The sequence below is a fragment of the Oncorhynchus keta genome, chromosome 33 (genome assembly GCF_023373465.1).
Source record: "Oncorhynchus keta strain PuntledgeMale-10-30-2019 chromosome 33, Oket_V2, whole genome shotgun sequence".
Classification (NCBI taxonomy): Eukaryota; Metazoa; Chordata; class Actinopteri; order Salmoniformes; family Salmonidae; genus Oncorhynchus; species Oncorhynchus keta.
The window spans coordinates 1,108,874-1,228,615 of NC_068453.1; the positions used below are offsets into that span (position 1 = coordinate 1,108,874).

General features: G+C 43.0%; 1 protein-coding gene across 2 annotated transcripts; it reads right to left on the bottom strand.

Moving 5' to 3' along the window:
- Window positions 1–584: 584 nt before the first annotated feature.
- irs1 (insulin receptor substrate 1) lies at window positions 585–65,909 on the bottom strand. Of its 2 annotated transcripts, XM_035748321.2 has the most exons (3): window positions 62,040–65,909; window positions 3,615–3,676; window positions 585–3,423 (listed from the first exon to the last, which is right to left on the bottom strand). In XM_035748321.2, exons 1-3 carry the CDS (start codon window positions 65,251–65,253, stop codon window positions 3,364–3,366), a joined length of 3,336 nt encoding a protein of 1,111 aa, XP_035604214.1. In that variant the 5' UTR covers window positions 65,254–65,909; the 3' UTR covers window positions 585–3,363. The 2 variants fall into 2 exon arrangements, with proteins under 2 accessions (XP_035604214.1, XP_035604215.1); XM_035748322.2 differs by lacking the exon at window positions 3,615–3,676.
- Between the last annotated feature and the right edge of the window lie 53,833 nt (window positions 65,910–119,742).

Consider the following 119,742-nt stretch of genomic DNA (forward strand, 5'->3'; position numbering starts at 1 on the left):
TTGGTGAGGCGGGTTGCAGGAGAGTGTTTTGAAGATGTGTTGATGGAAAATAAAAATAAAATGTATGTGAAAAAAAGCTGTAAATATATATATATATATATATATATATATACGGAACACGACAAGACGAGGACAAAAGACATCTGAACTGCTATGCCATCTTGGATACAAGATGTCAATTCGCCTATCAGAAGCTTCTAAAGCCATGACATAATTTTCTGGACATTTCCAAGCTGTTTAAAGGCAGTCAACTTAGTGTATGTAAACTTCTGAGCCACTGGAATTGTGATACAGTGAATTTTAAGTGAAATAATCTGTCTGTAAAGAATTGTTGGAAAAATGGCCTGTGTCATGCACAAAGTTGATGTTCTAACCGACTTGCCAAAACTATTGTTTGTTAGCAAGAAATTTGTGGAGTGGTTGAAAAACAAGTTATAATGACTCCAACCTACACTCCAAGTGTATGTAAACTTCTGACTTTAACTGTATATGTGGTTGTTATACTTACTTTAGTTAAATGCCCTGATTGTAAGGTAATAAAGTCTGCTAAATGACTTAACGCCATCAAATGAATAAAGACACCGTTGTACAAGAAAATATAAAAATATCTACTTTATTACGGAGGTTCCAGAAAGTTTCTTACCCTACTATACTACTACTACTTTACATGTATAACGTTATTATTACAATACAATTTTATAAATATTTTGGTACCCTTCCCCATATCTTTGCCTCGACACAATCCTGTCTTGGTGCTCAACGAGCTCAACTGTGGAACCTTATATAGAGAGGTGTGTGCCCTTCCAAATCATGTCCAATCAATTGAATTTACCAAAAGCGGACTCCAATCAAGTTGTAGAAACATCTTAGACCATGTCATCATACACTACTAGAACTACTTTACATAGTATATGCTATTGTTAAATCTCATTGAGGGTAACTGTCTATTTTCAGTCATTGATAAGGTTGGATAGCCTTGCATTAGGGAGGACTGAGGAATGAGGGCTGAGGTAATAGAACTGACAAGGAACATTTTAACACACACCACCCAAGTTCCTGCCTAGCAACAGAGATGTATTGGCTGTCTAGATCTGCAAAGAGGAGACTCAGCCTAATAGGAGGGTATAAATACTTGTGCTGGTAGAAACATGTTGTCTTTTCAGCTGTTTGACCCAGTGGGTGAATAAACTTGGCTTGAGCTTTGAGTAGTTTTTTTCACTCTGTCAGAACAGAGTACGGGGGTATATGCAAAGGGCACAGGGTATATGAGAATGCAAAGCCCCAAGCTATAGTATATTGGTGCTCTTGCTATCCCTGTCATTCTTTAATGCATTTATTTACTCATCCGCTAATTTGTACATCCATTCATGCGTTTATTAATTCATTCATTCTTCATTTGTTCAGTTGATAGTTCTTATATAACATTCACTCATGTTGTTCACCACATTGATGTTATATTCAGTCGTTCCAACCCATACATTTATTATTTCTATTATCTGTTGTCTTACAATACATTATTTACAGTGGAAGACAGGGTTGGTGGAGAGGTTTGAGGTTCATCTTGTCGTTTCTCATTATGTGCAATATAGCACAATTTGTTTTCTACAGTGTGTTTCGGAATTACACCGTACTGAATATGCCCATAAGTAGCATTCAGGTGAAGTTCGGTGGCCGCAGGAAACGCAACCTATTAGATTACAAAAGCAGCCAATCCAGTTAGAAAAATACACAATTGCAGCCTACAGGATTACAGAGCAACACAGCTGTAGCCTATAGTGTTAGAGAAACAGAGGAGTATAACACTCTCAGGAACAGGCCCATTGGGATGGTGCTGGTGTGTTTGGAGGAGTGGGGTTCTTGTTTAACATGGGTAGTACCTAGAATCCACTTGACAACATTCGAAATGTTCAACAAAAGAACAAAAACCCATGAGGTGGACAGGAATATATAGGATCATATGTAAGAAGCAGATTTCCCATTGATAAGGGATACAAAAATATTGGACATGTTTCAGTTTAAATTCAAAATGCACCGATATAAACCATGTTAAATAATCTTGTCTTTTAAAACAATTGACATTATATATTCAATAATTTACAGAGATGGTTTGTCAAAGTCGTCAGCAGCAAGAATGACAGAAAATATGCCCTTTTTTTGTGTGAACCTATTACAGTCCATGTTTTTCTGCAAAAATAAAATGCTAAATAAAATGATAACGTCGCAAGCAACTTTACTGGCTTCCAAGCCTTTACAGAGGTGCCTCTAGGGAAGAGACTGTTACAATGTAGCCCTAAGAGTTGATATGATTTGCTCCAACCACATATACTTGGTGACAATGCTGTACCATAGAAATAGAAATGTTAGAAATCCACAGCAACATAGAGTTGCTCTGCCATTAGATCTGTGAAAGCCATTATTAGTACCAACAGCTCAGATATGGACTATTCCTGCCTGACTGGATGTTTAGATGGGGCGGCAGGGTAGCCTAGTGGTTAGAGCGTTGGACTAGTAACCGAAAGGTTTCAAGTTCGAATCCCCGAGCTGACAAGGACTGTCGTTCTGCCCCTGAACAGGCACTGTTCCTAGGCCGTCAATGACAATAAGAATTTGTTCTTAACTGACTTGCCTAGTAAAATAAAGGTAAAATAAAAATAAAATAGATGATACAACACTATTGACATTGTGTCTATATATCATGTACCACATTATTTAAGAGGATCCTCTAGAGAACCTATTTACAAACTACTAGAATGAAGCACAATTTGTTGCTGACAGGGACATGGAGGGACCCAGTAGCATGTAACAGAAGACACAGTTCAAGTAACACTAGTGACTACTGTAGCCATTTGGAGGCTTGGTATGATGCTATGGGAGCACCTGAGTTGTGTGGTGGGGACACTGGCCTGGAAGCCAAACTGGCCAAAATGTAAATGACCGTAACAAGAAACAAAAGCAACAAAAAGCCAATAAGTGAAGAAAATTGAAATATGACGTGGGGGACTGGGCAGGTTTGAGACTGGGCAGTCCTCAGGTGAGACCGGGCAGGTTTGCCGCTTTGTTGCCTGAGGAAGTGGTGCGGTGAGGCTGAGTACCGTTAAGTAGTACCATACCGGTGCGAAGAGGAGGACCTGGGATACAGCATCAACACTGCAGGTCCGGGTTGTGAAGTCCAGATTATGGATTGTGAGGTTTGGTTTACAATGTCCAAGCTGTGAAGTCTGGATTGCAAAATCCAGATGAAGAAGTAAGGATTGTGAAATCCAGATTATGAGGTCTGGATTGTAATGTCCAGTAATAGTTTTGTCAAGTCAGGTTTGCGGGGCCTGACTGGTGAGGTCTGGTTGTGAATCTGTGAGGTCCATTCTATGATGTCTGTTCTATGACAAGGAAGTCTAAATTCACTGGAGAGCACCCATCTTCATTCTGTTAGAGAGAAAAAAGAGACATTTTAGAAAAGAGATAACAGATTCCACCTGAAAGACAACAATACAAAGCCATGTTTATTGTGTGTGAGTGAGTGAGTGAGTGAGTGAGTGAGTGAGGGGGGAAATCAGCTCATCTTGCACACCCGAGCCCATGAGGAGGGTGATCGGCGTTAGGATTCATGGACTTACCAGGAACAGTGTGCACCCAGACAGTCTCTCTCCCTCCCTCAACTTTCCTGGGCTGTCTGGGTCTAAGAGGAAAGGGTTGACAAATCAGCTTCACCGTTTCCCTGGCAACTAGCAGTAGCACACAGGAGGGTATGGGGTGGGGGTGCTAGATTTGGGTGACCAAACCAATTTGGCGTATAGGGGTAGGCATCTCCCTGCAACCTTCCCAATATGCATCTCGCACTCAACCCCCCCACACAAAGCACCCCTAATCTGTGTGTTTGTATGTGACAGGGCTGTAGGAATGTCCTGTTCCTAGTCCTTCCCTCTAATCTATCTGATTCAGTTATATATATATGAATGAGGGAGCGAGAGAGAAAGGAAGATGGCTGCAGACAATGACGTCCCTGTCTGTCTAGAGATGTGATTAGACCATCAGACTGACTGACTGGGGACATCCAGCATCAGCAGGGACATCCCGCTCATCACTTTGGTCTTCAACCAAGATCTCAGCGATCACTGCCTCATTGCCTGCATCCGTAATGGGTCAGCGGTCAAACGACCTCCACTCATCAATGTAAAACGCTCCCTGAAACACTTCAGCGAGCAGGCCTTTCTAATCGACCTGGCCGGGGTATCCTGGAAGGATATTGATCTCATCCCGTCAGTAGAGGATGCCTGGATATTTTTTAAAAATGCCTTCCTAACCATCTTGAATAAACATGCCCCTTTCAAGAAATTTAGAACCAGGAACAGATATAGCCCTTGGTTCTCCCCAGACCTGACTGCCCTTAACCAACACAAAAACATCCTATGGCGTTCTGCATTAGCATCGAACAGCCCCCATGATATGCAGCTGTTCAGGGAAGCTAGAAACCGTTATACACCCCCAACAGCAACTCGCCCAAGCCTTCCCCATTTCTCCTTCTCCCAAATCCATTTAGCTGATGTTCTGAAAGAGCTGAAAAATCTGGACCCCTACAAATCAGCCGGGCTAGATAATCTGGACCCTTTCTTTCTAAAATGATCTGCCGAAATTGTTGCCACCCCTATTACTAGCCTTTTCAACCTCTCTTTCGTGTCGTCTGAGATTCCCAAAGATTGGAAAGCAGCTGCGGTCATCCCCCTCTTCAAAGGGGGGGACACTCTTGACCCAAACTGCTACAGACCTATATCTATCCTACCATGCCTTTCTAAGGTCTTCGAAAGCCAAGTCAACAAACAGATTACTGACCATTTCGAATCTCACCATACCTTCTCTGCTATGCAATCTGGTTTCAGAGCTGGGTGCACCTCAGCCACGCTCAAGGTCCTAAACGATATCTTAACCGCCATCGATAAGAAACATTACTGTGCAGCCGTATTCATTGATCTGGCCAAGGCTTTCGACTCTGTCAACCACCACATCCTCATCGAAAGACTCGACAGCCTTGGTTTCTCAAATGATTGCCTCGCCTGGTTCACCAACTACTTCTCTGATAGAGTTCAGTGTGTCAAATCGGAGGGTCTGCTGTCCGGACCTCTGGCAGTCTCTATGGGGGTGCCACAGGGTTCAATTCTTGGACCGACTCTCTTCTCTGTATACATCAATGAGGTCGCTCTTGCTGCTGGTGAGTCCCTGATCCACCTCTACGCAGACGACACCATTCTGTATACTTCCGGCCCTTCTTTGGACACTGTGTTAACAACCCTCCAGGCAAGCTTCAATGCCATACAACTCTCCTTCCGTGGCCTTGCACTGTGATTGCACTGCAATCACAGTGCAATCCGTTTTGTCACCAAAGCCCCATATACTACCCACCATTGCGACCTGTACGCTCTCGTTGGCTGGCCCTCGCTTCATACTCGTCGCCAAACCCACTGGCTCCATGTCATCTACAAGACCCTGCTAGGTAAAGTCCCCCCTTATCTCAGCTCGCTGGTCACCATAGCATCTCCCACCTGTAGCACACGCTCCAGCAGGTATATCTCTCTAGTCACCCCCAAAACCAATTCTTTCTTTGGCCGCATCTCCTTCCAGTTCTCTGCTGCCAATGACTGGAACGAACTACAAAAATCTCTGAAACTGGAAACACTTATCTCCCTCACTAGCTTTAAGCACCAACTGTCAGAGCATCTTACAGATTACTGCACCTGTACATAGCCCAACTATAATTTAGCCCAAACAACTACCTCTTTCCCAACTGTATTTAATTTATTTATTTATTTTGCTCCTTTGCACCCCATTATTTTTATTTCTACTTTGCACATTCTTCCATTGCAAAACTACCATTCCAGTGTTTTACTTGCTATATTGTATTTACTTTGCCACCATGGCCTTTTTTGCCTTTACCTCCCTTCTCACCTAATTTGCTCACATTGTATATAGACTTGTTTATACTGTATTATTGACTGGATATGTTTGTTTTACTACATGTGTAACTCTGTCGTTGTATCTGTCGAACTGCTTTGCTTTATCTTGGCCAGGTCGCAATTGTAAATGAGAACTTGTTCTCAACTTGCCTACCTGGTTAAATAAAGGTGAAATAAAAAAAAAAAACTCACACAGAGGTGTCTCGCTCTCACACACACACACACACACACACACACACACACACACACACACACACACACACACACACACACACACACACACACACACACACAAGCTATACCAAATCACATCCACTAATGTCCACCTATCATGGCCATTATCAGAAATTACAACTTGCACACACACCTCTGGCCTGGTTTCTAGAGCTATGGGCTGCTACAGTAGGTTGGTTCGCTACTTCCCCTTGCCATGCTGCTCCCCCCTCTCTTCATCCTCTCCCTCTCCCCCTCCTCGGTGCTGAGGGGCTCATCTCATCTTTCAATGCATATTTTTCTGACAGTTGCTGCTTTCCTAGAATCCGGGTCAGGTGCATGCAGGGAGAACGAGAGGGTATGAGATTGACACACTGTCTGTCACACAGTTAGCTACAGGTTCCCAGTCACAACCAATGGACAGTGGACGTTAGTGTTGTACACTGATTAAGATCACCTGCTCTTTCCATGACAGACTGACCAGGTGAATCCAGGGGAAAGCTATAATCCATTATTGATGTCACCTGTTAAATCCACTTCAAATCAGTGTAGACGAAGAGGAGCCGACAGGTTAAAGGATTTTTAAGCCTTGAGACACGGATTGTGTGTGTGCCATTCAGAGGGTTAATTAAGTATCTTTGAACGGGGTATGGTAGTACTGTAGGTGCCAAGCTGTAGGTGCCAGTTTGTGTCAAAATGCAACGGTGCTGGGTTTTTCACACAACAGTTTCCTGTGTGTATCAAGAATGGTCCACCACCCAAGGGACATCCAGCCAACTTGACAGAACCGTGGCAAGCATTGGAGTCAACATGGGCCAGCATCCCTATAGAACGCTTTCGGCACCTTGAAGGCGCGCAGCTCAATATTAGGAAGGTGTTGTACACTCAGTGTATGTTTGGACCTCCAGGGGTAGTACACCCCAAACTATTACAGAATGTAATATAATAGCCTGTAATGTGTCTACACTTGGTCGAGGTCGGGAATCATCACCTAGAGGGCCAGAAATTTGTAAACTGCAAATTTACCACAATAAATCCAAATGGATATAATATTTTACCAAAACAGAATCATTTCAAACCTTGCTAACATTTGTATACGATATACATACATACTGTATATTTCTCTCTTATAAGTGGGAATACTTTGGAACAAATTTCCAAAAATAAAATCACTTGGAGCTGATTTGCTGGTGTTTTTTTACAGTCTTATGTCGTTCCCCTTTTGTGTCGAATTGCCGCGAGTTGGGGAACCCTGGTCTAGATGCTCTGGGATATAGACTAGTTTGTCATCTGACTGTGAAATCTGATTGCAGATATCGGTGTCAATTGAGAAGTGTGCAAGCAATATAGGCCAAATGTTTATAAATATTGTGGCTGAAACATGCTGTGGAAAGGGACGTGGACTCAGCAGGAGCTGGAGAGAGGTGGGTTTGGGCCTCTGTGTAAAGCTGTAGGAAAAGAGGGAGTCCCAGCGCAGAGCTTCGGTCCTCAACTCAGAGCTGGAGGAGTGATGTGGGTCCCATCTTGGAGGAGAATGAAAACATCCTCACTCAGTGTACAGCCAAATTTTTACTCTATGCAAGTACACAAGAACGCAATTAGGTACGCAAAATGATGATCCTGCGTACTTGCATCAAGCTACAAATTGCTGGGCTGCACACATTCGTATGTTTTTGCTTTAGAACGGCTAATTTGTGTAGCTTGTGTCGCTCTCAGAGCACACCTCAACACTTACGTTTTTACAGATCCAAAATGTTTCGGTCTTACTCCTCTTTACTTAGAAAACCAAAATGTTATAGTAAATGGCATAGAATAAAATTATAAGCCACAAGTCTATGTAAGCACACACAGTTGAAGTCGGAAGTTTACACACACCTTAGCCAAATAAACTGAGTTTAAATGTTTCATAATTCCTGACATTTAATCCTAGTAAAACTTCCCTGTTTAAGGTCAGTTAGGATCACATTATTTTAAGAATGTGAAATGTCAGAATAATAGTAGAGATTGATTTATTTCAGCTTTTATTTCTTCCATCACATTCCCCAGTGGGTCAGAAGTTCACATACACTCAATTAGTATTCGGTAACATTGCCTTTAAATTGTTGAACAAGTGTCAAACGTTTTGTGTAGCCTTCCACAAGCTTCCCACAATAAATTGGGTGCATTTTGGCCCATTCCTCCTGACAGGGCTGGTGTAACCGAGTCAGGTTTGTAGGCCTCCTTGTTCGCACATGCTTATCCAGTTCTGCCCACAAATTGTCTATAGGATTGAGGTCAGGGCTTTGTGATGGCCACACAAAAACCTTGCCACAACTTTGGAAGTATGCTTGGGGTCATTGTCCATTTGGAAGACCCATTTGCGACCAAGCTTTAACTTCCTGACTGATGTCTTGAGATGTTGCTTCAATATATTCACATAATTTTCCTGTCTCATGATAACATCTATTTTGTGAAGTGCACCAGTCCCTCCAGCAGCAAAGCACCCCCTCAACATGCTGCCACCCCCATGCTTCACGTTTGGGATGGTATTCTTCGGCTTGCAAGCTTCCCCCCTTTTCCTCCAAACATAACGATGGTCATTATGGCCAAACAGTTCTATTTTTGTTTCATCAGACATTTCTCCAAAAAGTACCATCTTTGTCCCCATGTGCAGTTGCAAACCGTAGTCTGGCTTTTTTATGGCGGTTTTGGAGCAGTGGCTTCTTCCTTGCTTAGCGGCCTGTCAGGTTATGACGATATATGACTCGTTTTACTGTGGATATAGATACTTTTGTACCGGTTTCCTCCAGCATCTTCACAAGGTCGTTTGCTGTTGTTCTGAGATTGATTTGCACTTTTCACACCAAAGTGCATTCATCTCTAGGACAGAACACTTCTCCTTCCTGAGCGGTATGACAGCTTCGTGGTCCCATGGTGTTTATACTTGCATACTATTGTTTGTACAGATGAACATGGTACCTTCAGGCATTTGGAAATTGCTCCCAAGGATGAAATAGACTTGTAGAGGTCTACATTTTTTTTGCTGAGGTCTTGGCTGATTTCTTTTGATTTTCCCATGATGTAAAGCAAAGAGGCACTGAGTTTGAAGGTAGGCCTTGAAATATATATCCACAGGTACACTTCCAATTGACTCAAATTATGTCAATTAGCCTATCAGAAACTTCTAAAGCCATGACATTTTCTGGAATTTCCCAAGCTGTTTAAAGGCACAGTCAACTTAGTGTATGTAAACTTCTGACTGGAAGTTTACTGGAATTGTGATACAGTGAAATATAAGTGAAATAATATGTCTGTAAACAATTGTTGGAAAAATTACTTGTGTCATGCACAAAGCAGATGTTCTAACTGACTTGCCAAAACTATAGTTTGTTAACAAGACATTTTTGGAGTGGTTGAAACATGAGTTTTAATGACTCCAACCTAAGTGTATGTAAGCTTCCAACTTCAACCGAAGACTGCATTCAATTGCTCGCTTGGCACTTTCGTCAGTGTGAGGAAGAGCTGGTATATAGCTGCTTCTATCACTGCTGGTAGTTTTCCAGATGGGAGTGTGTGATCCCCTATGGGCCACTTTATCCACTAACAAGCATTTCACTGCTGCTTCCTCTATCACCTATACAGTCGTGGCCAAAAGTTTTGAGAATGACACAAATATTAGTTTTCAGAAAGTCTGCTGCCTCAGTTTGTGTGATGGTAATTTGCATATACTCCAGAATGTTATGAAGAGTGATCAGATGAATTGCAATTAATTGAAAATGAACTGAATCCCCGAAAAACATTTCCACTGCATTTCAGCCCTGCCACAAAAGGACCAGCTGACATCATGTCATTGATTCTCTCGTTAACACAGGTGTGAGTGTTGATGAGGTCAAGGCTGGAGATCACTCTGTCATGCTGATTGAGTTCAAATAACAGACTGGAAGCTTCAAAAGGAGGGCGGTGCTTGGAATTATTGTTCTTCCTCTGTCAACCATGGTTACCTGCAAGGAAACACATGCCGTCATCATTGCTTTGCACAAAATACTTTGCAGGCAAGCATATTGCTGACAGTAAGATTGCACCTAAATCAACCATTTATCGGATCATCGAGAACTTCAAGGGGGGCGCTTCAATTGTTGTGAAGAAGATTTCAGGGCGCCCAAGAAGGTCTTGCAAGCTCCAGGACTGTCTCCTAAAGTTGATTCAGCTGCGGGATCGGGGCACCACCAGTACAGAACTTGCTCAGGAATGGCAGCAGGCAGGTGTGAGTGCATTTGCACACACAGTGGGGTGAAGACTTTTGGAGGATGGCATGGTGTCAAGAAGGGCAGCAAGGAAGCCACATCTCTCCAGGAAAAACATCAGGGAAAGACTGATATTCTGCAAAAAGTACAGGGATTGGACTGCTGAGGACTGGGGTAACGTCAGTTTCTCTGATGAATCCCCTTTCCGATTGTTTGGGGCATCCGGGAAAAAAGCTTGTCCGGAAAAGACAAGGCGAGTGCTACCATCAGTCCTGTGTCATGCCAACAGTAAAGCATCCTGAGACCATTCATGTGTGGGGTTGGTTCTCAGCCAAGGGAGTGGGCTCACTCACAATTTTGCCTAAGAACACAGCCATGAATAAAGAATGGTATCAACACATCCTCAGAGAGCAACTTCTCCCAACCATCCAGGAATAGTTTGGTGACAAACAATGCCTTTTCCAGCATGATGGAGCACCTTGCCATAAGGCAAAAGTGATAACTAAGTGGCTCGGGAAACAAAACATCAATATTTTGGGTCCATGGCCAGGAAACTCCCCAGACCTTAATCCCATTGGGAACTTGTGGTCAATATTCAGGAAGCAGGTGGCCAAACAAAACCCCACAACTTCTGACAAACTCCAAACATTGATTATGCAAGAATAGGCTGCCATCAGTCAGGAAGTGGCCCAGAATTTAATTGACAGCATGCCAAGGCGGATTGCAGAGGTCTTGAAAAAGAAGGGTCAACACTGCAAATATTAACTCTTTACATCAACTTCATGTAATTGTCAATAAAAACCTTTGACACTTATGAAATACTTGTAATTATACATCAGTATTCCATAGTAACATCTGACAAAAATATCTAAAGACACTGAAAAAGCAAACTTTGTGGAAATTAATATTTGTGTCATTCTCAAAACTTTTGTCTAGTTTAACATCGATGTGCGAGACCGATGTCAAAGCTGACGTGCATACCTATATAACGTAGGTAGATGACGTAACGACGCCACGATAAATACTGCGCTACACGTGCAACACAGTATTCCTAACCTAGCCCACAATGTCTGCTGTGTGGATTTTGAAGTTTACAAGAAAGATAATAAAAAGGCCATATGCAACGTTTGTGCTACCTATTATTTCCCGAGGGGAGAAAGTGAAATCTTTCAATATCACAAACCTAATTACTCATTTGAAAGTGCATCACCCCCAGACGTTCAGCGACTACTGAGAACAAAAGCAGAAAAAAATTAAGCGCACACTTCCAACAACTAAACAATTTCAAGTCGAGCAGTCATTTGAAAGTCAACTCAAAAGGTGAAATCCATTAACACCAAGATAATGGAATTCATTTCCCTTGACAACAATCAACCATTCTCTATTGTGGACGATGTTGGCTTTCGCCGACTGGTCGGGCACCTCGAGCCCCGATACACACTACCAAGTAGGCTCTATTTTTCAGATGTTGGCCTACCAGAGTTACACAGTATTGTTGAAAACGCACATCCATGAGCTACTTGCTATGGGCGTCACTGCTATTAGCTTCACGACTGACATTTGGACCAGCGATGTCAGCCCCATGAGCATGCAGAGTCTGACAGCACAGTGGGTTAGGGTTAGGGTGTGTGTGTGTCGACGAGGATTTCGTACTGAGGAAAGCTGTATTGCAAGCTCAAGAATGTGCTGGTTCTCATACCGCTGCTGCCATTTAAAATGGCATTTGAAAATATATGTTTGGAAACTTAGAAACATCAACAAACTCCTAGCTCCATTTTAACAACGGAATCGAGAAATAAGCTAATCAACTGAGTCTGCAGCAGACGTGATACCCTCTGTCATGGCATAGAAACACCTGCTCAACAAAACTGCCGACAGACTGTGGGGTTAAAACTTGCAAAAGTACTCTACTAGAGGACCGCGAACAAGCGATTCGGAGGCATTCTCTGAGCCACTTAACTGTGTCGCCACCACGCTCAATGTTAGGTACAAGGACCGCTACTTCAATGCAGACAAGAAACAGTGTTTACGTGAAATGTTAGACACAGCTGGACAAGATGGAAACGGACACAGTGACAGTGTGCACCGACGAAGAGGTCCCACGAAAGTAGAGGCCACGAACAGACAGAGCTGAAACTTCACTGCTTGACATGTATGATGAAATCCTGGTTGAGAATTAAATGAGAATTAAATGACTGAAAAAATGAACAACGAAACAGCACAGCAAGTAAGTAAGTGAAATAAATATGTTTTGATGATAAATATGTTTTGATTTTATTGGTAATGGGGACATGCCAACAAAATAATTTTTGGGTCAGTGTGTACTGGAATTTATAAAAGGCAGCAATTCTTTATATCGTTTTTTTGGCAAGAAAATTATTGGATATTGCTATCGGCCAAAAATGTCATATCGGTGCATCCCTAGTTGCTATATTTGTTTTTTTGAAACCATGTTTGCTGTTCACTTGCGCTATATGAGATGGAAGGTAGTTCCATGCAATCGTGGCTCTGTATAATACTGTACATTTCCTTGAATTTCTTCTAGACCTGGGGACGGTGAAAAGACCCTGGTGCCATGTCTGGTAGGGTAAGTGTGTGTGTCAGTTCTGTGCGTAAGTTGACAATGCAACAAATTTGGAATTTCCAACACATTGTTTTTTATAAAAACAAGAAGTGATGCAGTCTGTCTTTCATGAGAGACTGGCATGCATAGTATTGATATTAGACCTCTGATTACAATGAAGACCAAAAACAGGCCACTGTGTTCTGGGCCAGTTGCAGTTTAACTAGGTCCTTTTTTGCAGCACATGAGCATATGACTGGACAATAATCATTAATGGAAAAAACTAGAGCCTGCAGGACTTGCTTTGTGGAGTGTGGTGTCAAAAAATCAGAGCATGTCTTTATCACAGACAGACCTCTTATCTTTACAACCATTGAATCTATATGTTTTGACCACGACAGTTAACAATCTAAGGTAACACCAAGTCATTTAGTCTCCTCAACATGTTCAACAGCCACACCACTAATTACCAGATTCAGCTGAGGTCTAGAACTTAGGGAATAATTTACCAAATACAATGCTCTTAGTTTTATAAATGTTCAGGACTAGTTTATTACTGGCCACCCATTCTAAAACAAACTGCAACTCTTTGTTAAAGGTTTCAGTGACTTCACACTAATATTGGTTGCTGATGCGCGTAGCTTTGAATCAGCAGCATACATGGACAAACAGGTTCGTTTAATGCAAGATCATTGGGGTGGCAGGTAGCCTAGTGGTTAGAGCATTGGACATGTAACCGAATGTTCGATAAAGTCTCTGGTTATATCCGAAAACTTCAGTTTTGTTCGTGCATTTTGTTCGGTAATCCACAGGCTCAAACGCAGTCACAACAGGCAGACAAAATAAACAAATTGTATCCGTAAAGTTTACAGAAACATGTCAAACTATGTTTTACATTCCACCCTCAGGTTGTTTTTAGCCTAAATAATCGATAATATTTCAACCAGACGATAACGTAGTCAACATAAACGGTAAACAAGAAAGGCACTCTCGGTCGCGCACATGAAAAAGCTCTGTGACACGGCAGGGTCCACTCATTCAGACTGCTCTTACTCCCTAATTTTTCAGAATACAAGCCTGAAACAATTTATAAAGACTGTTGACATCTAGTGGAAGGCATAGGAACTGCAATTTGAGTCCTAAGTCAATGGATACTGTAATGGCATTGAATAGAAAACAAAAGAATCCTACTTCCTGAATGGATTTCTCTCAGGTTCTAAGTTCTGTTATACTCACAGACATTATTTTAACAGTTGTGAAAACTTTAGAGTGTTTTCTATCCAAATCTACTAATTATATGCATATCCTATCCTCTGGGCCTGAGTAGAAGGCAGTTTAATTTGGGCATGCTTTTCATCCAAAATTCCAAATGCTGCCCCCTACCCTAGAGAAGTTCCATTTATGCGTGCATAACTCAGGTCTAAATCGACCCCTATCACTAGCTATGTTACCAATAACTTATCCTGTGATTTTATGTTGACATTTAGAAAGATTGCATAGAAACTATACAGTGGCAAGAAAAAGTATGCGAACCCTTAGGAAATACCTGGATTTCTGCATAAATTGTTCATAAAATTTGATCTGATCGTCATCTAGGTCACAACAATAGACAAACACAGTCTGCTTAAACTAATAACACACACAATTATACGTTTTCATGTCTTTATTGAACACACCATGCAAATATTCACAGTGCAGGGTGGAAAAGTATGTTAACACTTGGATTTAATAACTGGTTGACCCTCCTTTGGCAGCAATAACCTCAACCAAACCTTTTCTGCACAACGGTCAGCAGGAATTTGGAACATTCCTCTTTACAAAACTGTTTCAGTTCAGAAATATTCTTGGGATGTCTAGTGTGAACTGCTCTCTTGAGGTCATGCCACAGCATCTCAAATCGGGTTGAGGTCAGGACTATTTTCTTCTGTTGAAGCCATTCTGTTGATTTATTTCTGTGTTTTGGGTCATTGTCCTGCAGCGCCACCAAACTTCTGTTGAGCATCAATTGGCTGACAGATAGCCTAACATTCTCTTGCAAAATGTCTTGATAAACTTGGGAATTCATTTTTCCATCGATGATAGCAAGCTGTCCAGGCCCTGAGGCAGCAAAGCAGCTCTACACCATGATGCTCCCTCCACTATACTTCACAGTTGGGATGAGGTGTTGATGTTGGTGTGATGTGCCTTTTTTTCTCTACACATAGTTTTGTGTGTTCCTTCCAAAAAACTCAAATGTAGTTTCATCTGTCCACGGAATATTTTGCCAGTAGCGCTGTGGAACATCCAGGTGCACTTTTACAAACTTTTTTTGAACAGCAGTGGCTTCTTCAGGGGTGTCCTCCCATGAACACCATTTTCCCCCTGTTTTATGTTTTAAAATGTATTGAATATTCGATACATACAATATACTTGCAGTGAAGCCGCTCAACAACTACATCATACATCCAACACATTCCCATTCAGAAGCATCCAGGGTCAATGCTCTGCTCAAGGGCACGTTGACCGATACATCACCAGGCCAAAAAACATGAACCCGAATCCTCCAAGACCCCCCAGTTCCCCAATAGCTGTCTCTCAACCATTCGAGACCCTTCCCACAGTCCCCCCAGGAAGAAAAATTAAAAATACAATTAATTCCATTCCCCATCCCCAAGCATCTCCTAATACACCAACAACAAAGAAATAGGACAAAGCAATTAAAAAATTATAATAATACATTTAAAACAAAAGGACATCAAGGACAACTAAAATCATAACAGCAATTCCAACTGTATATGTTTGTGTGCATGTCTGGCACTATTACATGTATGTGTGTTTTCTTGTATGTGCTTATTTTAATGAGTGTGCAAAGCAACTGCAATCCAGGAAATTTGGTTGTGCTATTAGATGAAGCCGTGTTAACACATTAAGTTGTTGTATAAATAAACAAAATGTATGTGCAGTGTGCAGAATGACACGCACACACACACACACACACACACACACACACACACACACACACACACACACTACAGTCAGGAGCTCCTTTTAAGGGACCAACGCCACACGAGAGCAGGAGGCAGAATTGCCAGGGCTTAGGCGTGCATGGGGGGGGGGGCTTACACTTTTAGCCTATGCGCATCCCCAGTGAGGGGATAGCATTACCATCGCACACAGATGAGCGACCACAAAATGAGTTGACATTCTCTCCAACCTACGTCAGAACACAGGTCATGTTCAGAAACCGGACATCTAGCACTCAATCACTTACTCAGCCACACAGGACCAAATATCTGCCCCCTCTCAAGTGTGCACACACATAAGAGTGCACCACCACACACACGCTAAAACATATGCACACATTAGGTAGGCTAAGCCTCGATATCAATTCATATGTGTTTCTCTGTATAAAATCCTGGAACTACATACAAACACAGCACTTTGTGTGTCTCTGTCGGTGTGTCTGTCACACCAGCAATACAACGCCATCCACTCATTTCAACTGTTACTTACCACATTCAGCCCAATGACCAACTATTGAAATATCTCAACTAAATAAATAGTAAAATGCTTGACTGAGAGTCTGAGACATCAGCTAACCTATAGGCTACCTCTCATAGGTTGAGTCTAAACCATCTCCAAGATGTACTCTAGCCTAGCAGCACTATGATAACAAATTACTTTAAACCCTTTAGAACCCAGAGGGGCCATTGACGGCCATTCTTTAAATGAGTTGAGAGGCCGCAAACAGCCTTTTCTGACAATGATTATGTGTCAATATCGCAAAATGAACTGGCTAACAACCTATTGTCGTATTTGCGTGGCTGTTATCATCAACCAGCAACCGGAAACGGGGTATGCTGTCAGAATGACAGCGCCAAAGCAGTCACGGCTCTTCACTTTGGAAGAGGCTGCAGCTATGTTGGTTGGTGATATGGATTTGGACACGTCCTTGCACTTTGAAAGCGCTGATGGTTTTGAAATGAGTGAAATACAGTGGAAGTCGTATGTTTAGCGAAATACAATTAAACTCAGTTTTTCACAATTCCTGACATTTTATCCTAGTAAAAATTGTCCTGTCTTATATCAGTTAGGATCACCATTTTATTTTAAGAATGTGAAATGTCAGAAAAGAGTAGAGAGAATGAATTATTTCAGCATTTATTTCATCACATTACCAGTGGGTCAAAAGTTTACATACACTCAATTAGTATTTGGTAACATTTCGTTTAAATTGTTTAACCTGGGTCAAACATTTTGGGTAGCCTTCCACAAGCTTCCCACAATAAGTTGGGTGAATTTTGGCCCATTTCTCCTGACAGTGCTGGTGTAACTGAGTCAGGTTTGTAGGCCTCCTTGCTCGCACCCGCTTTTTCAGTTCTGCCCACAAATGTTCTACAGGATTGAGGTCGGGGCTTTGTGATGGCCACTCCAATACCTTGACTTTGTTGTCCTAAACCTCTTGAAACTAGGGGGCACTATTTTTAGTTTTGGAAAAATAACGTTCCCAAAGAAAACGTCCTATTTCTCAGGACCAGATGCTAGAATATGCATAAAATTGACAGCTTAGGATAGAAAACACTCTAAAGTTTCCAAAACTGTCAGAATATTGTCTGTGAGTATAACAGAACTGATATTGCAGGCGAAACCCTGAGGAAAATCCAATCAGGAATTGCCTCTTATTTTGAAACGGTTGTGTTCCTATGCATCCCTATTGGCCATTGAAAGGGATATCAACCAGATTCCTTTTCTAAGTATTCCCTAAGGTGTCTACAGCCTTTAGACGTAGTTTCACTCCTTTATGTTGAAGAATTGCTTAAGTGGCCAGCTGAGGACTCTCAGAGTGATTCTTGCATAGAAGACAGGTAGTAATTTTTCCTCTTGCTCCTACTGAAAATCCAATTGTCCCGATTGATATTTTATCGAATAGATATTTGAAAAACACCTTGAGGATTGATTATAAAAAAACGTTTGCCATGTCTGTCGATATTATGGATATATATTTTTTGCCGTTGTCGTGACCGCTATTTCCGGTGAATTTCTCATCATAACGTGACCAACAAACGGAGGTATTTTGGGTATAAAAATAATCTTTATGGAACAAAAGGAACATTTGCTGTCTAACTGGGAGTCTCGTCAGTGAAAACATCCGAAGATCAAAGGTAAACGGTTAATTTGATTGCTTTTCTGATTTTCGTGACCAAGCACATGCTGCTAGCTGGACATTATGCTATGCTAGGCTATCAATGAACTTACACAAAGGCTAAGCTATGTTTCGCTATATTTCACTTGTGATTTCATGAATATGAATATTTTCTAGTAATATTTTTTTACCGTTGCGCTATGCTAATTAGTGTAGTTGATGACAATTCTCCCAGATCCGGGATGGGTAGTTCCAAGAGGATAGCCATTTTGCCACAACTTTGGAAGTATGCTTGAGGTCATTGTCCATTTGGAAGCCCCTTTTGCGACCAAGCCATAACTTCCTGACTGATGTCTTGAGATGTTGCTTCAATATATCCACGTAATTTCTCTCATGACGCCATCTATTTTGTGAAGAGCACCAGTCCCTCCTGCAGCAAAGCACCTCCACAATTGATCTTTGTTTCATAGTATAGTTTTTTTTTTTAATTTAGTTTAGTCACCCGATTTCCTTCTGCAGTACATTTGCCAATCAGTTGGGCTGCCAGACTTATTTGCCATAACTTTCAACCATACAATTTTTAAATTCTTCATCAATCCATGTGGATTTAACCGTTTTTAGTCATTTTCTTAATAGGTGTGTGCTTATTAGTAACTGGAATAAGCAATTTCATAAATGTGTCAGGTGCAGCTTCTGGTTGCTCCTCATTGCACACCACAGATCAGCAAATATTCTTTACACCATCAACATATGAATCACTACAAAACGTATTGTATTACCACTTATACACTATATTAGGCCCAGCCTTCGGAAATTTGGGTTTACTAGAAATGGCTATTAAATTGTGATCACCACATCCTATGGATTTGGATACTGCTTTAAAGCACATTTCTGCAGCATTAGTAAAGATGTGAGCAATACATGATGATGATTTAATTCCTGTGCTGTTTGGAACTACCCTGGTAGGTTGACTGACAACCTGAGCCAGGTTGCAAGCACTGCATACAGTTAGAATTTTTTTCTTGAGCGGGCAGCTTGATGATAGCCAATCAATATTTAAAAATGACCCAGAAAATATGCTTCTGCTGACAACACAAACTCAGCAAAAAAAGAAATGTCCCCTTTTCAAGACCCTGTCTTTCAAAGATGATTCATAAAAATCCAAATAACTTCACAGATCTTCATTGTAAAGGGTTTAAACACTGTTTCCCATGCTTGTTCAATGAGCCATAAACAATTAATGAACATGCACCTGTGGAACGGTCGTTAACCTGTTACTCCTACCCCCTACCTTTTCGAACATTCTGTTAAAAATCGCGCAACATTTCAGCGCCCTGCTACTCATGCCAGGAATATAGTATATGCATATGATTAGTATGTGTGGATAGAAAACACTCAGACGTTTATAAAACTGGTTAAATCACGGCTGTGACTATAACAGAACGTGCGTTTCATCGAAAAGTGCAGGAAAATCTGATCACTGAAAATGGGAAAATATATCCATGCGCCACTTCAACCCATTGTTAAACATGAACCACATTAAATGGGGCCGAGGTTGCAATAACTACAGCTTCCACACGATGTCAACAGTCTTGTCATTTGCCTACGATTTGTTTCTTGGTCAAACAGACACAAGGCAGCCCAGTTCTTCCGGTCTCCGACCGGATATTTTGGTTGAGATTTACCCGGACATTATTTCCAGACGTACAGCTATAGAATATACATCGCCTCGTGATCAATTTGATTGCTTATTAACGTTTACTAATACCTAAAGTTGCATTACAAAAGTATTTCGAAGTGTTTTGTGAAAGTTCATCGTCAACTTTTTTAATTTGAAAAAATGACGTTACGTTATATAACGCAATTTTTTTCCTTGATCACAGTCTTCATAGATCGATATCTAGGCTATATATGGACCGATTTAATCGAAAAAAAAGACCCAATAGTGATGTTTATGGGACATCTAGGAGTGCCAACAAAGAAGATGGTCAAAGGTAATGAATGTTTTATATTTTATTTGTGCATTTTGTGTAGCGCCGACTATGCTAATTATTTTGTTTACGTCCCCTGCGGGTCTTTTGGGGTGTTACATGCTATCAGATAATAGCTTCTCATGCTTTTGCCGAAAAGCATTTTAAAAATCTGACTTGTTGCCTGGATTCACAACGAGTGTAGCTTTAATTCAGTACCCTGCATGTGTATTTTAATGAAAGTTTGAGTTTTAACGAGTACTATTAGCATTTAGCGTAGTGCATTTGCATTTCCAGATGTCTAGATGGGACGCCTGAGTGTCGGGTAGGAGCAAGAGGTTAAGAAACTAACAGCTTACAGACGGTAGGCAATTAAGGTCACAGATATGAAAACTTAGGACACTAGTCCTTTCTATGGACTCTGAAAAACACCAAAAGAAAGATGCCCAGGGTCCCTGCTCATCTGTGTGAATGTGCCTTAGGCATGCTGCAAGGAGGCATGAGGACTGCAGATGTTGCCAAGGAAATACATTTCAATGTCCGTACTGTGAGACAACTAAGAAAGCGCTACAGGGAGACAGGACAGACAGCTGATCGTCCTCGCAGTGGCAGACCACGTGTAACATCTGCACAGGATCAGTACATCCAAACACACCTGCGGGACAGGGACAGGATGGCAACAACTGCCCAAGTTACACAAGAATGCACAATCCCTCCATCAGTGCCCAGACTGCCACAATAGGCTGAGAGAGTCTGGACTGAGGGTTTGTAGGCCTATTATTAGTAGATTTGGACAGAAAACACTCTGAAGGTTCTAAAACTGTTTGAATCATGTCTGTGAGAATAACATAACTTATTTAGCAGGCGAAACCCCTAGGGGAAACCATTCAGATTTTAGTTTTTTGAGGTCACTCTCTTTTCAATGGGTTTTCATTGGGAATCCAGATTTAAGGGACCTTCTTGCAGTTCCTATCGCTTCCCCTGGATGCAGTCTTTAGAAATTGGTGGAGGTTATTCCTTTGTGTAATGAAGAATTACGGCCATCTTGAACGAGGGCCACTTGAAGTGTACTGTTAGATAGAGGCGCATGACCAGAAAGCATGCTTCAGTTTGTTTTCTTCCTGTATTGAACACAGATCATCCAGTCTTCAATTTGATCAATTATTTACGTTAAAAAAAAACTAAAGTTGTATTACAAAAGTAGTTTGAAATGTTTTGGCAAAGTTTACAGGTAACCGTTAAGATATTTTGTAGTCACGTTGAGCAAGTTGGAACCGGTGTTGTTCTGGATCAAACGCGCCAAATAAATTGACATTTTGGATATATATCGAAGGAATTAATCGAACTAAAGGACCATTTGTTATGTTTATGGGACATATTGGAGTGCCAACAAAAGAAGCTCGTTAAAGGTAAGGCATGAATTATATTTTTATTTCTGTGTTTTGTCTCGCGCCTGCAGGGTTGAAATATGCTTTCTCTCTTTGTTTATAAAGTGGCATCTTATGCTTTCGCCGAAAAGCCTTTTTGAAATCTGACATGTTGGCTGGATTCACAATGAATGTAGCTTTAATTTGCTATCTTGCATGTGTGATTTAATGAAGGTTAGATTTTTACAGTAAGTTATTTGAATTTGGTGCTCTGCATTTTCCCTGGCTTTTGGCCAGGTGTGACGCTAGCGTCCCACATATCCCAGAGAGGTTAAGGAGAGGTATATCTATAATTCCATGTGTATAACTTGTATTTTCATCTACATTTAGCATGAGTATTTCTGTTGAATTGATGTGGCTATGCAAAATCACTGGATGTTTTTGGAACTAGTGAACGTAACGCGCCAATGTAAACTCCGATTTTTTTAAATATAAATATTAACTTTATCAAACAAAACATACATGTATGGTGTAACATGAAGTCCTATGAGTGTCATCTGCTGAAGATCAAAGGTTAGTGATTAATTTAGTCTCTATTTGTGCTTTTTGTGACTCCTCTCTTTGGCTGGAAAAGTGGCTGGGTTTTTCTGTGAGTTGGTGGTCACCTAACAATCGTTTGTGGTGCTTTCGCTGTAAAGCCTATTTGAAATCGGACACTGTTGTGGAATTAACAACAAGATTACCTTTAAAACAGTAAAAAATACATGTATGTTTGAGGAATTGTAATTGTGAGATTTCCGTTGTTTTGAATTTGGCGCCCTGCACTTTCACTGGCTGTTGTCATATCATCCCGTTAACAGGATTGCAGCCTTAAGGAGTTAATACAGCTGGTGGCCACACCAGATACTGACTGTTACTTTTGATTTTGACCCTCCCTTTGTTCAGGGACACATTATTCAATTTCTGTTAGTCACATGTTTGTGGAACTTGTTCAGTTTATGTCTCAGTTGTTGAATATTGTTATGTTCATACAAATATTTACACAAGTTTTCTAAAAATAAAACAGTTGGCAGTGAGAGGATGTTTATTTTTTTGTTGAGTGTACATTACCAAGATTTCATACAATTATCCAGATACTGACTGTTAGCACTTGGTGGTCTATAGCAGCTTCCCACAAGAATGGGCTTTAGGTGAGGCAGATGAACCTGTAGCCATATTACTTCAACATAATTTTAACATTATATCGTCTATAAGCTTTACAGGAATGTGGTTCGGAATATAGACCGCAACAACACCCCCGTTGGCATTTCTGTCTTTTAGGTAATTGTTATAACCATGTATTGCTACCACAGTGTCAAAGGTATTATCTGAGTTATAGTCGAAATGTAATCTGTTACAAGCAAGTTATTGACTTCATGGACCTTGTTTCTTAGGCTACATTCAGTTGAAGTTGAAAGTTTACATACACTTAGCTTGGAGTCATTAAAACTAGTTTTCAACAACTCCACAAATGTCTTGTTAACAAACTATAGTTTTGGCAAGTCGGTTAGGACATCTACTTTGTGCATGATAACAAGTAATTTTACAGCAATTGTTTACAGACAGATTATCTCACTGTATCACAATCCCAGTGTGTCAGAAGTGTACATACACTAAGTTGACTGTGCCTTTAAACAGCTTGGAAAATTCATGGCTTTAGAAGCTTCTGATTGGCTCAACTTATGTCAATTAGCCTATTGGAGGTGTACCAGTGGATGTATTTCAAGGCATACCTTCAAACTCAGTGCCTCTTTGCATGACATGATGGGAAAATTGTAGACCTCCACAAGTCTGGTTCAACCTTGGGAGCAATTTCCAAACGCCTGAAGGTACCACACTCATCTGTACAAATAATAGTATGCATGTATAATCACCATGGGACCACGCAGCCATCACACGCGTTCTGTCTCCTAGATATTAACTTATTTTGGTATGAAAAGTGCAAATCACAACAGCAACGGACCTTGTGAAGATGCTGGAGGAAGCAGGTCCAAAATTATCTATATTCAGAGTAAAACTAGTCCTCCAGCCATGGCTCCAAAACAGACATAAAAAAGCCAAACTACGGTTTGGAACTGCACATGGAGACAAAGATCACACTTTTTGGATAAATGTCAAAAAATTTCAACAAAAATAGAATTGTTTGGCCATAATGACCATCGTTATGTTTGGAGGAAAAAGGGGGATGTTTGCAAGCCGAAGAACACCATCCCAACCGTGAAGCACAGGGGTGGCAGCATCAATGTGTGAGGGTGCTTTGCTGCAGGAGGGACTGGCACACTTCACAAAATAGATGGCATCATGAGAGAGGAAAATTATGTGGATATATTGAAGCAACATCTCAAGACATCAGTCAGGAAGTTAAAGCTCGGTCGCAAATGGGTTATCCAAATGAACGATGACCCCAAGCATACTTCCAAAGTTGTGGCAAAATGGCTTAAGGACAACAAAGTCAAGGTATTGGAGTGGCCATTACAAAGACCTGACCTCAATCCCATAGAACATTTTATGGGCAGAACTGAAAAAGCGGGTGCGAGCAAGGAGGCCTACAAACCTGACTCAGTTACACCAGCTCGGTCAGGAGGAATGGGCCAAATTCACCCAACTTACTTTGGGAAACTTGTGGAAGACGACCCGAAACATTTGACCCAAGTTAAAAAAATTAAAGGCAATGCTTCCAAATACTAATTGAGTGTATGTAAACTTCTGACTCACTGGGAATGTGATGAAAGAAATAAAAGCTGAAATAAATCACTCAACTATTATTCTGACATTTCACATTCTTAAAATAAAGTGGTGATCCTAACTGACCGAAGACATGGACCTTTTACTAGGATTAAATGTCAGTGTATGTAAACTTCGACTTCAACAGTAAGTGTAAAATGTATTTTGCAATGCGATGCGTCCGGTCTGGTCAGCAGTTATGACCTTGTATTGCTACCACTGTATCAATGGTATTATCTAAGTGAGTTTCAGAGATTGTCAGAATATGAATGTTAATCTGTTACTAGCAAATTATTGATTTCATATACCTTGTTTCTTAAGCTACATATGTTAACGCAGACTATTTTGAGCACTTTTCTTCTGGAATGCATAGTTATTTTTATTGCTTCCCTGGGAAGCTTAGCAGAAGTAGATATGCTCATGTTATTTATGTAATTGCTGGGTGAGCTGCACACTGAACTTCCTCTTAGGGCACACCGGCTCAGTGCTGACATGTGTTGAATCTATAAAACGGTTGTGCCACATACTTTGACTTTTTAACATCTATAAAAAGTCATCTGACCATGGGTCTTGAAGTGTGTTTAACCTATATAGCCTTTACAGTTATAATATGATCCTGTTGATCATGCATGAACGTCTGTGTGCTTTATCCTGTCTGATTTATCCATCAGTCTGACTTAAATATGCACACCATTAACTGAGAAACAATCTGGCCACTAAAGACTTTGATTGTTTGATTGAAAGTGCTGTATAGCAACCTGATAATAGGAGGACGAAGAGAGTGGAGGGAGAGGAAGAGGGAGAGAGAGAGGAAGAAGATTGAAGAGGGAGGTGTGGAAGGAGGAGAGTTTGGATGAAGAGTAACATGGAGAGAAAGAGAAATTAAAGGAAGAACGGTATCTACGAGGGCAACAGCCTGGCCTACTTTTCAGTTGAGTCACACCATTCATCCTTGCTCCACACAGCCTGGCCCTAAAGTGACATTGGCAGGGGTTTTGGAGTTTTGAAAGTGTTTTTTTTCCCAGATGTGGTGTTCAACACCAACCTGTATGCCACCACATTCAATACCTCCCCATCATGGTTTGGCACGTTTGAAGATGAGATTAAACGCGTCATTGGAATCAACATTCTCATCGGCATCCACCGCTTATCCTCTCTCCGACTACTGGTCCACTGACACCACACTCAGGGTAAAAGTAAAATGCCACGCAACCGCTTTGAGCAGCTATTTAAACACCTGCACTTCTTCGATCCAAACTCAGCCAATGTGAAAGACAAATGACATGAAGTCAGGCCTTTTATCAAAATACTGCAAGAGAACTTAGCCAAACTACTACACCCACAGCAAGCCCTCTCAGTGGATGAGGCAATGATAACATTTTATGGTAGACTACTGTGAAAGCAGTATATGGCCCAAAAAAGTAAGTAAAGTGGGGAATAAAATATGGAGTCTCTGACTCCTTGACAAGCTACTGCTTTGTTTTCAGTGTGTACAAAGGTTGGGGGGGGGCTCTCTCTTGTCAAATGACCATGTCGACTTGTTTTAATCCATACCTCTGGTGAGCGATCTTGATGCATACTATTGTGGCACAGTAAGGCCCAATAGGAAGAATTGCCCCAAGACCATTATGGAGGTCAGGCTACACAGAGGTTAGTGTGTAAAACGGAGTGCGGAAAATGTAATGGCGTGCCACTGGAGGGAAAATAAAAATGTGTATTTTCTATGTTCTAACAGCTCAGGTAATGACACCCTAAAACCTGTTTCAAATTACAGGTAGAACGAACACTATTTTAAAATTTTGTGCAAGATGGCGCTGACAGATAGGCCAGCCGTGCTTCTAGCTCCTAAGCAACTTTGCAGTATTTTGTTTCTTTATGTGTTCATTCTTACATTAGCCCAGAAATGTTGGGGCGTTATTACATACAAAAAAATATCAGATCAGTGGTGACTCACCAGCATTACCACTTTCCTTAGTTCGGACCCCCCACGACAATTAAACTGATTCCAGAGGCTGATCCAAAACACTGCCCGCGGAGAAGAGGTATTCGGAGTGGAGTCCTAGTCTGACTCAAGAGGCGCGCACACCACCCACAGCTTTCAGAGTATATTACTCACTAATGTTCGGTCTCTGGATAATAAAGTTGACGAGCTCAGGGCGAGGATCTTCTTCCAGAGAGACGGAATTGTAACCTACTCTCGGGATATACTGTGTGTCCGTACAGCCAGTTGGTTGGGTTCTCAGTTCATCACGCAGACAGGACATAAAGACCTCTATGGGAAGAAGGGCTCATGGTGTGATAACTTACAGAAACTCAAGTCACAATCAAATGCTGACCATTTTACCACCCAAGAGAATTCTTTGGTTATAGTCACAACCGTGTATATTCTCCCTCAAGCCGATACCATGACGGCCCTCAAAGAACTACACTGGACTCTATGCAAACTGGAAACCACATATCCTGAGGCAGTATTTATTGTAGACAGGGATTTTAACAAAGCTAATCTGAGAAAAACGCTACTGAAGTTCTATCAACACGTTGACTGTAGCACTCGCTCTGAGAAAACATTGGACCACAGCTACTCAGCTTTTCGAAATGCCTACAAGGGCCTCCCACTTCAGGAAATCTGATCACGACTCCATTTTGCTCCTCCCTTCCTATAGGCAGAAACTCAAAACAGGAAGAACCTGTGCAACATACTATTCAACGCTGGTCTGACCAATCAGAATCCAAGATTGTTTCACACGGACTGGGATATCTTCCGGGGTAGCCTCAGAATAATATTGACAAATACGGTGACTGAGTTTATCAGGAAATGTATAGGAGGAGATGTGTACCCACTGACTACTAAAACCTACCCAAACCAGAAACCGTGGATAGTTGGCAGCATTCGCACAAAACTGAAAGCACGAACCACTGCATTTAACCATGGCAAGGTGACTGGGAATATGAACAGAATACAGTGTAGTTATTCCCTCCGTAAGGCAATCAAACAGGCAAAAGGTCAGTACAGAGACAAAGTGCAAGCCCTGCTAAATGACTTAAATGTAAATGTAAAAAGTGCAGTCGCAATTCAACGGCTCAGACACAGAAACAGCATCCTGTCGGGCTGTGTCACTCCCTGGTTCGGCAACTGCACCGCCCGCAACTGCAGGGCAATCCAACGCGTCAGCGGGGGGAAAATACCTACCCCCCAGGACACCTACAACACCTGATATTACAGGAAGGCCAAAAATATCATGAAGGACAACAACCACCAGAGCCACTGCCTGTAACCCCGCTATCATCCATAATGCAAAGTCAGTACAGGTGCATCAAAGCTGGGACCGAGAGACTGAAAAACAGCTTCTCTCTCAACCTCATTAGACTTAAATAGCCACCACTAGCACCCTGTCTGTATTGTTGAATGTTTGTGAAGTCTTGATTTGTGGTTGTTTATAAATGTCTTGTTAATTGGTGTTGGACCCCAGGAAGATAAGCTAGTGTTACGGCATTAGCTAATGGGGATCCTAATAAACAAACGTACCTTAGAGGCTGCTGCCCTATATACATAGACTTGAAATCACTGGCCACTTTAATAATGGAACAATAGTCACAATAATGTTTATATTTTGCATTACCCATCTCATTTGTATATTCAAATGTATTTTAGTCTATGGCGCTCCGACATGGCACATCCAAATATTTATATATTCTTAATTTCATTCCTTTAATTTAAATGTGTGTATTGTTGGGAAATTGTTACACATTATTTCAACTGTTGGAGCTAGAAACAAGCATTCCGCTACACCCGCAATAACATCTGCATGTGACCAAAAACATTTGATTTGATTTGTAGGATGGGGAACATGCATGCTTCAACACGTTCCATGACATGTTGTAGGCTAAATGCAAACACTAGCGTGACAGTGTGCCATTAATTTTTACTACAAATCTTATATACAAATTGAGTATGTTTAAAATGGTCTCTGAACAGTTGTGCATCTCTGAATCTTTCTCAGTTTAATACTTACTGCATTCACTAAATTGTTGTACTATTTCTACATTTTCTGTCAGCCTGGTCTCTATTAAATTGTATTGGGAGAGGTTATCTACATTTAGACATATTGTGTGGATTCTGAAATCATTTCTGAATATTGTCCTCGCTTACAATTTTTATACGTTTTTGAATATATATAATATCCACAAGTATCAAAATCATAATTATAGTTTGTACATTTGGAGTGAGTAATTTGGTTAAATATACTACAATTTAAATATTCTAGTTTTTTGTTTTGTTGAGTGTTAATCTTTTTTATAGTCAAATCAAATCAAATCAGGCGATGCAATAGCCATCACACTGCCCTATCCCACCTGGACAAGAGGAAAAGCTATGTAAGAATGCTGTTTATTGACTATAGCTCAGCATTCAACCCCATTGTCTTTATACAATGGGGGACAAAATGTGTGTTATTTGTACTGAAATTAATGTGGTATCATATTAAAGAGCTTGTGCTCTTTAAAACTGAGTTAATTTGTAATTGTCTTTTGTTCTTTGTTTTAGCACTATGTCTATTTGAAATTTGTGACAAAATTAGCTTTATCTTGAAAATGATCAGTAATCTAGAGCATCATTCAAAAATTCTATTGGGGTATGAAGTGTTACAGGGTCATCGCAACTAATATATCCCTATGGTAGATAAATCATCAAAAAGCACTAGACAAATCACTGATCTGGTGGGGGGGGGGGGGGGGTGGCTGACTGGAATTGAAGAGTGATATTTGGAGATCAAAACAATAGGGCACCTTTTTCTGGGGCTTGAGAAAACAAAACGCTTGTATCACGGTCTGTCTGATGTGGGGGAGAGCGGTGTGCCAAATACCATTCCTTTCAGCAAATTTTCCGCTCCCACACAATCCAGATGTTATGCCTACTTCAGCAAGTTGAGACACACAGACACAAATACACTTTTTTCCCTCCCCAATCGGCCCCTCACACCGATGCAGTAAACTCAAGTGCTCTATTCAAAGCAGATTTTTCCAACTCAAGAGATATACATCTAAGAACCCGGGGTCCACACCACTCTAAACCAAAATGCCACTTACATTTCAGGAGTTATACAAATTTGGTTGGTCTTGACCACAAGTAGGACTGCTAGTTTACGCAAGATATCATCAATGAATCCTTGAGGGAATTTGTTTTTGCCAGCTCGGCCTATGCATGTTGTTGTTGTACAGGGTCATTTTTCATTATTAGGCACCAAACAAAGGGAAAACAGACAAACAATAAGGGACTACCTGCACTTTGACAAGTTTCACATTGCATGCCCTAATGAACAATACCCAGGTGCAGGAGCTGTATCACTGAACAAACAAACAAACAAACAAACACTCTCTCCACACAAGAAAGTGACTACAAAGCCAAGTCAGCCCTCTTTCAAACACACAAGTAACAAAACAGATCCCCGTAAAATACGTTGAAAGATTTAGAAATTAAGTTGCAAAAAGTGGCTTGTGTTTTACCACAATGCAATATAAAGACCTGTGCACAACAAAAAATAACACTGACACACAATACCCTTTAGGAAAAGAGAATATATATATTTGTTTTTTTACTTGTGAGGCAGAGGCATACCACCACCATAGCGGATACACCTACAAAAAAAAAAAAAATTACTTTCCACCGTGGACCCCGTGACCACAAATATATACAGTCCCTTCAGAAAGTATTCATACCCCTGGACTTATTCTACATTTTGTTGTGTTGCAGCCTGCATTCAAAACATTTATAAAAAAATGTTAATTCACAATACCCCATAATGACAAAGTGAAAACATTTACATTTAAGTCATTTAGCAGACAACATGTTATTAAACATTTTTGTAAATAGAAATATCGAATTTACATACATGTTACACCCCCCGAATCACCTTTGGCAGTGATTACCATGGTGAGTCTTTATGGGTAAGTCTCTAAGAGCTTTGCACACGTGGATTGTACAATATTTGACCGTTATTCTTTAAATTCTTCAAGCTCTGTCAAATTGGTTGTTGATCATTGGCATAGATTTTCAAGAAGATTTAAGGCAAAACTGTAACACTCTGGAACATTCAGTCTTCTTGGTAAGCAACTAGTGTGGATTTGGCCTTGTGTTTTAGGTTATTGTCCAGCTGAAGGGTGAATTAATCTCCCAGTGTCTGGTGAAAAGCAGACTGGACCAAGTTTTCCTCAATGATTTTGCCTTTGTTTAGCTCCATTCCGTTTATTTTTCATGCTGAAAAACTCCAGTTCTTAACGACTACAAGCATACCCATAACATGATGCAGCCACCATGCTTAAAAATATTCAGAGTGGTACTCAGTAATGTGTTTTATTGGATTTTCCCCAAACATAACTTTGTATTCAAGACAAAGTTAATTGCTTTATCACATTTTTGCAGTATTACTTTAGTGCATTGTTGCAAACAGGATACATGTTATGGAACATTTTAATTCTGTACAGGCTTCCTTTTCACTCTGTAAATTGTTTAGTAATTGTGGAGTGAGAATGTTGTTGATCCTTCAGTTTTCTCCTATCACAGCCATTAAACTATTTTAAAGTGACCATTGGCATCAAAGTGAAATCAATGAGCGGTTTCCTTGCTCTCTGGCAACTAGAGTTAGGAAGGACACCTTAATCTTTGTAGTGACTATAGGTGTATTGATACACCATCCAAAGTGTTATTAATAAATTAAACATTCTCAAAAGGGATATTCAATCAGCTTTTCATTTTTTATTAATTTGTAAAAAAAAAAATATATATATATATATAATTCACTTTGACATTATGGGATATTGTATGTAGGCCAGTGACAAAAGAAATCTGTCTTACAAAATGTGGAACAAGTCAAGGGGAGTGAATACCTTCTGAAGGCACTGTAAATAAGGACATAAGCACTTCTGGAAATATTGTTGTGTGCCTGGCTGGCGCAGGGCCACGGCAGCTACTGCAGGGAGAAGGACATATGCCATCCAGTGGGGCTGGAAATCCAAACAAAGAGAAGTTTTAATAACTTTGCTGTAGTTTATCGTGGCTTCTTCTGGATGCCTTCCAGATACAAAGATCTCTCTTATTCCCTTATTGTTGTTATAAAGAGTGTGAGAGTGAGAGACGATTCTCCCCTTATCTTTCCTTGGTGTGCCTCAGTCAGACAGTACCGTTCGGAGTAGCGGGAGGGATGTAACATCATAGATCTGTGTCTGATCAGAGGGCCTTCAGTGTAGTGTTTCCCCTATAATCATTTCCAGAAGGCGGGGTGCAAAGAGCAACATTCATCTAGCTTACACAATGCTGTCCAGTGTCTCGCTTCGGAGAATTTAGCCTTGTTTGGATACATGAACTCAACAACACTTTTAAGGTGTGAATTTTTTTTTTAAACCCTAATTTCAGACATACTAGCTGTCTGCAGGCCTGGGGGAATGCTGTTCTGATATTTTATTTGGCCCGAAGTGAAACACTTCCCTCAGCTTTACATGTGCATCAGCGCAGTGCAAGAAGTTAGACACTGCACAGAAGCTAGGTAGGCTCAATTCAAACAAGTTGGGTCGGGAGGCACTCTTAATGGTTCTATAATCAAACGATTCATCGGATGGTTCTATAAAACGAACGAGTCCCTGCATACAAATGTCTTGGTATTTGGATTGAAAATGATTTATCGTTTAAAAAAAGAGAGCTTGCTAAGAAACTAAGACTTAATGTTTTTTTTTTTTTACAGAAACAGTTATTGTCTCTCTCTAGTCAGCAGGAAGCATATTGTGCAGTCAACCTTTCTGTTTTTGATTATGGTGATACTAATTATCAAAACCCTGGGATGCCGTTTTCATAGCGTTCTTTGCTTTACCACAGGAGAGTTTTACCACCAACCACTGTATTCTTTACCAAAAGGTTGGCGGAACCTGTTTGAAGTCATATAGATCACATCATTATGCTATTTTTGTTTACAAAGCCCTGCTCCACAAACCTTCACTACTAAGATTTGAAATGAAAGTTATCAAACCCATTCACAGGGTTGGTTAACTCTCTAGATTCCTTTGGTGTCTAGAGAGTTAGGTAGATCAGCCTTTGGTTTCCTTGTGCCTCGAGTGTGGAATGTTCTATAATACACTTTAAAATTGGTGCCGCTAGTGCATTTCAGACGGTTGTTAGGGGACCTTAATACTGAATGTGTCTGCTTCTATAATTGTGTTTAACTTTTCATATATTGCTGTGAATAATAAAGTCTATTTGAATGTGCATATGAATCTGTAGCTGAATGTGTTTATTGTATTTTGATGTATATTGTGTCACTATACAGGGCTCATCTGGAAAAAAAGAGACCTTGGTCTCAGCATCGACTCCCTGTCAAAACAGGTCAAATAAAAAATGAAGAAATCCCCCCTGGCAGACAGCATGACTGACAGACACCCAACCTACCAAGGCAGGGGGCCACAACTATCAGAACAAGCCCCAGAGGCTCTCTGGGTTCACTACAACTGAGCTGTCCCACAGTCCCGGCTCCTCCAGCTTTAGGTCCCACAGCTCGCAGCTTTACTACAGAACCCCAGACCAGACGCCGCCCGCCAAGTGCCGCTGGGAGAAGAGGTGAAGTGAGGACAATGCACTCAGTGCTGCTCCAAGTCGGCCAGCCGGGCAGATCTCGTGGAGGCAGGCGGGCTGAGCTTGCAGGGAGGGTGGGGAGCAAAACAGAAGACGAAGCCTCACTTTCCTGCAAGTCCACACGCTTCGGTCTCAGCTCATTGGCTCGGCAGCTAACCCAACTGTCTAGCCACACTGTCAGAGCATCAGGTTCACTGAGCTGCGAGTCAAGAGAGGCAGGCTCAAAGACCCAGAGAGACAGTCCAGCCCCATAACTTGGGATCCGTCCATCTTTGGAAAAAGTGATGGCGACATCAACATCACTACATTAAAGTTCTGTGGCTATATAAAACTAGAACAACAGTTGAGGGGAATCAATGTGTGAACCCTTGGTCAAAACAATCTAATTGAACAGTCAGTATACAGTAGCAAGAAAAAGTATGTGAACCCTTTGGAATTACCTGGACTTCTGCATAAAATGGTCATACAATTTGATCTGATCTTCATCTAAGTCACAACATTCTGCTTAAACTAATAACAAACAATTATATATGTTTTCACATCTTTATTGAACACACCGTGTAAACATTCGGGTTGAGGTCAGAACACTGACTATGCTTCTCCAGAAGGTATATTTTCTTCTGTTGATTTAATTGTGTTTTGGGTCGTTGTCCTGTTGCATCACTCAAATTGTGTTGAGCTTCAATTGGTGGACAAAATGTCTTGATAAACTTGGTTTGCTGCCCTGAGGCTGCAAAGCAGCTCCAGACCACGATGCTCCCTTCACCATACTTTACAGTTGGGATGAGTTTGATGTTGATGTGATGTGCCATTTTTTCTCTACAGTGTTGTGTGTTCCTTCCAAACAACTCAAATGTAGCTTCATCTGATCACAGAATATTTTACCAGTAGCGCTGTGGAACATCCAGATGCTCTTTTGTGAACTTTAGACGAGCAGCAATGTTTTTTTTGGACAGCAGTGACTTCTTCCGTGGTGTCCTCCTATGAACACCATTATTGTTTAGTGTTTTATGTATCGCAGACTCGTCAGAGATGTTAGCACGTTGCAGAGCTTTCTTTAGCTGACACTCCAGGATTCTTCTCAACCTCATTAATTAAGCATCCTGCGCTGTAATCTTGCAGTCATCTTTGCAGGACAGCCACTCCTAGGGAGAGTAGCAACAGTGCTGAACTGACTCCATTTATAGACAATTTGTCTTACCATGGACTGATGAACATCAAGCCTTTTAGAAATACTTTTGGAACCCTTTCCAGCTTTATGCTGGTCAACAAAAATTAAATCTTGGGTCTTCTGAGATCTCTTTTGTTTGAGGCATGGTTCACATCAGGCAATGATTCTTCTGAAGAGCAAGAAGTGTTTTTTATAGGGCAGGGCAGCACTAACCAACATCTCCAATCTCGTCTCATTGATTGGACTCCAGGTTAGCTGACTCCTGACTCCAATTAGCTTTGGAGAAGTATTAGCCTAGGGGTTCACAAATTTCCAACCTACACTTAATGTTTATATGATGTATTCAATATAGAGAAGAAAAATAAACTAAAAACACACATTATTGTAAGTAGACCGTTTGTCCATTGTTGTGACTTGGATGAAGGTCAGATCTAATTTTATGATCAATTTATGCAGAAATCCAGGTAATTCCAAAAGGTTAACATACTTGTGCCACTGTAGACAGTCAATAGCAATGTAACTCACAATACCAGAATGGTAACATTTGCTGTTTATCACAATACTTTTTATGGCAAAATCATTGATATAGTCTACAATCGGATCGAAACATGGAACTTCCATGTTCTTATTTGTTGAATGAAAAGTTTAGCGCCTGTTTATTCAGCTTGTGACATTACTCACAGCTTTTTATTCACAACTAGACAGTTTAATTGAAAAACACATCTGCCAGAATTGTGTACATATCTTTTTCAGCACATTTATTCATATTTTTTCCCTTTAAAAAGTGTGGAAATCTAGCTAATATAATCCAAATTATGCAAGTAGTCTAAATAAGTAGTAACAAATATAATTTCCAGGTCAAATTAACATTGGTAGGAGTGTTACAGCCTACTTCACGTTACGGATATCCTCTGGCAGCTATCGTGAACAGGGATAAGTAAAAGCTCAGGCCAAACCTAATATCAATTCATCACATGCTATTGTGTTAAATGCAATTGATTCGATTCCCGGGACCACCCATACGTAGAATGTATGCACACATGACTGTAAGTCGCTTTGGATAAAAGCGTCTGCTAAATGGCATATATTATTATTATTATTATTAAACAAATAAGGCATTCTATGTCTGAGGTGGTCTTGAGATTGAGTTACAGTGGGGCAAAAAAGTATTTAGTCAGCCACCAATTGTGCAAGTTCTCCCACTTAATAAGATGAGGCCTGTAATTCTCATCATCACTTCAACTATGACAGACAAAATGAGAAAAAGAAATCCAGAAAATCACATTGCAGGATTTTTTATGAATTTATCAGCAAATTATGGTGGAAAATAAGTATTCGGTCACCTACAAACAAGCAAGATTTCTGGCTCTCACAGACATTACAACATTACATTTAGCCAAACTAAAAATATACTCTTTATGTAGCCTATATGAAATAGTATGATGGTTCCTGGGTTGAGGTTTGGCGGGGGCATTATAATAGACAAAGTAGATTTGTTACTGACCGGCTCAAATCGGTCTAATGTAGCAACATTTCAACTTGTATTTTTTCGATTGGATAAAAGTAGATACTCAGAGCTACAAAATGGTATATCACACACTACAGTTGAGGAACAATGGGAAAGTAATTTTGCTTTGAAAGTTTGTAAACTTACTTTTCAGAAAATGGCCTTTGAATGTTTCGGTACTACTATTGGAGAGTCCTTTATATACACCCATTCAGCATCGTTCACACCCTCTTGAGCTTTAGCCCAACCCATCTCTAAAGATTGATCCATGTGTTCTGTACTAACAGAAGTCAAGCACCCAAGCTAACTTGCTAGCTACTTTCAGACACAAATGACAGAACAGCTCACTGATCAGTACTCACCCTAGCAGATTTGGTTAGGCTGTTATGTTATCCAGAGTGTTTGTGACTGCAACCGTGCCGGCAGATTGTCCGGTCGTCAATTCAAAATGTGTCGCTCTCGGAAAGTTTAGAGCGCACATCGGACACTCTCGCCGAAGAGTAGGGTTGATCTAAACATTCAGACTTCACAATGGCAGTCAAGCACCCAAGACAACTGGCTAACATTGGCTAGCTACTTCCAGAAAAACGAGAGAACTCCCCACTCTGACAATTTTACTCGCCCTAGCAGAGCTTGTTAGGCTGTTTATGTTATCCAGAACGTTGGTGACTAACTGTGCTACTGGAATCCATTTAATTACGCTTTACTGACAGGCCATATTCAACATGTGTTGAGCTTTCGTAAATGCATCAGTTATTCTGCTCTCTGGCACATTCAGATGAGTGCTCTGAAAATCTGAGTAGATTACTGAATTTAGGAACACACCCAAAATGGTTACTTGCATAGTGGAGTCTTTTGTTAATTAAGACATGAAGCTAGCTAGATAGAATCATGGTTCATTTTTACCTAACTCATGACATCACTACCCTGCATGAAGCTGCAGGTATATAACCAACCAGGTTCAATGTTATCTAGATAAAATGAGGCTATAGCTCGTTAAGCAAATGCCTCTGAGAAACAAATAAGGTAATAAACACAGGTTATAACATTAGCTAGCTAGGTAATCAATGAATCATAATCACAACACATGACACTACTACCCTGCATGAATCTGCAGGCAGCTAACCAACCACGTTCAATGTTAGCTAGCTAACATTAGGCTATAGCTAGCCAAGCAAATAGCTCATAGATACGCATAATAAGCTAGCTAGACTATCTTACCCATATGCATCATTCATGGATGGATGCGTCTCCTGTCGGATGCCATGTTGCCCTTAGTTTGAAGATATAATCCGGAGGCAGGCATTTTCTCCATCTCCTTAGCGATCAAACTCGAATTCCACTGATTTCAAAATGCGGTCCTCCAGAAGGTGGAGAGCAACACTTATGCAGTTTTAATATACGATACAGCTCAAATAGATAGAAGCGTGCTATGGCAGACCAATCCAAACTCATCTCTTGGCATTTCCAGCCCACTCATTAACTCAGCCAATCATTGCAATAATGTCTCTTTTTTTTCTTTGGCTAAACCAACTCGGCTCTTAATTTAACAACTTTATTTGTATTTACAGATGGCATACAAGTTTAATATTAAGGCACATGAATGTTAACGTGCGAGAAGGTATGTCAAAAAAAGCATTTCGATTTTTTTTTTAAAGTTCACTTTCAAATGGCTCTCCTGTGAAGTAGTGACCTGCGACATACGCCTAGTTTCCTGAAACAGGTCACATTTTGTGTAGGCCTACCCATGGATCTCTCTCTGGCTTATCATCTAGAAACTGTAGATCCATGTTAAGACAAAGTGCATGCTGTATATAATCAACCATTTACATGTTACTATCATGACTACAACTGGATTCATAACAATAAATTGTTCATCTAAATGTAGGCTACCTTCCAAAATGTTTGAGCAGGGACTGAAGAGACTAGATTATAACCGTAAAGGCTAAATAGGTTTAACACACTTCAAAACCCACGGTCAGATTACTTTTCATAGAGTGTAAAAAGTCAAAGTATGTGGCACAACTATTTATAGATTCAACATGTTAGCACTGAGCCCTGCACACACATAAATAACATGAGCATATGTACTTCTGCTAAGCTACCCAGTAAAGCAATAAAAATAAACACGCAGCCTAGAAGTGTTCAAAATAGCCCACGTTAACATGAGATGGTTAAGGAACAAGGTTTATGAAATCAATCATTTGCTAGTAACAGATGACATTCATATTCTGACAATCTTTGAAACTCTTAGAAAATACAGTGGTAGCAATACACGGTTAACATTTACATGCTGACCAGACAGCGTTGTACCAGATCTTCCGTTTCTTGGTAATTTCTCACATTTCTTGCATAACTTCTTCATTTCTCAGAACAAGAATAGACTGATGAGTTTCAGAAGAAAGGTCTTTGTTTCTAGCCATTTTGAGTCTGTAATCAAAACCACAAATGCTGATGCTCCAGATACTGAACTTGTCTAAAGAAGGCCAGTTTTATTGCTTCGTGAAATCAGGACAACAGTTTTCAGCTGTGCTAACATAATTGCAAAAGGTTTTTCTAATGATCAATTAGCCTTTTAAAATTATAAACTTGGATTAGCTAACACAACGTGCAAATGGAACACAGGTGAGATGGTTGCTGATAATCAATTTCATGTTATTGTAATAGACAAAAAAAGTGCTTTTCTTTCAAAAATAAATTATATGTGACAAACTTATGAACAGTGGTATATATATGTATATTCTTATGTCGTGAAACTATTAGATATTATTTGTTAGATATTGCTGCACGGTCGGAGCAAGAAGCACAACCATTTCACTAAACACGTGTATGTGACCAATAAAAGAGGTATATTTTCTGGGTGATTTAAATGTTGACTGGCTTTTATCAAGCTACCCACTTAAACTGTAACTAGCGCCTGCAACCTGGTTCAGGATATCATTCGAAAACAGCACAGGAATGAAAACAATATGTATTGAGCACACCTTTACTAATGCTGCAGAAATTAGCTTGAAAGCAGTTTCCAGATCCATCGGATGTAGTGATCATAACATAGTAGCAATATCTTGGAAAAACAAAGTTCCAAAGGCTGGGCCTAATCAATCAAATGTATTTATGAAGTCCTTTATAAAGTCCTTTATACATCAGCCGATGTCAAAGTACGATACAGAAATCCAGCCTAAAACCCCAAACAGCACAGCAAGATGTAGAAGCACGGTGGCGTGGTAAAACTCCCTAGAAAGGCAGGAACCTAGTAAGAAACCTAGAACCAGGCTGAGGGGTGGCCAGTCCTCTTCTGGCTGTGCCGGGTTGAAATTGTAATGGTACATGGCCAAGATGTTCAAACATTCACCAGCAGGGTCAAATAATAATCACAGTTGTTGTAAAGGGCAGCAGCTAATAGTGTAAAAGAGGTCATACAATAAGTTTTGTAGTGATTCCTATGTTGTTGATGTAAAGAATGTGTGTTGGTCTGTGGTGTGTAATGAGGAGCAAACAGACACTGTACTTGACACAATTATGAAATGTCTTACTACAGTTACGAATAAGCATGCCCCCCCATTAAGAAAATTACAGTAAAAATGTTTAAATCCCCATGGATTGATAAGGATGTTTTTATTTATTTAAATGGTACGGTTGAGAGGTATGAGGCAAAAGGAATGGCAAATAAGTCTAGCTGCACAACTGATTGGCAAACGTATTGCAAATGAAGAAATCATGTGACTAAATTGAAGAAAAAAAACTACACTATGTCATTTATCTATGTTTCAAAGATTGATAGTAAAAAGCTTTGAAGCACCTTAAATTACAAAAAAAAAAAAAAGAAGCCAACTCCGCTCCATCATTCATTGAATCAGATGGCTCGTTAATCACAAAACCAACTGATATTGCAAACTACTTTCATTATTTTTTTCATTGGCAAGATTAGCAAATTTTGAGGAGGAGTAGCGAGAATCGGACAAAATGCAGCGTGGTAAGTGTCCATATTGATTTATTAAAAAAACACAACTGAACAAAATAATAAACGTGAAGAAACAAAACAGTCCCGTGTGGCGACAAACACTGACACGGAAGACAAATACCCACAACCCAAAACTGAAACCCAGGCTACCTAAGTATGATTCTCAATCAGAGACAACTAACGACACCTGCCTCTGATTGAGAACCATAGTAGGCCGAACACAGAAACAAAACATTGTTTGTTTTTCTGACTGCCCAACCCAACTCACGCCCTGACCATATAAACAAACACAAAACAAAAGGAACTAAAGGTCAGAACGTGACAAATTTAGGCATGACATGCCAGCAACAAACGCTGACACTACACATCCAAATATATATCAGCAAATTATGAAAAGAGAAGCATTGTAATTTTTGAATTCCATAAAGTGTGTGTGGAAGAGGTGAAAAAGATACCGTTGTCTATCAACAATGACAAGCCACTGGGGTCTGAAAACTTGGATGGAAAATTACTGAGGATAATAGTGGACGACATTGTCACTATTTGCCATTTTATTTCAATTTAAGCCTACTACAAAGCGTGTGCCCCCAGGCTTGGAGGGAAGCAAAAGTCATTCCGCTACCCAAGAACAGTAAAGACCCCTTTACTGGCTCAAATAGCTGACCATCAGCCTGTTACCAACCCTTTTAGAAAAAATAGTCTTTGGCCAGATCCAATGCTATTTTACAGTAAACAAATTGACAACATACTTTCAGCATGCTTATAGGGAAGGACATTTGACAAGCACAGCACTTACACAAATGACTGATGATTGGCTGAGAGAAATTGATAAAAGATTGTGGGGGTTGTTTTCTTAGACTTCAGTGCGGCTTTTGACATCATCAATCATAGTCTGCTGCTGGAAAAACGTGTGTTATGGCTTTACAGTCTCTGCTATAATGTGGAAAATATTTACCTGTCTAACAGAACACAGAGGGTGTTCTTCAATAGAAGCCTCTCCACCATAATCCAAGTAGAATCAGGAATTCCCCAGGGCAGCTGTCCAGGCCCATAACTTTTTCACCCATCTTTATTAATGACATGCCACTGGCTTTGAGTAAAGCCAGTGTGTATGTATTTTTTGAAGCTTTTTTATTATTACCCCTTTTTTGTGGTATCCACTTGATAGTTAGAGTCTTGTCTCATTGCTGCAACTCCGATACGGACTCGGGAGAAGCAAAGGTCGAGAGCCACGTGTTCTCCGAAACACAACCCGGGAGACAGCCGCACCAATGTGCCAGAGGAAACATTATGCACCTGGCAACCGTGTCGGCGTGCACTGCGCCTGGCCCACCACGGGAGTCGCTAGTGCGCGATGGGGCAAGGACATCCCTGACGGCCAAACCCTCCCCTAACCCGGACGACACTTGGCCAATTGTGCGCCGCCCCATGGGTCTCCGGGTCGCGGCTGGCTGCAACAGGCCAGCGTGTATGTATGTGGATGACTCAACACTATACATGTCAGCTCCTACAGCGACTGAAATGACTGCAACACTTAGTTATTATTCCTTGCAATCACAGTGGATTGCAAGGAATAAGTTAGTCCTAAATATTTTGAAAACTAAAAGCATTGCATTTGGGACAAATCATTCAGTAAACCCTAAACCTCAACTAAATCTTGTAATAAATAAATGTGAAAATTGAGCAAGGTGAGGTGACTATACTGCTTGGAGTAACCCTGGATTGTAAACTGTCATGGTCAAAAAAATACTGATACTTCTCCCCATCTTAGCTACTGTTGTATGTCCATAATAAAGCGCTGCTCTACCTTCTTAACAGCACTATCAACAGGGCAGGTCCTACAGGCCGTAGTTTTGTCGCACCTGGACTAGTCGTGTGGGCAGGTGCCACAAAAAGGGACTTGGGAAAATTGCAAATGACTCAGAACAGGGCAGCACGGCTGGCCCTTGACGTACACAAAGAGCTAATATTAATAGTATGCATGTCGGTCTCTCATGGCTCAAAGTGGAAGAGAGATTGACTTCATCACTACTGGTTTTTGTAAGAAGTGTTGATATGCTGTATGCACCAAGATGTCAGTTTAAAATATTAGCACACAGCTCACAAGACATGCCAGAGGTCTCTTCACAATCCCCAAGTCAAGAACAGACTATGGGAGGCACACAGTACTAAGTAAAGCCATGGCTACATGGAACTTTACTCCACATCAGGTAACTGATGCAAGCAGTTGAATCAGATTTAAAAACATTAAAATTGACCTTATGGAACAGCGGGGACTGTGAAGAGAAACACAGGCAGACGTGCTTACACATGATAAGGCATGCACTCTATACACAGTGGTGACGTGCAACATACGCCTAGCTTAATTTAGAAAATGTGTGATGATTAATGCTCCCTATTCATTATGTAAACTTTTTTAGTTTTATGTTTTACATTTTAGTTAGCATCAAACGATGTTCAAAGTGTTGTGCTACATAGCTACTGTGTTTCTTAACCCGGAAGGGCTAGCTGGCTGGATGAAGCAGAAAGGCTGGGGCCGCCCTATGTAAAACAATAGATCATGATTTGTTCAATTTGAAACAAGGATATCCAACCAGGGGAGGGAGGGTGCGGTCTTGAAGTCATCGGGAAAAGCCCTTCATTATCAATGCTTTGTGCCAGCACATCAAAGAAGCCTTTTTACACTCAAGTTAGTAGGACTTCGAGAGCTGGTGTCAGCCAGACTAACCCGGCGCAGTGGCAAGCCTCTCATTTAGACACGATTACACACATTCCAGCATCCCCTTCAAAGTGCCCCATCCCCCTCCAATGTTCTCCCTCCACTCTACCATTACACAACTACACCCTCTTCCTCGTGTTTACACAATCCCTCCCTCCCTCCTATAGCTAAACAATCCTCCTTTTCCTCCATGTTGGGAAACACAAAAAGCCCCTTGCCCAAACCCAAACCTATACTCCTGGCTAGCATTGGGGGGCTGGTGGGAGGTAGCTCGCCATCATAGAAAATAATCATTTGTAAACTGACTTGCTTAGTTAATTAAAGGTAAAAATAAAATAAAAAAAATACACGGTCTGTGGGGGGGGGTAGGAGAAGACACTAGGGTTAGTTGATACTATAGACGATATTGTGATATGACAGACGATACCTAACCTATTTCAACTGACTGGCCTCGCGCAGTAAAGCAGAGAAATTAGTCAGGCAGTGCACGGGTGACATTCCAAAGAAATTGCCTATATTCTTATAGCCTACTTCAATTTATTTTATTTGAAAGAATCTCAGAAGGCCTAAGGTAATAATGAGATTGAACAAACAATAGCAAGATAGAAATATTTTATTCTAAATTTGAACAAACCTTACAGTTGAGCAAAGCATTATGACAGAAATTACTTGAATGCCTGTTTTGTGGCCTGAAATATAATTTGTCATTCAAAATAAAGTTGGGATTGAGAATTGCATAGACTATGATTTACATAAAGAAACAACATTAAACACTTCATAAAAATGTTTGGGAGAATCTATTTATTTGTCTTAATGCATTTATTATATTTCATTTAGAAGGATTAGGCTTTTAACCTTTTGGTTAATAACTTTTTTTCCCACCTATGAACAATTATGAACCCAAATGCTAAAATCCTAATAATCTTTAGTAAACCTACTAAATGAAATATTATAAAAGCATTAAGACAAATTAACAGTATAACCCCCCAAAAAACGAGTGTTTAATGTCCTAATGTTGCTGCTTTTAAATGGGCCAATTAAGTACATTTTAACCTATGCTATTCTCAATCACAACTTCATTTTGGATGAAAAATAAAATTTCAGGCCACAAGACATGCAATCGAGTTAACACTACCAAGATGGAAAAGTCGACTGAGAAGTCTAAAGAAAAATTGGGTTACAGCTGAGGAAACCTTATGAAAGAAAACAGTAAGTAGCCCAGTTGGCCTAGGCCTTTTTCAATAGTATTCTAGCAATGTGCAACCTACCTTCAACGCACAGTATCTTAGGCCTAATAAGAGAGGATAAGCAAAAATGTGACAGCAGAGTTGCTAGATCCTGCAGCCTATGATGATTCACCCATCACACAGCCAATGAGGCTCGTTGACTGTACCAATCACTCCACGCTAGTGTCTTTTTCTACCTTTGCATATAAAAAAAATATAAATATACATTGGGGGTACATAAACATAACCAATAGGGGTACATAAACATGATGGGACAAAGGTGGACATCGCCCAACCCTAACACACATTAAACTAAAGTATTTTCCCCTGCTCCAGCTCTGCCAATCTTGGCTCGGCGCCCTGTGATCCCTTGCACCCAAGCCCATGGCCTGCTAATCCCATATGACACACTAAAAGGGCGGCACGTGACAAACCGGTATGTCACAGCGACCAGCATCGTTATCTGTCACGCAGGCAGGAAAGGAGAAGAGCACTGTGGGGGTGGATGGGATTTTCTCCAGTTCACCAATAGGGTCGGTACTATGCTATACCAGACTTCAGGCTACCACCGTTGAATCAGACACACACGTTGTTTTTCTCTCAATGTAGGGACGCATGGATGTATGTGTTGTAGTGTCTAGTACAGATATGTTTTGTGCATGCACAACCCCAAAAAAGTGCGTAATGGTATTATTCCAAAATATATCCTAATAATAAAGCATTGAAGGGGCTTTTGCTTAAATAAAAGTGTGAAATAATGAATTGAAGTGTGAGAAAGTAAAAAAGACTAGCCAAAGAAAACATAGACACAAGATGCAGCTTGTTCCTGCATGCTCCCTAACACAAACAGGACCTCCAGTCCTTCTGTAGCTCAGTTGGTAGAGCATGGCGCTTGTAACGCCAGGGTAGTGGGTTCGATCCCCGGGACCACCCATACGTAGAATGTATGCACACATGACTGTAAGTCGCTTTGGATAAAAGCGTCTGCTAAATGGCATATATTATTATTATTATTATATTATGAGTATATACACTAGAGGTCGGCCGATTAATTAGGGCCGATTTCAAGTTCATAACAACTTGTTAATCGGCCTTTTTGGATGCCGATTATGGCCGATTACATTGCAATCCACGAGGAAACTGCGCGGCAGGCTGACAACCTGTTACGCAAGTGCAGCGTCAAAAGGACCTTGTGGCTGCAAGGAGCCAAGGTAAGTTGCTAGCTAGCATTAAACTTCTTATAAAAACAACCAATCTTCACATAATCACTAGCTAACTACACATGGTTGATGATATTACTGTGTAAACTAGCTTGTCCTGCGTTGCATATAATCAATGCAGTGCCGGTTAATTTATCATCGAATCACAGCCTACTTCCCCAAACGGTGTTGATTTAACAAAAGCACAGTCGCAAAAAAAGCACAATCATTTCACAAATGTACCTAACCATTAACATCAATACATTTCTTAAAATCAATACACAAGTATATATTTTTTAAACTTGCATATTTAGTTAAAATAAAATGTTAGCAGGCAAACAGTCAGGGTATATGCAAAAGTTTGGGCCGCCTGGCTCCTTGCGAACTGTGTGAAGACCGTAATTAATTTGCCAGAATTTTACATTATTATGACATAACATTGAAGGTTGTGCAATGCAGAAGCAATATTTAGACTTAGCGTTGCCACCCGTTAGATAAAATACAGAATGGTTCTGTATTTCACTAAAAGAATAAAAGGTTTTGTTTTCAAAATGATAGTTTCCGGATTTGACCATATTAAATGACCAAAGGCTTGTATTTGTGTTAATTATATTATAATTAAGTCTATCATTTGATACAGCAGTCTGAGCGGTGGTCGGCAGCAGCAGGCTCATAAGCATTCATTCAAACAGCACTTTACTGCGTTTTGCCAGCAGCTCTTAGCAATGCTTTAATGCAAAGCGCTGTTTATGACGTCAAGCCTATCAATTCCAGAGATTAGCCTAGCAATACTAAAGTGCCTATAAGAACATTCAATAGGCAAACGTATATGAAATACAAATGGTATAGAGAGAAATAGTCGATGCGTCATAATGCCTATAATAACTACAACCTCAAATTTCTTAACTGGGAATATTGAACCACCAGCCTCAATGTTCTCATGTTCTGAACAATAAACTTAAACCTTAGCTTTTTTTACATGGCACATATTGCACTTTAACTTTCTTCTCCAACACTGTGTTCTCATTATTTAAACCAAATTGAACCTGTTTAATAATTTATTTGAGACTAAATAGATTTTATGTATAATATTAAGTTAAAATAAAAGTTTGTATTGTTGTAATTGTCATTATCGCAAATATACATACATTTCAATAAAATCGGTATTGGCTTTTTTTGGTCATCCAATATATTTTAAATGTTATTTCACCTTTATTTAACCAGGAAGGCCAGTTGAGAACAAGTTCTCATTTACAACTGTGACCAAGATAAAGCAAAGCAGTGCGAGAAACAACAGTTCCAACTGGAATAAACATATGTACAGTCAAAAACACAATAGAACAAGTACAGTGTGTGCAAATGGCATGAGGTGGTAAGGCAATAAATAGGCCATAGTAGCGAAGTAATTACAATTTAGCATTGGAGTGATAGATGTGCAAGTAGAAATACTGGTGTGCAAAATAGCAAAAAAGTCAATAAAAACAATATGGGGATGAGGTAGGTAGATTGGATGGGCTATTTACAGATGGGCTGTGTACAGCTGCAGCGATCGATAACTGGTCAGATAGCTGATGCTTAAAGTTAGTGAGGGAGATATGTCTCCAACTTCAGCGATTTCTGCAATTTGTTCCAGTCATTGGCAGCAGAGAACTGGAAGGAAAGGCAGCTTTGGGGATGACCTGTGAGAAATACCTGCTGGAGCGCATGCTACAGGTGGGTGTTATGGTGACCAGTGAGCTTATAGATGACCTGGAGCCAGTGGGTCTGGCGACAAATATGTAGCGAGGGCCAGCCGACAAGAGCATACAGGTCGCAGTGGTGGGTGGTGTATGGGGCTTTGGTGACAAAATGGATGGCACTGTGACAGACTGCATCCAGTTTTCTGAGTAGAGTGACTTTGTAAATGACTTCGCCAAAGTCGAGGATCGGTAGGAGAGTCAGTTTTACGAGGGTGTTTTGTAGGCGTGAGTGAAGGAGGCTTTGTTGCGAAAAAGGAAGCCGATTCTAGATTTAATTTTGGATTGGAGATGTTTAATATGAGGCTGGAAGGAAAGCTTAGTCTAGCCAGACACCAAGATACTTAGCCAGACACCTGGGTCAGAGCCGTCCAGAGTAGTGATGCTAGTGGGGCGGGCGGGTGCGGGCAGCAATCAGTTGAAAAGCATGCATTTAGTTTTACTAGCGTTTAAGAGCAGTTGGAGGCCATGGAAGGAGTGTTGTATGGCATTGAAGCTAGTTTGGAGGTTTGTTAACACAGTGTCCAAAGAAGGGCCAGAAGTGTACTGAATGGTTTTGTATGCATAGAGGTGGAACAGGGAATCACACGAAGCAAGAGCAACATTACTGATATATACAGAGAAAAGAGTCACCCCGAAAATTGAACCCTGTGGTACCTCCATAGAGACTGCCAGAGGTCCGGACAACAGGCCCTCCTATTTGACACACTGAACTCTATCTGAGAAGTAGTTGGTGAACCAGGCGAGGCAGTCATTTGAGAAACCAAAGCTGTTAACTTCTTGGCGCACCCATCCTGTTAGCGGGATCATTTGTCAACATCCGCTGAATTGCAGAGCACCAAATTCAAATTAAATTACTAAAAATATTTAATTTTCATGAAATCACAAGTGCAATATAGCAAAACACAGCTTAGATTGTTGTTAACTTCTTGGTCACCGGGGGCAGCATTTTCACATCCGGATGAAATTCATGCCCAAATTCAACTGCCTGCTACTCATCCCCAGAAGATAAGATATGTATATTATTAGTAGATTTGGATAGACAACACTCTGACGTTTCTACAACTGTTTGAATCATGCCTGAGTATAACACAACTTATTTAGCAGTGGAAACCCAGAGGAAAAAAACATTCAGATTTTTTTTTTTTTTTTGGAGGTCACTCTTTTCAATGGGAATCCAGATTTCTAAAGGGAACTTCTTGCAGTTGCTATCGCTTCCACTGGATGTCAACAGTCTTTAGAAATTGGTTGAGGTTATTCCTTTGTGTAATGAAGAAGTACAGCCATCTTGAACGAGGGTCAATTGTTAGATAGAGGCGCATGAGCAGAAAGCATGCTTGTTTTCTTCCTGTATTGAACACAGATCATCCCCTCTTCAATATTATATTTAGGTATTTACATTAAATACCTAAAGTTGTATTACAAAAGTAGTTTTGGCAAAGTTTTTATTTATTTTTTATTTTACCTTTTTAACCAGGCAAGTCAGTTAAGAACACATTCTTATTTTCAATGACGGCCTGGGAACAGTGGGTTAACTGCCTGTTCAGGGGCAGAACGACAGATTTGTACCTTGTCAGCTCGGGGGTTTGAACTCGCAACCTTCCGGTTACTAGTCCAACGCTCTAACCACTAGGCTACGCTGCCGCCCCAAAGTTTACAGGTAACCTTTGAGATATTTTGTAGTCACGTTGAGCAAGTTGGAACCGGTGTTTTCTGGATCAAATGCGCCATTTTGGATATATATCGATGGAATTAATCGAACAAAATTACCATTTGTTATGTTTATGGGACATATTCGAGTGCCAACAAAAGAAGCTCGTCAAAATTATATTTTTATTTCAGAAATCTGACATGTTGGCTGGATTCACAACAAGTGTAGCTTTAATTTGCTATCTTCCGTGTGTGATTTAATGAAAGTTATATTTTTATAGTAATTTATTTGAATTTGGCGCTCTGCATTTTCCCTGGCTTCAGGCCATGTGGCGTCCCACATATCCCAGAGAGGTTAACTTAAGCCACCTGGCATGTCAGATTTCAAAAAGCTTTACAGCTAAAGCAAACCAAGCGTTTATGTAAGGACATATCTCTCAGCAGACAAAATATTACAAACAGCTAGCAGCAAAGTAGATTGGTCACGAAAGTCAGAAAAGCAATAAAATGAAACGCTTACCTTTGATGATCTTCGGATGTTTGCACTCACGAGACTCCCAGTTACACAATAAATGTTCCTTTTGTTCCATAAAGATTATTTTTATATCCAAAATACCTCCATTTGGTTGGTGCGTTTTTAGTAATCCACAGGCTCGAGCGGTCACGACGGGGCAGATAGTATCAGTAAAGTTCGTAGAAACATGTCAAACGTTTTTTTTATAATCAATCCTCAGGTTGTTTCTACAATAAATAAATCGATAATATTTCAACCGGACCGTAGCTTTTTCAATAGGAGCTCCAAGCTGTTGGCACCCAGCCATCCACTGATGCGATGTGATCGTTCTCGCTCATTTTTCAGAATAAAAGGCTGAAACTATGTCTAAAGACTGTTCACACCACGTGGAAGACATAGGTAAAGGAATCTGGTTGATATCCGAAAAAATGGAGGGAAGGCATGCAATGGAATAGGGAGCTTTCAAAATAAGAGGCACTTCCTAGTTGGATTTTCCTCAGGTTTTTCGCCTGCAATATCAGTTCTGTTATACTCACAGACAATATTTTGACCGTTTTGGAAACTTGAGTGTTTTCTATCCTAATCTGTTATTATAGTAATTCTATGCATAATTATATGCATATTCTAGCTTCTGAGACTGAGAAATAGGCAAGTTTAATTTGGGTACGTTTTTCATTCAGACATCAAAATACTGCCCCCTACACTCAACAGTTTAACCTCTTAAGCGCACCCGACACGCAGGCATGCCATCTAGCCATCTGGAAATGCAAATGCGCTACGCTAAATGCTAATAGCACTCGTTAAAACTTAAACGTTCATTAAAACACACATGCAGGGTACTGAATTAAAGCTACACTCGTGAATCCAGCCAACAAGTCAGATTTTTAAAATGCTTTTCGGCGAAAGCATGAGAAGCTATTATCTGATAGCATGCAACATCCCGAAATACCTGAAGGGGACGTAAACAAAATAATTAGCATAGCCGGCGCTACACAAAACGCAGAAATAAAATATAAAACATTCATTACCTTCGATCTTCTTTGTTGGCACTCCTAGATGTCCCATAAACATCACTATTGGGTCTTTTTTCGATTAAAATCGGTCCATATATAGCCTAAATATCGATCTATGAAAAGTGTGTGATACAGGAAAAAATACTGTTTTAAAACGCAACGTAATTTTTTTTAATTAAAAAAGTCGATGAACTTTCACAAAACACTTCGAAATACTTTTGTAATCCAACTTTTGGTATTAGTAAACGTTAATAATCTATCAAATTGATCACGGGGCAATGTGTATTCAATAGCTCCACGTCTTAAAATCATGGTCGGAAATTTCTCTGCCAAAACATCCTGTCGGAGACCGGAAGGAATGGGCTCTCTCTTACTCGTTTGACCAAGAAACAAAGCCCAGGCAATTGACAAGACTGGCGACATCGTGTGGAAGCTGTAGGACTTGCAATCTCAGCCCCATGTAATTTGCTTTCCAATAGACAATACATGCAAGTGGCGGATTGATATTTTTTCCAGATTTTGGTGATCAGTTTTTCCGCTTTTCGATGAAACACACGTTATGTTATAGTCACAGCCGTGATTTAACCAGTTTTAGAAACGTCTGAGTATTTTCTATCCACACATACTAATCATATGCATATACTATATTCCTGGCATGAGTAGCAGGACGCTGAAATGTTGCGCGATTTTTAACAGGTTTTAAATCTGCCGATAAGAATATGGTGATTGACAGAGTCGAAAGCCTTGGCCAGGTCGATGAAGACAGCGGCACAGTACTGTCTTTTATCGATGGCGGTTATGATATCGTTTAGTACCTTGAGCTTGGCTAAGGTGCACCCGTGTCCAGCTCGGAAACCGGATTGCAGAGCGGAGAAGGTTACGGTGGGATTAGAAATGGTCAGTGATCTGCTTGTTAACTTCGCTTTCGAAGACTTTAGAAAGGCAGGGCAGGATGGATATAGGTCTGTAACAGTTTTGGTCTAGAGTGTCACCCCCTTTGAAGAGGAGGATGACCGCAGAAGCTTTCCAATATTTAGGGATCTCAGACGATACGAAAGAGGTTGAACAGAGTGGTGAAGGGGTTGCAACAAAGGTGGTGGATAATTTTAACATCTGCAACATAACCTCAGTGCAGTGGGCAGCTGGGAGGAGGTTCTCTCATTCTCCATGGACTTTACAATGTCCCAGAACTTTTTGGAGTCTGTGCTATAGCATGCAATAAAGCATAAAGCACTAAATAAACTAAATACGGCTGCTAGAATCCTGACTATAACCAAAAAATTTTATCATATTACTCCAGTGCTAGCCTCCCTACACTGGCTTCCTGTCAAAGCAAGGGCTGATTTTAAGGTTTTACTGCTAACCGACAAAGCATTACATGGGCTTGCTCCTACCCATCTCTCTGATTTGGTCCTGCCGTACATACCTATAAGTACGCTATGGTCACAAGACGTAGGCCTCCTAATTGTCCCTAGAATTTCTAAGCAAACAGCTGGAGGCAGGGCTTTCTCCTACAGAGCTCCATTTTTATGGAACGGTCTGCCTACCCATGTCAGAGACGCAAACTCGGTCTCAACCTTTAAGTCCTTACTGAAGACTCATCTCTTCAGTGGGTCATATGATTGAGTGTAGTCTGGCCCAGGAGTGTGAAGGTGAACGGAAAGGCTCTGGAGCAACGAACCGCCCTTGCCTGGCCGGTTCCCCTCTTTCCACTGGGATTCTCTGCCTCTAACCCTATTACAGGGGCTGAGTCACTGGCTTACTGGGGCTCTCTCATGCCGTCCCTGGAAGGGGTGCGTCACCTGAGTGGGTTGATTCACTGATGTGGTCATCCTGTCTGGGTTGGCGCCCCCCCTTGGGTTGTGCCATGGCGGAGATCTTTGTGGGCTATACTCAGCCTTGTCTCAGGATGGTAAGTTGGTGGTTGAAGATGTCCCTCTAGTGGTGCGGGGGCTGTGCTTTGGCAAAGTGGGTGGGGTTATATCCTTCCTGTTTGGCCCTGTCCGGGGGTGTCCTCGGATGGGGCCACAGTGTCTCCTGACCCCTCCCGTCTCAGCCGCCAGTATTCATGCTGCAGTAGTTTATGTGTCGGGGGGCTAGGGTCAGTTTGTGATATCTGGAGTACTTCTCCTGTCCTATTCGGTGTCCTGTGTGAATTTCAGTGTGCTTTCTCTAATTCTCTCCTTCTCTCTTTCTTTCTCTCGGAGGACCTGAGCCCTAGGACCATGCCCCAGGACTACCTGACATGATGACTCCTTGCTGTCCCCAGTCCACCTGGCCATGCTGCTGCTCCAGTTTCAACTGTTCTGCCTTATTATTATTCGACCATGCTGGTCATTTATGAACATTTGAACATCTTGGCCATGTTCTGTTATAATCTCCACCCGGCACAGCCAGAAGAGGACTGGCCACCCCACATAGCCTGGTTCCTCTCTAGGTTTCTTCCTAGGTTTTGGCCTTTCTAGGGAGTTTTTCCTAGCCACCGTGCTTCTACACCTGCTTTGCTTGCTGTTTGGGGTTTTAGGCTGAGTTTCTGTACAGCACTTTGAGATATCAGCTGATGTACGAAGGGCTATATATATATATATATATATATATAAAATGATTTGCAAACTTCTGTTTGAAAAAGCTAGTCTTTGCTTTACTAACTAACTGTGCGTATCGGTTCCTGACTTCCCTGAAAAGTTACATATCGCGGGGACTATTCGATGCAATTGCAGTCCGCCAGAGGATGTGTTTGTGCTGGTTGAGGGCTGGAGTGAACCAAGGGCTATATCTGTTCTTAGTTCTACATTTTTTGAAAGGAGCATGCTTTTAAATGGTGAGGAAATGTATTTTAAAGAACGACCAGGCATCCTCTACTGACAGAATGAGGTCAATATCCTTCCAGGATACCTGGGCCAGGTTGATTAAAGGCATGCTCTCAGAAGTGTTTTAGGTAGTGTTTGACAGTGATGAGGGGTGGTCGTTTGACCGCAGACCCATAGCGGACACAGGCAATGATCGCTGAGATCCTGATTGAAAACAGCAGAGGTGTATTTGGAGGGCAAGTTGGTCAGGATAATATCTATTTAAGGTAACCATGTTTATGGATTTAGGGTTGCACCTGGTGTGTTTCTTGATCATTTGTGTGAGATTGAGGGCATCTAGCTTAGATTGTAGGACTGCCTGGGTGTAAACCTCTCTGGGGTAGGCGGGATGCATGGCCAATAGCCAGGGAAAATGCAAAGCGCCAAATTCAAATACATTTCTATAAAAATTACACTTTCATTAAATTACACATACAAGATAGCAAATTAAAGCTACACTCGTTGTGAATCCAGCCAACATGTCAGATTTCAAAAAGGCTTTTCGGCGAAAGCATAAGATGCTATTATCTGATGATAGCACAACATTAAACAATGAGAGAGTAGCATATTTCAACTCTGCAGGCGCGACACAAAACGCAGAAATAAAATATCATGCCTTACCTTTGATGAGCTTCTTCTGTTGGCACTCCTATATGTCCCATAAACATCACAAATTGTCCTTTTGTTCGATTAATTCCATCGATATATATCCAAAAATGTCAATTTATTTGGCGCGTTTGATCCAGAAAAACACTGCTTCCAACTTACGCAACAAAATATCTCAAAAGTTCCCTGTAAACTTTGCCAAAACATTTCAAAGTACTTCTGTAATACAACTTTAGGTATTTTTAAACATATATAATCTATCAAATTGAATACGGGATGACCTGTGCTCAATACAGGAGCAAAACAATCTGACACATCTTTTCTGGTTACATGCCTCTATCAGAAAGGTAAGTAACAAAGTTATTCTCATTCTGAGCTATGGTACTTCTTCATTACACAAAGGAAAAACCAACAAATTTCTACAAACTGCAGGAAAGTTAATTAAAATTCTGGATTCCCCGTGAAAACCCAATTGAAAAGAGTGACCTCAAAAAAATATATCTGAATGTTTTGTCCTCTGGGTTTCGCCTGCTAAATAACTTCTGTTATACTCACAGACATGATTCAAACAGTTTTAGAAACTTCAGAGTGTTTTCTATCCAATACTAATAATAACATGAACATATTAGGATTGGGGACAGAGTAGGAGGCAGTTCAGTTTGGGCATGCTATTTATCCAAAAGTGAATTAGAAGCTCGAACTGTTTGGGCATAGACCTGGAAAGTATGAGAACGTTGCAGGCTCTCTCTGCAGTAGATTGCAACTCCTTCCGCTTTGGAAGTTCTAACTTGATGTAAAATGTTGTAGTTGGGGATGAAAATCTCAGCATTTTTGGTGGCCTTCCTACGCCAGGATTCAGAAACAGCAAGGACATCAGGGTTGGCAGAGTGTGCTAAAGCAGTGACGAAAACAAACTTCGGGAGGAGGCTTCTGATGTTAACATGCAATGAAACCAAGGCTTTTACGGTTACACAAGTCAACAAATGAGAGCGCCTGGGGACAGGCAGGGCCTGGGTTAACCTCCACATCTCCCGAAGAACAGAGGAGAAGTAGGATGAGGGTATGGCTAAAGGCTAGCAAAACTGGTCGCCTAGTGCATTGGAGCAGATTTCTGGGCGTGGTAGAATAGATTCAGGGCATAATGTACAGACAGGGGTATGGTAAGGTGTGGGTACAATGGAGTTAAACCTAGGCATTGAGTGACCATAAGAGAGGTTGCATCTCTGGACGCACTAGTAGTGCTGGGTAAGGACACAGCATGTGTGGGAGGTGGGACAAAAGATGTATCTGAGGCATGATGAGATAGACTAGGGGCTCCGCAGTGAACTAAAACAATGATACCTATTCTAAACAACAGTATACAAGGCATATTGACATTAGTGAGAGACATAAAGCAAGGCATAAAACAATCACAGGTGATGATTGAGCCAGTTAGCAAAGACAACAGGTAAGCCAACAGCTAATCAGCTAAGAGAACAACAGGGCCTGAGTTCGAGGCTGCTACCGACAGATAAACAAAATGGAGGACCGTGATTAATGAATAGTCCAGCAGGCATCAGCTATGTAGCCAAGTGATAATAGGGTCCAGTGTAAAGGTCGACCGAATAATCGGAATGGCTGATTAATTAGAAATTAATTGATTAGCATAACAATAGGAAATCTGTATTTTTGGACACCGATTTGGCCGATTTTTTTTCTTTTACACCTTTATTTAACTAGGCAAGCCAGTTAAGAACACATTCTTATTTTCAATTACGGCCTAGGAATGGTGGGATAACGCCCTTGTTCAGGGGCAGAATGACAGATTTTTACCTTGTCAGCTCGGGGATTCAATCTTGCAACCTTACAGTTAACTAGTCCAACGCTCTAACCACCTGATTACATTGCACGCCACGAGGAGACTGCCTGTTACGTGAATGCAGTAAGAAGCCAAGGTAAGTTGCTAGCTAGCATTAAACCTATCTTATAAAAAACAAGCAATCAATCATAATCACTAGTTAACTACACATGGTTGAAGATATTACTAGTTTATCTAGTGTGTCCTGCGTTGCGTATTCGCGAAAAAGGACTGTCGTTGCTTCAATGTGTACCTAATGATAAACATGAATGCCTTTCTTAAAATCAATACACAAGTATATATTTTTAAACCTGCATATTTAGTTAATATTGCCTGCTAACATGACTCGTTGCGAACTGTGAAGACTATTTCTTCCGAACAAAGACAGCCAACTTCGCCAAACGGGAGATGATTTAACAAAAGCGCATTTGCGGAAAAAGCACAATCGTTGCACGACTGTACCTAACCATAAACATCAATGCATTTCTTGAAACCAATACACAGAAGTACATATTTTTAAACATGCATATTTGGATAAAAGACATCCAGGTTAGAAGGCAATATTCTGTTGCGTTCATTGCACGCAGAGTCAGTGTATATGCAACATTTTGGGCCTAATTTGCCAGAATTTTACGTAATTATGACATAACATTTAAGGTTGTGCAATGTAACAGGAATATTTAGACTTAGGGATGCCGTTAGATAAAATACGGAACGGATTGTATTTCACTGAAATAAATAAATGTCTTGTTTTCGAGATGATAGTTTCCGGATTCGAACATATTATTGACCTAAGGCTCGTATTTGTGTGTTATTATGTTATAATTAAGTCTATGATTCGATAGAGCAGTCTGACTGAGCCGTGGTAGGCACCAGCAGGCTCGTAAGCATTCATTCAAACAGCACTTTCGTGCGTTTTGCCAGCAGCTCTTCGCTGTGCTTCAAGCATTATTGAGATGTTTATGACTTCAAGCCTATCAACTCCGAAGATTAGGCTGGTGTAACCAATGTGAAATGGCTAGCTAGTTAGTGGGGTGTGCGCTAATAGCGTTTCAAACGTCACTCGCTCTGAGACTTGGAGTGGTTGTTCCCCTTGCTCTGCATGGTTAACACTGCTTCGAGGGTGGCTGTTGTCGATGTGTTCCTGGTTCGAGCCCAAGTAGGGGCGAGGAGAAGGACAGAAGCTATACTGTTACACTGGCAATACTAAAGTGCCTATAAGAACATCCAATAGTTAAAGGTATATGAAATACAGATCGTATAGAGAGAAATAGTCCTATAATTCCAACAACAAATACAACCTAAAACTTCTTACCTGGGAATATTGAAGATTCATTCTAAAAGGAAGCACCAGCGTTCATATGTTCTCATGTTCTGAGCAAGGAACTTAAACGTGGCACATATTGAACTTTTACTTTATTCTTCAACACTTTGTTTTTGCATTATTTAAACCAAATTTATTATGTTTCATTATTTATTTGGGGGCTAAATTGATTTTATTGATGTATTATATTAAGTTAAAATAAGTGTTCATTCAGTATTGTTGTAATTGTCATCATTACAAATACATATATTTTTTAATTGTCCGATTAAATCGGTATCGGTTTATTTTGGTCCTCCAGTAATCGGTATCGGCGTTGAAAAAGAAAATCATAATCGGTCGACCTCTAGTCCAGTGAACAGCAATAGATGAAACAGGGAATCCGCTAGCTAGTCGTTACTACGCTAACAAGTGGGAGACATAGGGTTCACTGAGCAGGCCGGGAGATGGGCCTGGCTCAAGGCTACCTTCGGGGCTGGGCCACTTGGTGGCAGCTAGCTAGCTGGGATGATCTGGAGTAATGGTCCAGGGCTTACGGCAGGAATCTGGTGTTGTAGTGGAGAAAAACAGTCCGATATGCAGACTGGCAAGTATTATCCAGGCTAAAAGTGGCTGGTGTCTATGCTAAAGCTAAAAGACGCTAGCAGTGGCTAACAATGATTAAATAGTTAGTAGCTAATTAGCTGGTTAGCTTCTGATGGCTAGCTTCTGATGGAGGTTCTGGCTACAAGGTCTAAAAATAGCAGATCCGTATCACATTGGGTGAGGCGGGTTGCCGGAAGGTATCTTTAATTTTTTTAAATGGAAAAAGAGAAATCTATACAAAATAAATAAAAAATTTACACGGGAGAACGACAAACAACGTCTGCACTGCTACGCCATCTTTGAATTGATCAATAAATCGGGTATATTCTAGAGGTCGACCAAGACATTGTTTTAATCTTTGACATGTTAAACACACTTTCTACCCACCAATCCAGCAGAGGGGGGGGGGGACTTCCTGAAGGCGAAAATAAGCAGAGGAGAAGAGTTACACAATTCTGCACCCCAGTCTACACAACCCATATGCACACGCACGCACATAAAACCACACCAAGCAATCCCTACAGAACAGTATCTCTTTATCCAGCACTGTGAATGGATGGTATTTCACAGCATTTAAATTATAAAATGGCCCTCCGCGGTCTATTCTCCTCTCATTCCATCTTCTCTGCAATACTGGACCCCCCCAATTTGGAAATTATTCAGACCCCTTAACTTTTTGCACATTGTTACATATTAGCCTTATCCTAAAATGGATACAATTGTTACTCTTTTTCCATCAATCTACACGTAATAATCTATAACAAAGAGAAAAGGTTTAGAAAATTGTTGCAAATGTATAAAATAAAAAAACATTAATTCCTTATTTAAATAAGTATTCAGACCCTTTGCGATGAGACTCAAAATTGAGCTCAAGGGCATCTTGTTTCCATTGGTTCTCTCGTTGACAGTGCATGTCAGTAAAAACCAAGCCATGAGGTCAAAGGAATTGTCCGTAGAGCTCCGAGACAACATTTTGTCGAGGCACAGATCAAAATAATGTCTGCAGCATTTAAGGTCCCCAAGAACACAGTGGCCTCCATCATTCTTAAATGGAAGAAGTTTGGAACCACCAAGACTCTTCCCAGAGCTGGCCGCCCATCCAAAATGAGCAATCGAGGAAGAAGGACTTGACCCAGAACCTGTTTGTCATGCTGACAGAGCACTAGCGGTCCTCTGTTGAGACAGTTTTCCTTCTTGAAGGTTCTCCCATCTCTGCAGCACTCCACCAATCAGGCCTTTATGGTAGAGGGGCCAGACGGAAGCCACTCAGTTAAAAAGATACATGACAGCCAGCATGGAGTTTGCCAAAAGGCACCTAAAGGATTCGGACCATGAGAAACAAAATGATCTGGTCTAAATAAAACCAAGATGAACCTCTTTGGTCTGAATGCCAAGCGTCATGTCTGGAGGAAACCAGGCACCGCTCATCACCTGGCCAATACCATCCCTATGGTGAAGCATAGCGGTGGCAGTATCATGCTGTGGGGATTTTTTCAGCGACAGGGACTGAGAGACCAGTCAGGATCGTGGCAAAGATGAATGGAGCAAAGTGTAGAGAGATCATTGATGAAAACCTGCTCCAGAGCACCCAGAACCTCAGACTGGGGCGAAGGTTCACTTTCCACCAGGACAACAACCCTAAGCACACAGCCAAGACAACGCAAGAGTCTCTTCAGGACAAGTCTCTGAATGTCCTTGAGTGGCCCAGCTAGAATCCGGACTGGAAACCGATCGAGCATCTCTGGAAGGATCTGAAAATAGCTGTGCAGCGACACTCCCATCCAACCTGACAGAGCTTGAGAGGAACTGCAGAGAAGAATCGAAGAAACTCCCCAAATACAGGTGTGCCAAGCTTGTAGCTACATACCCAAGAAAACTCAAGGCTGTAATCGCTGCCAAAGGTGATTCAACACAGTACTGAATAATGTGTAACTGAACTTATGTAAAATGTCACATTTCCATTTATTTAATTTTTTTAATGTGCAAACATTTCTGAAAACCAGTTTTTGCTTTGTCATTATGGGATAGTGTGTGAAAATGTATATCCATTTTAGAATAGAATGTAAAACAATTGGAGAAACTAAAAGGGGTCTGAATACTTTGAATGCTCTAAGTACTGGTACACACACAGGGCAACTCCATGGTAACAGAATGACTCAGACTCAAGATCTTTCACCTTAAAATGCCAAACTAAAACCATTGATTGCACAGGGTCTACTTTGAACAATTTCCACAAACACACTTACATTGAACAAAAATAAAACACATAATGTAAAGTGTTGCTACCATGTTTCATGAGCTGAAATAAAAAGATGCCAGAAATGTCTCTCTAATTCTGTGCACACATTTGTTTAGATCTGTTAGTGAGCATTTCTCATTTGCCAAGATAATACATCCACCTGACAGGAGTGGCATATAAAAAAGCCGATTAAACAGCATGATCGCTTACACAGGTGCACCTTGTGCTGGGGACAATACAAGGTCACTCGACAATGTGCAATTTTGTCACAACACAATGCTGCAGATGTCTCAAGTTGGGGGAGCATGCAATTGGCATGCTGGCTGCAGGAATGTCCACCTGAGCTGTTTCCGTACAATTGAATGTTCATTTCTCTACCATAAGCCACCTCGTCATTTTTGAAAATTTGACCGTAGGTCCAAACGTCCTCACAACCGCAGATGTGTGGGCGAGCAGTTTGCCAACGTGTACGACAGGGTGTTTCAGTTCTAGCAACTTCGCACAGCCATTGAAGAGGAGTGGGACAACATCCCACAAGCCACAATCAACAGCCTGATCAACTCCATGCAAAAGAGGGGTTTCGTGTTGCCTGAGGAAAATAGTGGTCACGCCAGATACTGACTGTTTTTCTCATATCTGACCACAGATGCATATCTGTATTGCCAGTCATGTGAAATCCATAGATTACTGCCTAATGAATGTATTTCAATTGACTGATTTCCTTGTATGAACTGTAGCTTAGTAGTATAATATTTGAAATTGTTGCGAGTATTTTTATTCAGTATACTTGAACAGTGCAGATTACGTAACAATTACGGTAAAAAAAAATATTTAAAAATTACATTTTAAACATATAGCCTAAATTAAGATTAAAAGATGTATGCTGAAATAATGGGGCGTCAACTATGATGACACCTTGAGTTTGAAAAAATCTATTTTAATTATTGAACTACAGTAAGTGAAATGGATTAACACCTGACAATAACTGAATGACATCATGGGCCACTGTTCTGTACTATACAGAAATGCATAATTATGGATATGTCATGTATTCATTGTGATGTATCCTGAACAGGTACAGAAAAAGGTAGAAAAATGCAGTATCCACGTTTGTGTGTTTGGGTATTATTTTACACATCGGCTTTTATTCTAATGAGGTTCCCCCTAAACAAGACCAAATTTGGTTGGTACAGACAGACCAAATCTGAATTAATAATAGATGTCTATGTTTCATAAGTTTGGACTCCGTAGAGCACAACACAGTACCGGGGCAGCAGGTAGCCTGGCGGCTAAGATCGATGGGCCAGTAACTGAAATGTTGCTGGATCGAATCCCAGAGACAAAAATTAACCCCAATTGCTCCAGGGTAGCCGTCAATAATGGATGATCCCCTGGCTGTGACCTCACTCTCCAAGGGTGTCTCAGTTTGCTGTCCAAACTTATGAAACAAACTTCTAAATTTCAGCTACTTTTCAATGTCCATGGACGTACAGTGTCGGTTGAGGACGCTGGTTACAGTAAATGGAAACAGATGGGGCTCATCGATAGGTGTCAGTAAAAGGTGACATTACTGGAGAGGAGAGCGAAAGAGAGAGTGACAGGGAGAAAGACAGGAGGGGTTGTCCAGAGTTATCACAATTATGAGCTGAACTCAACAGTATGCCAGTGGAAGGGAGGACAGTAGCAGGTGACCCAACTGTGGTTTATGAATTTTAGCCAATTCAATTGCAGTTATTCTGTTACCGACTTTGTAATGAACGACACATTTGAATCACTTAATAAATCATAAACAAAATCATCATAATTGGAAGAAATAACTAATTTGTAGGTTTACCTTTACATACTTCTATGAACTTTCATCATCCTCCCTCATGAGGGAGAGAAATGTGAAACTATCTTAAAGATGTGGGGGTTTTGTAAAAGAACGGCAATATTTCCTAACCTTACAGAAGGAAAATCAATTCACAAAAGTGTTGATATTCGTTGGCAAGGGTCTTAACTGCAACAATATTGTGTGTTGATGTATTTCTAATACCTTTTAAGACTTATTCTGGTAGATGTTTTCTAAGAGCCGTTTTCCATGTTTGACCAGAAATCAAAGCCTTCACTTATTCCTAATTTAAGGATGAAAAATGGTTAAAAAAAAAAATGTACATGCCTGAATTACAAACAAAAAAAAAATAATAATTTTGACACCAAATTTGAGGTGCTCCTATGAACCTCACATGTTGGTGCTCATGGGTACATTTAATGGAAATGGCCAACAACAACCCATGTCGGCATACAAGGTAGGCCCACCATCAGAGAAAAGGCTAATGTAATTCACAAAAGACATTTATAGTTGGACGATCTGTAAAATAAGAGCTTTTTTTCTGGAAAAATACATATTTACTGGTGCCCTGAGAATACACTCCAGTCAGAGGGAACAAAGAGGCCTCTCATCCATCTCCTATTCCATTTGTGTCATCCTGAGAGAATTATGTTGGAGTGAGACCGAGTGTGGAGTGCTCGAACATTAAGATCTTTGATCCAGCCAATTGCATGTTACTTAATGAAACATCAAAACTTAGCTACTCCTTAATGGCATTAGGTAAAAATCTAAACCATCAGCTTCAAAATGTAGCCTATTGCATTAACAACAAAAAAAGTGGAAAGAGGTTGACCTATATGGAAAGAGGAAGGAGGTTTCAGACTTTAGGCTACTTAACCAAGACCAAAAAAAATGTAAATACATGAATACTTAGTTTACCTATATGAAACTGTGCTAAACTGATTGGAGCTCAGTAGAGTAGCTCAGTAGAAAGTCAAGCTCGTGTAGTAATGTATTACATTGCAAAATAAACTAATTCTGGCTCCAGAGAAACCTCTCATGAGTATGTTCTCTGCTTTCAATGTGCATGCTTATAAAAACTTGGGACTTCATGTTTCATCCATACAGTAATCTGAATGGTGGTATGCACAATGACGAAACACGAATACCACAAGTATTTTCATGCACAAATAGAATCAACATTTCCGGGTGCAAACACACAAACTCTGACTCCACCCACAGACATGCAACGCACACACACACTAACAAAAACAGAATTGTTAGGAAAAGATGCTACGGGGAGCAGACAGTCTTACCTTCTCTGTGAGCGGGGTTCATCCTCGACTCGCCTGCTTTCTGAAAACTAATGCTGGCATAGGCGCGCAGGTCCTCTGGGGCACTCCCACCTTGCGTGTCCATGGCTCTGGCCGGGAGGGAACTCCACTCTGGGAGGTTCTGGTCCTGAGCCAGGTCCAGGTCGATGTAGTTCAGCCTGTTCTGGTTCTGTCCGTTAGAGCTGGGCGCCAATGGGCTTTCTCTCCTCCCGTTGGCAGATAATGGGGATTCTCCCGGCTTCAGCCACACATTCTCAAAAGAGGCGGAGCTGTGACGTTTCACTTCCTCCACAGAGGGCGCGGCAGCGCTGACCGGGAATCCTGTGGAGGAGAAGGTCTCGGAGCTGTGCCGGCGCCGGCCCTGCTGGTCGGCACGGATCAATTTAGCTCCTTGGTTCCAGATAAAACTGGAGTTAACCCTGGTGAAAGCACTCAGCCCAGAGAGAGGGCCCATTAGTCCCAAGGGCACGGCACTGGGACCCGCACCCAGCACAGACAGGTCCTGGCTTGGAGGGGACACAGAGAAGGGGGAGGCATCAATGGTCAACATCGGAGCGTTCAGAATCATGTGTGTGTCAGAGTAGTCCGTCTGTGTGCTGCTGTAGTCCCGTCTACAGAGGTTCTCACAGGGGATTACAGAGGAGGAGGGAGCAACAGGTGCCACTATAGCATAGCAATCTGTGCAGGAGGCTAGGGGTTTGGCTTCCCAGTTGGGAATGCCCCTGCCCTGAGCACCCAGGTGCATGTTCATGTAGTCTGAGGAAATCTCTGCTGGCTTCTCTGGGCCACTCCCTGGGAACACAGGGGAGAAGTGAGTGGCCAAGCCGGCTGAGAAGGCCTTGTCGTTGAACTCTATGTTGACATACTCCCCGGGGCTCTTGGGATCTGTAGGGAAGGGGCACTCATGGGTGCGAGGCAGGGTGCTGGCTTTGTTGCCCTCCAGAGAGAGGCGCGTGGGCCTGGCCAGCCTGCTGTCCACATCAGCTCTCTTGGACTTGACCACAGGCTGACTACTGTGGCCCTGTCCCATCAGACTGTCGCTGCTCGTGGACGAGGCTAAAGAGTCCCCGAAGGCCAGGTGTCCAGAGCTGAGCGAAAGGTGCAGGGGGTTCTGGTCCAGCTTCCTGTGGCTGTGTTCAAAAGAGCGAGGCAAGGAAAAGTAGGCATATATGGACTTGGGTGGATCCTCTACCAGGTTGATGTAGCAGTCTGGCGGTGTGCTAGTCATGGAGCAGCTCGCCGGTGACATGTTCATGTAATCCCCATGCGACAACAATTTCTCCTCTGTGCTCTCGACAGACAGCTTAGGGTTGACCCCATTGGTCCAGATTTGACCGTAGTTTGTGGTGTCTGGTGAGCAGCTCCCGCTGGGTGACATCATCATGTACCCATTGGAGTCCATTTTGGGGTGCTGGTGGGAGTTAATCTGCTGTGGCACCGACACACTTTTGGGGCTCATGGGCATGTAGTCGGCACTTCTACCTGTGGCAGGTGCCACACCTGGGGTCATAGGCATGTAGCCATCATCTTTTTGGCTCACCCTGTTGCCCTCTAAGGGGATGTCTATGCCCTCCTCTGGGAATGAGTGTGTGGGCATGAAGGCAGAGTGCCTGTAGCTGGATGCTCGGCTGCATGACGAGTATGCAGGCTGCATTACTGTGTACTCCTCCAGCGATACTGTGGAGGACTGAGAGGGGGTCTTCTGGTGGCACACTGTCAAGGGAGATGTGCTCGAGGAGTGTGTCCGTTTCCCGAAGCACTTCTCCAGCTCAGGCTCGTCCAGGTGGGATGGCGTACCATGGGGGTGGGGGCTGCAGCCACAGTGGCCCCTCAGAAGAGTTGCAGGCTTTGCCATGCAGATGTAGTTGTTGAGTTCTTCCTCCCTGGCGGGCGGTGTGTGACCCAAGGAGTCAGGTGTGACACTGCGGAAGGAGGTCCTGAAGTCACAGGGGCTGGATCCATACTCATCAGAGGAAATGAATCCCCCGTCAATAGGAGAGCCAGATATGGAGGCACTGGAGCGGCAGGGGTAGAGACAGTCTGAAGTGGAGCCGTGCCCGCTCGTACTGCTGGAGGACAGGCTAACTGGGCTAATTGCTGAGGGGGAGCAGCACGAAGAGGGCATGGGGATAGACCTGCTGTGGTTGAGGGGAGGGTGGAGGCGGGAGGCCCCTTTGTGTCTGTGAGATTGTGTCCTGGCAGCACAGGGGCTCCCATCTACTGAGGCAGGTCTGGACATGGTTCCTTCCCCATCACTAGAGGCCCTCACTCTGAATGAATGACTGTGCTTTCCCGGGCCAGCAGGCGAGGTGGCCGTCACACTCTCAGTCCGGGACCTCCTTCCCAGTCCCACTTGGCTAGGTGGCAGGTTGTTGTGGTGATGCCTTCTCAAAGGCACAGAGATTGGGTTGGAGCAGTTTGACGAGGAATGGCTTTTGCTCCGGGGACGAAATTCCTCACTCATCGCTTTCATCGCCTCCAGGATGGTTTCATGCATATTTTGAGCAACAACAGAGTCGTCCACTTGCATCCAAAATTCCCCCGGTCCTGTGACTGCGGATCTTCCCACTTCAATGAAAAAGAAATTCTCTGAATGACCGCATCTCCGTATATTCATTAATTGCAGCACGACCGCCGCTGCGTCCGAGTTCAATTTCACAAAGCTGATGGTTTTATTTGTTAGGCACAATCTGTAAATCCCAATAAAATTTTTGGTGTGTCCCAAGCCCTTTGGTTTCAAAATAACTTGCCAGACTTCTTTAAAGGCAGGTCCTGGCATGGTTTCTTCTCCATAATTCTCCTCTGCCATCCCACTGCCACCAACAGCAGCATCATGAACTTTACCTTTGTTGTGTAGGTCCACTAGTGCTTGGTGCCACCTGTCTTGTTCCTGCTCGCTGTCCGCTGCAATAGAGAAATACTCGTCCTTGGTGTAAAGAGCCACCAGGTATTTGTTTTTGGAATCTGTCCTTTTATTTATGTTGAAGCAGCTCTCCAGCAGGATTGACCTTTTAGGCACCCCAGACTTGTGTCTCCATTTTTTTTCATTTTCATAGTACTCCAACCTGGAGGGTCCTGCAGCACTAGCAGCCCGCAGGACAAAAAACCTCTTGTGCATGCTTTTAGGTTTCCTTAAATAACCCACCTTTCTTACATCTGAAAAACAACCCTGCTCCTCTGTAGTTGGGCTAGCCATTTTTGGAATTTTAAATAGTACTTGTATTTAAAAATACAACTGTTCTTACTGAAATAAAAAAGCAAAAAATATTAGGGTATTTAGATCCTAATATAGCCATTGAAAACGAGTTAGTGTGGAACTTAATTATGAATATGCTATGGCATACGTCTCAATTAGCTAAACTAACGGCGCTAAACCAATAAGTGCTGTCAAACTGTTGATGCTGCAGTAGAATTTCTAAGCAGTATGCTACATTTTCTCCCTAAGAACGTAAAATAATATACTCTTTATGAATTTGTCCTTTCATTATGATGACAAAAAGTTGCCTACCAAAATATGGGAAAACTCACTTCAGTCCGGAGTTCAAAACAAGCCCCGTCAGCATATGACCCCATTTCGCATGCTCGGTAACCACCAAAACCAGCCTTGTCCCGTCGATAGCCCTGTTTGCAAAAGTGCAACCCATAAAAATAAAACATGTATCAGTGCATTCTATTATCTTTTCAAAATATGTTAGAGTCCAATGTGATACGAAGCCGATGAATGTAAAGTTCTCTTCTCCACTTTGTTAATAAATCCAGTAGCTGTAAACCAAAACAAGGCACCGTGTTGGTGTGAGTACGCTACAATCCCAATCGATTAGAGTTTGCGCTCAAGGAGATGCCCACGTGACGATTCGATGCGTGGACAGTTTAAACAAGGGATACCGCCTTCCTTGGCACAATAAACCGCGTCAGCCTATCGCTTGCCATAATAGACTCGTTGTAAGAATCTGATTGGCCAGAGTTTATATCAATCTGTTTGCGTGACGAAATTGGGCTTAAAAAATGCCACAAAATAAAAAGTGCCTATATCGTAGAAGTTCATGATTAAAAAAACAACGTATTTATTCAAGGTTAACAGTGTGGTTACGGTTAGGTTTAAAAATTACATTTTAAGAAGATACATTGTAGAAATAGGCGGGGTTTACGACTTTGTGGCTGTTGTAACCAGTGACGACCCTTTGAATGGGAGTAACAGTAGAAATACGCGTTCTTGTACAAGGAAGTTATGGTCTTGGGCTCTAGAACCGTGCTTTCAAAGTCGATATTTTACTGATTTATATAATGAAGCATGGCTCAGTTGTTTTACTTAGTTTTTTTGGTCTTGTGTGTCCACCAGCATAGGCCTACACCTGAATGTTTTCTTTAACAACTACTTGGGGAAAACAATGTGCCTCGTTCCCGGGAGGGAATGGATTTTTTGAACGGAATAAGGGACAATAATTTGGCAGCATCTTCAAGGACACCCGCTCCCGTCCCGAGACAATCACAATACTTTGTTGTGTGTGCATTATGCCAATCACAATGCCATGTATAATGTGAGCGTGTGTTTATTGCTCGGAAAGTTAATTTGGGATAAACCTAGTCGAATTGTTATATCATAAAGTAGGCCAGGGCAATTCTTCACTGTTCGCTGGTTCATAGCTGAGAGTGCCACCTACTGGTTTTGCGTCTAACGAAACCTGTCTGATTTTGGGTCATTTAATTCGGTCCCTAAAGTGAATTCCAATTCAAAGGTTGAAAGATGACATATAGCCAAACACTTTATGTACAGGTATATTTAAATTGTTTATTATTAATTCATAGTTTAAAGCTAAAAATGTACCCACTCAGCACCAAATGTGGCTATGTTTCCCAGACAGCACACACATAGGTGGAAATCCCAGGGGACACAACCCCCACATCAAGGGAAAAATATGATTTGCCCCCCCAATATATCACTGCAAACAACTTTTTTATTTCAATAATATATAATACGCTATGAAAACACTTGTGCTGATTATAGGTACTTAATAGCGCGTTTTTAAGTTTCAAAAGATTGCGACCCCCCGCCCTTTGCCTCACAATGGTTTGATCCACTGCCAGTTCCTTATCTGGCAGGTCACAGGGTTGTATCTACTGTCTGAAAGGCACTCAATGCACGTAATTGACGTGAGTTTTTTTTATTTCACCTTTATTTAACCAGGTAGGCTAGTTGAGAACAAGTTCTCATTTACAACTGCGACCTGGCCAAGATAAAGCATAGCAGTGTGAACAGACAACAACACAGAGTTACACATGGAGTAAACAATACACAAGTCAATAACAGTAGAAGAAAAAAAAGAGTCTATATACATTGTGTGCAAAAGGCATGAGGAGGTAGGCGAATAATTACAATTTAGCAGATTAACACTGGAGTGATAAATGATCAGATGGTCATGTGCAGGTAGAGATACTGGTGTGCAAAAGAGCAGAAAAGTAAATAAATAAAAACAGTATGGGGATGAGGTAGGTAAATTGGGTGGGTTATTTACCGATGGACTATGTACAGCTGCGGCGATCGGTTAGCTGCTCAGATAGCAGATGTTTGAAGTTGGTAAGGGAGATAAAAGTCTCCAACTTCAACGATTTTTGCAATTCGTTCCAGTCACAGGCAGCAGAGAACTGGAAGGAAAGGCGGCCAAATGAGGTGTTGGCTTTAGGGATGATTAGAGAGATACACCTGCTGGAGCGCGTGCTACGGGTGGGTGTTGCCATTGTGACCAGTGAACTGAGATAAGGCGGAGCTTTACCTAGCATGGACTTGTAGATGACCTGGAGCCAGTGGGTCTGGCGACGAATATATAGCGAGGGCCAGCTGACTAGAGTATACAGGTCGCAGTCGTGGGTGGTATAAGGTGCTTTAGTAACAAAACGGATGGCACTGTGATAAACTGCATCCAGTTTGCTGAGTAGAGTATTGGAAGCTATTTTGTAGACGACATCGCCGAAGTCGAGGATCGGTAGGATAGTCAGTTTTACTAGGGTAAGTTTGGCGGCGAGGGAAGGCTTTGTTGCGAAATAGAAAGCTAATTCTAGATTTGATTTTGGATTGGAGATGTTTGATATGAGTCTGGAAGGAGAGTTTATAGTCTAGCCAGACACCTAGGTACTTATAGATGTCCACATATTCTAGGTCGGAACCATCCAGGGTGGTGATGCTTGTCGGGCGTGCGGGTGCAGGCAGCGAATGGTTGAAAAGCATGCATTTGGTTTTACTAGCGTTTAAGAGCAGGTGGAGGCCACGGAGGGAGTGTTGTATTGCATTGAAGCTCGTTTGGAGGTTAGATAGCACAGTGTCCAAGGAAGGGTGAGAAGTATACAGAATGGTGTCGTCTGTGTAGAGGTGGATCAGGGAATCACCCGCAGCAAGAGCAACATCATTGATATATAGAGAAAAGAGTCGGCCCAAGAATTTAACCCTGTGGCACCCCCATAGAGACTGCCAGAGGACTGGACAACATGCCCTCCGATTTGACACACTGTCTGCAAAGTAGTTGGTGAACCAGGCAAGGCAGTCATTAGAAAAAACGGGGCTACTGAGTCTGCCGATAAGAATATGGTGATTGACAGAGTCGAAAGTCTTGGCCAGGACGATGAAGACGGCTGCACAGTACTGTCTTTTATCGATGGCGGTTATGATATAGTTTAGTACCTTGAGCGTGGCTGAGGTGCACCTGTGACCGGTTCGGAAACCAGATTGCACAGCGGAGAAGCTACGGTGGGATTTGAAAAGGTCAGTGGTCTGTTTGTTGGCTTGTCTTTCAAAGACCTTAGATAGACAGGGCAGGATGGATATAGTTCTGTAACAGTTTGGGTCCAGGGCGTCTCCCCCTTTGAAGAGGGGGATGACCGCTGCAGCTTTCCAGTCCTTGGGTATCTCAGACGATATGAAAGAGAGGTTGAACAGGCTGGTAATAGGGGTTGTGACAATGGCGGCGGATAGTTTCAGAAATAGAGGGTCCAGATTGTCAAGCCCAGCTGATTTGTACGCTAGCAAACGCCCACAGATTAGCAGCACTGTAGTACTATTACACTCAACTGAACGACTTGATTAGTTTAGTGTTAGCTAGCTACATAGCTGTCTTTGTATCCAAGATAATCGTGTAGTTTAGAGTGTGTAGTCCTGGAGTGATTATCTTAATTTACCGAGGGTTAGCTAGCCAGCTATTTGTCGTCCTTAACGTAGGAGACTCTGCTAGCTAGCTAACAGCTAACAGCTAGCCAACGTCTACTGAATTGAACTCAACAACCCGGTCGCACTCACAGGTAGTATCACATTTTCATTTCATTTCATTACAGTACAACGGTTTGATTTGTTTGATCGTAGCTAGCTACATAGCTAGCTACATAGCCGTCTTTGTATCAAAGATAATTGTGTAGTCTAGAGCGATTTTCTAGGTTAGCTAGCCAGCTATTGTCGTTCTTTTAACGCAACGTAACGTAAACAACACTGCTAGCTAGCCAGCTAGCCCCGAATAGCAGCACTGCAGAAACTATTACACTCAACGGAACGACTTGATTAGTGTAGTGTCAACAACGCAGCTACTGCCAGCTAGCCTACTTCAGCAGTACTGTATCATTTTAATCATTTTAGTCAATAAGATTCTTGCTACGTAAGCTTAACTTTCTGAACATTCGAGACGTGTAGTCCACTTGTCATTCCAATCTCCTTTGCATTAGCGTAGCCTCTTCTGTAGCCTGTCAACTATGTGTCTGTCTATCCCTGTTCTCTCCTCTCTGCACAGACCATACAAACGCTCCACACCGCGTGGCCGCGGCCACCCTAATCTGGTGGTCCCAGCGCGCACGACCCACGTGGAGTTCCAGGTCTCCGGTAGCCTCTGGAACTGCCGATCTGCGGCCAACAAGGCAGAGTTCATCTCAGCCTATGCCTCCCTCCAGTCCCTCGACTTCTTGGCACTGACGGAAACATGGATCACCACAGACAACACTGCTACTCCTACTGCTCTCTCTTCGTCCGCCCACGTGTTCTCGCACACCCCGAGAGCTTCTGGTCAGCGGGGTGGTGGCACCGGGATCCTCATCTCTCCCAAGTGGTCATTCTCTCTTTCTCCCCTCACCCATCTGTCTATCGCCTCCTTTGAATTCCATGCTGTCACAGTTACCAGCCCTTTCAAGCTTAACATCCTTATCATTTATCGCCCTCCAGGTTCCCTCGGAGAGTTCATCAATGAGCTTGATACCTTGATAAGCTCCTTTCCTGAGGACGGCTCACCTCTCACAGTGCTGGGCGACTTTAACCTCCCCACGTCTACCTTTGACTCATTCCTCTCTGCCTCCTTCTTTCCACTCCTCTCCTCTTTTGACCTCACCCTCTCACCTTCCCCCTACTCACAAGGCAGGCAATACGCTCGACCTCATCTTTACTAGATGCTGTTCTTCCACTAACCTCATTGCAACTCCCCTCCAAGTCTCCGACCACTACCTTGTATCCTTTTCCCTCTCGCTCTCATCTAACACCTCCCACACTGCCCCTACTCGGATGGTATCGCGCCGTCCCAACCTTCGCTCTCTCTCCCCCGCTACTCTCTCCTCTTCCATCCTATCATCTCTTCCCTCTGCTCATACCTTCTCCAACCTATCTCCTGATTCTGCCTCCTCAACCCTCCTCTCCTCCCTTTCTGCATCCTTTGACTCTCTATGTCCCCTATCCTCCAGGCCGGCGCGGTCCTCCCCTCCCGCCCCATGGCTCGACGACTCATTGCGAGCTCACAGAACAGGGCTCCGGGCAGCTGAGCGGAAATGGAGGAAAACTCGCCTCCCTGCGGACCTGGCATCCTTTCACTCCCTCCTCTCTACATTTTCCTCCTCTGTCTCTGCTGCTAAAGCCATTTTCTACCACTCTAAATTCCAAGCATCTGCCTCTAACCACCTTCTCCTCACTCCTGAATCCTCCTCCCCCCCTCCTCCCTCTCTGCAGATGACTTCGTCAACCATTTTGAAAAAAAGGTTGACGACATCCGATCCTCGTTTGCTAAGTCAAACGGCACCGCTGGTTCTGCTCACACTGCCCTACCCTGTGCTCTGACCTCTTTCTCCCCTCTCTCTCCAGATGAAATCTCGCGTCTTGTGACGGCCGGCCGCCCAACAACCTGCCCGCTTGACCCTATCCCCTCCTCTCTTCTCCAGACCATTTCCGGAGACCTTCTCCCTTACCTCACCTCGCTCATCAACTCATCCCTGACCGCTGGCTACGTCCCTTCCGTCCTCAAGAGAGCGAGAGTTGCACCCCTTCTGAAAAAACCTACACTCAATCCCTCCGATGTCAACAACTACAGACCAGTATCCCTTCTTTCTTTTCTCTCCAAAACTCTTGAACGTGCCGTCCTTGGCCAGCTCTCCCGCTATCTCTCTCTGAATGACCTTCTTGATCCAAATCAGTCAGGTTTCAAGACTAGTCATTCAACTGAGACTGCTCTTCTCTGTATCACGGAGGCGCTCCGCACCGCTAAAGCCAACTCTCTCTCCTCTGCTCTCATCCTTCTAGACCTATCGGCTGCCTTCGATACTGTGAACCATCAGATCCTCCTCTCCACCCTCTCCGAGTTGGGCATCTCCGGCGCGGCCCACGCTTGGATTGCGTCCTACCTGACAGGTCGCTCCTACCAGGTGGCGTGGCGAGAATCTGTCTCCTCACCACGCGCTCTCACCACTGGTGTACCCCAGGGCTCTGTTCTAGGCCCTCTCCTATTCTCGCTATACACCAAGTCACTTGGCTCTGTCATAACCTCACATGGTCTCTCCTATCATTGCTATGCAGACGACACACAATTAATCTTCTCCTTTCCCCCTTCTGATGACCAGGTGGCGAATCGCATCTCTGCATGTCTGGCAGACATATCAGTATGGATGACGGATCACCACCTCAAGCTGAACCTCGGCAAGACGGAGCTGCTCTTCCTCCCGGGGAAGGACTGCCCGTTCCATGATCTCGCCATCACGGTTGACAACTCCATTGTGTCCTCCTCCCAAAGCGCTAAGAACCTTGGCGTGATCCTGGACAACACCCTGTCGTTCTCAACTAACATCAAGGCGGTGGCCCGTTCCTGTAGGTTCATGCTCTACAACATCCGCAGAGTACGACCCTGCCTCACACAGGAAGCGGCGCAGATCCTAATCCAGGCACTTGTCATCTCCCGTCTGGACTACTGCAACTCGCTGTTGGCTGGGCTCCCTGCCTGTGCCATTAAACCCCTACAACTCATCCAGAACGCCGCAGCCCGTCTGGTGTTCAACCTTCCCAAGTTCTCTCACGTCACCCCGCTCCTCCGCTCTCTCCACTGGCTTCCAGTTGAAGCTCGCATCCGCTACAAGACCATGGTGCTTGCCTACGGAGCTGTGAGGGGAACGGCACCTCAGTACCTCCAGGCTCTGTTCAGGCCCTACACCCAAACAAGGGCACTGCGTTCATCCACCTCTGGCCTGCTCGCCTCCCTACCACTGAGGAAGTACAGTTCCCGCTCAGCCCAGGGAAAAAAAGTAACACAAGAAAATTACATAACAATAACAAGGCTATATACGGGGGGGTATCACTACAGAGTCAATGTGTGAGGGTACAGGTTTATCAAGGTAATTTGTGAAGAGACTATGCATAGATAATAAACAGCGAGTAGCAGCAGTGTAAAAACAAGGGGGCCAATATAAATAATCCGGGTGGCCATTTGATTAATTGTTCAGCAGTATTATGGATTGGGGTGGAAGCTGATAAGAACCCTTTTGGTCCGAGACTTGGCGCTCCGATACCGCTTGTCATGCGTGTAACAGTATAACTTTAGACCGTCCCCTCGCCCATACTTGGGCGTGAACCAGGGACCCTCTGCACACGTCAACAGTCATCCTCGAAGCATCGTTACCCATCGCTCCACAAAAGCCGCAGCCCTTGCTGCAAGGGGAACCACTACTTCAAGGTCTCAGAGCAAGTGACGTCACCAATTGAAACACTATTTAGCGCGCACCACCGCTAACTAGCTAGCCGTTTCACATCCGTTACATGCGGTAACAGAGAGAATAATCAGTAAAGGCGCCGGAGGGGATGGCTGCCATTTTATGGACTCTTAACCAACTGTGCTATTTTGTTTGTTTTTTCGCATTGTTTGTAACTTATTTTCTGCATAATGTTGCCGCTACCGTCTCTTATGACCAAAAAGAGCTTCTGGACATCAGAACAGCGATTACTCACCTAGAACTGGAAAAATAATTGTAATATCTGTTTCACCGTGTCGTGGCTGAACGACGACATGAATAACATACAGCTGGCGGGTTACACATTGTATCGGCAGGATAAAAGTGCAGCCTCTGGTAAGACAAGGGGTGGAGGTCTATGTATATTTGTAAACAACATTTGGTGCACGATATCTAAGGAAGTCTCAAGGCTTTGATCGCCTGAGGTGCTAAGATGTAGACCACACTATCTATATTATTTGTAGCTGTCTATTTACCATAGCAAACATATGCTGGCACTAGGACTGCACTCAATGAGCTGTATGCGGCCATAAGAAAACAGGAAAACGCTCATTCAGAGGCGGCTCTCCTTTAATGCAGGGAAACTTAAAGCCGTTTTACCAAATTTCTACAAGAATGTTAAATGTGCAACCAACGGGGAAAAATAAACTCTAGAACACCTTTACTCCACACACAAAGATGTGTACAAAGCTCTCCCTCGCCCACCATTTGGCAAATCTGACCATAATTCTATCCTGATTCCTGCTAACAAGCAAAAACTAAAGCAGGAAGCACCAGTGACTCTGTCAATAAAAAAGTAGTCAGATGAAGCAGATTCTAGGCAACAGACTGGAATATGTTCCGGGATTCTTCCAATGGCATTGAGGAGTACACCACATCAGTCACTGGCTTCATCAATATGTGCATTGATGACGTTGTCCCCACAGTGACTGTACATACATACCCCAACCAGAAGCCATGGATTACAGGCAACATCCGCACTGAACTAAAGGCTAGAGCTGCTGCTTTCAAAGAGCGAGACTCTAACCCAAAAGCTTATAAGGAATGTCGCTATGCCTTAGACGAACCATCAAACAGGAAAAGCGTCAATACAGGACTAAGATCGAATCAAACTACACCAGCTCCGACGGATGTGGCAGGGCTTGAAAACTATTTACAGACTACAAAGGGAAGCACAGCCGCGAGCTATCCAGTGACACAAGCCTACCAGATGGGCTAAATTACTTCTATGCTAGCTTCGAATCAGTTATTTCGGACAACTGTGTGATCACGCTCTCTGTAGCCGATGTGAGTAAGACCTTTAAACAGGTCAACATTCGGATTACCAGGACTTGTACTCCAAGCATGCGCTGACCAACTGGCAAGTGTCTTCAGTGACATTTTCAAGCACTCCCTGTCTGAGGCTATAATACCAACATGTACATGTGCCCAAGAACACTAAAGTAACCTGCCTAAATGACTACCGACCTGTAGCACTCACGTCTGTAGCCATGAAGTGCTTTGAAAGGCTGGTCATGGCTCACATCAACACCATTATCCCAGAAACCCTAGACCCACTCCAATTTGCATACCGCCATAACAGATGATGCAATCTCTATTGCCTCCTTTTCTATATGTCAAATAAAATAGTCGGGGTGGAAATATTTTCTGAATATTGAGGAACCATCATGTGTAATGGATGTTACAAAAACAGACTTGTGTGAGGCTAAGAAAAATGTTGTGTACGTGGTGAGTTAAGACAATCAAAAATAAGACATTGCCAAATGGGCATGTCATGACGTGCCCTGGGGGGAGGATCATAGCCACTGCCGCCCCTCTCTCTTTCTTTCTTTCTTTCTTTCTTTCTCCACAGTTTATGACAGTCGTAAATACTCTGCTTCTGGGTCTGTAGTATTGAGATTGAAATGTGTGAGAGAGACTTGGCCAAACTCCTAATCCCCAAAATGGTAGAATTAAACAATATTTATACATTTGAGAATATTGGAATGGTCCGTGGACACTTAAGGGACAGTCATGACGAGTGTGTTTCATTTGGTGATCTCAAGAAGGACAGGAAACACATAACTGTATCTCTTAAAGTGTACATTTTCCAGCTGTCAGGTTTACAACTAAATATTGTGAAGCATATGGGATTAAGCATGAACCTGTTTGTGAAAAGATGTAATATGATATTAACCTTCTCAATGAGAGTATGGATTTTCATATAAAGACGAACCAAATCAGTGGACACACCCCCGTGAGCCCAGACATCACATTAGGCGTCATAGAACCGCCTCTTTTTCCAGAGTATAAACCCCACTTACTACAAAATATACATTCAAATCAGAGAATGCCGGGACGTTGGAATGGCTACAATTATATAGGCCACAGAGACCATACAGCTGTAGCATTGGCTACACTGCTGGAAATGGTTAAACTCTGAGACTATCGATCCCTACAAAATAAGAGCAAGTCTTAGACATATAATTACTAGTCTGCAGCTAGAAATTATGTAAGTCTAGATCGAGAATATCGCCAACCGCCGAAGCAATCTATTCTATGAGAACATGAGAACATTTCCGAATAGTACACTGAAGTATGCATTCTCACCACCTACAACCACGAAAGACATTGTGACTTCTGTGAAAGTTAACCAGACTCTCTGATGAACTCTACAGGACGATTGAGTGTTTTCAACGGAGAGACAACAACGATGTACAGGTGTAAATATATACATTGCAATTTCTTTCAGAATGAGCGGCCGTTCATGTGCAAAGTATTAGCATGTCCATGAGTACAATTATCCACTGTGTGTAGTGAATCCGTGTTGTCTTTCCCGCTCTCAATCCACACCACTTTCTTTTGTCTACCAAGCCGTCATATCAGTTTAGCCCACTAGGGACTTTTCTATCATTGTTAGTAACCAATATCTACTGTTTGTTATGTAATTCTGTGTGATTATTTAGTTAGTTAGTAATTAAGCCAATGTGTATATTGCTGATTCATTTTAGAAACTAGGGTTCGTGCAGATATCCAAGGTTTGGTGATGTTCAGTAATGAGAACTGATGAGGTAATAATAATACATTAATGAGAATGATTAGTCAAATCAAAAGTCAAATAAAAAATATAACAAAAGTTACATTCGGAAAATTATAACTGTAAATCTCAACATTTTCCTTGGTTCCCCAACTTCCTTGTCAATGAATGTTTACATGATTAGTTTAATCACATAATTTAACCTAGAGAACTGATTTGATATAAATAAGTCTTCACATTTAATGATAGTCCAGACACGACAGGCACTTTCCTACATATATGCATGCATTCTTGAGACGCATCATATCTTCGCCATCTTGATGGAACATTTTAAATGATTCTCAAGACACATAATCTTCACACATATTTTTAGACGCTTTTCATTGACAGCCACAACTCAATCAGGTAGATCTATTGCCACAAGCACTACTAAACGGTGGGCTTTCCAAACACATTTGTGATTTGAAGCAATCCACACACTGTAAGCCCAAACAGTACTGTTCAATAATTGGATGAAGTTCTGTAAACATAATATATGTGAAAACGTTGTAGTAACATAACTGTTTTAGGTCCCCATAACATGCACCTCACTTTTGATTTCGTGAGACTGGTATTTTATCATTTAAATTAAACGTATCGGAGAGTTAATGTAAACAGGATTGATAGATTGACAAGCACACATATCTGTGAAGTTTGACTTTGAACATCGACTTATATGACATCAGATGTAATCAAAGGCACGCATGTGGTATTTCATAATCTTTCCAACAAGGCAGACGGCCCCCATGACAGTGGATACTTTCTTAATGGCAAAAATGTATTAAAACATTTGCTGAGAGAAACTTTCCCATGGTAATGTCAGTACAGGATGTTTTAGACTTCGTCCAACCTGGACACACAATGGTGTATATTCCAATACTTCAGATGATTCAAGAACTGTTTAAAAAACTGATATTCTAAGCAAGATTTTAGAACCAAATATTGTCACTCCATGTCCCACAAAGATGGATCAAATTTCCAAGGCAATTGCTTATTCTCAACAGGAGAACTTACACTGTCACCCCAGATGTATAAGGATGATTCAGAAATTGCTAACCCACTTTGCATATCCAGAAAAATTCACATACTATCAGCAGTATACTGGGTCATTGCCAATCTACCCAGCAAATATTGATCAGCCTTACACACTATACAGCTTGCCTTACTGTGTAAAGTGACAGATCTCCAAAAGTATGGTTACGCGGCTGTACTTGTACCATTATTACATGACATTCGTTCTCTTGAACAGGATGGTGTAGTAAAACGCCAAATGGATCTACCTCCTGGTCCTCTTCCCCTGTCTTACCCACCAAGGGTAGAGACAGAGATGACCTCGCCTACTGAAATACCGGATTGGCCAAAGCCACCAGAAGATGACTCAAGCCAACCAACTACTGAACCTGACTGGTGTCAGGAAGAATCACCCTCTGCCTCAAGTGACACCTCTGAATGGGAACAGCTGATAGACTCATTGCTGATAGAGTGAGGGCACTGTCATGAACAGAGGCCCATATGCGCACTGTAAGAAAAGTGTTTCCTCATTGTTGCTAGAGTAATGGGCTCTGTCATAACCAGAGGCCCATATATGCACTGTAAGAAAAGTATTTCCTGTTGTAAGATATGTCATTACCCTCTCTGCTCTGAGGGAATGGGAGGAGCAGCAGATCGGGTGCAGAGAATCAAAAGGTATATAAAGAGACATTTGCCATTACTTTGGCGCTGACTTCTTGAATTCTGAATTCATTTAGACAACCATTTGACTTCGGGTAAATTGACACCTGACTCAAATTACTTAAAAGATTCTAACTTGTTGGATCTGTGAAGTGACTCTCCGATATACCGTTTAACTATTTACCAGTTGCTTTGTCGCTTTGCGCCAGGTACGTGGGTGCTGATGCAAATATATCCAGAGAGTTCTCTGTAGCCTCTCGATTGAGCTCAGCATCTCGACCTTGTTGCGAGCCACTGACACTGCGGTAGTTCAACGGGGTTGAGAGCACTCTAGTCCTTAAGGTTATCCCTTGCTTTCTCTTATGGATGTCTGAATTGACCCTGTGGTTTTGCGCCAGGTACGTGGGTGCTGATGCAAATATATCCAGAGAGTTCTCTGTAGCCTCTCGATTGAGCTCAGTATCGCGACCTCGTTGCGGACACAGACTTTTTGAATATTCCATTTGGGGCAGGGAATCACCAGCGGGTTCTCTCATCCGAGCCAAACTTGAATCTCTCAATTTAGTAAAGCACCGACTCCAAGTCAACCTCTCAGCCAGTAGAGGGGAGTCGCTACTAACTAAATTCTTAACAGAACTCTGACCGATTGAAACTCTGCTCCTGATCTCGTGGGTCTCCTCGTCATCTCTCAAAGGTAATTAAATAACTATTACAAGTATTTAATATAGAGATACGTGTTATCATTGTACCAGGCATTTTATAAGAGCATTAAGTCAATTGCATGTTTTTGATTAACGCTGTGTGTGACCGAGTAACAATTGTGTATTTTGAAGTGTGTTTGATTGTAAAAGACAAAAAACAGAGTGTTTTCAAAAATAAACGGTAGTCTTATTTTGTCTCGAGTAAACGGTTCTCTCAAAGACAGTTACCGGCACGGGAGATAACAACTCTGACACTCCCCGCTACTGGGACACTGGAAACGGAGATCAGTAATCTATGACAGAATGAGTTACTATTAAAAGACAAAGAGGAAGGTGTGTCCAGTAGTGATTCATTTAATTGTCTTATCGATCTATCTAAGTTTTATTTTCCAAGCGATACATAGCCGACGGGCAGAGTAGTGAGACTAAGTTGACTAAAGGTCCTCACACTTTAAACTAGATACATCACAGAGGGGAAACACTCAACCACAGGGAAATCATATAGAGACTGGTAGGACTAGTGCTTAATAATAACTCAAGGACCAATTAGTGGTGAAACAAAGAGTCTAGAGGATAAAGGTGGGGTTCACACATCCCAGCTAGAGCTAGACCGTTGAGAGTGACAAGGCAAAAGACCTCTCTACGCGGACAACGCTTCGATATAGAAAGAGAGGCAGGGCTACGCGAGCGGTCCTGGTTATACCGAGATAACCTGAAGTACCTATAGTGCCCTGTCCAATCCAGGGAACGGGACGCTAACCACCTCTAGCACCCCGCTGCCGGCCAAGGGGCGGGGCTGAAGGTTTCGTATCGGGACAATGGCATTGTCATTGAATCATTTGGTCAGAATGTCAAAGGAACCATCTTTTGCGTTTCGGCTGACAATCTTGCTGCCCATGGATTGGAGGGGGTTCTAGAGTCTTTCAGAGCATAGTATGTTTGTCGATTCTGTATGACCACCAACAAACAGTTTGAGTCCAATGAAGTCAGAGAAGGAGAGTTTAGTCTGAGAACTAAAGTCAACCATGACATTAATGTTGAAAATGTTGTGCAAAGTGATACTATAAGTAGTCAGTTTGATGTGAAAGCGGATTGTGTCCTGCGTGAATCACTGCAGTACTTCCACCCCATCACATATTTTCCACCAGATATACTTTTGGAAGTTATTGTGCCTGTTGAGCTGTCTCTTTGCCTTAATAAGGATCTAGCCCTTATCCCATGTACAGTATCTGATGCTGTCTGGCCAGAAATAATATGAGATGCCATACTCTTTTTGTGTATAAGGTGTGTTTGACGTAAGCTAAAACATCCTTTCTTAACCCATTCCATATTTGCTGTATTCCAACACTGCACACCTTAACTTTAGGGCTAGGTGTTCCGCCTGTCAACAACTTCCGGTGAAATTGGAGGGCACGCTAATTCAAATAAATAATCATAAAAATTATGGATATTAAACATTTAGTTACATACAAGTGTCTTATCAGTTAAAAGCTTAAAGTCTTGTTCAACGAACTGCATTGTCAGATTTACAATGGGCTTTACAGCGAAAGCATGCCATGCGATTGAGGACGGCGCCGCGCATCAAAATATTTTTCAGCAGGCACAGGATTCAGAAAATCACAACTGGCGATTAAATATTCATACTTTTTTGAAAATCTTCCTGATTTGCAATCCAAAGGGTCCCAGCTACAACATGCATGGTCATTTTGTTAGATAAAATCCTTCTTTATATTCCAAAAAGTCAGTTTAGTTGGCTCTATCGATTTGAGCAATCCACTCCGTTCAACCTGCAGAGAAAGGAATCCAAAAAGCTACTGCTAAACTTAAAACAAGTCAAAATACATTTCTATTCAATCCTCAGGTACCCTAAAATGTAATTAAACTATAATATTTCACACGGAAAGTAGTATGTTCAATAGAAAAGCAAAATTAGCAGATGTTGCGCGCACACAGATCGATTTCCAACTCTCCCAGTACTAAAACTCAAAATTCTTCCTTGTTTGGGAGGAAACAAGCCTGAAACCTTGAATAAAGACTGTTGACATCTAGTGGAAGCCATAGGTATTGCAATCAGGGAGCTGGATTTGGATATGACCCTATATGTTCCATTGGAAGAGCATGGACTAAAAAAAAAAGATTCAGGTTGGTTTTTCTTTGGATTTTCTCCTACTATATCAATTGTGTTATAGTCTCATAAATTAACATTTCTACAAACTTCAAAGTGTTTTCTATCTAATGGTACCAATTATATTCATATCCTGGCTTCTGGGCCTGAGTAACAGGCAGTTTACCTTGGGCATGTCAGTCAGACAGGAAGTGGAGAAAAAATAGACCCTAGCCTGAAGAACTGCTGCTTGATGTGCTAGTGTTTGGGTATATCAAATATCTGGAACAGTTTATGGGCCCTGACGGAGTCAAGACAAGGCTGTGCTAGAACCCATGAAGTGTATTAAGAATTATACTCTGTGGCAGACAAGGGGGTTGGGTCAAAACATTTACACAGATCAGACATGAACAGAGTAGGATTAGCTCAGTTTATTAAAATAAAAATCCAAAAGAAAATAATAGGTCTCCCCCAAGAGACCCTCTGCGGGATACCGTCTTCTGGGCTCCGGGTCATGCTGTATCCTGTGGGGATCAAAACTGAACTCCCTCCTGTTACCTCTGGTACCGTCCCCAACTATACGGTACCAGAGGTAACAGCAGCATACCACCATGTATACCATTCCTGGCTTGCTTCTGAAGCAGGGTTGGTCCTGGTCAGTTCCTGGATGGGAGACCAGATGCTGCTGGAAGTGGTGTTGGAGGGCCAGTAGGAGGCACTCTTTTGTCTGATCTAAAAAAATATCCCAATGCCCCAGGGCAGTGACACTGCCCTGTGTAGGGTGCCATCTTTTGGATGGGACGTTAAACGGTGTCCTGACTCTCTGAGGTCATTAACCTGTTACTCCTACCCCCTACTTTTTCGAACATTCTGTTAAAAATCGCGCAACATTTCAGCGCCCTGCTGCTCATGTCAGGAATATAGTATATGCATATGATTAGTATGTGTGGATAGAAAACACTCAGACGTTTATAAAACTGGTTAAATCACGGCTGTGACTATAACAGAACGTGCGTTTCATCGAAAAGTGCAGGAAAATCTGATCACTGAAAATGGAAAAATATATCCATGCGCGACTTGAACCCATTGATAAAGGTGAACCACATTTAATGGGGCTGAGGTTGCAATTACCTACAGCTTCCACACGATGTCTCGAGTCTTGTCATTTGCCTACTATTTGTTTCTTGGTCAAACAGACGCAAGGCAGCGCAGTTCTTCCGGTCTCCGACCGGATATTTTGGTTGAGATTTACCTGGACATTATTTCCAGACGGACAGCTAAAGAATATACTTCAACTCGTGATCAATTTGATCGCTTATTAACGTTTACTAATACCTAAAGTTGCATTACAAAAGTATTTCGAAGTGTTTTGTGAAAGTTTATCGTCAACTTTTTTAATTTAAAAAAATGACGTTACTTTATAAGACGCTATTTTTTTCCGTTTATCACACAGTCTTCATAGATCGATATCTAGGCTATATATGGACCGATTTAATCAAAAAAAAGACCCAATAGTGATTATGGGACATCTAGGAGTGCCAACAAAGAAGATGGTCAAAGGTAATGAATGTTTTATATTTTATTTGTGCGGTTTGTGTAGCGATGACTATGCTAATTATTTTGTTTTTATGTCCCCTGCGGGTCTTTTGGGGTGTTACATGCTATCAGATAATAGATTCTCATGCTTTCGCCGAAAAGCATTTTCAAAATCTGACTTGTTGCCTGGATTCACAACGAGTGTAGCTTTAATTCAATACCCTGCATGTGTATTTTAATGAACGTTTGAGTTTTAACTAGTACTATTAGCATTTAGCGTAGCGCATTTGCATTTCCAGATGTCTAGATGGGACGCCTGCGTGTCAGGTAGGAGCAAGAGGTTAAACATCCCATGGCACTTATGGTAAGGGTAGGGGTGTTAACCCCGGTGTCCTGGCTAAATTCCCAATCTCGCCCTCAAACCATCACGGTCACCTAATAATCCCCAGTTTACAATTGTCTCATTAATCCCACTCCTCTCCCCTGTAAAAGTTCCCCAGGTCGTTGCTGCAAATGAGAAAGTGTTCTCAGTCAACTTACCTGGTAAAATAACAGATAAATAAAAAAATACGGGAGTCCTTTCCTCCCCCAGTCTCTTTCCTGTGTGCTGCTTTATGGGACTTGTACAGTTGGTCAGCAATCAGCCCTTGATTACTCACCAATCCCAATCAGCCCCAATTAGTCCTGGCCGGAGAGCCCGTCAAGACCTGGCACGTCCAGCAGATGGAGCCATCGCCTCGTGATGTATACTCCGTCTGTCACTAGGCCTCGACGAGTTTCCCCCTGGTGGCTGACCTGCTGTACTCCACAACTGTAACACAGAGTTGTTATGAATCCCCCTATGTAGCCCATGAAAGTGTTTGAGAACATACCTCTCATCGAAGTCAGTGAGCTCCTCCAATGTAAAGTATTGGCAGTATGGGTTCCCTGTCCTCATCCCTCTGGGGTTCTTGGTCCGACGAAGCTCTTGCAGTTGCACTTATTGCTTGCACATGTTTAGGCAGATGCTGCACCTTGAGGTGAAGCTCCCCCAGCTGTTCAAGGACGAACCTTTCAACAGTGCAAAATTCCATTAGTACTAATCTTAAAACACAGCAATTTCCTGATTTCAATAGAAATATGAGGCCAAATATTCCAGTGCAATTTGATGGGATAATCCGTTGGGTGTTGGCTAGCGAGATCTTGGACCTGGGGTACATTGTTGAGGCTAGGGGGCAGCATTTTCACTTTTGGATGAAAGGCATGCCCAGAGTAAACGGCCTCCTACTCTTTCCCAGATGGGAATATATGCATATTATTATTACTGGTGGATAGAAAACACTCTGAAGTTTCTAAAACTGTTTGAATTATGTCTGTGAGTATAACGGAACTCATATGGCAGACAAAAACCTGAGAAGAAATCCAAACAGGAAGTGAGAAATCAATTTAGAAAACAGTGCCATTGGATGTCCACCTTAGATATGAATGAGCATGTACTTCCTAGGGCTTCCACAAGATGTCACCGTCTTTAGATTCTGGTTGTATGATTCTACTATAAAGGTGGGGCTCATAATAGCTCTTTGATTGGGTGGTCTGGCAGAAAGCCTCGGTCTCATTACGCGCGGTCACGAGAGTGTCCTCCCGTTCCTATGCTTTTCTTCAGACAATGAAATTCTCCGGTTGGAACCTTATACGCTGATTAATGTTTAAAACATCCTAAATATGGATTGCATACATCATTTGACTTGTTTCTATGACCTGTAATGGAACTTTTTGAGTTTTTGTCTGGAGGAATTGCTTGTGCTTTTTGAGGTTTGAATGCTGGGCTGAACAAGCTAACAACAAGTGGCTAAATTATGGGCTTTTTGGAACTTTATGGAACAAATCAGTCATTTATTGTCGAACTGGGATTCCTGGAACTGCCTTCTAATGAAGATATTCAAAGGTAAGTGAATATTTATAGTGTTTTTTGTAGCTTCTGTTGACACCAAAATGGCAGCTATTTCTTTGGGTTCTGAGCGCCGTTCTCAGATAATTTTTTTCCGTAAAGTTTTTTTTATTATTTTTAATCTGACACAGCGGTTGCATAGAGGATACATTTATCTTTCATTCTGTGAATAACACTTGCATCTTTTATCAATGTTTATTGTGAGTATTTCTGCAAAATCACCTGATGTTCTGGAATCAAAACATTACTGCATGTAACGCGCCAATGTAAACTGAGATTTTTATATATATATATATATATATATTTATATATATGCACATTATCGAACAAAACACACAATACATGTATAACATGATGTCCTATGAGTGTCATCTGATGGAGATAATCAAAGGTTAGTGATTAATTTTATCTATATTTTTGCTTTTGTGACTGTGAAATATCGCTGTGTGTGTTTTTGAATTTGGTGTTCATCTAACATAAATAAATATATGTTGTGTTTTCGCTGCAAAACATTTTAAAAATCGGACACGATGGGTAGATTAACAAGATGTTTATCTTTCATTTGCTGTATTGGACTTGTTAATGTGTGAAAGTTAAATATTTCTAAACAATATTTTTTTCACCTGAATGGGAGGGGGTGTTCCCTTTAGCCCCAACATGCTAATTAGGAGTCAGATGTGAGTACCATTGTGAGAAATTGCCAGTGCCATTGTTATTTTTCATTTTACTAATTTAAATAGCTTACATTATGTGTCTCAATCACTCCACGCGGTTGTTCCAGCCACCACTCCACATCACCCGGTCTGATCAGCAACATGCACCTGCCCCTCCCGGGGCAGTTTAACGGCAACCCTGCTCACTGTAGGGGGTTCCTCCTGCAGTGTGACCTTCACCTTGCCTGTCATGCTGGGACAGCCTCCGAGAGGGACAAAGTGGCTAAGGTGATCTTGGTGCTGACAGGCCGGGCTCTGAAGTAGGCGCACGCAATCTGGGAGAGAGACGGTCCCGAAGTGCAGTCCTATGAGCGCTTCTCCCAACTCTTCCATGCCGTTTTCGACCACCCTACGGAGGGCCGAGAGGGAGGTGAGCATCTCCTCCGTCTACGCCAGGGGTCCAGGACAGCTTCTGAGTTTGCTCTGGATTTCCGGACGGTGGCTAAGTCCACAGGCTGGAATGACCAGGGCCTGTCGTCACCCATCCCGGGGGTTTGAGTCTATCCCAGGAACCTCCAGCGAGACTGAGGCCATGGAGGTGGGCACGAAACACCTTCCCCCTGAGGAATGTCAACCTGTCAGTGGCCTTATTACACATTCCTTTAGTCCATTTAAAACCCATTATCCCTGTCCATGCCCTAGACAACCGTCCCCTAGGAATAAGTTAGTCCTAAATAGTTATAAAACTAAAAGCTTCTCATTTGGGACAAATAATTCAGTACATCATAAATCTTGTAATAAATCATGTGGAATTGGCTCAGAACAAGGCAGCACAACTGGCCCTTGGATGTACACAGAGAGATAATATTAACAATATGCATGTCAATCTCTCTTGGCTCAAAGTGGAGGAGAGACTGACTTCATTACTTGTATTTATTAGAGAAATTGACATGTTTAATGCACCAAGCTGTTTGTTTAACCTCTTAAGACTAGGCCTCAATACTGCCCCCTTTGGAGGAAGTGCGTGCCCATAGTAAACTGAAAATATTTTTTCCCAAAATTGCTAATATATGCATATAATAATTATTATTGAATAGAAAACACTCTAAAGTTTCTAAAACCGTTTAAATTATGTCTGTATGTAAAGCAGAACTCTCAGGGCAGCCTTTCTCCCAAACTCTCTCTTGTCAAGAGAAAAGTTGGGTCAACTTTGACGTCATCTCTCCCACCCTTCCCAGGCAGCTACCGATCTGGGAACAGTATGTATGTGTTCAGCGCGATGCCTGCTTTCAAATGGCGCGTTCATTGTGAGAATCCCACGAGCCCTCGTCGTTTGGCGGGCGAAAATGTTAGTAATAGTGTCACTCTCAAATACATGCACTCTATTGCGCGCGGCCGATTTGGGGCACGTTCTTTTCCAAGTAAACAGCAATTGAAGGCGGTTTGTCTGTTCGCGCTGATCATTGTTTTACATGTTAAAAACATCATAAAGCTCGATTCTGCGCATAGTTTGACCAGTTTAGTCGACATATATGTAAATTTGAAGTTTTGATGCGCAAGAGTGCGGGACCAGAAGTCATTTTGGGTGCATTTCAGCTGAAGCTGTTAGCATATGCTAATACAGAGACACACAACGTGAAACCAAACAATGTATTGGGTAAGTATGACTCCTACGTCTTCTGATCGAAGAACATCAAAGGTAAGGGAATATTTATGTGGTTATTTTGGGTTTCTGTGGACTCCAAACGTAGAGGAGACATACTGCTAATATCTGAGCGCCGTCTCATTGTATAGCCAGTGAACGAATTCTGTAATGTTAAAAATAAATGTAATACAGCGGTTGCATTGAGAAGAAGTGTATCTTTGTAACTATATGTAGAACATGTATATTTAGTCATGTTTATTGCTTGTTATCTGACGTTATCTGTCGGAGCTATCATCATTTCTCCGGACATTTGAGTAGCATTTTTTTTTTTGAAATGTCGTCAACCGAGATTTATGGATATAAATGGCATATTATTGAAAAAAAAAAAAATGTACTGTGTAACATGTAATATTACTGTCATCTGATGAAGATTTTCAAAAGGTTAGTGAATTATTTATTTTTTAATCCTACTTTTAAATTTTATTTTTTCTGGGACAAAATGGCCGCCGCTTGCCTTTTGTTTCGGTGGTGATCTAATATAAATATGTGCTATGTTTTCGCCGTAAAACATTTTAGAAATCTGACTTGCTGGGTAGATTAACAAGATGTTTATCTTTCATTTGAGCTATTGGACTTGTTAATGTGTGGAGGTTAAATATTTTTAGGAATATTTTTTCGCATTGTGCGCTATGGTAATGAGCTTGAGCCGTAGTCACGATCCCGGATCCAGGATGGGGAGTTCTAAGAGGTTTTAATTGACTGATTTCCTTATATGAACTGTGTAAAAATCAGTAAAATCTTTGAAATTGTTGTTGTGTTGTGTTTCACTTTTTGTTCAGTGTAGATCTCGTTTCCATCTTCAAATTCATTGGCACACACCGTTTGTGTCAATATTTTTGAAAAACTCCTGTTTGTTAGTAAGATTTGAGAAAGTCAGAAATTCCATGGAAGCTTTTAACAAAGCACACCTGTTCATTGAAATGCATTCCAGGTGACTACCTCATGAAGCTGGTTGAGAGAATGACAAGAGTGTTCAAGGGTGGCTACTTTGAAGAATCTCAACTATATTTTGATTTGTTTAACACTGACACTGTATATTTTAAGAATATCACTGAATATTTTTGTTTAATTCATAATAAAAACCTTTAAAAGTTTTAGTAATATGCTACAAGATCGAATCCCTGAGCTGACAAGATAAACATCTGTTGTTCTCCCCCTGAACTGTTCCTAAGCCGCCATTGAAAATAAGAATTTGTTCTTAACTGACTTGCTTAGTTAAATAAAGGTAAAACTCATTCAGTTAATTCAAATGAAGTTGTACACAATTATCAGTTTCTATTTTGTTCATGTCACCCATTAATTTACAGCAATCATTCAGGTAGAGACATTAGTGCCTTGGGACCCAAAAGCATAATCATCCCTCTAACTCCCCCTTGCGGTGGTCTGGATCAATGAAGCAGTGACTCGGGGTAAAGTACTAAACCACAAATTACGACGGCATAATCTCAAAACGCTTGTGGAGAGTATTCAGATCCCTTGACTTTTTACACATTTTGATAAGTTAGCCTTATTCTAAAATGGATTAAAATTTCCCCATTTACACACAATACCCCATAATGACAAAGCAAAAACAAGTTTTTAGAAATGCCTGCAAAAACAAAACTGCTATCACATTTACATAACAATGTATAGCTTTTATTCAGTGCTTTGTTGAAGTACCTTCGGCAGCGATTACAGCCTCGAGTCTTCTTGGGTATGACGCTACAAGCTTGACACTCCTGTATTTGGGGAGTTTCTTCCATTCTTCTCTGCAGATCCTCTCAAGCGATGTAAGGTTGATGGGGAAAAGTATGGCAAAGCTATTTTCAGGTCTCTCCAGAGATGTTCGGTCGGGTTCAAGTCCGGGCTCTGCCAGGGCCACTCAAAGACATTCAGAGACTTGTCCTGAAGCCACTCCTGCTTTGTCTTGGCTGTGTGCTTAGGGTCATTGTCCTGTTGGTAGGTGAACCGTCGTTCCAATCTGGCCAGGCAGCGAGCTCCAGGAAGAGTCTCCGTGGTTCCAAACTTCTTCCATTGAAGAATGATGAGGGCCACAGTGTTCTTAGGACCTTCAATGCTGCATAAATGTTTTGGTACCCTTCCCCAGATCTTTGCCCCAACATAAGCCTGTCTCTGAGCTCTATGGACAATTCCTTTTACCTCATGGCTTGGTTTTTTGCTCTGACATGCACTGTCAACTGTGAGACCTTATATAGACAGGTGTGTGCCTTTCCAAATCATGTCCAATTAATTGAATTTACCACAGGTGGACTCCGATCAAGTTGTAGAAAAATCTCAAAGATGATCAATGCAAACAGCATGCACCTGAGCTCAATTTCAAGTCTCATAACAAATGGTCTGAATACTTCAAAAATCAAATCAAACTTTATTTGTCACACACTCCAAATTCAACAGGTGTGTCACTTGCAGTGAAATGCTTACTTTACAAGCCCTTAACCGACAGTGCAGTTCAAAAATTTACCAAATAAACTAAAGTAAAAAATAATAAAAGTAGCACAATAAAATAACAATAACGAGGCTCTATACAGGGGGTACCGGTACCGGGTCAGTGAGAAGGGGTACAGGTTAGTTGAGGTAATATGTACATGTAGGCAGAGGTGACTATGCATAGATAATAAACAGCAAGTAGCTGCAGTGTACAAAACAAGTGGAGGGATGTGAAACAGTACAGTGGCCATTTGATTAATTGTTCAGTTGTCTTATGGCTTGGGGGTAGAAGCTGTTAAGGAGCCTTTTGGTCATAGACTTGGCTCTCCAGTAATGCTTGCCGTGCAAAAAATATGCAAAGTATTCACATTTCCATGAGCATAGTTATCAGCTTATGTTAGTGGAATTCCTTTGTCTTTCCCTTTCCCTCTCTTTTGAATCTGCCATTTATGTTAGTAACCAATGTATAATCTATCCTGTGTGTGTGTTTATGTAATTCTGTGTGATTATTTAGTGAGTTAGTTAGTCAATAAATAATTAAGCCAATTTGTGTATAGCTGATTCATCATAGAGACTCGGGTTCGTGCAGATTTATAGGATATTATGACATTCAGAAAGAGACTGATAAGGTAAATAAGAATTAATGACTTGATTGTGACAGATGTAAGAGATATTTACATCTTTAGAGTTTAGTCGGGAGATAGTAACTCGTTAAATAACTTTTCCCATTTAATTTGCATAATAATTGAACGTGGTATGTAATTATTTTATGAAATAACAGTCAAACACGTGAATTATAGTCAAGACACAACATATTGATGCCCCGTGCGAGGAATCTAACTAAGATAGAATGAGGCCTTCATCTTGAATTCAGGTTAAAACATTGAGAAAATATCTCCAAAAGTGTTTGAATGTAAGACGTTATTAGTAAAACCAGTCCCTTGTTGAAATGGGTTCTCTGTTGTGCTTGAAAGTGTACAAAGTAGGATTAGCGTGCACAAGATGCTAAAGCTATTTTTTTTCTCTCCCTTTGTTCACACGGCAACACCATGTGCCTTTGAAAATGGAAGTTCCACCTTTTTTGGACTCCCGTTTGATTTCAGCTTTCTGCGATCAGTGACCCCTGGGGGAGAATAATCGGCAGTCATTTTTTGTTTTAAGAATTATTTCTGTGACACCCAACATTGTCTCACATTTGTAACAAGTGGTTACACTTCTGATATCCTACCAATCTCAACTGATTGGATGTTGTTGTCACATTCAATTAAACTAGGTTGTTCAATTGCCTTCCAACCCTTTTCAGGTTGATCTTTTGAATAATATGCTAAATTGATTGGTTTCTACAAATGAGACAATTTTTCGATATTAACCTAAATACAGCTAATTACAGTTTAATTCCCAAATAGCCTATACAAGTTTGATTTATCATTAAAGTGATTAATCAATTAAATGTGCTTTTGCAAGCTCATTGAGGCCATTTTCCACAGTACTAATCCAGTATTGATGGAAGTCCCACCTTCGGGGGAATCACATGTGGTTTCAGCCCTCAGGGATAAGTGACCCCTGGTGGTAAAGAATCACATTTCTTTTAAATAAAAATTCCATGCTTGTCCACCGTTGTCTCACATTGGTAACAAGTGATTAATCTTCCGAAATCCAGCCAATCTCCTCTGATTGTATATCGTTGTATCATTCAGTCAATCAATGAAATGTATTTATATTGTGTAGAGGCACGGTGGCTAGGAAAAACTCCTTAGAAAGGCCGGAACCTAGGAAGAAACCTAGAGAGGAACCAGGCTATGAGGGGTGGCCAGTCCTCTCTCTTCTGGCTGTGCCGGGTGGAGATTATAACAGAACATGGCCAAGATGTTCAAATGTTAATAGATGACCAGCAGGGTCAAATAATAATGATCACAGTGGTTGTAGAGCGTGCAACAGGTCAGCACCTCAGGAGTAAATGTTAGTTAGCTTTTCATAGCCGATCATTCAGAGTATATCTACCGCTCCTGCTGTCTCTAGAGAGTTGAGAACAGCAGATCTGAGGCAGGTAGCACGTCCTGTGAACAGGTCAGGGTTCCATAGCCACAGGCAGAACAGTTGAAACTGGAGCAGCGGCACAGCCAGGTGGACTGGGGACAGAAAGGAGTCATCAGGCCAGGTAGTCCTGAGGCATGGTCCTAGGGCTCAGGTCCTCTGAGAGATAGAGAAAGAAAGAAAGAAATAGAGAGAGAATTAGAGAGACTATACTTAAATTCACACAGGACACCGGAGAAACAGGAGAAATACTCCAGATATAACAGACTGACCCTAGCCCCCCGACACATAAACGGTTGCAGCATAAATATGGAGGCTGAGACAGGAGGGGTCGGGAGTCACTGTGGCCCCGTCCGACGATACCCCTGGACAGGGCTAAACAGGCAGGTTATAATCCCACCCACTTTGCCAAAGCACAGCCCCCACACCACTAGAGGGATATTATTCAATTTAACTAAGTGTAACAGCGTTCGTCAGTTGAAGGAGAAGCGGACCAAAATGCAGCGTGGTGGTTACTCATGTTCTTTAATGAAGAATAGCGATACATGAAATAACTATAAATATTACAAAACAACAAACGAAACGCGAAAACCTATTACAGCCTATCTGGTGAACACTACACAGAGACAGGAACAATCACCCACGAAAACACTCACAGAATATGGCTGCCTAAACATGGTTCCCAATCAGAGACAACGATAAATCACCTGACTCTGATTGAGAACCGCCTCAGGCAGCCATAGACTAATTAGTCACCCCACAACACCCCAAGACAAAAAACACACTACAATAACCCATGTCACACCCTGGCCTGACCAAACAAATAAAGAAAACACAAAATACTAAGACCAAGGCGTGACAGAATCCCCCCTAAGGTGCGGACTCCCGGACGCACCTCAAAACCATAGGTAGGGTCCGGGTGGGCGTCTGTCCATGGTGGCGGCTCCGGCTCGGGACGTGGACCCCACTCCATAAATGTCTTAGTTCCTCCCCTTCGCGTCCTGGGATAGTCCACCCTCGCCGCCGACCATGGCCTGGTAGTCCTCACCCAGAACCCCACTGGACTGAGGGGCAGCTCGGGACTGAGGGGAAGCTCGGGACTGAGGGGAAGCTCGGGACTGAGGGGCAGCTCAGCACTGAGGGGAAGCCCAGCACTGAGAGGAAGCTCAGTACTGAGAGGAAGCTCAGCATTGAAAAGAATCTCAGCACTGAGAGGAAGCTCAGGCAGGTAGTTGGCTCCGGCAGATCCTGGCTGGCTGGCGGATCTGGAAGAGTCTGGTTGACTGGCAGATCTGGAAGAGTCTGGTTGACTGGCAGATCTGGAAGAGTCTGGTTGACTGGCAGATCTGGAAGAATCTGGTTGACTGGCAGATCTGGAAGATTCTGGTTGACTGGCAGATCTGGAAGAGTCTGGTTGACTGGCAGATCTGGAAGAATCTGGTTGACTGGCAGATCTGGAAGATCATGGCTGACTGGCGGATCTAGCTGCTCTGGCTGCTCCATGCAGACTGGCAGCTCTGGCTGCTCCATGTAGACTGGCTGCTCCATGTAGCTCTGGCTGCTCCATGCAGACTGGCAGCTCTGGCTGCTCCATGCAGACTGGCAGCTCAGGCTGCGCTGAACAGGCAGGAGGCTCCGGCAGCGCTGTAGAGGAGGAAGGCTCTGGAAGCGCTGAACAGGCAGGAGACTCCGGCAGCGCAGGAGAGGAGGAAAACGCTGGCTGAGCTGAACAGTCGGGAGGCTCCGACAGCGCTAGAGAGAAGGAAGGCTCTGGCTGCGCTAAACAGGCGGGAGACTCCGGCAGCGCAGGAGAGAAGGCTCTGGCTGTGCTGAACAGGCGAGGCGCACTGAAGGCCTGGTGCGTGGTGCTGGAACTGGTGGTACTGGATCGAGGACACGCCCAGGAAGCCTGGTGCGGGGACTGCCACCGGAGGACTGGTGTGTGAAGGTGGCACAGGATGGACCGGACCGTGAAGGTGTACTGGAGAGCCTGAGAGCAGGGCTGGCACAGGACGTGCGATGCTAGGTAGGTACACAGGAGGCCTAGTGCGTGAGGCTGGCACAATTTTCACCAGCCGACTAACACGCGCCTCAGGACGAGTATGGAGCGCTGACCCAGGTGCCATTAAATCCCCGACACGCTCCGTCGGACAAATATCGTACCTAAAGCACCATACTAGCAACTCCCTCATTACTCTCTCCTCCACTTTTCCCATTAACTCCTTCACAGTCTCTGCTTCGCTCACCTCCAACACCGGCTCTGGTTCTGGTCTCCTCTTTGGCTCCTCACGATAAACAGGGAGAGTTGGCTCAGGTCTGACTCCTGACTCTGCCACACTCTCCCTGAGCCCCCCCCCAATAAATTTTTGGGGCTGACTCTTGGGTTTCCTTTTGCGCCGTCGTGCTTGTCTCTCCAACTCCATTCTCCATTCTCCATTCTCTCTCTTCGCACTGCTCCAGCGAATCCCAGGCGGGCTCCGGTACTCTCCCTGGGTCAACCGCCCACCTGTCTATTTCCTCCCAAGTAGTGAAGTCCCGATATTGTAGCTCATGCTGCCGCTGTTGTTTCTCCTCATACCAGCGTCTCTCAGCTCTCGCCGCCTCCAGTTCTTCTTTGGGGCGGCGATATTCTCCCGGCTGTTCCCAGGGTCCTTATCCGAACAATTCATCCTCCCATGTTCGTTCCTCTTTTCGCTGCTCCTGCTGTCGCTGCCTGTTACCACGCCGCTCGGTCCGGGTGTGGTGGGTGATTCTGTAACGGCGTTCGTCAGTTGAAGGAGAAGCGGACCAAAATGCAGCGTGGTGGTTACTCATGTTCTTTAATGAAGAATAGCGATACATGAAATAACTATAAATATTACAAAACAACAAACGAAACGCGAAAACCTATTACAGCCTATCTGGTGAACACTACACAGAGACAGGAACAATCACCCACGAAAACACTCACAGAATATGGCTGCCTAAATATGGTTCCCAATCAGAGACAACGATAAATCACCTGACTCTGATTGAGAACCGCCTCAGGCAGCCATAGACTAATTAGTCACCCCACAACACCCCAAGACAAAAAACACACCACAATAACCCATGTCACACCCTGGCCTGACCAAACAAATAAAGAAAACACAAAATACTAAGACCAAGGCATGACACTAAGAAGTTAATTGCCAAACAAATCTTTTCAGGTGATCATTTGGATAATATCCAAATTGATTTATTTCTGCCTATGTGACAATTTAAACTTGCCTACATTAACCTGGATCCCACAGCATTGCTTTCAGGTTAATTAAAGTTTAATTCCCAAATAGCCTATACAGGTTTAATTTATCATTAACATTAATTCATAATTTAAATTTTATTTTGTAAATTCATTCACATTCAACTCCCACATTACTGATCCATTATTGATGGTCCATTAATTCTCAGGCATTTCTTCTGTTTCTTCAAGTTATTGCTAGTTTGACCACCAGAGGGCATCTTTGAGAAGCATTTGATAGTATTCCGTATTGGTATCACCAGAGAATTTAAAACGTTTTTTTTGTAATAACATAGTATATGGGATTGGTTTTGATTTGGCTGAATTCATTTGATTATTATTACATTTACATTTAAGTCATTTAACAGACGCTCTTATCCAGAGCGACTTACAAATTCGTGCATTCACCTTATGACATCCAGTGGAACAGCCACTTTACAATAGTGCATCTAAATCTTTTAAGGGTGGGGGGGGTGAGAAGGATTACTTTATCCTATCCTAGGTATTCCTTAAAGAGGTGGGGTTTCAGGTGTCTCCGGAAGGTGGTGATCGACTCCGCTGTCCTGGCGTCGTGGGGAGTTTGTTCCACCATTGGGGGCCAGAGCAGCGAACAGTTTTGACTGGGCTGAGCGGGAACTGTACTTCCTCAGTGGTAGGGAGGCGAGCAGGCCAGAGGTGGATGAACGCAGTGCCCTTGTTTGGGTGTAGGGCCTGATCAGAGCCTGGAGGTACTGAGGTGCCGTTCCCCTCACAGCTCCGTAGGCAAGCACCATGGTCTTGTAGCGGATGCGAGCTTCAACTGGAAGCCAGTGGAGAGAGCGGAGGAGCAGGGTGACGTGAGAGAACTTGGGAAGGTTGAACACCAGACTGGCTGCAGCGTTCTGGATGAGTTGTAGGGGTTTAATGGCACAGGCAGGGAGCCCAGCCAACAGCGAGTTGCAGTAATCCAGACGGGAGATGACAAGTGCCTGGATTAGGACCTGCGCCGCTTCCTGTGTGAGGCAGGGCCGTACTCTGCGGATGTTGTAGAGCATGAACCTACAGGAACGGGCCACCGCCTTGATGTTAGTTGAGAACGACAGGGTGTTGTCCAGGATCACGCCAAGGTTCTTAGCGCTCTGGGAGGAGGACACAATGGAGTTGTCAACCGTGATGGCGAGATCATGGAACGGGCAGTCCTTCCCGGGAGGAAGAGCAGCTCCGTCTTGCCGAGGTTCAGCTTGAGGTGGTGATCCGTCATCCACACTGATATGTCTGCCAGACATGCAGAGATGCGATTCGCCACCTGGTCATCAGAAGGGGGAAAGGAGAAGATTAATTGTGTGTCGTCTGCATAGCAATGCTAGGAGAGACCATGTGAGGTTATGACAGAGCCAAGTGACTTGGTGTATAGCGAGAATAGGAGAGGGCCTAGAACAGAGCCCTGGGGACACCAGTGGTGAGAGCGCGTGGTGAGGAGACAGATTCTCGCCACGCCACCTGGTAGGAGCGACCTGTCAGGTAGGACGCAATCCAAGCGTGGGCCGCGCCGGAGATGCCCAACTCGGAGAGGGTGGAGAGGAGGATCTGATGGTTCACAGTATCGAAGGCAGCCGATAGGTCTAGAAGGATGAGAGCAGAGGAGAGAGAGTTAGCTTTAGCAGTGCGGAGCGCCTCCGTGATACAGAGAAGAGCAGTCTCAGTTGAATGACTAGTCTTGAAACCTGACTGATTTGGATCAAGAAGGTCATTCTGAGAGAGATAGCGGGAGAGCTGGCCAAGGACGGCACGTTCAAGAGTTTTGGAGAGAAAAGAAAGAAGGGATACTGGTCTGTAATTGATGACATCGGAGGGATCGAGTGTAGGTTTTTTCAGAAGGGGTGCAACTCTCGCTCTCTTGAGGACGGAAGGGACGTAGCCAGCGGTCAGGGATGAGTTGATGAGCGAGGTGAGGTAAGGGAGAAGGTCTCCGGAAATGGCCTGGAGAAGAGAGGAGGGGATAGGGTCGAGCGGGCAGGTTGTTGGGCGGCCGGCCTTCACAAGACGCGAGATTTCATCTGGAGAGAGAGGGGAGAAAGAGGTCAGAGCACAGGGTAGGGCAGTGTGAGCAGAACCAGCGGTGTCGTTTGACTTAGCAAACGAGGATCGGATGTCGTCGACCTTCTTTTCAAAATGGTTGACGAAGTCATCTGCAGAGAGGGAGGAGGGGGGAGGGGGAGGAGGATTCAGGAGGGAGGAGAAGGTGGCAAAGAGCTTCCTAGGGTTAGAGGCAGATGCTTGGAATTTAGAGTGGTAGAAAGTGGCTTTAGCAGCAGAGACAGAGGAGGAAAATGTAGAGAGGAGGGAGCGAAAGGATGCCAGGTCCGCAGGGAGGCGAGTTTTCCTCCATTTCCGCTCGGCTGCCCGGAGCCCTGTTCTGTGAGCTCGCAATGAGTCGTCGAGTCACGGAGCGGGAGGGGAGGACCGAGCCAGCCTGGAAGATAGGGGACATAGAGAGTCAAAGGATGCAGAAAGGGAGGAGAGGAGGGTTGAGGAGGCAGAATCATCTGACCCTTCTGCCTTGTGAATGTTGACCTGTTTAAAGGTCTTACTCACATCGGCTGCGGAGATCATGATCATTCAGTGTTCCGGAGCAGCAGCTGCTCTCATGCATGTTTCAGCGTTATTTGCCTTGAAGCGAGCAAAGAAGTAGTGTTGCCCGTCTGGTAGGCTCGTGTCACTGGGCAGCTCTTAGCTGTGCTTCCCTTTGTAGTCTGTAATGGTTTGCGAGTTAGAGTTAGGGGTTAGAGTCCCACTCCTTGAAAGCGGCAGCTATAGCCTTTGTCTCAGTGTGGATGTTGCCTGTAATCGATGGCTTCTGGTTAGGGTATGTACTTACAGTCAATGTGGGGACAACTCCATCGATGCACTTATTGATGAAGCCAATCACTGATGTGGTGTACTCCTAAATGCCATCGGGGGAATCCCGGAACATATTCCAGTCTGTGCTAGCAATACAGTCATGTAGCTTAGCATCTGCTTCATCTGTTCACGTTTTCATCACGCTGCTGCTCTCTCATTTAGCTATTTGTGCCTCACGGAGTGTGGTTGTTGTGGATGGCTCTTCAAAAATATAAATGTGTATTTGAACCCAATAATGGTTGAATTCAAGAAGTTTAATTTGCCTATCAATCATTGTTTTTGAAACCTTTTGGTCAGCCAGTGAAAAAATGTGCCCTTCAACAGCTGCATAGTGTGGATCAAGCCTTTGAGCTATAAAAGTCCCACTTTTATTCAAATCTAATTCATGCTGATGAAAATAAAACATCCACAGGCTTAATGGACACATGCTCAAACTTGCACACTTGTTGATAGACTTATTTTTTTTATCTGTAGCTGTAGTTTATCTATAGTTGCTAAATCTATTTTTGGACTTATAATGATATATACAGTACCAGTCAAAAGTTTATTTTTTACAATTTTCTACATTGTAGAATAATAGTGAAGACATCAAAACTATGAAGTAACACATAAGGAATCATGTAGTAACCAATAAAGTGTTAAACAAATACAAATATATTTTAGATTCTTCAAAGTAGCCACCCTTTTCCTTGATGACAGCTTTGCACACCCATGGCAAAGCATGCCATTCCATGAGCCCAGCATTTATTTTTCAAATCGAATCTGTTCTCCATGACAACAAATCATAAAGAACAGAGTAGGGCTGGCTAATAAGTCCTTAGTTTTGGGGTCATGCTCAAGTAAATCAATTTGGCTAATCTATACTTCAATATTTTCAAGTCCTATTCTTGAAGATCAAGATCCATTTATTGGAATGACTGGAATTCTGATGGACTTTGGTTTTTAAAGAATATAATTTCATCATATGTAGTAGAAGGCAATGGGTTTAGAAGAAGCCTACATAACCAACACATAAAGTGAAATGTAACATCCATCTACGGCCAACTATGTAAACCTTAACATTGATTTATCCTGCAATAGATGTCTTTCAATTGGTAAAAAATATATATATATTCTAATGACTCTTAATTAAAATCTCTCTAGTGACACTAGCGTCCCACCTGGCCAATTGCAGAGCGCCAAATTCAAAAACAGAAATACTCATAATAAAAATTCATAAAAGATACAAGTGTTATACATCGCCTTAAAGATTAACTGCGTGTTAATCCAGCCACTGTGTCAGATTTCAAAAAGGCTTTACGGCGAATGCATACCATGCGATTATCTGAGGACAGCGCCCAGCACACAAAAGCATACAAGCATTTTCCAGCCAGGTAGAGGAGTCACAAAAGTCAGAAAAGCAATCAAATGAATCGTTTACCTTTGATGATCTTCGGATGTTTTCACTCACGAGACTCCCAGTTACACAATGAATGTTCCTTTTGTTCCATAAAGATTATTTTTATATCCAAAATACCTCTGTTTGTTTGGCGAGTTATGTTCAGAAATCCAAAGGAAAGAGCGGTCACGACAACGCAGACAAATTCCAAATAGTTTCGTAATGTCCACAGAAACATGTCAAACGTTTTTATAATCAATCCTCAGGTTGTTTTTAAAATATATGATCGATAATATATCAACCGCAACTGTCTTTTTCAGTAGGAGAGGGAACGGCAATGGCTGCCCAAGCTCTGTTGCGCATACAAGCGCTGCTGGCACCCAGCCATACAATGACACAATGTTATCTTTCTCGCTCATTTTTCAAAATAAAAGCCTGAAACTATGCCTAAATACTGGTGACACCTTGAAGAAGCGATAGGAAAAGGAATCTAGTTGATATCCCTTTAAATGGAGCAAAGGCAGGCTATGGAACATGGAGTTTTCAAAATAGAAGCCACTTCCTGGTTTGATTTTCCTCAGGTTTTCACCTGCAATATCAGTTCTGTTATACTCACAGACAATATTTTGACAGTTTTGGAAACTTCAGAGTGTTTTCTATCCGAATCTGTCAACTGTATGCATATTCTGGAATATGGGCCGGAGAAATAGGCTGTTTACTTTGGGAACGTTATTTTTCCAAACATAAAAAAATAGTGCCCCCTAGCTGAAAGAGGTCAAATGCGGAGCTGTAGTCGATGAACAGCATTCTTACATAGGTATTCCTCTTGTCCAGATGGGTTAGGGCAGTGTGCAGTGTGATTGCGTCGTCTGTGGACCTATTGGGGTGGTAAGGAAATTGGAGTGGGTCTAGGGTGTCAGGTAGGGTGGAGGTGATATGGTACTTGACTAGTCTCTCAAAGCACTTCATGATGACGGAAGTGAGTGCTTCGGGCGATAGTAATTTAGCTCAGTTACCTTCGCTTTCTTGGGAACAAGAACAATGGTGGCCCTCTTGAATCATGTGGGAACAGCAGACTGGGATAAGGTTTGATTTAATATGTCCGTAAACACACCAGCTAGCTGGTCTGCGCATGCTCTGAGGACACGGCTGGGGATGCCTTCTGGGCCGGCAGCCTTGCGAGGGTTAACACGTTTAAATGTTTTACTCACGTTAGTTGCAGTGAAGGAGAGCCAGCAGGTTAAGTTAGCGGGCTGTGTCAGTGGCACTGTATTGTCCTCAAAGCGAGCAAAGAAGTTGTTTAGCTTGTCTCGGAGCAAGACATTGTGGTCCGCGACGAGGCTGGTTTTCCTTTTGTAGTCCATGATTGACTGTAGACCCTGCCACATACCTCTCGTGTCTGAGCCGTTGAATTGCGACGCTACTTTGTCTCTATACTGACGCTCAGCTTGTTTGATTGCCTTGCGGAGGGAAAAGCTACACTGTTTGTATTCGAACATGTTTCCTGTCACTTTGTCCTGATTAAAAGCAGTAGTTCACACTTTCAGGACAGGTGTGGGCTCTCAGAGTGATTTGTGCACAAAAGACAAATGCGGCCATTGTTTCTCTCTTTCCTACTAAGAAGCCACCTGTCCCGGTTGATATATTATCGAATAGAAAAACACCTTGAGGATTGATTATAAAAAACGTTTGCCATGTTTCTGTCGATATTATGGATCTAATTTGGAATATTCTTCGGCGTTGTCATGACCGCAGTTTCCAGTGGATTTCTCAACCAAACGTGAAGTACGAACGGAGGTGTTTCGGCTATAAAAATAATCTTCATGGGAAAATATGAACATTTGCTGTCTAACTGGGAGTCTCGTGAGTGAAAACATCCGAAGCTCATCAAAGGTAAACGATTTAATTTGATTGCTTTTCAGATTTTCGTGACCAAGCTGCCTGCTGCTAGCTAGTGATAATTCTATGCTAGGCTATCGATAAACTTACACAAATGCTTGTCTTGCTTTGGCTGTAAAGCATAATTTCTAAATCTGAGATGACAGGGTGATTAACAAGGCTGAGCTGTGTTTCAATATATTTCACTTGTGATTTCATAAATATGAATATTTTCGAATAATATTTTGTTGTCCGTTGCGTTATGCTAATTAGTGTCAGTTGATGACAATTCTCCCAGATCCAGGAGAGGGAGTTCCAAGAGGTTAATAGACGCTGTGGGTACAACATCACCGATGCACTTGCTAATAAACTCGCTCACCGAATCAGTGTATTCATCAATGTTATTGTACAACACTATGCGGAACATTTTGCAGGCCATGTGATCGAAGCAATGTTGAAGCGTGGAATCCGATTTGTCGGACCAGCGTTGAACAGAACTGAGCACGGGCGGTTCCTGTTTTAGTTTCTGTCTATAGGCTGGGAGTGACAAAATGGAGTCGTGGTCAGATTTTCCGAAAGGAGGGCAGGGGAGGGCTTGATATGCATTGCAGAAGTTAGAATAACAATGATCCAGGGTTTTGCCAGCACAGGTCGTGCATTCGATATGCTGATAAAATTTAGGGAGCCTTGTTTTCAGATTAGCCATGTTAAAATCCCAGCTACAATAAATGCAGCCTCAGGATATGTGGTTTCCAGTTTACATAAAGTCAAATAAAGTTCTTTCAGGGCCGTCGATGTTTCTGCTTGGGGGGGCTATACACGACTGTGATTATGATCGAAGAGAATCCTCTTGGTAGATAATGCGGTCGGTATTCATTTGATTGTAAGGAATTCTAGGTCAGGTGAACAAAAGGACTTGAGTTCCTGTATGTTGTTATGATCACACCACGTCTCGTTAGTCCTAAGGCATACACCTCCGCCCTTCTTCTTACCAGAGAGATGTTTATTTCTGTCGGAACGATGCGTGAAGAAGCCAGGTGGCTCTACAGACTCTGATGACTTATCCCGAGTGAGCCATGTTTCTGTAAAACAAAGAACATTACAATCTCTGATGTCTCTCTGGAAGGCAACCCTTGCTCGGATTTTGTATACCGTGTTGTCAAGAGACTGGACATTGGCAATTAGTATGCTCGGGAGTGGTGCACGATGTGCCCGTCTACGGAGCCTGACCGCTCCGTCTGCCCCGCCGTTGTTTTAGGTGACCGGCTGGGATCCGATCCATTGTCCTGGGTGGTGGATCAAACAGAGGATCCGCATCGGGAAAGTCGTATTCTTGGACCCTGGGCATAAGATCCGTAAAGTTGAACTAAGTGAAAGCAGGGTCCATCAAGCTTGTCTGGACTTGAGACGCTTGGCAGTGCAGAGGTATTCCAGGTTCTTGTGATCCGTCCACACAATGAATGGATGTTCCGTCACCTCTAACAAGTGCAACTCCTCCAAAGCCATCTTCACCGCGTCAACCTCCACCACAAACTGACGGGACGGGTCCGGATGGATTCATATGGGAGCCATGGTGAAGCAGTGCTTAAGGTTCAGGAACACCCGGTCAGTAGCTGGGGACCACGTGAACAGGATCTTGGGAGAGGTGAGTGCTGAAAGGGGAGAAGCCAGGGTGCTGTAACCCCAGATAAAACAGTGATAGAGATTGGCAAATCCCAGGAAGAGTTTCAAGCTGCACCCTGGACATGGGTTGGGGCCAATCCACCCACCGCTCTCACCTTTTCGGGATCCATCTGCCCATTACCAGCAGTGATGATGCATCCAAGGAAGGAGATAGTGTAATGATGGAATTTGCATTTTCTGCTTTCGCTAAAAGCTGGTTCTCCAGCTGGAGGACTTGTCGGACGTGGAGAATGTGTTCTTGAGCTGTGCGGGAAAAGATGAGGATGTTGTCGAGGTAGACAAACACGAACCAGTACAACATGTAGTGGAGAACGGCGTTAACCAGGGCCTGGAACAAAGCAGGAGCGTTGATCAGGCCTAATGTTATCACCAGGTATTCATAGTGTCCGCTAGCCATGTTGAAGGTGACTAGTCTTCCACTCCGCTTCCCGAATCCACACCAGATAGTAGGCGTTCCGCAGGTCCAACTTAAAGAAAATGGTGGCTCCCTGGAGCAACTCGAAAGACAAGGTGATGAGTGGTAGCCGGTAGCGGACCTAGCCATGATGTTATTGAGACACCGATAGTCGATGCACGGGCACAGGGTTTTGGCCCTTTTCTCCACAAAGAAGAACCCTGCCCCGGCGGGGGAGGCAGAAGGACAGATACACCCTTTAGCCAGGGAGTCCTCGATTTACGTTTCCATTGCCCTGGTCTCCGGACTCGACAGTGAATACAGCTGTCCCCGGGGTGGTGTAGTGCCCGGGAGAATGTTGATCATGTAGTCATAGGGTTGATGCAGAGGAATCGAAGTGGCCTGGGCCTTGCTGTAAATCTCACAGAGGTCCTGGTACTCGGTGGGAAAGGCGGTGATGTCTGAGGCTTCTTCCGAGCCTACAGGAAGACGTCGCGGGGCAGTGTGTGCCGACTTCAGGCAATGAGCTTGGCAGAACCACTCCAGCCGATGATAGCACCAGCAGTCGATGAAGGGATTGTGACACTGGAGCCTTGAAAACCCCAATACCACAGGTACCTGAGGAGACTTGAAGAGCATGAACTGTATTGTCTAATTGTGGTTCCCTGACACTCGCAGGTTCATAGGAGGGGTATTGTGGGTGACTCTGCCTATAGTGGGCCTATAGAGGGTGACTCTGCCTATAGAGCTCCCATCCAAGAAGTAGCCCTGGTCAAAACGAGGGTCACTTCATCTGTACTGTTTGTTAGAGGCGGTTGACCAGAAAGCTAGCATCAGTTTGTTTTCTTCCTGTATTGAACACAGATCATCCCGTTTTCAATTTGATTGATTATTTACTTTAAAAAATACATAAAGTTGTATTACAAAAGTAGTTTGAAATGTTTTGGCAAAGTTTACAGGTAACTTTTGAGATATTTTGTAGTCAAGTTGGAACCGGTGTTTTTCTGGATCAAACATGCCAAATAAATTGAAATTTTGGATATATATGGACAGAATTAATCGAACAAAAGGACCATTTGTGATGTTTATGGGACATATTGGAGTGCCAACAGAAGAAGCTCGTCAAAGGTAAGGCATGATTTATATTTTTATTTCTGCGTTTTGTGTCGCGCCTGCAGGTTCAGCTGGAGTTACCCTTTTCACCTTTGCCATGAACTCCTCCAGACTGAAGCACAAGGCAGATTGTTGTTCCCACATTGCCCTAGCCCAGGTGAGGGCCCTCCCGGACATCAGCGTTATTTTCGAGCGGTCCGAGGGAAAGGACGAGAGACTGACAGCGGAGTTACTTAGGGGCTGTGCGGTTACTGTCTTGCCTGGCTGCCTAACAGACTATTTGCAAAATTGCTCCAGCAATGTATTCAATGCAGGGTCATGGTGTTTGCCAAGGTCTGGAATACTTCCAAAACCTTCAAAGTAACTCATCGTGAAGAAGAGATGACGTTGCGGAGCTGGTCCGAGTCTGCTGGGTCAGTCATGGCCAGTTCGTACTGTCAGAATAAGTTGCAGATGCAGGCTGCTCGAATCACAGCAGTTTATTTACAATCCAAGGGGCAGGCTAACAACAGGTCAAGGGCAGGCAGAAATTGGTAATCCAGGACAGTGTCAAAAGGTATAGATTGGTAGACAGGCTCAGGGCAGGCAGAATGAACAAAACCGTAAGAACTAGAAAACAGGGACTAAAGAGAACAGGAGTACGGAAAAACATGCTGGTAGGCTCAACGAGACAAGACGAACTGGCAACAGACAAACATAAAATAACAGATCACAGTCCAGGAGGTACAGTGTGCCAGACAGGCTTGAGGTCAGGGCAGGCAGACTGGAAAGGCAGGTGGGTACAGAGTCCAGAAAAACAGGCAAGGGTGGACTAGCAAATGAGAGAATAGCAAAAGCAGGAGCACGGGAAAAACACGCTGATTGACTTGAAACACACAAGACGAACTGGCACAGAGAGGCAGGAAACACAGGGATGAATACACTGGGGAAAATAAGTGACACCTGGAGGGGGTGGAGACAATCGCAAGGACAGGTGAAACAGATTAGAGTGTGGCAGTACCCCCCCTCCCTCCCTAGGGGCGCCACCTGGCGTCCTACCTGGGCACTTACCTGGCTGACGGGGGTGTCGGCGGTGAAAATCGGCGATTAGGACCAGGTCCAGGATGCCTTTAGCAGAAACCCAGCACCTCTCCTCCGGGCCATAACCTTCCCAGTCAACCAGGTACTGGAAACCCCTGCCCTGTGGTTGAACCCGCAGGAGGCGTCTCACCGTATATGCTGGCTGGCCATCGATGATCCGGGGGAGGGATGGGCCTAGAAACAGAAGAAAGAGGACTGTGAGACAAGAACTTAATCCTGGACACTTGAAAAGTGGGGTAAACCCGGATGGTACGGGGCAACAACAGATGGACAGCAGTGGGACTAATGGCTCTAGAAATGGGGAAAGGACCAATGAAACGGGGGGGAAAGTTTACGGGATTCTACCCGGAAGGGTAGGTCCTGAGTGGACAACCATACTATCTGCCCGACCTGACAGCGAGGAGCCAGAGTCCGGTGGCGATCCGCTTGTTGACGATACCTGGAGGTGGTCTTGAGAAGAACCGCCCGAGCTCTTCTCCAGGTACGCTGACAGCGGCTGACAAACATCTGAGCTAAAGATATGTTGACCTCCACTTCCTGCTCTGGGAAGAGTGGGGCTTAATACCCCATGGAGCATTTGAAGGTGGATAGTCCAGTAGCCAAGCAGGGGAGAGTGTTCCTGGCATATTCCACCCAGACCAGTTGCTGACCTCAGGTGGTGGGGTTACTGGCAACAAGACACCGGAGTGCCGTCTCCATATCTTGATTGGCTCACTCCGACTGGCCGTTAGATTGGGGATGAAACCCAGAGGACAGAATGGCTGATGACCCGATAAGAGTGCAGAACATCTTCCAGAATTGGGACGAGAACTGAGGACCCTGGTCCGAGACAATGTGAATTGGGAGTCCATGGATTCAGAAGACATGCTGCACCATAAGCTGGGATGTCTTCTTGGCTGAAGGTAACTTTGGAAGAGGCATGAAATGGGTGGCCTTGAAGAATCTGACAACTACTGTCAGGATGGTGGTGTTGCCGTATGACAGAGGAAGCCCAGTGACAAAATCCAGGGAAATATGGGACGATGAGGGGCAATGAGGGATAGGGAGTGGCTGTAGGAGGCGAGACGGAGCTTGCTGCATATTCTTGCTTTGTGTGCACATCATCCGTGGGGTGACGAAGGCCGAGATATCAGGGACCATGGTGGGCCACAAGAAGCATTGACGGAGGAAAGCCAGTGTTCGACGAGTACCAGGATGACAGGTACACCTGGAGGAATGAGCCCATTCCAGAACCTGAGACAGGACCGAATCCGGAACAAACAGCCGGTTAGCCGGACCACCCTCAGGGTCCGACTGGGAACATTGTGCCTTGCGAACCAGAGCCTCAATTCCCAAAATGACAGAAGCTGCCAAACAAGGGGCAGGGAGGCAGGGAGGATGGTCTCAGACTCATAGGGAGTTGCAGTGGAACTGTACAGATGGGATAGAGCGTCTGGCTTCATGTTCTTTGACCCTGGTCGGTAGGAGATGGTGAAATTTAACCTGGTAAATAACAGAGCCCAACGAGCTTGCCTTGGGTTAAGACGCTTGGCAGTACGGAGGTATTCAAAATGTTTATGATTAATCGATACCAGGAATGGTTGTTCCGCCCCTTCCAGCCAGTGTCTCCACTCCTCCAGAGTTATCTTCACAGCTAGGAATTCCCAGTTCCCAACATCATAGTTCCTCTATGCAGAGTTGAGATGATGGGACATGAAGGCACAGGGATGAAGTTTTTGGTCTGGACGGATCGCTGGGAAAGAACAGCCCCTACTCCCATGTCGGAAGCATCAACCTCCACCACAAACTGACAAGTTGGGTATGGATGGATGAGGATAGGAGCAGTAGTGAATCGCTGCTTAAGATCCCCAAAAACCTTGTCCAGCTGCTGGTGACCATGTGAACGATACCTTGGGAGAGGTGAGTGCAGAGAGCGGAGCCACCAGGTTCCTGTAACCCCGAATTAAACGGTGGTAGAAATGGGCAAAACCGAGAAACCGTTGGAGCTGTACCCTGGACTTGGGCTGGGGCCAATCCAGCACCACTCTCACCTTCTCCGGATCCATCTGTACATTCCCCTCAGCAATAATGTATCCTAGAAAGGAGATAGTGGAGCGGTGGAATTCACATTTCTCAGCCTTTACAAACAACTGATTCTCCAAGAGGCGCTGAAGAACCTGTCGAACATGGAACATGTCTTCCTGGGCAGAATGAGAGAAAACCATGATGTCGTCGAAGTAGACAAAAACAAAATGATTCAACATGTCCGTAGCACATCGTTGATCAGAGCCAGGAAAACGGCAGGCACGTTGGTGAGTCCAAACAGCATAACCAGGTACTTATAATGCCCACTGGCAGTGTTGAAAGCTGTCTTCCACTCTTCTCCTTCGCGTATCTGCACAAGATGGTAGGCATTCCGAAGGTTCAGTTTGGTGAATATAGTACCCCCTGGAGAGGTTTGAAAGCTGAGGATAGGAGTAGTAGAGGGTAACGATTTACAGAGGGTACCAAATGGCATAACCAGGTACTCATAATGTCCACTGGCAGTTTTGAAAGCTGTCTTCCACAAGTCTGAGGACAGGAGTGGTAGAGGGTGCCGATTTTTAATCGTAGTATCATTGAGACCCCGGTAATCAATACATGGACGCATGGGTCTAGGGCAAATGCTCCTAACAGCCAGTGAGTCCTCGATTTACTCCTCCATGGCCATGGTCTCAGGTCCGGACAGGGAATATAGTCGACCTCGAGGCGGTGTGGTGCCTGGGAGGAGGTGAATAGCACAATCGTAGGGACGATGTGTAGGAAGGGAGGTAGCCTGGGCAGTGACTGACATAACATACCTTAAGGGAACATTTCGGCAGTTGCTGTATGGTTAGTGAGAAAGTCCATATTGCAAATGTACGGTCCCTTACTAGACGTCCGAAAACGTTTGTAAAATTCACGGACGGCGTCGGGCCGAGCGGCAGGGCCGGACCTACCGGGAAGTCATCAAATGAACTTTGTCGGACATTCGGTTTCCGTTTTACAAAAATAATCAGATTTTGGTCATTTTTCCGCTGTCCCGGAAAATCCCACAAGACGGCATAAGCAATCATATTGCTATTGGACAAAACATCACGATTCACGGGGCCTTATCTCGAAAACGGAAAATATTTCAAAGCCGAAACTCGGTGAGCGTAGGTTTTGCATAATGGGCAGTTGGCCCCTAACAAGATGGCGTCTAGGCCTCAACGGTTTTTCAGTTATGGCCATTTATCCGGATTAAAGGTCCAAAATGAAAATAGTAAAATTATTTTTCCACTTCACGTCAAAGTCAAGGAGCCTCCGGTGTCAATAAAAAAAGAACCAGACATTTATCTATCGTCATTTAACCTCATAGTCCGCCCCATCCCGCATGCGGTCGCGTTACTACAGCCTCAAGCTCATTACCATAACGCAACGTTAGCAATTTCTAAAAATCGCAAATGAAATGAAATAAATATGCCTGCTCTCAAGCTTATCCTTTTCTTAACAATCCTGTCGTCTCAGATTTTCAAAATATGCTTTAGAACCAGAGAAAATCAATAATTTGTGTAAGAGTGGTGATAGCTAGCTTAGCATTTAGCGTTAGCATTTAGCACGCAACATATTCACAAAAACCAGCAAAGGGATCAAATAAAATAATTTACCTTTGAAGAACTTCAGATGTTTCAATGAGGAGACTCTCAGTTACATAGCAGATGTCCAGTTTTTCCTGAAAGATTCTTGTGTAGGACACAACGTTCCGTTTGTTACTATGCATTTGGCTACCGAAACTAACCGAAAATTCAGTCACCTACACGTCAAACTTTTTTCCGAATTAACTCCATAATATCGACTGAAACATGGAAAACGTTGTTTGAATCAATCCTCAAGGTGTTTTGTCATATATCTCTTCATTGAAATGCCGTCCCTGGAAGCCTGCATTCTTCTCTGATTCGGATGGAAAAATACTGGTAGCTGACTTTTGCGCACCAATTTCCACGCAGACACCGTGCGGGACACTTGGCAATTGTAGTCTCTTATGGTCAATCTTCCAATGATATGCCTACAAATACGTCACAATGCTGCAGACACCTTGGGGAAACGATAGAAAGTGTCCGTTCATTCCTGTCGCATTCACAGCCATATAAGGCGATCATGGAAAACGTAGCTTCAGAAATCCTGTTCATTTCCGCTCAAACATCTTGGTTTTGCCTGAAGCTTTTGTTCAACGGCACTCACAGTGAAAATCTTTGCAGTTCTGGAAACGTCAGAGTGTCTTCTTTCCAAAACTATCAATTCCAAGCATAGTCGAGCATCTTTTCGTGACAAAATATTGCGCTTAAAACGCAAAAAATGAAATAATGCCCCTAGTGGACTAACAGGTTAAGAGAAATCGTACAATGACAGATTGGTGATGTTCACGGATAGGTGTTTTTTTTTCAACGGTTACAGATCCAGTTGCAAGGTGTTCTTACGAATCTTTTTAAAGTGTGCTGTGGAGCTCTGCGAGATTTCTGTGATTTTCTATGATTTTCTGAAAAAACACACACTCACTAAACCCTCCGTAAATAACTCAGTTCTTAACATAAAGACTTCAAACTCAGGATTATGTAAAGGCATACCCCAATCAGGATATGAGTTTATTTATAGCTTCCTGTGCCAACCGGAAGTGCCTTAAATGGTGGCAGTTTCCAAGGGTTAAAAAGGTCAGATCTTTTCAAAACTTCATATGTGTGATTAGGCAACCCCCATAAACTGTAAGTCAGTCATTTCTCCCAACAGATGTCAAAGAAAAGCTCTCTCTCACACACACACAGAAACACACAAACAGCAAGGATGGAGTGACAAAGTTCGGTGCTTAAAGACACACAAAGCCTACAATGGCATTTCCATATTCTCTAGGCCGTGCCGAGTTCAACAAGATGCCCAGCTTGACCGTAGCTCGCTCGCTCGGTCTAAGCACAGCGACCATTAGAAAAGTAGGCCCAAAATGAAGGCTGGCCCTCAATGTCATTTGCTTTTGGGTGACAGTGAGAGAACCGTTAAGGTGAGAAGCACAATTCGACCTCAGGAACGTACCTGAGGTCCTCCCGATCCGTGCAAGCCTAACCTTGACCATGTGGCATTAACCCTTACCAGTAAAAAGAAGGTGTTTACATCAAACAGTTTGCATTAACTTCTCTCCACATAGGAATACATTGCCTGCACCTCTAAATTCAACCTGAAGCCTATGTGGGTTATGAATTCCTTATGAAGCTGTCTTCTATGACAGTCCATCAGACCACTATGAGGTCTACCTGTGTCGATTCTAAGCTTCCTGGAGCAACCGGAAGTGGTTAAATTGACCCAAAAGGTGTTTTGATGTACATAACCTTCAAAGGTGAAATTGACTACATTCAACCCTGTGTAGATCAGTCAATTTTTAACTTAAAGACTTAAAACTCAGGATTCTGTAAGAGGCTACCTCAGTCAAGACATGTGTTTACCTATAGCTTCCTGTGCCAACCGGAAGTACCTTTAATTGGGTCACACTGTCTGTTGTGAAGGGTTAAAAAAGTCACATCTTTCCAAAACGTCATATGTGTGACTTGGTAAACCTCATGAACTGTAAATCAGTCATTTCTCCCAACAGATGTCAAAGAAAAGCTCTCAAACACACACACAGCAAGGATGGAGTGATAAAGTGCAGTGCTCAAAGACACAGAGAGCAGGCAATGGCATAAACATAATCTCGAGGCCGTGCCGAGTTCAACGAGATATCCCGCTTGACCGTAGCTCGCTCGGTCTGAGCGCATCGACCATGAGAAAAGTAGGCCCAAAATGAAGCCTGCCCCACAACGTCATTTGCTTTTGGGTGACAGTGAGAGAACCGTTAGGGTGAGAAGCACAATTTGACCTCAGGTATGTTCCTAAGGTCCTTCCGATCCGTGCAAGCCTAACCTTGACCGTGTGGAATGAACCCTTAATAGTTAAAAGAAGGTGTTGACTTCAAAGAGTTTGCATTGACTTCTCTCCCCATAGGAATACATTGCCTGCACCCCTAAATTCAACCTGAATTCTATATGGGTTATGAATGCCATATGAACCTGTCTTTGGTAACAGTCCATCAGGCCAGTATGAGGTCTACCTGTGTTGATTCTAAGCTTCCTGGACCAACCGGAAGTGGTTAAAATCACCCTAAAAGTGTATATCGGTTGACAACTCCATTGTGTCCTCCTCCCAGAGCACTAAGAACCTTGGCGTGATCCTGGACAACACCCTGTCGTTCTCAACTAACATCAAGGCGGTGGCCCGTTCCTGTAGGTTCATGCTCTACAACATCCGCAGAGTACGACCCTGCCTCACACAGGAAGCGGCGCAGGTCCTAATCCAGGCACTTGTCATCTCCCGTCTGGATTACTGCAACTCGCTGTTGGCTGGGCTCCCTGCCTGTGCCATTAAACCCCTACAACTCATCCAGAACGCCGCAGCCCGTCTGGTGTTCAACCTTCCCAAGTTCTCTCACGTCACCCCGCTCCTCCGCTCTCTCCACTGGCTTCCAGTTGAAGCTCGCATCCGCTACAAGACCATGGTGCTTGCCTACGGAGCTGTGAGGGGAATGGCACCTCAGTACCTCCTGGCTCTGATCAGGCCTTACACCCAAACAAGGGCACTGCGTTCATCCACCTCTGGCCTGCTCGCCTCCCTACCACTGAGGAAGTACAGTTCCCTCTCAGCCCAGTCAAAACTGTTCGCTGCTCTGGCTCCCCAATGGTGGAACACACTCCCTCACGACGCCAGGACAGCGGAGTCAATCACCACCTTCCGGAGACACCTGAAACCCCACCTCTTTAAGGAATACCTAGGATAAAGTAATCCTTCTCACCCCCCTTAAAAGATTTAGATGCACTATTGTAAAGTGGCTGTTCCACTGGATGTCATAAGGTGAATGCACCAATTTGTAATTCGCTCTGGATAAGAGCGTCTGCTAAATGACTTAAATGTAAATGTAATGTAAATGTATATCCATACCCTGCCTGCAGTTTGATAGACATAGTGCATTCATCCCTGTGTAAATCAGTCAATTCTTAATGTAAAGACTTAAAACTCAGGATTCTGTAAAAGCATACCCCAATGCGGATATGTGTTGACTTATAGCCTCCTGTGCCAACCGGAAGTGCCATGATTGGTGTCTGAGGAGCTGTTTCGAAGGGTTAAAAAAGTCAGATCTGTCCAAAACTTCATATTTGTGATTAGTCAACCCCCGTGAACTGTAAATCAGTCATTTTTCCCATAAAATTTCAAAGGAAACCTAAATCACACAGACACACAACTTGTAAGGAGGAACGTATTGGGGTGCATAGAGACTGACAGTGCCTGCAATAGTTAGCTTTGTTCGAGCTAAAAAAGAACCATCAGACCTAGAGTTCCGAAACTTTAGAAACCTGTTCTAGACCTCAGGCCGATTGTGCGTGGTGTGTTAGGTGGCTCTAGAAGGTTCTCGGACCGAGAAACAGCCTGGTACATTTGCAATGACTTCAATTCATTTTGACCATTACGAAAATGACGACATTTAGAAAAGTCTCAGAGACACAAGACTAGGTGCATTGAAACCGTCTCGGCCCATGGAGACGGAATCCAACGAGATTGTCATTCCAATCTCCTTGCATTAGCGTAGCCTCTTCTGTAGCCTGTCAACTATGTGTCTGTCTATCCCTGTTCTCTCCTCTCTGCACAGACCATACAAACGCTCCACACCGCGTGGCCGCGGCCACCCTAATCAGGTGGTCCCAGCGAGCACGACCCACGTGGAGTTCCAGGTCTCCGGTAGCCTCTGGAACTGCCGATCTGCGGCCAACAAGGCAGAGTTCATCTCAGCCTATGCCTCCCTCCAGTCCCTCGACTTCTTGGCACTGACGGAAACATGGATCACCACAGATAACACTGCTACTCCTACTGCTCTCTCCTCGTCCGCCCACGTGTTCTCGCACACCCCGTGAGCTTCTGGTCAGCGGGGTGGTGGCACCGGGATCCTCATCTCTCCCAAGTGGTCATTCTCTCTTTCTCCCCTTACCCATCTGTCTATCGCCTCCTTTGAATTCCATGCTGTCACAGTTACCAGCCCTTTCAAGCTTAACATCCTTATCATTTATCGCCCTCCGGGTTCCCTCGGAGAGTTCATCAATGAGCTTGATGCCTTGATAAGCTCCTTTCCTGAGGACGGCTCACCTCTCACAGTTCTGGGCGACGTTAACCTCCCCACGTCTACCTTTGACTCATTCCTCTCTGCCTCCTTCTTTCCACTCCTCTCCTCTTTTGACCTCACCCTCTCACCTTCCCCCCCTACTCACAAGGCAGGCAATACGCTCAACCTCATCTTTACTAGATGCTGTTCTTCCACTAACCCCATTGCAACTCCCCTCCAAGTCTCCGACCACTACCTTGTATCCTTTTCCCTCTCGCTTTCATCCAACACTTCCCACACTGCCCCTACTCGGATGGTATCGCGCAGTCCCAACCTTCGCTCTCTCTCCCCCGCTACTCTCTCCTCTTCCATCCTATCATCTCTTCCCTCTGCTCAAACCTTCTCCAACCTATCTCCTGATTCTGCCTCCTCAACCCTCCTCTCCTCCCTTTCTGCATCCTTTGACTCTCTATGTCCCCTATCCTCCAGGCCGGCTCGGTCCTCCCCTCCCGCTCCGTGGCTCGACGACTCATTGCGAGCTCACAGAACAGGGCTCCGGGCAGCCGAGCGGAAATGGAGGAAAACTCGCCTCCCTGCGGACCTGGCATCCTTTCACTCCCTCCTCTCTACATTTTCCTCCTCTGTCTCTGCTGCTAAAGCCACTTTCTACCACTCTAAATTCCAAGCATCTGCCTCTAACCCTAGGAAGCTCTTTGCCACCTTCTCCTCCCTCCTGAATCCTCCTCCCCCTCCCCCCTCCTCCCTCTCTGCAGATGACTTCGTCAACCATTTTGCTAAGTCAAACGACACCGCTGGTTCTGCTCACACTGCCCTACCCTGTGCTCTGACCTCTTTCTCCCCTCTCTCTCCAGATGAAATATCGCGTCTTGTGACGGCCGGCCGCCCAACAACCTGCCCGCTTGACCCTATCCCCTCCTCTCTTCTCCAGACCATTTCCGGAGACCTTCTCCCTTACCTCACCTCGCTCATCAACTCATCCCTGACCGCTGGCTACGTCCCTTCCGTCCTCAAGAGAGCGAGAGTTGCACCCCTTCTGAAAAAACCTACACTCGATCCCTCCGATGTCAACAACTACAGACCAGTATCCCTTCTTTCTTTTCTCTCCAAAACTGTTGAACGTGCCGTCCTTGGCCAGCTCTACCGCTATCTCTCTCAGAATGACCTTCTTGATCCAAATCAGTCAGGTTTCAAGACTAGTCATTCAACTGAGACTGCTCTTCTCTGCATCACGGAGGCGCTCCGCACTGCTAAAGCTAACTCTCTCTCCTCTGCTCTCATCCTTCTAGACCTATCGGCTGCCTTCGATACTGTGAACCATCAGATCCTCCTCTCCACCCTCTCCGAGTTGGGCATCTCCGGCGCGGCCCACGCTTGGATTGCGTCCTACCTGACAGGTCGCTCCTACCAGGTGGCGTGGCGAGAATCTGTCTCCTCACCACGCGCTCTCACCACTGGTGTCCCCCAGGGCTCTGTTCTAGGCCCTCTCCTATTCTCGCTATACACCAAGTCACTTGGCTCTGTCATAACCTCACATGGTCTCTCCTATCATTGCTATGCAGACGACACATAATTAATCTTCTCCTTTCCCCCTTCTGATGACCAGGTGGCGAATCGCATCTCTGCATGTCTGGCAGACATATCAGTGTGGATGACGGATCACCACCTCAAGCTGAACCTCGGCAAGACGGAGCTGCTCTTACTCCCGGAGAAGGACTGCCCGTTCCATGATCTCGCCATCACGGTTGACAACTCCATTGTGTCCTCCTCCCAGAGCGCTAAGAACCTTGGCGTGATCCTGGACAACACCCTGTCGTTCTCAACTAACATCAAGGCGGTGGCCCGTTCCTGTAGGTTCATGCTCTACAACATCCGCAGAGTACGACCCTGCCTCACACAGGAAGCGGCGCAGGTCCTAATCCAGGCACTTGTCATCTCCCGTCTGGATTACTGCAACTCGCTGTTGGCTGGGCTCCCTGCCTGTGCCATTAAACCCCTACAACTCATCCAGAACGCCGCAGCCCGTCTGGTGTTCAACCTTCCCAAGTTCTCTCACGTCACCCCGCTCCTCCGCTCTCTCCACTGGCTTCCAGTTGAAGCTCGCATCCGCTACAAGACCATGGTGCTTGCCTACGGAGCTGTGAGGGGAACGGCACCTCAGTACCTCCAGGCTCTGATCAGGCCCTACACTCAAACAAGGGCACTGCGTTCATCCACCTCTGGCCTGCTCGCCTCCCTACCACTGAGGAAGTACAGTTCCCGCTCAGCCCAGTCAAAACTGTTCGCTGCTCTGGCCCCCCAATGGTGGAACAAACTCCCTCACGACGCCAGGACAGCGGAGTCAATCACCACCTTCCGGAGACACCTGAAACCCCACCTCTTTAAGGAATACCTAGGATAGGATAAGTAATCCTTCTCACCCCCCCCCCTCCTAAAAAATGTAGATGCACTATTGTAAAGTGGCTGTTCCACTGGATGTCATAAGGTGAATGCACCAATTTGTAAGTCGCTCTGGATAAGAGCGTCTGCTAAATGACTTAAATGTAAATGTAATGTAAATGTTTCTGTCCGATAGCTCATTCAAGGACCCCATACCAAGGCATGGAAAAAAGTGGATTTTCAGCACCAATTAGGGTTTTACTCGGACACCGAAGGACCTATCGATCCGAAACTCGGGATTCGGGGTCGCCTCACATAGGCCTTCACATAATGTCCGACCTGGACCCGCAGCTAGAACGTAACTATGTGTTTTACATTTTTATTATGTTTTAAACTAAAGGCGCTGTGAATTATGGGCCTGCTCTGACATATGTGATAGTTGGCTTCTAAATGAGTTGGAAAAAGTGGGTTTGGTGTCAATTGGTATCAGTTTGGTGTCAGAATGACATCTAATTGACTGATGGACACTGACTTGCTGGTGACTCTTGTCCATTTGCAATATTTTTAAACAGTGAGGTACCATCACCAAAGTGACATTCTGAAATCAACCATAACGAGCGATTGAGATGAACCAGAATCACTGCCCAGCCATCCCAGTCAATTTCACATTCCTGCAGGATTTTTATAGCATGACAAATTCGTGATGGTACCTGCCCATTGAACCATATTGCAAATGCACAGTGACTTTGCAAAAGTAAGAAAACATAAACAAATGGACATAATGAAATCCCCATATTTTTATTTTTGGGTTACCAGTTGCACAACAATGCACGTGCATTTGCAATATGATTCAACAGTGAAAAAACATCACCAAATGGACATGATGAAGTCAACACAACGAGCGATGGAAAGGAGCAACTATCACTGCCAGGCCATCCTGTGTTCATCAGGCCAGTCAATTTAGCATTTCTGCAGGATTTTTGAGCATGTCAAATTGCATATGGTAAATGCCCATTGAACCATATTGCAAATGCACGTGCACTTGCAATATGATTCAACAGTGAAAAAACATCACCAAATGGACATGATGAAGTCAACACAACGAGCGATGGAAAGGAGCAACTATCACTGCCAGGCCATCCTGTGTTCATCAGGCCAGTCAATTTGGCATTTCTGCAGGTTTTTTGAGCATGTCAAATTTGTTTTGACTTTTGACTTTGACTTTTGACTTCCTATGAAATCATATTGAAAATGGACAAAACATATTCCTTATGTAAAATATATATATATATATATGATAATAAAATGGGACAAAAGTGTATTCATACAGTTCTTACACATGTGTAATTGACAAAAAAATCGAAAGAATTTCAAAAAACGGTCCAGAAAGCACTTTTTTAAGGGTGTGTGAAGTTTTTTACAAAATGTTGACATTTTTTACTTTTGACTTTTGACTTCCTATGAAATCATATTAAAAATGGACAAAACATATTACTTATGCGCATGTAAAAAAAATATGATAATAAAATTGGACAAAAGTATATTCATACAGTTCTTACACATGTGTAATTGACAAAAAAATCAAAATAATTTCGAAAAACGGTGCAGAAAGCACTTTTTTAAGGGGTGATAAGTTTTTGACAAAAAAATCATTTTTTCAAAATTTTGCTTTTGGATGTTGACTTGGGTTACATTTCCAATATGAAAAACCATGGTGGAGCGGATTTGCCACCTGTTGGATTTTTAAAGTGTTTACAACTGGCAATTGCCATATGGCATTTGCAATACACTTTGCATGACTCAACGCCGGATTGGGTGGTATTGGACAATGTGTATATGGTTTGTCCGATGCCAATGACATGCCATTCATTTTTGTCCAATACTCCCTCCAGTATTCCCTTACAAGAGAAGAAATGCAGATGCACAAGCAAATTTCGAAATTACACATATTCATACTCTCAATAGTTGGGACCCCAAATTGTACCTGATCCACTAATGTCTATAGGCTGTTTAGAGTGCAGCTGTACATCCCACTGTGCACAAACTGGTTGAATGAGAAGAATGAAAGAATCGCGGTGCAGTAGATAGCAGATGTTTTAAGGGTTCCTCACCAATTCTGCTATTTTGGTACATAAAGTTTCCACCATCGTTTCCTATAACTAAAAAGAGCTTCTGGACATCAGAACAGCAATCACTAACCTCAATTTGGATGAAGATTTCTACTTCAATGAGTTGGAGGCGCAGGACATACTGCTCACCCCGGACCAGTCCCTAACTTGGAAAAGAAAAAGACGGCGCGCGAGCACCTTGACGAAACTATGTCGGCGAGTACATAAACTGCCTCTACCCTCCATTCTATTGGCAAACGTACAATCATTGGAGAACAAACTGGACAAGCTCCATTCGAGACTATCCAATCAACGGGATCTGAAGATTTCTGGTAACATATATTTCTCGATGTTGTGGCTGAACAAGGACATGGATAATATGCACTAGACAGTCCCTCCAAGATTTCGCGATGTAAAACATTTGGAAATGGTTTTGCACGGTCTTTAGCTGTTATTTTTGTTGGCAAATTACATTTCTGTTCATTGTACTGCCTGTCAGCCATCAACAATCAGCCATCATCTTCTCACATGAATATGGTGACAGGCCAGCGGGAAAGAACTTTGTTGACATCTGGTTGGATTGGGCCATTTTCCACGGTAACAGTGCAGTAATTTGTCAAAATTACGAACCAGCTTTTGATTGGACCTTTTTATGCGGGGATTGGTCAAAATTGCAAGCTCTCATAATATGCGCGGATTGGTTGATTTTGCATTTAATTATGCAATCGCAGAATTGCAGAATCCTGGAGGGACTGACTAGAGGTTTACATGGAAGCAGGTCTTGCGGTTCCCTTGGGATTCTGGCAGGAATGGGAGTGAAGTTCTTGAGTCAAGTTCTGGACAGGATGGGACAGGATCAACAGTCCACAGGAAAGGGCAGTACAGGAATAGTTCTAAACATAGTTTTTGCGGTGGAAACATGTCATGTGTGGGGTTAGGCCTAATACAGTTTACTTTAAAAATTCTATACAAAGTAAATGTAATTCCCCCCCCCCCCCTCCCCCGCTCACTCTCGTGCCTCACTCCAAATTTAGTTAGTCACTATAGGCTACCTCAGATGCTAATCTACATCGGTAGGATAAATTATGAAGCCTTCCATAAAGGAAATGCAAAGTCTTGTTGCAGCCAAGGACCCATCACTAACATTAACATTAGAGTGATGTTAGGAAAGAACAATGTTTTAGCAACATTTTATGGAGTTTTCTTTGACAATGAAGGAACAGAGTACATTTTATTTTAAAAAATCCTGTGGTTTAATCAAATAGGCTACCAACTGAAGAGTGGGACAAGAGGACTGAGGAGGCAAAGCTGCTTTACTCCCAACAACTTTACCCTCAAGCTCAATTGTTTGCGTTTTTAACTAAACCCATGCCATCTGAGGTGAATATTTTGACTATTTTGCTGAGCAGACCATCCTGCTGGGGTCTCAATTCTCATCCTCTAGCTTATTCTGCATTTAGGTCATTTAGAATACGCTCTTATTTAGAGCCACTTGGCCTACAGTCAGTGCATTTAACTAAGATATATCACAGTCACATATCGCATTACTGGAATAATTTTCAATACTTCTTAAACAAACACAATAACCAACGTATTTCTGCATGCAAAAATGAGCACGCGATGGGAGTGAAATTTATCGGGAAAGGACAGGAATGTTCCAGATTTATAGGACTGTGCAGGATCAGAACAGTACAGAAAAATAATTGACAGGACAGGTATGAATTTTCACTCCTGCGTGAACCTCTAATATACACTAAGTGTACAAAACATTGAGAATACCATCCTAATATTGCCTTAGCCACCCCATTTTGCCCTCAGAACAGCCTCAATTCATCGGGTCATTGACAGTCTTAGAAGAAAATATGCTATCTAGAACCTTCTCTGGCTGTTCCCATTGAATAACCCTTTGACAAACCCTTTTGAGTTCCATGTAGAACCCTTTACACAGAGAGTTCTACATAGAACCCAAAATAGTTCTACCTGGGGACAGCCAAAGAACCCTTTTGAAACCCTTTTTTCTAAGAGTGTGGTGTCGAAAGCGTTCACCAGGGATGCTGGCCATGTTGACTCCAATGCTTCCCACAGTTGTGTCAAGTTGGCTGGATGTCCTTTAGGTGATGGACCATTCTTATTCATTTACAGTATTTGTATTATTATTTTTCCCCCTCCCCAATTCCGTGATAACCAATTGAGATCCAATCTTGTGTCAGCACTGCAACTCCACAACGGGCTCCGGAGAGGCGGAGGTCGAGTTATGTTTCCTCCTAAGCATGACCCGCCAAGCTGCTGTGCTTCTAAGAAAGAAATTGAGAAACCTGTCCAACCAAAAACATAGAGACCCGGAAAACCTGAGTTTATGCTGGGCCAATTGTGATACAGCCTGGGATCGAACCCCGCATCCCAGTGTTGAGGTGTTGTGACTGACACAAACTGATGCTGGTGCTAAGACCGCACTCAAGGAGCTGTATGGGGCCATAAGCAAACAAGAAAATGCTCATCCGAAGGCGGTGCTCCTACTGGCCGGTAATTTTTATGAAGGAAAACTGAAATCC

Bases quoted from the DNA above. Each gene is read 5' to 3' on its own strand.
- irs1 (XM_035748321.2), bottom strand. From the start codon at position 65,253: ATGGCTAGCCCAACTACAGAGGAGCAGGGTTGTTTTTCAGATGTAAGA. The intron at 3,677-62,039 runs GTAAGACTGTCT...CTTTCCTCTTAG, and splicing joins GAACCCCGCTCACAGAGAAG to ACCCAGACAGCCCAGGAAAG. The intron at 3,424-3,614 runs GTAAGTCCATGA...TCTCTCTAACAG, and splicing joins CTGGGTGCACACTGTTCCTG to AATGAAGATGGGTGCTCTCC.